Source organism: Acipenser ruthenus, chromosome 1 (assembly GCF_902713425.1).
Source record: "Acipenser ruthenus chromosome 1, fAciRut3.2 maternal haplotype, whole genome shotgun sequence".
Taxonomy (NCBI): Eukaryota; Metazoa; Chordata; class Actinopteri; order Acipenseriformes; family Acipenseridae; genus Acipenser; species Acipenser ruthenus.
Genome location: NC_081189.1, coordinates 32,577,625 through 32,699,520, shown reverse-complemented (window position 1 = coordinate 32,699,520; position 121,896 = coordinate 32,577,625). Strand labels below are relative to the sequence as shown.

Below are 121,896 nucleotides of genomic sequence, written 5' to 3'. Positions count from 1 at the left end.
TGGTTTTCACTAGATGGCAGTGCTGCATTCAAATTGGTTTCCTTACCAACAGGTATTGTCTGTAGCTGGTCATTGGTTAGTAACCGACCAACAGTGTTCCTTGACCAGTGTTATTGTGTGCCTACGCAAATAACGCAAGTGTATAGTTCCAACAGTGGTAGCATGCGTAACACTGATGCATACAAAAGGATACGTTCCGAGCCAAGAAAAAAATAACAGACTGTCGCAAGTTTTCACCTGCTACATTTCAAATTATTGTAAGGTATTTAATGTGACTTCAAAAAGGGCAAAATGACTATGGAGCTTTCGTATCAAGCAATGAAAACAGCCAACCAAGCGAGAGAGGCGGTGAGTAACCAGTAAGTACCGCTGGTACATTTAATTTTTTGTCTGAATAAACACATAGGCATTGCATCGGATAAAATAAAGAGTAATGACTTATGTCTTTTTTTAACTACTGTACATCGTGTATCACTAGCGCAGTTGCAGACACCTGTGAAAATAATGTGTTTTCTTAAGTGAATTAACGGGGTTTACTTTTACTTTGTAGTTAATAACACATGTATTCTAGTATTAACATATTTAGGAGCTATTATTCCACGGAGACTCGGTGGTAAATCGCTGACCTCAGTAGCACATAAACACAGGGTTGTGTGAACTTTAAAACCGCTATATTATTAATAGAAAATACATTTGTTTATATTGCTATGTTTTCATTTGCCGTGAATGTGGAGTCTCACGTTGTCTTGGAGATCAATGGGCGCCACGTGATATTTTAGCAGCCATACAGTTGCCTGGAAAAAAAAGACATGATCAGTACAGACATTGGAACAAATTGATTTCGTAGATCAAAAAATGATAAGTCTAATAGAGAGTCATTAATAGTACTGTATTCCAACAACTGTATTTAAAGTGTTATTCCACAACACTTATTATTAGGTCACTCACTATTATCAAATACGGTTTTGTTTGAAATAAAAAATGTATTTATTGTGTATCAGTAAATAAATTCAGTTCTGAATAAGCTTGCGAATGTAATTGACCTATATAGTTAATGTTTTCTGACACTTAAAGTGTGTGCTTTATTTGTTCTGAAGGATGAAATGAGAGCAGAAGCCAGGCGGAAGAATCTGCTGATTCTTATTCTCCACTACATGACACAGGAAGGGTAGGTACAGTATTAACTCAGATGTGGCTGTCACTGTACATTAAGATACTTAACTACAACTACTGTAACATATCGTAGGACATTAATAGCAGCACAATAGAAAAATATATTGAGAGAAACAAACTGCATAACAGCTAAACACAATCTTTCTAAGCTGCTTTGTAAAGCACTGCAGAGCCAGATTGTCAAGGTGTTAATTCTGGGTTGCTCTAACTTGGTAGCACCAAGTGTGAAAAGATTAGAAGGTGGAATTTGCGAAGTATCTGGAATGTTGCCTTTTTAATAGTCGGAGCAGCTCAGCGATCAGTGACACCGTTCATACCACTGTAGCGACTGTGTATTTTCTTTTTTTTTTATTGTCACAGATATATGGATGCTGCCAATGCCCTTGAACAAGAAACCAATTTAGGTTTGCGTTGTTTTGAAGTTTGTGACAACATAGACTTGGAGACAATCCTGTTAGAGTATGAGAGCTACTACTTCATTAAATTTCAACGGTACCCAAAGCTTACTAAAAAGGCAGCGGAATCTGGTATGTACTGTGTTTGACCAGTCTAGTTTGAGAATCAGCCTAGAAAGAAATGCACACACAATTCTAAATCGTTAAACTTGTTTGTTTGTTTTTTTTCCCCCTCTGAATTTGCCTTTTGAAAACTTAAAATAGGGCCCATTAAAAAAAAAAAAAAAAAGTATTTTGTTTACCTTAATTATTGATGGGTTGAGTGGTTGGTTCTGAGATTTCTTTCCTTTTTGTTTTTTTTTGCTAAACTAAGTGCTGATGTAAAATCCTAACAAACGTATTGTTGTTTTATTTTTTTATTATGAGGCTAAGCCTTTTTAACATTTGTTTAATCCACTTGCTCATTACCACACTACAGATAAAATAGAGCCAACAGATAAGTATAGGGACACATTAATACAACCCTGCCTATAGCAGAACTCTAAACCACTCAAAATGTTTGTAAATATCAACATGTAAACGGGGGCACATTGTGATATTAGATGAAGAAGTCCAGGCATGTTTTGCAAATGATTGACTGGTGTTTGATATATTATAGGATGCATATTTTGGGCGGTTTCTTGGTAGAGTTATTGAAGCCACTATTAGACAATTGCATATAAAATGTTTTACAGTAGATAGTTTGGAGTTAACTGGTTAAATGTCATTTTATGCTATTAAAGGATATATAAGGACCTTTTATTTTATTGTGTTACATGTCCCCATGTGTTGCTACAACTGTTTAACTAAGGTGTGTGTATTGTTTAATTTTTTTATTTTTTTTTTACATTTTGATCATTTTTTTACATTTTTAAATTGCATTCCTTGCCTCAAGATGGCTTCACATGTACCTGCATACCTCTCAGAACTACATTTCCTATCACCCTCCTGCTCACTGGTAAATCCATCTCAGTCACATATGTGAGCAGGAGGATGATGGGAAATGTAGTTCTGAGGGGTCCATGCGGGCAGGGAGTGCAATTTAAAAGTTTTAAAAAAAGTGGTCAATAATGTAAAAAAAAATTAAATTAAATTAAAACAGTACACACACCTTACATAAACAGTTGTAGCAACACATGGGAACATGTAACACAATAAAATAAAAAGGAACTTTTTCCACTGGGCTGTATTGATATGACTGAACACTTGCAATAGTGAAGTGATCCAACTACTTGGTTGGCATTATCAAAAACATACAAGGCTAGCATCAAGTTAGTGCTGTATCAGTACTGTTTAACTGTATTTGAGTCTTCATCAAACCTTTTAAACTTTTTAGGAGAAAAAAAGCACCCAAGAAGTGGGGGAAAACTAAAGAGGTAAAATATTATTATTATTTATTTTCTTTACTGACATTGAACAGATGTAGAATACAGCGGTTTGTTTTTCTAGCTTATTTTGTATTACTAGTTTTATTTTCCCTTTAGAAACAAGTGGTGCAAATGCTGAATTGGACTAAAGCGTAATGAATACATCCCAAACTTCCTTCTGCTTAAAACCTGTTAGCCCCACTGCCACTCTGCGATCACTATAGGCATGCTCCTAGTAGAAGACAATAAATGACATGTTTAAATTCTTCTAGTCCAAGAAGCAATAGATTTAAAAGTGATGACATTTCTTTCTAAATGATGTTTTTGTTATACTTATTAAATTTTACAGGAAACACCTTTTTGAGATGATCATTTCAACATGGCATCATAGTTCCTTCAGGAATCAATTATTTTTTCCATTTTATATTATATCTCAGAACCCCCAGCTGTAACTACCAGACTCTTCCCAGGATAAATCAGCCCCAGGCCACTCAACGTCCTCCATCAAAATCTAGTGGAAAAAGAACAGCTCCAAAGACAGCTGTCAGAGAAAGCCCTAAACAGGTGATTGGCAGGACCCTGGGTCCAAGATTAACAGATTTTCAGACACAAATGATACCAGTTGAGAATCCAAGGCAGAAACTCTAATTATCTTTTTTATTTTGCAGTGGTCAAAGTAGTGCATCTCTGAAACCACCCTTTCCCTAACTTACAGCTGTAAATTCACATATCTTTTTATCTAATTTGATGTGGTCTTTTACTGTTTCTGCACTTACCGGTATTTGTAATGTTTAATAAGGTCATCAGCATATTCTATCTCTGAGCAAGACTGAGCAAGGTAGAACATCTGCAATGAGGCCAGTATAAAAAGGACCCCAGGGGTGTATCAGAGATTTCAGTTAAACAGTGAGTTTGTTAAAATTGCAATGGAAAATATCCAAATAAACAAAGTCACTGTTTCATATGGAAAGAAATATATACATATTATGCAAACAATAATTTAAAGGGTACATAAGGACCTTTATATTTTATTGTGTTACCACTTTTTTTAAACTTTTAAATTGCATTCCCTGCCTCAGATGGCTGCCCATGTACCTGCATGGGCCTCTCAGAACTACATTTCCCATCATCCTACTGCTCACATATGTAACTGAGATGGATTTACCAGTGAGCAGGGGGATGATTGGAAATGTAGTTCTGAGAGGTCCATGCGGGTACATGGGGAGCCATTTTGAGGCAGGGAATGCAATTTAAAAGTTTAAAAAAGCGGTCAAAATGTAAAAAAAAATAAAAAAATAAAACAATAAACACACCTTACGTAAAGAGTTATAGTAACACATGGGAACATGTAACACAATAGAATTAAAAGGTCCCTATCTACCCTTTTAAGCCTCTAGTTAACAGTTGTTACATTTTCTTACTGTCAATATGTATATACATTTAATTAAGTTTAGACACTTAAACACTTAACTGACTTTATTGAAAATTTGTTGCATTTGTACCCATTTCTATCAGATTATTGAGTACTGTGGTACGTGTTACTTTTAGAATCAAGAGGAAAGAAAACACGGTTTTGTCTGTCAAGTACCTTGTGATTGATAGTTTACCATATTGTGCAAATTATGCTAAAAAATGTTGCCTTCATTTAAACTGTAAATAATGTATTCTATAAGACCCATTCAATACATCTATTTGTTATTCTGTAAAATTGTACAAGTACCCATTTTCTTGTAGGAGAATGGCTGTTCAACCCCTCCAGAAACTGCAGAGTTTGGTTTAAATGTGTCATCTCTCACCAGGAGTGGCGGGGGGGAGGGAACACAAATAAAAAAGGTAAGTGTATTATAAATGTTTCTGTACACAGAAGTCACCTGTGTGGTTCGAAAAACAGAATCTGCCACCTTACATCTATTTCTTTGTCCAGGCAGAACCTGTAACCAGGTCCTATTTGCATGCAGGTTAAAAAGGTTTTCCAAGTCCTAAGGGATCATGAGCCAAAGCTTTAACAAAACATGGTCTATTCCTAAAACATTTCCATTTTATTCTGTGTTTGTATTTTATCTTTTTGCTCAAATCTTTGCAGAGACTGATTTCCATTTATTATTATTATTATTATTATTATTATTATTATTATTATTGCTTTATTCACTTGCTACTCTTATATGGTTTGTTTTCTCATACATAGGCTATTTTATTTACTTAAAGAGACTCTGGGCCATATTCATAAAACATTAATGTGCCAATGTAAAAAGCATTTATAGACATGTTAACACATTACACATACAGACATGTAAGATTATGATGATTGAAAATACCAATATGATAAACTATCATTAGAATAGGCTACCACTTGTCAATACACTTTTTTTTTCAATCAAAAATACACAAAAGAGGCTTGCATGCACATTAGAAATATTGTTTTTTTTTTATGACCTGGGTGTATGAAGGGAGCCATTTAATACTCTAGAAGTCACGTTTCTAGGTCCGCTGCCAGTTAAACTTTAGATCATGAGAATATCATGAGTCATGTGTAATGAATTGCTGTATAATAAAAATGTGTTGTCTTCCACTGGCTTTACTCAAGGAGCTGAACCTCATTGACAGGACTCTCTTATTTACACAGGGCCAAGTGATTGACTTCCGTGGATTGATCCAAGATGCAATTAAAGGAGCTTCAAACAATGTCAACGGCTTAAACTCTAACCCAGATCCTTCTGTAGGTTATAATAAAAATTATTTTATTCGATATATTATCTAAAACCTAATATAAGGATGAGGTAGCAAATGTAGAACTGCAATTGTTTTGTTTTTTGGTGGTGGATGTGAGTAGATTGTTAAAACATTATGTGTTACCTCTCTTTTTAATGTATTTTATATCTAGTTAGACATTTAAATCCATAAAAAATACTTGTTGGGAGAAGCTTCTGTTAGTCTTTCCAAAGTTTCTACCTATCATGTAAATTCCTGGTTTAGCATGGTGTTCTAAATTAACCATCTTTGAACCAGGAGGCAAAATTTATTTGCGTGACATATCAAAGTATCAAGTTTATTTAGCTATGTTGAATCTAAAGCCTAAAACTGCAGCTGATTTACGGTGTCTGAACAGTTTATTACAAAGCTTTACTGGATACTTTTTTTGTATTTGTTTCTAATTTCTATAGGAACGTCTTATTAAACCTCTCAGTGCCTTTAGTGGAATGAACAGTGAAATGAGAGAATTGGCAGCTGCAATAAGCAGGGTAAGAAATGCACTGAAAATGTTCCAGAAACAGAGTGAATCAAAGCGAGGTAACATGCCATGTGAAGGAATACAGACTTTTTAAACCTTGTTGACTGTTTTCTGCAGAGACCTTACAGAAAAGTGTGCTTGCAAACATCTGCTTTCAACCTTACCAACTAAAACTAGTAGAACACTAGCCAGCAATATAATAATATAACTGTAACATTACTGCGAGTAAAGCATTTGTTTAAAATGTCATGTTTTGAAAGTGTACATAGGATGTTACGTATTATGAATCCGATTCCAAGTTTTTAGATTGGTGAGCACACGTTTGCCACTAGGCTGCAGCAAAGTTCTGCTTCTGCTGTCAAACCAATTAATCTTTGTTATGGTGGCATAATGTTAAAACTATCAGCATGTTGTCTTCTTTTAAAGGATATATATTTGCACAATCCAAATGTGAGGTGGGATGACATTATTGGACTTGATGCAGGCAAGCGATTAGTCAAAGAAGCTGTCTTGTATCCTATTAAGGTACTGTGATAGCAAATTCTGTGGTATTTCTGCAGTTCTTTGTGATGTTCAATCATAAATGCATTTCTGCTAAGAGCTATAAGGAAGGAAACACAGGTTATATCTTCAAGGTGACATTAAATCCATACCAGTATCATTCTCAGATCCAGGGTAGTGCATCTTCTCTAGATTGTGTAGTTTGAATGATCAGGAATAAAGATGTGTGGCTCAGCCCTTGAATACAAATGAAAACGTTTTCTTGGGTGTTATTTATTTGGCCTCATACATTTTTGACAAAAATGGTGGTAAGATCAAAATGGCTAACTGAACCTCAACTTTATTAATGATACAGTAGAGTGGATTTCTACACATTTTTAATAAAGTCACTTGCTTATGTCCTCTTCCATCTAGTCACGTACAATTAATATGCATTATTATTTTGAACTGATGATGATGACAAGAGCATCTCTGTCCCCTTTTAGGGCTTTTATTGCAATGCAGCCCTCGACAGAAATAGGAGCTTATTTTCTAAAACATGAATTCAGATGGTCTCATACTAGATAATAAGATCTACGTTAACCATCTAAATAAACACACTAGGTATTTGGAAAAAAATGAGTACTTTACTCATAATAATCATTTGAAAATCAGACCCAACGCTTTAAACCTAAGTTTAGCATTCCAGATATCTACTGGTGGTAATGTCATACTCAAGTTCCTGCCTTAAAGTGTATCATATTTTTCATTTTACAGTACCCCCAGCTATTTACAGGGATTCTTTCTCCTTGGAAAGGGCTATTGCTCTATGGACCACCAGGCAAGTAGTCACCATGTCTCTAGAGGTTAAAGACTTTTAAATACACTACATTATCATTTTAGATTGGAACAGCCCAGGTCACACGTGATAAAAGTAATGCACCTTTGTTTTTATAGTAGTCTTAACCAGTGAGTTAAAGACTGGTAAGGCTGAATCCTTCTATTTATAATTATTTTTAAAAAATGCACTTTAGGACCTACAGCTAACCATTTAAATATAACATACTTCATAAACCTACTGTAGATGGATTGGCTTGTATTCATTTTTGAAGAGACCATCTTTGAATTTACAATACATTACAGCCCACCCTTAATTTGCATGTCCTCTATCCGTCATGGCACAAGAATTAATTAAGTCTTTATAAGGGGGCTAATGCTATTATACACCCACAGCTTTTAATACAGTCTTCCTTTCTGTTTTAGGGACTGGCAAAACGCTGCTTGCTAAGGCTGTTGCAACTGAGTGCAACACAACATTTTTCAATATTTCAGCATCCAGCATTGTCAGCAAATGGAGAGGGGATTCAGAAAAGCTGGTTCGGGTAAATTGTCTGGTAACCCCTAGTAATCCACAAACTGGCAGTGGGCACCATCACTGCACAAGAATTGGATGGATATGGGCACTGAAGTCATGAGTCATGCCTGGTTGGGCAGTGGGTGGAAAGTTTACATTACAGCTGTCTCTGCTTGTCCAGCTCTTAGGACTTTAGTCTACAGTGCTGCCAGTCCAACAAAAAAAATTACATTATGATTCAGATTATTTAAAGTGTGTTTTTTCCCCTTTGCTCAGGTCTTGTTTGAACTTGCGAGGTACCACGCCCCTTCTACTATTTTCTTGGATGAGTTGGAATCAGTAATGAGCCACAGAGGAACTGGCCCAGGGTAAGACCCTTCTAAAGTTCTGACAGTAATACCAGAAAACGGGAACCAAGCAATTAATATCCCAGAGTCATCCAGTAAATTTTGATTAGCTTTGATTTCCTGGCTAACTGGAATCTCACTACAGTGAGCTCAAGTTTGGAATAGATCAAAGCTATGGTTTTCTGTCAATGTTTTTAGTCGTATAGAGACAGTAACTTTTGTTTTTGGCATTTTTCACACACTATAGTTTGTGCATCCTAGCCATGTTTGAGAGTTAGACAAGAACACTCACCTAACCTGTATTACAAAATAAATGTATTTCATGTTAATAAAGGTACATGTAGCTTCAAACCACAGTGCCTAAGTTGCTTATGTAGTCTTTTCTCATCCCATGCTTACTTGTGACACCACTATGTGTTACCAGTATTGGTCTTTTCATTTAAATGAGCTTTTCACTTGTTTACAATAACTGTTAACTTTAGTAATTATCTCAATTCCCACTGTATTTTGTCTTTCTTGGAATCTGTATTCTCTTTTGAGTCACATCATGCTAAATGCTGAAATCACAAGCATTGTACATTATTGCTTGCCCCTTACTTGAATCAAGTTGTTTAACAAATGCACCTGTTTGTTTTCACAGAGGGGAACATGAAGGCAGCCGGCGAATGAAGACAGAGTTGCTGGTTCAGATGGATGGCTTGGCACGCTCGGACGATCTTGTCTTTGTGTTAGCAGCTTCCAATTTGCCATGGTTAGGAAGTCAATTAGTTAACCTTTCTGGACAGAAAACATGTGGTTTACATTCATCTGGCTCTGCCACAGTTTGAGAGTCTGAATTATAATACCCTTACTTTGCAGGTTTTATATTGATTTAAAGTGAGATTACTTTATATTAGTCTTTGCAGAATAAGAACTAGGAAGGGGGGATTATATTATATGTGATTTGTTTTACATTTCATATTTTTTTGTTTGCAGGGAACTAGATCATGCCATGTTGCGAAGATTAGAGAAAAGGATCTTAGTGGGTCTGCCAACCAAAGAGGCAAGACAGGCTATGATCAAACACTGGCTGCCCCCATTAAGTAACACAGGAGGTGTAGAGCTATGGACTGACCTGGACTACAGCCTTCTCGGACAGGTAAAGAGGACATTTACTAACACTCTTGCTCTAACAGCACACCTAAACACTATATATATATATATATATATATATATATATATATATATATATATATATATATATATATATATATATATGTGCACAGTCGCAAAAGTATTGGCACCCTATACTTCATATAAGGTTATTCAAGAAAAGGTTAAATACAAGCATTTAGTGATCATTAGCCACCAATTCATTTCAATTTTTTTTAAAAACATTTTTTAAAATTTATTTTCCAATTTTCTCCCAATTTTTGGAATCTCCAGTTATTATTCAACCTGGCTCACCACTGCAGCCCCCGAACTAACTCGCATAGCTTGGATTCGTACCGACGATCTCCAAGTTATAGGGCGCATTCTGCACTCCGAGCGGAGTGACATTACCGGATCCGCCACTCGGGATCCTCCTAGCCACCATAAAACAAACCGTCTAAAATTTGACAAGAAACATGAACAGGAATCTAAAGCATTCTTCAACAAAATTATCTGGTCCAATGAAACTAAAATGTAACTTTTCCAAAAAAATGGACCGCAGTATGTTTGGACAAAAAAAGAGAAATCCTTTAATGAAGAAAACCTTGTACCTACAGTTAAACACAGAGGTGGTGCGATCATGACAAAGGGGTGTTTTAGCAGTTCAGGGACTAGAGACATTCATGTGATTGAAGATTGAATGAATGTAGCCATGTATCAAAACATTTTACAAAAAACAACTATGCCTTCTGCTCATATGCTGCTTAGCAGACATTTTGTCTTCCAACATGAATTCTTGAAGAAAACAAAGACAAAAGTTCTGGAATGGTCTTCGCAATCACCAGTTCTCAATCCAATAGAAATGCTTTGGACTCATCTCAAAAAAAGCTGTAGCCAAGCATTGTGTATCCAATCTGCCTCAGCTGAAGGAAATCTTCAAGACAGAATGGGCCCAGATTTCACCAACAAGATTATTATTATTATTATTATTTATTTCTTAGCAGACGCCCTTATCCAGGGCGACTTACAATTGTTACAAGATATCACTTTTTTTTTTTACACATTATTTTTTACATACAATTACCCATTTATACAGTTGGGTTTTTACTGGAGCAATTTTAGGTAAAGTACCTTGCTCAAGGGTACAGCAAGCAGTGTCCCCCATTGGGGATTGAACCCACAACCCTCCGGTCAAGATTCCAGAGCCCTAGCCACTACTCCACACTGCCGCCCCGGATGCCATAATAAAAGCAAAAGGAGGACACATGAAATACTAAAGCAGGGGTGTCAATAATTTTGTCAAGCAAATACTTTCAATTAAATATGTTTGTTTTTTGATAAAGATTATTTGTTAAATTACAAGAAATTGTTTTATTTTGCTTTTTGTTATTATGGTATAATAATTGTACGGTGCCAATCCTTTTGACTGTGTGTATATGTATTTGAGGTAATATAAGAAATGAAAGAGCGGATTGTTTTAACTGCTGTTTTGTGTATATACAGTACCGTTATATATATATTAGGTCAAAGAGCCAGCTGCCCAACATTTCGATATGTTGTACATGTCTTTCTCAAGGGAGCATGCACTATTATATATATATATTGCACTGTAATATATATTTTTTTCTAATTTAAAACATATTTAATATAAAAGAAGAAAATGGACTGCAGTTTCAGAAAGGGACATTAAAGCACTATAGGTATGAAAAAAAACATGTACAAATTATTATATGTGAAAAACATATAACATGCTACATGTTGGCGTAATCTTGTAATTGTTGTTTCTGTTTGCAAGGCTTTTCCCTGTACACATATAAATGCATGTGAGAACATCATAATGACATTTACCGTGGTGTGTGTAAACTGGCCATTATTTTTCAGCAAACAGATGGTTACTCTGGCTCTGATATAAAGCTAGTGTGTAAGGAAGCAGCAATGAGACCTGTGAGGAAAATCTTTGATGCTCTGGAAAATCACACAGGAGGTAAGCAAGTGCATCTTCTGGACATTATAGGTGTTAATTAAAAAAAGTAATAAGTATATAATACCTTATAATTAGAGCTTGAAGTTTTCGGTAATCGATAATAACCGAAAAAACACTCCTGAAGACATATTTAGAAGATTCAGTGGTTACGGTACACAAGTCGCACACTAAAAAATGTAAAATTCTGCCAAATGTTTTTGTCGTTAAGCATTAATGTGTCATTTTAAGAAAAATAAGCTCCACGAGCACAACGAGAGCCATAGTATTATAATTATAATAATTATAATAATTTCTAGTTTTCGGTTTTAACTGATGAAAAACGATAAAGCACCCCCGATACAAAAAAATGAAACAAACATCGGAAAACACAGGAAAAGCAGTGGAAATGGTTAATCATTCATGTTGACCAGCCCTTTCCCATTAAAAAATAAAACCTACTACTACAAAATAAAATACCTTTCCCAGTGCAGCTGGGCAATGTCCCTCCTTCCTGACTTGTATCTATCATTGATTTGTTCTGAATACTTTAAACCCACCCCAACTACTGAGTGGCAGCACATTCCTACATTTCTGTTGGAGACTCTGCTTGTGAGATTTGTTTGCAGGATTTAAAACTGCATTACAGTTAAGATACAGAGGATTTGAAACAGAATTTAAATTGTGGCGAAATGTAAAAAAATGCCTACACACAAAACCCCAGAAGAATGTGCCCGTGACCATAAGGATTTAATTGTGGAAGACAGCACAGTTAACGTTTGTATATGTATTAGTGAAATGTACATTCAGTGTATTATAGAAACTGAAAATGGGTGTGGTTTGAGTGGTGTTTAATTTTTAATAACCAAATTTTGCGAAATAATAATAAAAACCGATAATCCCCCCCCCGAACTGAAAAAATATATAAAAATGTAAACCCTACTTATAATGATAACTAGTAACACTGCTGGTAATAATGATCTTATATATTCATACTGTCTAAATTTTGTTCTAAAACAAAATGCCATACAATTTCTGTTTTCTTTTGGCCAAAAATACTGTCCATTTTGCACTCACATTTATCCATACAGATTCTTTATAATGTTCTGCAGCCACTTATTTTGTTGTAGTTTGCCATGAGTGCTTTTCACAAACATGAATCCAACTCCTGTGTCTTGACCATTATCTGCTGTGTTGCCAAAACATTCTTCAATAGATGTTGGAAATAATTACCTCTTTTTCTGGCTATTGACTTTGTAAGGCAGCTTAGCTATGTAATGGTTTTCAATCAATACATATATATATTTTTTTAATTATTTCAATTAATTTTGTACACACCTTTAATGTAAAGATGCCAATACCTTTGTCATTAACGAATATTTGAAATTGCTTAAGTGCTTTTGTTTCTTTTATAAAGATTGTTTGTTAAACGACCAGAAATTGTGTATTTTAATCTTTGTCGTATTAGTTAGTGGCTAATGTTCACTAAGTGCTTGCATTTAACATGTTTTCTTAAATTATCTTATATTAAGTGTAGGGTGCCAATACTTTTGTTGGCGACTGCATTTCTCTAAATGGTGTTGGTTAAATAGTACTGTCTTTAGATCACTGTGATTTATTGTTTCTCAGCATTATTTTTGTACCTAGTCATGTTTGCAACTTTTTTTTGTTGTTGTTGCTAAAGGTAAAACAGAGTTGCCCAAATTGGAGACAGTGACAACGACAGATTTCCTAGATGCGATTGCTCATACAAAACCCTCTGCTAGAAACCTGACTGAAAAATACACAGCTTGGCAGAAGGAGTACGAGTCTGTTTGAAGTCTCTGTGGTTCTTTGAGCTCTACAAATTTCAAAAAGTGAACCGCAACAGCATTGATCCCAAGGACTGAACTGGACTTCAACAGAAAAGTCAATCCTTTTTTACTTAGTAACTGAGAAAGAGGATCAAGGACCATGAACTTTAGGAACACTTTAAATCTTTTGTAGTTTTCAGTAACAATGCTCTACTGATTTGTAACCTGGCAGGCACTTCACATCACAGTAATAATAATCACAAAACAACACTTATGTGGCAAGTCAACATTGTTCTGTCGCTGTTGTTAAACAGTGACCATAGAATAATGTGATGTAATGTTTTTTTTTTGTTTGTTTGTTTTTTTTAAACACATGGAGTGGATGACTGTACCCTATGTATTAAATAGGAAAACTAGAACAAATGCAATATTGTAAGTCTGCCATTATGTAACTAAGCTTCTATTGTATTTTATTTATTTATTTTTTATTGCAGAAACTATTTGATTTATAGATCTCTGGTGAAGGGAAGGCAGATAAAGAGCTTTTCCAATATATTTTAGGATATTTTTATAGATATCAACTGTACAAATTGTATCCCTACATTATAATTTTGCTACCTTCTAATTTGCATTGTGCTGGGACATATACATGTTCCAGGTCCTATCCGTGAACCAGTTAAGAGGCTTTTGAACTGGATTGTATTAAGTGTAGCATTGGAGTTGGAGTCTGGACTATTGAAACATGCTCTCTCAGATGTGCTAAACAATATTATCTTTACATGTAACCCAGTGCTATATAAGTCCTAGTTATTTAAACCTACATATGTATAGCATGGGCAGATAAAAACTAACACAAGTATAACAAGTATATACAATTGGTGTTAGCTTTCGGCGACAAAAGAAATAGATAAATCCACTTTACAATATGCCCAGTACTGAAATAAAGTGATTCCTGTTCACCATTGGGCTTGATCTGCAAGGATATGCAGGTACTCACAGCATCTTTTACTGCCCTGTGGGTGTTTTCTGATGTATGTGGACTGTTTTTTTCTTCATCTGTATACAAAGGTTGCATTTTTAAAAATGAGTTCTTGTGATGAAGTGCCATTTTCCTATTGATCTTTTGTAACTCTAAATGTCATGGCAAAATTGATTTCACAGAGAGCACCCAACTCATAATACGGGTCCTTCTTTCAATATTGTTTTCAAACTATAATTAAATAGGTAAAGCTCCAGCATTAATTAATTAATAAGTTTTGGTGTTTAGCATTACACCTGTCTTTATCTGTTTCACTAACTTAAATACCTATTTAAGACAACAGATTTTCAGGTTATAACCAGTTTTATACTTTAAAAAAATGGGTGCATAGTTAGATGATTTTGTTTCTAAAAGAATACGCTGTAATTTGTTGTTAATCACACAACTACAAACTTATAATACTGTTAAAATAAGGTCAAGACAGATCTCTGCACCCTCTGTGGATGGCAACCTTTAAATACATCACTGCCACGTGAATGTCCCCATTTAGGTGATAGTCTGCCGTCTAACTCATTATTTCCACTGCCTAGCGCTACAGGCTTCAACTGCCCACGACTAGCCGCTGAAATCAAGAGTATTTTAGTGGGGTTTTTTTGGGGTTTTTTCCCCAAACCTGGCCAACCTCAGAAATTCTTGCTGTGCGTCAAAGGTCACAGGAGGATTGTACTTTATTTTAAAGATGCTGGCGGTAACAAATACATTTAACCATAGACTAATTACAAGTAAAAAAAGGAATCTGGTTAAGAAGGAGAGCATAGCCACACAAACAGCCAGGTTTTGTCATTGTGTTTATCATGAATAAAAACAAAAAGCAATGCGACTTCAGACTTGTCTTGTGTGCCAAAGTAGGATGAACATTGTGAAATTTAACAAAGCTCTCCGCTTTCGGTGAGTAAAAGAAAGCTTAAAGAAAAACAATAAAGAAAACGTCATATGTATGCTTTACCTAAATAAAAGAAAATAACACAACTCCGGGCTACGTGAGGACACACTTCCTTTGTAGCCAGGTTGGCTACATCGCGTACGAGATACAAACCTGACCAGACAGCAGTGCTCAGCTGCTCGGGCGAGCTGAAAGTGCCAGACAGTGGAAAAGGGGCTTTATAATAGAAACTGTTTTCTGGCAAGTTGAAACTCTGCTAACGGGCCATTACTATATAAAGTTAATTGAGTAGTCACACAAAACAGATTGCTATTGACATTTGCCCCAAACCAGAGGTTCCCAGCAACACCACTTTTAAAAATATTTAATAAATATAAAAGGAAAATATTTACATGGGCTGGATTTTGCTAGAATATTAGTTACATATCTATAGAGCACTCTTCTTACTACTTTAATGTAAAAATTCTGCTAGATTCTAAGTTTAGTGTCTGAAATGTTGCTCAAATGATATCAGGATTCATAACAACAAATCGCTTTACAATTAACACACAACACAACCCAACGTTAAGCAGCAACGATCCATGCCCACACCTTCATATGGTGTTAAACACCTTTATTTAACATTAGCTTTTGAATTAGGCATTTGAACATTGCATCTTCTAATTAGGCAGTTATTTTTGCAGTACAACAATTGAACACAGAGCAGGACCTAACCAAGTTTAATAGTTACATAAAACAGGTTTGTGGTTTATGTGTAATACTCCATATTTGTAAACAATAAAACATTACTTAACCAAATTGTTGTGGAATAAGGAGACTAATTTATATACCCTGTGGCATCTATAGGGTCTACTGTTGTGATGCTTACTGAAATTCATTTAACCATTTTTTTCTTACAAACTACTACTGAAAGCCTCAATCAAACCAAAATGATGTACTTCAAATAGCAGTTAATAGTGTGAGTATATTGGTCAATATAAATAATAAAAAAAAAATTAACCAAATCAACAAAGGATTTGTCAAAATGACAGATGTCACCTTGTGCATAGAACACACAGCGCAATTCTAAAGGTTAAAAATCAATACCACCAATACAATATTTGCTTTTGTGATTTATAATAAGTTAAGAGGTCAAGTCATGTGTAGGATGTCGTATTATAAGATACATCATTTCTCACAGATTGAGCAGGCAGGATCTTACAATAAAAGACATGTTTTACATGTTTTTTTTTTTCATAACAAAAGAATTACAGCTTGATTATTATTCTTGATAAATACGTACTCGTCTTGTCCCATGGTATTTGTCTACTAATATTATTCAAGTATTTAATGCTGTCCACTATTTCCTCCTGTCAAAGAAGGTTCTCAATTATTTGCTCCACCGCTTGGGGAAAGCCGTCACAGGTTAGATAGGGCAGTGGATTTATTTTACCTTCATCTCCTTGTCGGTATTTACCTGAAAGACAACAGTTTAAGGTCATGGTAGTGCTACAGGATTGTCAGTAGTCTCGCCTTCAAAGGTCATCTACAGCAGCTTTTCTTCTAGCATAGTAGAGTATTCTTTGTTTCTAGCTATTCCCCAAATAAGGTAGCGAGCATGCACAAACCTGCTTGCATTCATTAGGAAGTTCTTGTGAACGAGATGCAAGTCAATGACTCTTTCCTGGGCACACCCACAGAACGTTTTACACATGTTACCCCCATTCCTCAGAAAGAGGCATATATACAATCCAGGGTACTTACCAGTTCTCACTAATATTCCCAGCATGCCAGCATTTTGTGCACCACCAACATCATCTCTTGCATCCTGTGGTTAAGCAAATTCACCAAAATCAAAACATACAATACGCTAGGATTTTGTAAATTGAATACAAAAGACTAAACAGGAACAAAAAAAAAAAAAAGGATTTAAAAGTGGATTCTGCCTAAACTTTTTGTTTATTTATTTATTTTGAATTAAGCTTTCATCTAATTGATGAGTGATTGTTAATTTCACAGTATACACAAGAGCTTGTCACTATTGTTTATGTGCAATAGCCAAAAAAAGTCCCCATCCTCAATTTTAGCCATCTTCATGCAACGGGTTAAAAATGAATGCAAGAAAACCATTTAGACAGATGCACGTTGGTAAACTCCCTTGTATACTGTGATTTCTTTTTTTAACAATTAAGCATTCTGTAGGAGAACAGATATTATATTGGCAGGTAATGCTTTTGACTAATATACACTGGTACTCCATTCAATTAAAACATGTGGCCCTGAACAGCCAGACACAGATAATATAAATAACACAGTGATAATACATAAACTGTATTTTTTATATTGTTATATGACTGCGGCAGTTCAGGTTCAGGTGACACATACATCACCGATCATAACAGCCTCCTCTGGAGAACAGCCAAGGTCTCGGAGAGCCTCAAGGAAGAACGTTTTCTCTGGTTTTCCCACTACAGTTGCTTTTGTGTCTGCAGCGTATTCCAGACCAGTGACAAATGGCCCCGGTCCCAGCGCTAAACCATCTTTCCTCTTATAGTACCTGGCTTTGTGTATTGCAATCAGTGGAGCGCCATCAAGAATTAATCTAGAAGAACAGATGAATGGTCAATAATCTTGCAGGTAATATCTGCTTTGGAGAATGATAATGCTAAATAGAAACTCTTTATATTATTTGAGATGCTGCAATGGGAGTTTTTCATCTTTAAAAACTGCTGGGAATTCCATTTATTGTATGCTAAAGTGTTGCAATTCCAAAATAATACATTAACAAACACCTGGTACTACCAAGCACATGGTACAATTGTATTATGACACAGCCCTCACGTAGCAGTATATAATTGACTTTGGGTGTAATAAACCACATAGCATAAACCTTGAAAAATAGATTCACACCACATATTTCTTCATTCTACCCAAAGCATAGCACAGTATTATGGCTTGATCATAAAATTCATGAGATTTAGCATGTCCCTGATGACAGTTATAAAGTGAAAGTGTGTACATAAGACCATTGTAGTTTACTTTCTCAGCCCGTGGTTGATCTGGCTTACTTACAGCGAGAGATATTGACTAAAGCTTTGGTCCAGGACCAGTAATAAAAACAACATCATTGCCTTTTTTTTTATTCATTTAGTGTGCCCAATTAGTTTTCCCCAAACAGCTCTTTAACACCCAGGAACTCCAGAGCAGGCGGCCAGCCCTGCAGGTGTCCGCTTTTGAGATCACTCAAACCCACTCAAACCCCCTAACCCACGGGAGCACCAGAGTCAATGTGATGCTCCCCTGGGAAATCCCCAGCGATGACCACATTGTACAGCCAGGAAGCGAGCCTGTGCTACATGACATCCTGCACACCATGCCGCTGTGCTTTTACCAGGTGTGCCACTCAGGGACCCCAGCATTGCCTTTAACGCACTATGGTGAGGAGTCTCCCTGGTACACATTAACACGTTCATTTGTGGTACATCTGTTCAGCTGCACTGTTTAAGACCAGTGAATTTAACACCAAGGAAAATATTAGCTGAAACATTACCCTTCCATCATAAAACTGAATCCTGGTGTATTTAAGTCTTACCTAAAGGCACTGTTCATTGTCTGATAGTTGAAGTGCTCTGGAGCTAATCCTATCACCACGGCATTGGGATCACTAGTGTCGATTCCTAAAAGTAGTATAAAAGTATTTTAATTACCAAAAGTGTTATCCAACTTTAAAACATGTCTGATGTCACCCTTTGATCTTTTGATTGATTAATTCTACAAATATTCTAACTAATGTCTGTGTTGCTTTGAAAAGAAGGGGAGTGCGAGCACATATATTGTTGACTAACGAATCCCCAGTTTGTGCTACGAATCCACAGAAAACTGTTGATTCGTCAACAAAACCACAGTCAGAGCAATTCAACAGAAAAGTGAGTACCATTTCATTTAAAGGGCTTGCGATTTCAGTTTATAATTTCACATTTCATGTTGCTTTTGCATTTCTTGTTCAAACAAAAAGATCGCTGGCAATGATATTTAGGTCTTCATCTGTTTTAGGTTTAGCAAAATGAACAATAATTTCTCTCCATTCCTAGTTCACATTCCTTTGTTTGCATTAATTTTTCTAATGCCTCTTTCATGTTCTACATCTAAAACAAAGTCCTCCCTACTATCTTCACTTACAACAGACACTTTGTAAGTGGGACTTCAAACTTAAACTCTGAGGAACTCATGACAACATTCCCACAATAGGAGAGATAAACATTTAAACTGTTTGAACGAAGTGTAAATAAAAGAGCAAAAACCAAATCCAATTACCAAATGAACAATCAATTGAATCTCAATCGAACAATTATCAATTAGGAAGAAACGTTTTAAGTAGCATAAACAACTCAAAGTACTGAATCGGTAAAAAAAAGAATCTACAGATTCTCGTGCCTAATGGCACTCGAAACAGTGAATTATTTTTACTGATTCAACACTTATCGTTGTTTAACCCTTACATATCTTATTTATCAGGTCACACATATCTAATGGACTACACCCAGATACTGTATTTGTCGAAGGGAATTATTATTATTATTATTATTATTTTTTTACATCACTCCTTCACCTATGCTTATCAACAGTAATGTGTGTTGATAAGTGTTCAGTGGCTACCTGTTATCAAGCTGATAGCACATTTCTCTCACACTTTGTTGCGTCAGGCCCGCGAGCAAAGCAAGCCGGGTCTGTCGGACAGACTACAAGATAAAATACACTCTCAACTTGATTCGAGGTAGCCATCAAACACTTAAGCATATTAAGTAATTAAATCTAAATAAAAAAAAACAGAGGAAAAGCCAATATTAACATACTTAATCTGTTTATGTAGATTCTGTTGTGGATTAATGATTTAGAATTTGTCATTGACCGTGTGATCTATACTCTCAGCGAAATTATAAGTGTAGTTGCTGCTAATAGATTCCAAAGGGGGCCTGACTTACAATAGTAAGTATCAGCAATTCATTAATTTTCAATGACAATACACCTTCTCCACTTTGTAATCACCTTATTATTATTATTATGTCATAATAACCTGCCTACTAATTCAATACAATCTAGTTACTCATAAATTAAGCACTGTTCCAGCTTCCAAATCTGCATTGTTAGGAGAATAATACCAGAACATGCTGATGATTTAAAAATAACATTTTAACTTTAGGCACATTTGCTGAGTATAATTCATCTGCAATCATTCACTAGAAAATATCAAAATATGGATAGGAAACAAAGCACTATACTACAAAAGCAAGAAGTTCACTTTTTTGCAAACAAGGGTGTTTTAATACCTTGAAAGTCCTCCAGGGCGCTGTCCTCCACCAGCAGCACTGGTCTAAGCTGCTTATGCTCCAACAGGTTTCTGGCAGCAGTCAGGGATGTAAAAATCTCATCTTCGGCGATATCAAACTCCAGCTTTTTCAGCCTCTCAAACAGTGTCCTTTTACACTCTTTAGTGGTATTGGTCACAAACTTGACAGCAACTGGAGCGCTCCGCAGTCTATAACAGAAACAGACAACGTACAGGTAAATGCAATAAAAATAAGCAATAATGGCCTAAAAAGGTCAACCAATGTTATACAATAAAATGTTTTTGTCCCCGAGGGGTATATAATATACCATATACAGTATATGAACTTTCTATGACATCTTCCAGTACAATTAAAATAAGTTCAAAATGTATTTTCATTGGTACGGAGTGAAATTACAGCTTTAATTCCATTGTGTTAGTTAGCACAGCTTATAGTGTACATGCTTACTAATCTAAGTAAACCAGTTTGTTCTTTGTTCCTTCAGCCACTATGATGCTTTAGCCTATTACGAACTGAAATTATTTATGTGGCCTTTGTATGCATTTCTTTTAAAGTGTTACTGGATCTACTGCAAATAACTACCCCATACAACCCAGATTCAGTGAAACAATCTGCAAGGGTTTTTTTTTTTTGTTTTTTTTTTAATATCAGTTCAAAAACATATTTTAAGGTCTTCACACACAAACAAATCACTACACCTGACCCAAACATACTACGATTAAGTGTGTACACCATGTATTATGAGCAGACAATAGTGGTTTCCCAAACTAACCTTTTGAGAGCTTCTTGTGCTCCAGGTATGGCAGAGTCTTCAACGTGCAGAGTTCCACTGAGATCAACCAGTACTGCCTTTAATGCACGCCGAGCTGCCATACTGAGCGGAGGAGGGCAACTCTATAATATATATACAAAGTCAACCTGGATATAAAGTCTCATTGTAGATCAGTGAAGGGTAGACTATACTGCTATACAACTTCTCATCTTGTGTAATCATCAAAACCAAAATGTATAATCTTGTACTGCTGCAAGTGCAACAGAAACATGTTTGTCTCACAGAGTGTGGAAATAGTTAGCAGATTTAAATGGTTAAACTACGGGAACATATGGTAAATGATTATGAATTTCATTAAGTGGAACCTTCCTGAGATGTAGTTAAACAGGATATCTATTCTATTTTTTCCCCACATCAGAAACCAAATGAACCTAATCTCAATGTTATATGAAATAAAAACAAATAACGAGTATTAAAAAACAATGTAAAGAATACATAGACTTGTTAATTCAATTGGATGGTCTTAAATAACCCCCCCCTGGATAAGCCATAGCTGGATTTTATTGCATCAACCTCCTGTTTTTAGGGGTAATCCTAGCAACACCAGGGATGTGTGGATTACGCAATCCAGTGTTGTAAAATACTCTTAACTGGGAAGGGTATACTGTACGTTGATAAAAATGGCCACAAAGTCAATAATCATTGGTACACCAAACATACTGGTCAACAGCAGCAATAACAATCATCAGATTTTCCTGAAATTCTGTTTTCGGAGTTGTCTTATTCTGGCATAAAATCCTGCCCCAGACAGGGATGCTACCTGTACGAATGCAGTATAGAAACGGTTAAAAGTCTCAATACTAATTTACACACTAAACTTAAAACATAACAAATAAATAAAATAAAACATTATGTGACTGTCTCTGTGCAAGGACAGTCATCCTACTAATTTACATCATTACAGTACAGAACTGCAGTGAACACCTGATAAGGGGTCACTACTGTAGTCGTTAAAAGCCAGATCAGTATCCTGTTTTTATATATTACACACACTAGTGTTCAAAGGTTTGAAAACAACACATGATGTACGACAAGGCAAGGGGTGGGGATTGTATTGCCCATTTTTTCCTCACTTCACTCTGACTACTTGCTCACTAAATATCTTGGTACCCCGGAATAGATAACTGTCATCCAAAAAATGTTCTAAGAGCAATCCAGTTCACAAGTGGTACCCTAAATATGATTCATTTACTAATAATGCTGAATGACTAGGTGGAGCATTTGTTCTCATGTTAAAATAGCCTGAGCACCTCCTGGCATACAGCCACAAACCACTCAAACAGAGACTGACTATTGTGCTGTTATTTTTTGGTGAAGTAGATTTGTAGTGTACAATATGTAAGGGCTCTGCTCATTTCCATCTACTAAACACAGAGATAAAAGACTTCTCAGAATATTCATTTCATAATAATCTAGCTGCTAGATGATACACCATAAACATTCATGGAGGACTACAAATGCAAACAGTTATTTCTTGAATGAGTATGAGATGTTTACAGTCACACTCATGAATAATTTTGGAATTATTATTATTATTTATTTCTTAGCAGACACCCTTATCCAGGGCGACTTACAATTGTTACAAGATATCACATTATACATTATTTCACATTATACAGATATCACATTATTTTTACATACAATTACCCATTTATACAGTTGGGTTTTTATTGGAGCAATCTAGGTAAAGTACCTTGCTCAAGGGTACAACAGCAGTGTCCCCCACTGGGGATTGAACCCACAACCCTCCGGTCAAGAGTCCAGAGCCCTAACCACTACTCCACACTGCTGCCCTAATGAACACGTGCATAATATTTATTCAGCAGCATGGAATATGAAAAGTTATTCAATGCTCGCTCTCAACACTTGTACATCTTCACATATTGTCCAGGTTGAGCCCAGCAAATTCATTTCACCTGTAACCTGCATCAGACACAACTATCTCCAATTGTGAAGTTTTAACTGGTTAACAATATTCTTAGCAGATACTAGTTTTCTGTTAGCAAAGGTCATAGCATTTGGTGCTTTCTGATTCACACATGTCAGAAGTCATATTTTTCTAATACATATTTTTTAGCTGCAATATACATATGGTTAATGCATGCAATTGGTGCACTTGTTCCACTTGCAAAGAGTGTAGATGGGTATACCACTTTTACATTTATTTCAGATAATTCTTTATTAAGGTGGCATTAACAAGCGCCTGTTTCAGAAATCTAACAAACCTTTTTTCACCATTCAAATATATATTGAAAATAGTTTAAAAACAAACAAAAAAAAACCCCACAATATTACATAACATGCAAATGTATGGACCTAGTACTAGCTAGAGCTCAGCAATTGGCCTGACACCATAATGGTGCGTGGTGTTTACTAATCATATTTTAAATGCTGGTGCAAATTATTTCATGCAAGGTTTTTTTTTTTTCCATGTTCCCATAACAGCACAAAGACTTGGAAGTAAATCAATACGTTACTGTTGATCAAAGACATCGCTCTGGAGCAAACCATGAAGACTATCCATACATGTATTACAATGAAGTACCATATAATGCAAAATAGTTTACCCGGTATATCACCACATCAGAGCTGCGAGGTGTTGTGTTCGCAATTGCACACAAAAAACTATTTTTATAATTGTATATCTTTCGAGTGGTTAAAGCCCATACTTGTTAAATGATTATTCAGAATCTTACACACAACAATACACTGTCTCTGCTTACTTTCCCTTTGCGAGGTCCTCCCTTGTTCTTCTGGAGTTATAGTTGTCCTTCACGTTGCCTGATTATTTTTCTCTCAAACCCAGTCAGCCCTACCTATGGAGACAAAACAATTCGTCCAATAGATTGGACACCACCGCTTTATTTCAGGCAATCTCATCAGCACGTGAAACTGCAAATTAACGGCAACGTTCACCTTTTACATCCTTCACCAGCAAACTTACAGCTTTTGCTGTTCCTGGTAAAAAGAGCAGCTTTTAAAATAACAAAAAAAAAAAAAAAAAAAAATGCAACAATGTCATTTGAAATGTTATAAATACTTCTGAATTAATTCGGTAACTAACTGTTGGCCCTTATACAGAAACCACATTTATTACAATGTTGGTCACACTATATATTTTACAAAAAAGAAAAATATTATGATTTGCTTTTTGTATTCAAGGGAGTCATGTATTGGGGAGGAAAAATCCATACGGGCTAGCTGTACTATAAATTACCCGGTCATATTTTTTCAGTGCATCCCAAATATAGTATTGTATTAATTTAATACTGTAGAAATAAAATTAAGAAAAGCATATTTGTATATAGGAAAAGCCTAAGGTATTCAGCCTCATTGCAGGGATATGACATATTCGTAATATTGAGAGGTCTTAAATATCTGAGGCACTGGGTATGATACCTGCAGTTTGCAGGCTCTGCTGCTAATAGGTTTAACATCAGAGTTGGGTCTGGGACCATGTCTAGACTTCCATACTGTCTTGTAGCAGCTAGCTGTGGATGATAGCCCACATTTGTGCCTTCTCCATGGGGTGCATGTCTGTGCTGGGGTCTTTAGTCTAGCTTTGCTTTCCAACATTACAGTTAGAATGCATGGGGCTAAACTATTTGGCTTTAATCTACTACAGTAGTTGTAGTTCAGAATGATTGTATTTGGAATTAGGTGGTTGATTCAAAGTATACTGAAAATAATGTTTTTCTTGTTGATTCCAGCGGCATTACAATATTGTATTTTGCAGGCTGGTGTGTGAATGTCAGAGTTGACACACACTGTGATGAATTGAAAGCCTTTGGAGGTTTTCTCCAGTGATTGCTTTTGTGTCCTTAGTCCACAGGGTGCACATTACAAAGTTTAAAAGAAAGAGCACCCAATGTGCATCCCTTGCTGTAGAGCCAAGTCACTCTGTGTGCTCTGCCTTACAATGAGAAGTAAATAAAACCAGTCTGCATAAAATATTGCATTATAACAACAAGGGCCGTCTGTACCTTACCTCTCTAGCGCATTTAACTACGTGGTACTTAATGACACATACGGTACTGCAGAATAATCACATTGGAAACAAAAAAAAATATTAATTTATAGGTTTTACTACTGCATTGGAAAATCATTTCAGAGTGTTATCCTGCACATAGCGGAACAACTTTGCTTTAACCAGATAGATTTATTTAATGTCATAAGAAGGGTGTTATTATTACACATTTAGCTTTTATAAAATACCAGAGATCCATTATAGAGCACTGCTGGCAGCGACCTTGCTGGGTTTAAAGCCCCCCAAGTAAATAATTCTGGAGCTGCTCAGATGTAATTCTGCTTGTAGAATTCAGGGTGTTACGCAAAGCAAAGGGATTGTTCTTGCAAACATGTCTGTAAGTACCTGACATAAGCGCTGAACACATTCTAACACTGCAGACAATCCACAGTATTCTTTGGAATGACTCTTACCTGAAAGAAAGACACTTCTAGGTTACAAGACTTTTGGCCCAACCTATTTATAATTTTATAAAAAGTGGCCAGTAACAATAAGCACTATAAATATTTTAGGTGATGAAAAACAATGCAACATGTCTTAATTGTGGCTGTTTTTATCTACAATAGATATTTATGAGGCTGACCTCATTTGTTTTTTTGTCAGATTATGTAGCATACAGTATGAAAGTTGATTGTTGGAAATAAAAAACTAAAAACATATCAAATATATTTTTTAATTACAACCAATCAGTGACTGTGTGGCACAGGTACTGAAGTCACATCAAATTCTGCTTCACCAGAAAATGCTGCAGTTCTCCCTTTGTATTTTTTTTGACCATGTGTACAAGCCATAGAACTTAATTCAAAATTGTCCAGTACCAGTATTTTGATGTGTACTATCTACTGATGGAAGTTGAGACCACCAAACTCTTTTGACCCAGGGTGGATTTAACCCCAGATTTCCAGATGTGAAAGGCTTCTGCACTAACCAACGGCATCAAATTGTCATCAAGGTTGTTTCCATTTTAATGGGAGATCGGTGAATGTATGTGCTATCTACCCACTCACTATCTCCCAAAAGCAGTATTCCTTCCAGAATATTCCTTGTCTCCAGTGTCAAATACCATATGGTCCATTTAGAGAATAGGCATTGTAACAGGGCGAGCAGCCCTGTACATTGATTTGTTTATTTTATTTTAGAACGGGGTCCCCCTCCGCCCCTGTGTTATTTTGTCTTTGTTTATTATGATTTAGTATTGTATTTAAATGACGGCAAGCGCCGTGGGTTTTGTTATTGTTTTGTTTTATGTAAACGTATTCTGGCAGAGGCGAGATTGGTGCTCGTCCTCTGCCAGGAATAATTAGAAAACCCGTGCAGAATGTGACCGGGGGATTATTAAATAATAGAGTTAATCCCTCAGTCACTAATATAAAAGCCTGCAGCTCTCGGCACTTGTGGTGGGTGTTGGAAGGAGAGAGGGAGCGAGAGGAGTGAGACGAAACTAAAACGTAAAGGATCAGTGACGGCTATTTGCCCAGCCTGATCGTATATTTTATGTTCGTGATTTTGTTTTGTTTACCTGTTTTATTTTCGCTCTGTGAGCAAGTTTCTTTTTGTTAAAATATTTTATTTAGTTTTGTTATTTGTTAATAAAAACGGCGGCCAGCCGCGTTTTTCTTATTTTAACTGCAGTCCCTGGCGTCAGTACCTTTAGTTCCTGCTTCTGCCTGACGTCACCGCCCAGTCACCCTGCCACAGGCATGTTATGTATTGAATGATTAATGCTTCCCGGACCGAAAATATTCTGACATGTAATGCATTTCTGCAAAAGATAAACCTGTGTTATCTTGAAAGATTAGGGAAAACTAATCTTAGATTAAAGTAAGCTCAATTTGACCTCCCTGATAAACATATGGTTCTGATTTAGCAAATTCTCATACTTTATATATTTAGGATAAACTGTTAATAAATACTCAATGAAAAATGTACATGGAATTCTGAAAAATAGAAACCCATTTTTACAGGAGACCTGGAGTTAAAAACGTCAAATAATATTATACAAATAATGTGCAATAGAACTTACCTGTCTGCTGTTAATATAATTATTAATAATAATACTTTTTCACACAAACTCATTTCTTTGTCTTTGTACTTACAGTAGTTTGACAAATATAAACACCTTATGTATTATACTACAAAAATTATTCTTACACCCTTTTTATGATTTTTGTAAAAAAATAAAATAATAATAATAATTAACTGTGTGCCAGACAAGTAAACCTAGTGGTGTAAATAAAGGTGCATTGCACATGCATGCAGTCTTTTTGAATGTAAGCAGATACAGGTATTACTTATACTGTACATGCAAGAAAAATATATAATTTAAATAAGGCATTGTGACAGGGTAGCATCACGGCCCTTGCTGGCTACCAACAGGAATCAGACACAGAGACAGAAAGGTGCAGTTTAAGTGTGTATGCACACGATTATTAAACACAAAAACAAACAGATACAAACAAAACATGGCAGGAGGGCCAAAATAAAGGATTTAAACAAAGGCTGGGCATTAGCCTTCACTACCACATTGCAAAAACATGCACTGCACAGCACAAACACTCACCCCCCCCCCCCCCCAAACTCTTTCAACAAACACACTATTTACACCAGCAGGGCTTCTGCTCTGTGGCCCTGGCAGTAGCAACACAGGTAGTGGTGCGGGGCACTCCGTCAGTGGCAACATAAGCAGTGGCAACGCAGGCAGCGGCGCGGAGCACTCGTGCAGGGGCAACACTGGCAGTGGCGACGCTGGGAGCTGCGATGCCTGGCCACTCCGGCAGTGGCGCTGAAAGCAGTGCGGACACTGAGCCCTCTGGACGTTGGCATGAGGTTGGCTTTCGCCATGCTCCCCTCAGCAGCAGGTGTAGTGGCTGCTGAGGTTGGCCCAGCAGTTGTGCTCTGAAAACGACAGCGGGCCCTCCCCCTTTTTGCACTGGAGACAGCAATGGTTCCTCCCCTTCCGGCTCTGGAGATGGCAGTGCCTACTCTCCCCTTTTGCACTGGAGACAACAACAACTACTCCCCTTCCGGGACACAAGGGGCACGATCTCACTTCTGACACCACATATGACAGGGTAGCCTCCAACAAAGGATTTTGCTTCCTTTTTATACAAGTGGCCACTCCCCAATTAGCACCAATTACTTAATTTGGGAATGGCCACACGATTGCTGGCAGGGACAGATTTAAATCCATCCCTGCCAACCTTACATTCCCCCCACCAGCAGGCATGTTATGGTGAAATTGTTAAACAGCTAAAAAACACACATCTTACAGATGATAATTATTACAATAATGAATAACTAACAACTTTTAATTGTAAACTATTTTACAATCACAATTACATCAGACAAACAGTAGTAAAAAAAATAACTTAATTTGCATTAGAATTTTTTTTTTTATATGAGTAGTCTCATATAACTGTTTTCGAGAATAATTTTCGTCATCCCTTTGCCTACATTTCCTTCCATTATTCATTGATGTTCATGGTACGGTAATACGTTATGACAGTGGGATGTAAAAGCTTGCTGTAAGACAAACCTATGGAATAAGTAATAGAAGTGTTTGGTTATATGTATGCTTGCTACCATTCGATTTTAATTTTTTTTGCCAAATCGATGATTAATATCAACGTTTATTTTAGAAAGAATTTAGTTTTTTTTTATCTTTATTTTTGCAATTCAAGCAGAGAACGGATGAAATCGACCTTTATGCTTAAAAAAAAAATACTTTTTATGCCGTTGAAAAAGTCTCATATGCGAAACCCCTTTATCATATTCAACATGCAACAAAACCAACATTTCCAAAATTCTAATTGAAATGTTTGGTCACAGGGGAGCTATACCTTGTAAAGATAAAGATCCTACACAAATATAAAAACTGTCTCAAATAAACCGTAGAAAACGCAGCATATAAAAGCGTATTACAGAGACTTTTATAGAATAAATTTACGAGTTAAAATAATATGCACAGAACAAAACATTAGATAGTTGAACAGAACTAACTTACACTTATTATTCGGAGTCTGAGCTCCACCCCTCTCCTGCTTCAACACAGCTGGACTCTAGTCACTGGATGGCAAGACAGACGGGCCCGCTTCGTCCTGCCGCGGAGACTTCAGCCGTCGATCAGGGTACTGAGCACAATATTCATTAAGTGTTTTCCTCTTGCGCCCCATTTTCAAATCAAACTAGTAACTAGTAACAGACAGCAAGAAGAAAAACTACACAAACTAGAGAGGATTTCTAAATGATTATTTTTGGTAAGAAAATTAAAAACAGCGAGTGGTTTTACCGACGTTTATCATATATAAATTTATTTCAGTCAAACTCATATTTTTTGGGAATTCGACATTTAAACAAGCTTTACCGATTAGTATCGAAAAGTAGCAAGCCTAATTATATGAGACCACTGCTGCCCTCAAACTAATACAATGTGAAGCAAACATACCTTTGTGTCTCTGTGTCATTCATTATACTGTTTGTGGCGGCATTTCCAATTGCCTAAACAGATGTTTAAATGTATCGAGAACCTAGCTAAACGTTTAAATGTATCGAGAACCTAGCTAAACGCTTAAATGTATAGAGAACCTAGCTAAACGTTTAAATGTATAGAGAAAAGTTGGTCTCATTGAGACATGGCCTCTTACTATATACAGGAGATCCTCTTTTCCACTGTGAGCAAACTGCCCATTTACTATAGTGGGGGAAATCTGCCTGCGTTTTGTCCATAGGGGAAAAATACTGTATGCCAAGGGGACTCTAGCACAACATTCACCTACTGAAGTCAGGACTGAGGTGTGCTCACAGAGATTTGAGTGTGCGCTTATGGTGCCTACTGACCCAGTCCCTCACCTTTCACAAGCATAAAAAGATGTACTGCCAACACTGATCCAATCAAATCATTATGCATGTTACATTTATAGTTGATAAAGAGTACAGTATATTGATACAGTGACCTTCTAATATATGGCTATATCATGAATAAGGTCATTATCTTGAATATTTATTCATAATTAATATTAAAAACACACATCCCAGTTGAAATTGCAAACTGTTGTGTAATACTTAATGGCATGAGACAAATGCAATGCAACATGAACAATTTGTGATATATTATATTAAAACCATACAAAAATTGAAATGAAAATTGGACAAAACCAATGCAGCACAGTGAATGTTAAGAAACTATCTGGAAAAAAATTGCTTCACACATTTTCTTTTGGGACTGAATATGTTCTTAACATTTTGACCACAAAGAGATAGTTCCTTGTTTAAGCTGTTAGATTCCCTATCCATATTTTTCAAGTGAATAAAAAGCACTCAATTTGTGTAGGCATTTAGTAACTGGTATCCCTGAGAGCTATCTGACAACATAATAAAACATTATACTTGCGCTTTCAATCTTAACCACAAATCTAAAAGGGATTTGCTCAGTGTGATGTTTTTACTTAAAATGTTGTTCATGGAAAAAAAGCTTACTGCTGCCTTTAAAATGAAAATATTGACAATGGTATAAAAATATAATACCAGACTTGACATTTCATGACAAACTCACAACACCTTGGGACTGGAGAGCTTCTGCATTTATCTGACAGGATAAAATACTCATCTAAAGCTCTCAGTATGTTTTATTAGCCCAAGGGCCAGACACCATAATTAAGTCCCACAGTAAGCCGTTTCTCCATGAACAAAATTTAAAATGAGAAAAACAACAATCTGAATGAATTATCCACAGCAGAGCCATAAAAAGTGTGTCAAAACCGGTGGGATTACAATGCACAATTTATTTCTGCAGGAGCATTAAAAAGAAAAAGCCAAATGGTACTTTCAAGTTGGTTATTATTATCCAAGCTATTTGAATGTACCATGCTATTTATTGTTCGGCAAGCTGTTCCACTACCAAGCTTGTTTTGATTATATACAGTATCTTGAATAAGACATAATAGCACAATCCAGCTAGTCCTTATTGGCTTGCCAATACATTGCTACTTTTTACTCTCAACATTGTTGACAAAGTATTGATTACTAGAAAAAGGAGCTGGTTACTGCTGAATGACTAACAAAATAAATCCTGCATTGTATAATAATATTTTTCATATACTTATTTTAATCAGGGTCACAAAATGTTACACACAGCTTACTGATCCCACTCTATATTAAAATAAAAAGGCTGGACAAGGTTACAGAAGAAGAGATGTTGACTGTATCAGACGTATCTTGCAATATCAAAACAATGATTACAAAAAAAGTAGCCTTAGGTTTCCAGATTTCTGTTTTTAAATGGAGTCCAAGGTGCTGGCCTTTCTCCTCTTCTTGATCTCATCTATCCAAATAGTAGCAGTAAAACAATAGCCACAGTGTTCACAATTATTAAGGGTACTGAAAAGAAAGAACAAAATATTGCCTTTAATATTATTTAAAAAAAAAAAAAAGAAAAAAAAGCATGACTGAGGAAATGCTGATGGCAAAAATGTTGGTGTCCTCTATATGAATTCTTCAGGTACTGTCAACAATTAATCAGATTACATTTTATGGTGACTTAAATTCAATATTTTACATACTGTACACCCCTGTAACTACAAAACTGGACATCACCATGACCTATATAATGGACTGTTTTTCTAGGTAAACGTGTGTGGTATATGGACGGAACCAACGATTCTCACAATTAAGTATAAAATATGGATGTACAGACAGGTTGTCTCCTTATACCTTAAGATTATTACTGAATAAGCAATTTTCTAGATAGATCAGCTCCATATATCCCGAGATACGCTCAATTGCTTGTGCTAAAAGATATCCTAAACAAATTTCTTAACAACTGATTAAGTGTGACATTCAAACAGATAGGTCGCTACCATATACCTCTAGATTATGAAATGAATAATTAATTGAGCTAAAGAACATTTAATCACAACTGGTGAAGTGTTTCTCTTCAGTAGATTAAAATTGTGACACATCCAGTATGTTTATTTATGAAAATATTTTGAAACTGTTTCTTATGCATTGCCATTTATTCTATACTATTTTGTACAAACTGTTGATAATATACATCATGGTCATCAACTTTTTTCATTATAATGCTGGATGTGTGTTACTAACATACTTGTTTCAATTGTAAATGGATACATGTATATTTAAAACAATATAAACATAAACAAATAATAATAACTATATACCTTCCAACTGGTTCAATATCAGCATAACCATTAAAATGTTTTCACATGCTTTTTATTTCAAGATATTGGCATATTGATAACTTACCTCTCATGACTGTCCTTACAGACCGAACAAGGTTCATAAGTTGTGATTTAATTCCTGGTTCATCGCCAAATCCTCCAATTCCATGATCTGCTCCCCAGCCAACTAAAAATATGGAGAAAGAAATAATAATTATAGATCTTAGTGCATCATATAAACAAGCAAAGTAATGGTTTTAGCTCATTGAATGCAAAAATCGATTGATAATCCAACTTTGTTTCAAGACATCATTCTCATTGGCATCTTCCTGCAACATTTTTACAGAAATGCCTCTTGTTGAATGAGAATATAGTGAAAGATTGACCAAAATCGAATACATGACGTCCCATATTTTTTTTTCTTCTTTCAAATATGGCTAAATTAAGAAGAAGAAGAAGAAGAAGAAGAAGAAGAATCAGCAGCAGCAGCAGCAGCATACTGGGCAAGATCCCAAGCATACCACCCAAAACATAAAAACTTGTTTTGTTTTTATAGAAATGGAAATGTACAGCTAATCACCAAAAGTTTTGCATTACCTAGAATTTTAGGATTTAGACACAATAAAATAAAAAAAGTAGTATATGAACATAATTTAGATCTTTTATTTAACATCATGTTATCAAAGAAACTACAAAATGATATTGCAAGAGTCTACCGGAAGCCATATTAGTAGTACAGTACTTCATGTTATTAATAATTATTAATTAGTCATTTAGCAGACGCTGTTATCCACAGCGACTTACAGAGACTAGGGGGTGAACTATGCATCACAACTGCTGCTGCAGAGTCACTTACAATAGGACCTTGGTTTTACGTCTCATCCGAAGGACAGAGCACAAGGAGGTTAGGTGACTTGCTCAGGGTCACACACAGCGAGTCAATGGCTGAGCCGGGATTGAACTAGGAACCTCCAGGTAACAAGCCCCTTTCTTTAACCATTTGACCACCAAGCCTCCTAGATTTCAAAATGTCACATTTTAAATTTGTCAGTTTTTTGTTAAGTATATGGAAAACTACAAAGCAGTATGTAATTCAATATGTAAACATAACATTATTCAGCAGGTTTCATTCAACTTTATGAAGCAACATTTGTTAATTCTATAGGACGATGCAAAACTTCTGGCCACAGCTGTATCTTGAACAAATTAAAAGGCATCAAATGACAGAGGTTTTGTTCAAATATATATCCTGGGATAAAACAGATCAGAATAAATGTGTTACCATTTATTTGTACTCATACATTTGTTTTGTTCTATATAATAAAAAAAATAAAAATGTGTGCTGTATGTAGGGTTGCCACCTTTTACACAGACCAAACCAGGACATATTTCCCAGTCTAGGTCTATCAGAACTGCAGTATACTGTAATACGGTTTAACACAATACCACCAGATCTGTGTATAAATCAATAATCATGCCGTATACACATTATTGTGCTCTTGATATTTCTAGCCAGAAGAATAGTAGCTATATCATGGTACGTTGCTAATCTTACCTGAGATAAGTAGCTGTGGTGAGGAGTAATGCTGTGGTAAATCAGTGCAATTTCTGAAGCAACAATGCTTGTCTACCTGCTTTTTTCACAAAAGCAGGAAAAGCCCGTTTGTGACAGTCATAATTATTTTACAGCAGTTATGTCATGGCAAATCCCCCCGCCCCCCCATAATAAATATTAACAAATGTTATTAATACATGTTAAAAACTATAAAACGGCATTATTGGTTGTGTGTATATATATATATATATATATATATATATATATATATAGTTTAATTACCATTATACATCAGAATTAAACCATATTTTATGTATTTTTGTATTTACTGTAAAGGCCTGGTCACACAAGCAACTTTTGTTGACGGCAACAAGAGGAACACATTTGTTGCCTTGCAGTTTGCGACGGTCACATGGGAGACAAGCCTGCAGTCGACAAGCTGGCAACACACAGGAACAACGTAAAACATGCTGCGAAGGAAGACTACGAAAAATGTACCAATTACATTATAACAAATCTGTAGTTCCTTCTTAATTAAATAAAGTTGTATATTAGTAGAATTATTTAGTTAGGTCTACATATTTAATACGCCAAACATAATAAATATAAATCGGTATTCAATGCTGTACTTTTAATTCTAGGCTTTCGAGAGCAAGAAGGCAGATTTGAGATTTTTTAAAACAAATTTCACTTCGTTTACTGTTAAAATGAAAGATGTTATGATTTGGGGTTAATGTAGGAATGACAGGCATACTGCATACAAGGCAAATTAATTTAGAATAAAACATTTTTAAAAATACGCTACACATGTATTTTATTATTGTAAAATTGTATCCATAACTTAAGTATGTTATTGTAATCGTGGACGTTAAGATTCACTTATTGACATACACACTGTATTGCATATCTGAAGACTACATATAATTAATTGGATGAAATACAGGAATCAGAATGTATCATATATGCTGTCTGTCTGACGTTATAGTCTGGCCTTATTATGTGACACTACTATCAAATTTGATTGGCTGGTATTGAAAATGTTGCCCTTGTGTTGCCTGAAAAATAGGCAACACGAGTGGGAGACATGTCACCGGCGTGTTGCCCGGGGTGGTTACACGAGGCGACAAGCCGGCAACATCTGTCGCCGTCGACAAAAGTCACCCGTGTGACTAGGCCTTATAGGTTATGTATTTAATCACACGCAAATTAAAGCATCCAGAGAGATGATCAATAACAAAAGCAATACAAGTATAAAAATTACGATTAAATACCAATAAAAATGCAAAAATATTTTTTTGTTTTTAACTTTAAGCAACTCATGTATGTCAAAGAAAATATTAAAAGAAAGTTGGTGTTTCTTACGCATTTCACTAAAACCAGACATTTGGGAATCCGGGCTTGTTAATTCCTGCCACCCGGACACAGATGCCAATTCCTGGACTGTCCGGGTCAAACACAGATAGGTGGCAACCCTATGAACTTACACTTTTGAAAACATAACTTAAGATTCTTTCACACTGACATGCTCTACGCAGGTCAGGACCCGGTGTCATGCGGGTTGGATACGTGATTTCTGATTGTAATACAGTAGGGTTGACCTGTGTGACAGATCAAGTACACAATGCATGTATCAGTGCCCTGGAAGCAGCTTGTTACTGACGCTTCCATCCAAGCTTCTCTGGATTGAACCATTGACCCAAATGTTGATTAGAGCAAATGTTTCTTCATCCCCGCTGCAATCTGGCTCATGGTGTGTCTCAATCAACAAAAATATGGCTAAACAGAATAAACAGAAATGTTAGTTGCGGAAGTGAAACCTTCACGCAGGAGCGGCTGTCATGCATTTTGTCTCACTCAACCCGGATCGAAGCGTGTCGACCCACATCCAGAGGTGGGTCGCTGGGACCCGAGTCAACCCGGGTACGACCCAGGTATGTGGTTTCACACTATGCAGAATTGTGTCCTGGGTAGCCAGAACCCAGGTCAGGACACGGGTAGGAGTGCCAGTGTGAAAGGGGCTCTAGTCTATCACTGTCTGTGTCTTTTTTTTTTTTACCAAAACAAATTTACTTTCATCTGTTTGTGTGTAGATTGAGGATGAGGTTTTTTTTTGTTTTTTGTTTTTTTTTACATTCGTTACTGTGTGTGTGACTGAGGGTTTGTGAATTAAAGGGATATGTACATGAGTATATCGCTTTGGTTTGAGGTTTACAGGTACCCATTTTTAAATATTTGTGTGTGTGGAGAATGTACACAATTTAAAGTCCCAGATGTTTCTTTTTAGCTGTTAAACTAATGAGTTTTGCTTTTGTTGAATAGCAAAAATAAGTATTTTTTTTATGGGTAAGAAAATAATCGGGAGCTATATAAGAGTTGTCAGACTGATGTGCAAATGTGCACAATAATGCCTTTTTCTATGTTTTTACTACTCTGAATACTCAATATGTATTGCATGAAAACACACTGACATAATTGTAAGCTACTATCACATCCTTAGCAGTGTTTTAAGCTACTACATACCAGAAACACTGCCATACTCTAATTACTTTTTGGAGAAAAGTGAGCAAATCTGTGAACAATTTAATGTAATACAGTAGTAGGTCTGATAGTGATAATAATAATAAAGTATACTGTTCCTTAGAATGACACCAGTTCTTGAAATAGTACATTGACACATTTTCAAATAACACTTCCTTAAATATGCATTGCACCTACACAATTTATGCAACTTTCAGGCGTAACAAAACAAGGACTAGAAAGTTGGCCGTTCTCTGTGTCGATATGATGATGATACACACCCCTGTATGACGAAGCCTGTGTGCATCTGTGGGAGTTATTTTCTTCCAAAAAACAAACAAACAAACAAGTACTGCACTAGAACATACACTTACTTTTGCTGAGGAACCTCTCTTCATGAAGGACAGCAACTGCATTTACACACAAAATAGCTGCCTGGATAAGGGAATACAGAGTAAACGCCATGTTGGCACTGTCTCGCTGTCGCTGACGTGTTTCAATCAGCTGGGACAGTGGCTCGAGAAGGACAAAGTTAGTTTCGGTTTGGAAAACGAAACGTAATTTTCAAAACGGTGATTTGTCATTCATGAATCATGATGTTCTCCAGCGGGTTTAGAGCCACGTAATGCCTTTTTTGTTTCTTCACGGTACCAAAGTGAATCTAGTTCTTTGTGGTTGTAGTTTATGTGCTGTTTTCTTTTTTTTTCTTTCTAAAATGTGGCTCTGTAGATTAGAGCTTTAACTATAAAAAGGGTCGCACATGACTGCAGCTGTAATATACATTATTGTTTATGTATTTATTTTTTTAATGATTTGCCATGTGCAAATATTGTATACATGTCATCCATCTATGTTTACAATCTACGAGTGCATAAAGTATGAAAAGTGATAAAAACGTCTTTTACATACCGTGGTTTAGTTACATAGACTTATTTAAATTATTTGGTAAATTGAAATGGACTGCAGTTACCTAGTTTAAATTTAATACACTTTTACAAAATTAATTGTCTAAACAGATTTTAATGTCTTATTTAATCGGTTTTTCATTGGTGGTCTAATTAATTATAACGTACAACCCCCATGTCTAATATAATAATCATTAGCCATGATTTTTTTTTTTACTTTTTAAATGGGTTTTATTTAAATATATACAAAAATATACACAAATGTACAATACATTTTACAAAACAAACAAATACACAGAGGTCATGGCAAATATTGAGACCCATATCAAGACCAAACACCAATCAAGACTCACAAATAAAGCAATGTGTTGTGCATTGAAAAGGGTATTGTCTGAAATGTTTAATGTGATTTTTAAATTATGCTTATCAAGTAAAATGCATTGAATCACATTTAAGTAAACTGTTACTTCTGTATTATCGCAATAAGAATTATACCAATACCTTGAATATATAAATAAACCATACATTCTCACATGGAATGACATATGTAAGATGGAATATTCATGGCCTATTACAGCAATAATGTAATAGTGATCCCTATTCAGAAAACTTTTACTGTTTTCAACAGTTTACAACAGTTACATGATTATCAAACTTATTTTTTGTGTTAATGGAATAATATTACAAATAATATTACTAAATAAATGTGTTGCAGGGCTGTTCTGATAGCCTGTTCTGAGATTAATTATATTGGGAGCATGTGATAAATGGCATGCTAAGCGGGCTGGTTAGGTTTTATCAAGAAAGGAAAAGCCTTTAGCCTAAATGAAGCGACTCAAAGGTCAAGAAGGAGTTTGGTTGAGGTGTCAGGCAGGATAATGCTGGTTATAAATTAAATGTGCAGCTGGGCAGCTTCACCATGGAGAGAGGCTTCTCTGAAGACCTCTCTTCAACCTCGTGGATGTAGAAGATTGGCAAAGGGCTGTTTATTTCCGTTGTAAATACCGTGGCACTGCCATTTAGCTTCATGCCAAGTTTTGTCACTCTGGTTTCCTCAAGTCCGTCTACAGAAGATGTCTGTCTTTGCTTGAGCCTATGAAAATGAATGTTAATAAACTAACTGTTTTATTATTGAATTTCATAAATCTCATAAAGGGCTTGTTGACAGAATGTTAACACACTGGATTCTATTAAATAAATGTAGCATCTTTTCTATGGAGTAATTCAATCAAACTTTCCAGAGGTGAAGTTTGCTTTAAATTAGGACATACTGATTGTGTGTTTGAGGTGTCTTATATATGGAGGTTTGATTCAATAGCACCACAAAATATGCAAATAGAAATTAAATTAACCAAAGGTAGCAACCAAGTCCGTATCTATCACCCACCCTCACTGAATATAAAATGTAATTAAAATCATAAACCTATGAATAGTATGACACTAATATCAGTTCAAGCATATTGCACTTGTAATACTTGCTTTTTAAATATTTTGAATGCAGTTATAATCAGGGTCGTCAGTAAAATAACTCCACATATGGAGACCATGGTGATTTCATAAGATAGACCTACAAACAAAACAGAAACATGTTATCAGAGAAATCTATAGAAAAAAATATATATTTTAATATATATAATATATATTATGCACAATTTTGGGCACTGTTCACAAAGCTTTAATTATGTTATTTAAATATCCTTTTTTTAACACGCACACGCGCGCGCGCGCACACACATCCCGACTTTTTTGTTTAACCTACTTCTGTAAGATTCTTCTGAAGGTATGCTGGCCATGTCCACAGGTACTGGCTGAAAGATTCACAAAGAAGATTGAGTTTTCACAGCATCAAAGACTGGTTAGTAATGAATGTAGTTTGTGTTGATTTTGCAACAGGGGCTTATACTGCAAGACTTAACTCAAGTTTTTAGACGTATTTAGCCTGTAGAAACTTAGCAGACTCATGAACGATCCACAGCATTAGTAATAGTGAAAATGATTTGGGAAATCCTTCGGATGAGACGTAAAACCGAGGTCCTGCAGCAGCTGCAGTTGTTGATGCATAGTTCACCCCCAAGTCTCTGTAAGTCGCTTTGGATAAAAGCATCTGCTAAATGACTAATTAATTAATATACAGTATTTCACAATTTTTGTCCTGATACAGTAGTACTATATGGTACAGATATGGTACCATGGCTGTGCAGTGAATTATTCGTGTGTATTGGTTCATACAATTACAATGTCACTATGTCAAAATATGTGCTACCAATATTCATTGTAGCTACCCTTGTGGTACAACTACATTTTAATACTGTTGTATTGCCTTTGAAGATCATTTGATAATGGAATACAGGACAATATCACTTTACTTTAGACATTTTGTTTGTTTTTAATGCATAGATTGTCCTGTTAATAAAGTCTGAAGAAAAAAACACAACCACTGTAGTGCAACTGATTTCTAGGTACTGAGCTGAATACAACTTCTGCTAAGTGGATTGAGGTGGATCATTATCCCATTTAAGACACTTAAATTAAATTGACACATTAATTGTTTTAAACCAAACAGTTGTTTTATTTTAATTGTTCAAAATGTTTTACAAGAATTTTAAAATGTGAATTTAATTAAACACAATAAGACAAGTTATCATATTTGCGCAAGTGGCTTCAGTAATTTTCTTGCAAAAGAAGTGATTAAAAAAAAAGGAAATGAATATTTCCTTACCTTAAGCTTTGTTAAAGTCAGGACACTGCTAATTGGAAGGAATTGAAAATGTGAATGTTTTAGCTTGTGGGTCTTTTATAGACAGCGCTCCACAGCTAATTGTTTTATTGCATCAAGTTACACAGGACATCACTATCTCCTCATTTCAAGGTTATCCCAAGCTTTTACTGATTGTAATCAGTCGGTAGTTTGTAAGGTTTGGGGATTGTTTTCACTTTTACATAAGAGCATTAGTAATGGAATATGATCGCCCACATGTTTTTTTTTTCCTAACAACTGCATGTTGCTTTATTTAAAGCGACAGAATCATTCCATTAATCTTAACTATTCTGCACTTCCAGTCATTTCACAATTCTGAAAAAAAAGCGTTTTTATACATATTTCTTTTTGAAAGCATGGTATCTTGTACTACACTATGTTGGTCATTTAACCTTAATGGTGAAATTGTCCCTACCCCTTCAACGGCTTCCTTTCTGTCATTAATCAACTAGCTTCTTCTTCTATTGACTGATATGCATTCAATTGCAGGACTGAAAAGAACTTGCGGATTCCATTGCACAGTGAATCAGTAGAGGTTTGAGCAGGGGTAGGCAATAAACAAGCCTTTGAAAGTAATATCTTTTTGCTGGAGATCATATAGGGCCCTATTTCCACTGTGCTGTAATGATAAGGTGTGACTTAGCTCTTTTTATAAGGTCAAAAATGACAGAATAATCATACTTTAAGTAATTGCACTTCTTTCACATTTTTCCTTGGGCTCGTAAATGGCATTTTCATAATGCTCGTGCCTCAAATTGAATGAAGGGTTCTTTTTAACACAATCTAATACAGAAAGGTGGAAAATCCATCCCATAGTTCCCAGAGTGTTTTTTGGAGAATTAATTCAAGGGTTTCTCTTCAGATCTAGTTTCCTGACATAGAGCAGCTGAAGTGTCTTTATATAAGTAAGCAGAGGTGTGCATTGCCAATACAGAGAAGGGTATTGTCAGCAAAATAAAAGTGTTCAAGAACAGGGATTAGGATTATTGCTAGGGGTACTTCACATTAACATAACAAATTGTTTTAGCTTATCAGAGGTTTGTTTAAGTTATATTTAATATTGTTCTTAGCCAAGTTTAAATATGTTTTTATTTTTTTATTGTTATTACCACTGCATGTGGTTTTATGCAAAGCTGTTAAATTTGAACTGTCCTTGGTGTTTATAACTCTTGGGTAATTTATTCATTGTAACAAGCTTATTGCATAAGCATTACACAACTCCACCCTCAACTGCAAACCTATATAAAATAATTCATTGGCAATTATACTTTGCATCATAAATATCATACATAGTATTGCACTGTACATGAAACAGTTTGGACCAATTTACGAAGCTTTTGTGCAAAACTTTTTTTTAAAATGTTTTAAGGACTAAAGCCTGCTACTAATTATAAATTCCATTTATAAACAAGTATATCAGTAACATACATCACATGGCACAGCTGTAAATTCAAAATTAGAGTTTGCAATATGATGAAAAAGTGGATGAACATGACATATATAAACAGTTTACATACCCCAATGAACATTTATAATTTCTACAAATTTCTAAAAAACAAAGAATTTTAGGAAATATGTTTTGTAGCAAAAGTTTTGCTTTTGTGGATGAGGAAAAAAAGTTACAAGAAATAGATGTCTACAATTATTTATTTCAGCATTTTGTTTAGCAAAACTCCAAAAATGCTGTCTACAAGGTGCTAGAAAGTTCAATATGATAATGCAGAACCTAATTCTAGAATAGTCTAGAAAATGCTGGTTTGTAGGAGAACATTCTTAGAGCGTATAAAAGGGTTAGGCATAGGATGATTGCTGTCATTACCAATAAGTCAATATGGGAAAAAGAGCTATCTGAAGCTATCTGAATTATTTATGGTCATAAAGCTGTGTATTTCTTCACTGCTTCACAGTTAAAAAAAAACAAAAAACAAACGTGTGCTTCCTCCACTGGACCTGGTTCTACTAGCCCCACTGTCGAGTAGACTCCACAGATACATCGACCCACCCACCTCAGTGCGCCGGGACTTGATTAAAAAAAAAGTATCTCTCTTTCTTTTCTACTTCCTACTGTCTGAAGGCTGTGCTCCACTCCGCTGTAAGCTACGCGCTGCCCCAGCCCCAGTTGTGTGACTGCACACGGTCCAGACTAGACACCCAGCCCAGTACCCTCGGTGCTTGTGCCCTCGGTGCCTTGGTGCTTCGGCGCCCTCAGTGTCTCGGTACCCCAGAGCCTCGGTGCCTCGGTGCTTCGGTGCTCTCTGTGCTTAAACGCTTTGTGCCTTCATGCCTTCATTAGGCACAACGGGCCTTGAGGTTGCACGCTCACCACACAAACATTAGTTTGGCGGTAGCGTGACGTCCCTTGTCTGCTGACTCCACTTACGCTCCCTCGCGACGGCTTTGATTTACTTTCATAAAAAGTATTGTTGTTGATTGTCTTCGAATTGAAAGGGAACGTTAGGTTACGGATGTAACCCTGGTTCCCTGAATGACAAGATGACCAAAAAACCTTGCGAGGCCGCATCACTCGCATTCGCAGGTTCAATGCAAAAGAGAATGTGCTCTCCGTTGAGTGACTACTTATTCCCTCAGTAGGCGGGACCGAGGACGTCACTCCCAGGAGGGGCCTACCGGCAGCTCTGACATAAAATGCTCAGTAAATACCTGACCTGTGGCAGGCATATCCCAAAAGCATTGTTGTTGGTCGTCTTCTCTTTCAGGGAACCGGAGTTGAAATAGATGCAACAGACGCTACTAATTTAAAACAAAACAAAACTGCTCTTGTTATAATCCTTTTTATAGACTTTATTTATCCACATAAATAGTAAAGAAACTACAATAACAGATTTAAATACATTTGTGGAAACAGTTCATCATAATGCTTTTAATTACACCCCAAGTATCTGACAGGGGACCGTTCATTTGATTTATACAGCAGGCAGGCTACCAGAGAAGGGCTAACAGTACATACAGTATGGAATGCCCTTCAATAATACTGCAATTTCAGCTAATCTTTAAACAAATGAAAGTGTCTCATTTTACAGATATTAGTCTGAAAAAGAAAAACAAGGCTTTATTGGTTGGACTAAATGTATGTCTTCATATCTACAGTTCCCAGATTTTACAACCAATTACTAGACCCATGAGGGCCGGGATTTGTTAGAGAAAAATATACACAGCTGAAAAAAAGTGCCATCAAACAGCAGTGTTTTCAATGAGTCAGTGTTATCGTTCCTACAGTATCAGTTACATCCTTTCTACGCTGCGATTTTACATTGAAGTCCATGGATTGGTAGGTGGTCACAGGCCTGGCTCCTGATACTGAGAACCCTGTACAGGGTTAATGTATGATTTCTTCCAGATCTCTGAATTGGCCGAAGCTCTGAGGTGGGTGATTGTATCTTACAGGAGGTGAGCTGCAGCAGGTACAGAACTTCCTGTAAAGAGAATAAAAGGGAAGGTAAGATCACATGTCCATGTTTTTCTTTTCAGAAGAAAGATGCTTAATTAGTAAGTAGCGAGGTACCAAAAAATATAGCGTTACACGTCCCCATGTGTTGCTACAACTGTTTAAATGTCTATTTCAAAGCTCTTTTCAAAATGTCTGCTGACGTTCTAGTGCACTGATAGAGTAAGGATTATTGCCCACATTGTCAAACAGGTAACACAGCAATAACATTGTTATGTTTCTTCCTGCAGTGATTTAGAGGACAGATTTCAAATCCCAGTGCACTAGAGCAGACATTTTAGAGCACTAGCAACACATGGGGACATATGGCGCTATATTTTTCGGGAGCCAGTTACTTACTCTTTAAGAAAAGGTTGGGAACAAGAACAGGCTGTTTGGCCCATCAAGACCATTTGTCTTTAACGGGCAATGCTTATCTGAGTCATGCATACTTGATGCTATACAGTATAAGCAGAAAATGAGCTTGTATATACTTTGATTAACCCCACCAATACCTTGTCATTTTACTGCGTCCTCATGGGACCTCAGTCATATAATGCCAATTATAAAACGTATGAGAAATCAACCAAATTCCAGTACCTGTGTACAATTGTCATCCTGTATGTTTAAGATATAACATAATACATTAAAAATATCACTTTTTATATTTAATAGTAGTTCCTGAGTATGATTGTCATTTTTGTGATTTATATTATGTTAAAATGTTGTGTATCTTATTATTACAGAAATCTTTTTGCAGACTTTCTGCAGCTCAGCTTTATGAGATATCTTTTAAATGTTTATCACAGCATGGTACAAGCATAGCAAAATGTGCTGTAAAACAAACTATATACACAGTAACCTGGTGATAAAGCACAGGTAAGCATGGTAAAATCAGAGACATGCAAGGTAAAGCGTTGAAAAGCATGGTAAGGTGTGATAAATATGTGGTAAAAACTATGTGCAAATTTTATAATTAATGGCAATACAGGATTCTATTCAACTGATAGCATATATACGCTCCCATGAAATATATGCACGCCTAGGTGGTGATTAGGTCTGCAGCGAAGCCAAGGGTCTTTAACCACCCAGAAATGCATATATTTCATGATAACCGCACAGCCCAAAGTGGTTTATACTGAATGTAAAACGGCTACTTCAAAGTTAATTGTCGTTTGGGGGACGAAAAATAATTAAAACACTTTTTAAATAAAAAAATACACTTTTATTATGTGTTCATCCACAGTGTTATATAGTCCCAAAAGACAAAACATTTAATTTGTATTCAATAATTAGTTTTAAGTTTTACTGCTTTCAGATCGATGTTCGGTTACAGACATTATTTCCCTTGATGCTGGTCTGGCTTCTGAAAGTAGGTGCAGTGCAGTGCTTCTCAAGCAGCATTGTGAGAGACTGGCTTTGTTGCTTCATTTAGGCATAATTTCACCAAGGAAATGTATTCCCATCGATTCACGGGAGTACCAGTAGGGTCCAGTGCTCAGGATTTGCTGAGGAGCTCTGAGTGGGTGCAGGGAACAGGCTGTTACATCGGGAAGGCATTTTGACAAATGGTTTTTAAAGCTCTGCACCGGACAACTGGGGTCTCAGTGTAAAAAAAAAAAGACTTGAATACTGGTCGTCAGTTGAACTTCTTGCACTGGCATAAAATTCCCTCAAAATGTTGTTGTAGTTTTCTGGACTTATTTCCTTAATTAATTAACAGTAGTAGTTCTTCTTTTTCATTTAGCTGTGCCTCATGTAATCTTATGTGTCTACTGTTGACATTTGCTGTAGCACTTAATTTTTTCTCTTTTTCATGTGGATTACTGTCTTCACTAGGAAATATATTACATCAAATGGACAGTTGTGGCAGTGGTTTTATAGCTAATAAATAAAATGGCAGTTTGTCATGGAATTTTGTCACAGAATTTGTATAATGTTGTGTATTTATTTACTGTGTATATGAGCCGAGCGTATAAGCTAGATATGCGCACGGTCATGTGATGCTGTTTGACCAATCAGAGGTTGTTATTTTTCCAAGTTGTGTGTGTATATATATATATATATATATATATATATATATATATATATATATATATATTAGAGGTCCACATGGGTAGAAAATGTACTCACTATGAAAAAATACCCAGGTACCCAGGTATTTTTTTGGGTAATGATTAAAAAAATATATATATACATAATGCACTTAAAACATTAATGTTTTAAGTGCATGATACATACGGTATTTAAATACTATATAGTACACATACATTTAGTCCCTTCAGATCTGTAGACTTGTGTAACCTTTTCCAATACTGGAAACATCTAAATAGTAATAATAATAATAATAATAATAATAATAATAATAATAATAATAATAATAATAATAATAATAATAATAAACATCTCCTCTTAAATACAGATATTAATGTTAAATGCGCTTTATTGGTTGTAACAATAAAGTGCCGTTCCAGATCCCTAAATTCTGTCTTGTGAATACATAACAATGGCATCCAAGCTAAGCATTTGGTTGAATTTCTTTACTAAGCAGGAGAAAACAGAATTTGCAAACTCTGCCAAAGAAATAATTAATTCAAATATATAATAAATGAGCTTCAGTGAGTTACAGGAAAATAATTCCATCTAGGGTTTCTGTGACGTCATAAATTACGAGAGCGAAGGTCGAGTAATTTATAAACTGTCACAGAAACCCGAGATGGAATTGTTTTCCTGTAACTCACTGAAGAGACCCATCTATTATTTTTAATAATACATGGATACCCTTGTGATGCTAATATTAAAGAAGATGAGGTTCAGCAGTACAGTTGGGTTTTTTAAACGTAGTGTTTCAGTGCTGTACAGACGTTCTCTGCCGTTATCCGTTAGTGCTTCAGCTTTATTTGGATGATTGCCTTTACCTTGTTTTAATTTCCTATTCCTCTCCAGTTTCTCCGGGATACAAATGTACCAGCTTTACATCATTTTTTTTTTAACGTATTCTCATTTTGTTGATCATTAACGTTCTGTACAGTGGGTGTTGTCGAGTGATTGAAAATGAGACATTTTGTATTTTAATTGAAAGTGATGTCTCGAGGAGTCGAATGGGTCAAAGTTGAAGTATATTTTGCTCTAGAGGAATTATCACATTTTGACGTCACTACTGTGGTATTATGCCTTTTTTTCAATGGGCTCAAGATATATATATATATATACTTGTAAAAAGCTTATATAAAGATTTTAATACAATATAGAGTTGCACACCAAGGGGAGACGTTTACAGTGGCACTGAAAACATGAAGTAGAAACACAGCATGCCATGGCCATTGCCTGCTAGAGAAATGAAGGTTGCTGCAATTAATCTCCCTAAGATCAATAACCATGCCTGCTACAGAGAGTTTGTTTTCTGTCATAAACCAGAAGACTGTTTCGTATCTGACAATTTTTAAATGTGTTTTTTGTGCTTCACATTTGGATGCTTGAGACTAAGTTTCTGACATTAGCAGATATCTACCAGTTGGATAATGACAGTTTTACTTGAATGGCTTAGATGATCTAATAATATCTCATCCAATTTCTATGAAGGCCCTGCGACATGCTGTGAATGGCAATTCAGATTTCATTACAATTTGCTGTGTGACAGCGGCACTGTGGTTACACTGTTTTTCTTATGCTGCTGGTTCAGAAGTAGGCTGAATGTACTGGTCGGAAAATCTTATTAACATTTTGCAGACACGAATCCTCATTATTGCCTATAGAATAGACATTTTGCTCATACCTACAGAAATGTGCAGTCTCTTTGTTTATGTACTGAACTCAACAGCTATGATTGACAGGTTCTGTGTTTAACATTGTATTGTACTTGTTTGTATCAACTACTGTTCAATGTATTATTTGTATAGCTTTATAGCTTTTTGTAAAACTACATTTCAGAATGCAGCTTTTTTTAAATAACTGCTGTGTCAGTTGTGACCACAAGAGGGAGCAGGGACTTCACTAAAGCAAAAAAAAGCATAATTTGCCTAAATATGGACTACTAATGTCGAAACAGATTGACAACCATAGAAAAACTGTACTGTATTACGTGTTATTGCTGATACATGTATAATTTTAGAAAATGTTATATTTTTCTTGCATTGCATTATATTTTTACTGACAACTTAAAAATGTTCACCTGATTGAAAATATAATACACTGCAGCATATTAATATTGAAATAATTTAAACGTTTAAATAAGGGTAGATTTTCAAAAAGTCTCAATGTTATTATTAGTAGTATGGGGTGTGAGTGTATGTGTGTATATTCACATTGTCAAACAGATTTGCCAATTTAAAATAGAAGTAAGCTGATGATATTTATCATAACAACATAAATGCTTTAAGGCAATGTGATTTTTTTTATCATTCCAACAATGCCATTTTTGTCCACCTCAGTGTCGCTGGATTTTTATAATATGTCAATAATTTTACATTTCAAATATATGGCTTGACAAGGACTTATAGTTTATAGTGCAACTGCATTAAAACATTTAATTTGAATATGCATACATGTCCTTTTGTATACATAATTAACACAGGATACATTTACTGTGTGTTTAGTCTTCCTCATTTATTTAACCAACAAACTATAATATTATTTGACACACAAAAATATTTTGTTCCATTATATTACACATCATAATTCATCTGAAATATATGATTTTTGCTGGTTGGGCATGCATTTGTTACACATGGAAACTGCTGTAACTGTTAGAGACTAATATTAAGCCAGCTGTTACAGGCAAGGCAGTATACAATCATTATTTGGGGCTTTGACCAAAAATTGCGATGGGATACACCACCATAACCTCCTTGCAGGCCTGTTGAATGAGTTCTCTCCTGACCACCTGAAGTAGCGCTATACCCTATTCACTGTGCAATGGCTGTCCACCAACTCTGCCATTACATGCCTTTATTAGATTACATACCTTTTTAGGACTTGTTAAGATGTGTGCCGAGTTTTTCTTTCCGTATCAAGTTTGCATAGGGAATCTGCAACAAAAGACATAATGAAGTTTTGTAACTTAGGTTTGGGAGGAGGAACATCTTCCTACACATGATAAGTCATCTAATTTGATCCATTCAGAAAACATGGATAAGCAAATAACTTGCCCCTCCTTGTGTTTGAGTCATTCACAACCCTCTGTCTTCCCCATCTCCACCCTTAAAGCTTGGGGGGGGGGGGTGTATCTTGTCTTATTCGAATTCACTAAATCAGTATGTGCAGTGAACCCTATTCTCTTTACCTATAAATCATTTTTTGTGGATTATAATGGAGAGTGTGGAGAGGAACAGGTGATACCTCAAAGCAGCAGGGCAAAATATGGCCATTTTGGAGGGTTTGTGTAGGCATAAGCATTGATGGATAAAAACAGTGCTCAATAAATATACAGATGAGGCATTTATACTTTAATCTCTTTAAGGACTATTCCTACAGAACATAAGTGGGGATGTTCTGGAATGTTTCAAAATCAGTTGAATGGCCTGTTTAGCTGCCACTCTACAGACTGCATACCAGCATTTATGGTTGTGTCCATTGGAATCGTTTTGTTATGACAAATATTAAGTTGGTCAAATGCGTTTTTGACAAAATGCTTTCTGTACCCCAGGATGTTAGTGTCTCGTACCATTTGTAATTGTTGAACCATCTCTTCTCTGTACGCTAACTCTCTCTTCATTTGGTCCTGGAAGTTATCTGTTCAGATAAAGAGATTTAAGCTATAAAACTCTTTCCACAAACCATAAGATGTACTGTACATGTTGAGCATAGAAAATACTACACTCACAACATGCCTAACCAACAAGCCCACTGGACCAGAAAAGAAAAAAAAGGTTCCTAAGCCCTGTTAAATTACAAGGCTGTATCTTTTGTATAATCTATGGTTTATATACTTTAAACTATTTTCTATTCATGGTTCTAAAGTGGTCCAGTGGTTAAAGAAAAGGGCTTGTAACCAGGAGGTCCCCGGTTCAAATCCCACCTCAACCACTGAGTCATCGTGTGACCCTCAACAAATCACTTAACCTCCTTGTGCTCTGTCTTTCAGGTGAGACGTAATTGTAAGTGACTCTACAGCTGATGCATAGTTCACACACCCTAGTCTCTGTAAGTCGCCTTGGATAAAGGCGTCTGCTAAATAAACTAATAGTAATAATAATATTCTTTTTTCATAGGGAGTGGGCTTATTGGCGCTGCACTCATGTTGCCAGTATGCTCTAGTCTTGGTCCTCCCAGTAGATGTCACTGTTACTGTAGGTGGCATTGGACCAACACAGGTCACTTAAGGAGGTATTGCTAGCTTATTGTTAAAGGCAGTATTAAACCAAATAAATAAAGGCATGGGACCCTGACTCTAAAATGGGAGTATTTGGCATTTTTTTTAATGGTATAAGAATATTGGGAGGATAATGGACATTAATGCTGAATATATGAACTATTTCCCGCTATAACATTGATATTTGCTATTACCAGCAGGCAGGCATTTTCGTATCTGTTAAATGAAAGTGTTCTGAATGAAGTCTTTATATATTAGAACTATGAGCTGTTATAATCATCTTTACCGACATGATCAGCCTAAATCTACATCTCTGATGCAAAAGTAACAAAAAGGGTTACTTACTGAAAACAGGGAATGCAGCAGTGCCCTTTAACGCATGGAACTCCTGCTCCAATCTTCTTCGTAAATCTATTTGTTCTAAAAGCACTTTCTGGAGCTCTTCTGCAAAACATAAAATAAATATCCCAATCATAATAGAATTATGTTAAAAGAAAATGAAAAATGACAAGAAATAAATACACTGAAATACAATGCACAATGTAATCATACTAAACATGACAGGATGACAGAACAGAAAACAGCACTGCTTGAGAGCCTATGAATAAAAAAGCATTGCCATATGTTACGCATTAAGATTAATAGAGTACACAGTGTCACGGAATGAGTATCCCATTTTAAAATGTTTGCATTTATCTCAATTATAGTTAACTGGGAGTCCATATACTGTATCACCAAAATGTTGTGGTATCAAAATATACAAATCAAAAACGAATTCTTGAATATTGCTATGCAATATAATAATAAAGCATATAAATGCATTTATAAATGCTAAGTTAGCATACCTTTTTCCATATTTTCTACATCTTTTTTTAGTGAAACAGGTGGAGTTGTTTCTTGCCCCTGGTCACCTAAATCAAAATATGGAAATTATTATTATTATTATTATTATTATTATTATTATTATTATTGTATACTGTAACTCAACCTTTCACTCGCTGAAGAAAACCAAACAAGGTTACAGTGTGACACAAACAAGAAATGATTAGCATACAACTGAAATAATAAATGATACAAAGATTGTGAGCATAAAAATATTTATACAAATTATATCTCTGAAATGTATGGAATATTATTATTATTATTTATTTCTTAGCAGACGCCCTTGTCCAGGAATATATATAGAAAAACAATATCCTAGATATATCATGGATAGATGAGAAAATAACTAAATATGTTATCTTTATAAATAATATTCAATTACAGTATTGCTGGAATGTAATGAAACACTTTTTCAGTAGGCATATTTTTGGGGACTTGTTAAACAACTATACTATTATAACAGTTATATTATGTGAGTGCTATTAAACATTATTGTAAAGTAGATATTGATAGACCACAATGGACAAGTACATGTTATATATCTACATGTTATTTTACAAAACACAAAATAAATAAAAGGCCCAAACAAAGAAATTCCGTTGCAATTTATATAATCTGCCTTTTCTTTTTTTCATCTCCCTCCCTAAGCCGCTCACATTTTCTTCATTTCAAACCCCAGTGTTCTTGCTCTCTTCCTCTCTCTGTCTCATTTGACAGGCAAATTTGCAGACTTTGCCCGAGGATAACAACCTCGTTTGACAGTCAATTAACCGTGAATAGTCAAAGCCAAAGCAGTTTGCATTACATAAATGGGAAATTAGATTCCTTTCTCCCAAGAAACAGAACTCTCCTTAAGACACGACAATAGACACTTTGGAATCCAAACTTCTAATCACGTCCTCCCTTAGCCCTTAGAGACATGCAGCAATCAGGGAAAGGTGCTTTCATTTAATTTGTTTCATGTAATTTTAAAAATGTATTATACGTTATGTGAAGAGATCATTATCATGTAGATGATATAAATGTTGGCATATATGTCATAAAACACTTTTAATGTATTTTTGACAGATATTAAAAGCAATAGGCTGTGATCTTTTTAATGGAAGGTTTCTTGGAGGAAAATGCAATTATTTCCATGTTATACCATTCAAATACTGATTGCCATATTTGTGTTAGCTGATATTCTTTTTGAACTGTTGTGAGTCCCAATAGAATTCACATACAGTATGTGACGGTCATATGTTCTGCCACTGCTGTATTTTATTATTTTGATGCATTTAACCTTAAAGACCTTGAAAGGATTTTTAAAAATGTATTTACAATACTTAGGTGTTGCAAAGTCATATGATTTTCTAGCATTCCGTTTAAGTTGTATTATTATTATTATTATTATTATTATTATTATTATTATTATTATTATTATTATTATTATTTGTATTTAGGGTTTTTTTTTCTATTAAAAATACTTTATGTTTAAAATAGAAGATGAAGTACCTGGAGTTTCTCTCCAGAATTCTGTTCCAGGTGTGTCTGTATCAGAAATGAAGAAGGTGCTCTGTTCCTTACTTTCTTCTGTAACAGTAACAATAGTATATTATCATTTCTGTATCGTTTAAAGAATCCTCTGCTTAAATTATTCTTTTTTAAACACTGAACCACTGAGCTGAAATTGCTGTAATCTGCAAAACATTTGACAATAATATAAAAGCTAAAGAAACTGAGGGGTTTACAACCCTTTTATTTTTGGCCTGGCCCCAGCGTAACAAATTATTACATGTAAAGCTCATCAAAATACCCCAGAACGTTTAAGATTATGGCTTATAATAATGTCAACTGAGTCTATTGACTCAGAGGTTTTTTTTCTGAAACCGTACATAATATAGGAAAATCTGTTTATAATGAAACATTGGAGAAGACAAAAGAGGTCAAAATAAAAAAAGAAAACACTTACCTGAAAAGGTTCCATTTTCTTTGGTAGTAAAAGCTGTCTGTGTGTTCCCTCTATTTTTGTGACCCTGAAACTCAACCAATAAAACACATTGTGATATCCTATAATACAATTAGATGAAATTCTGTTCTTTCATCCCCACAGGCACTTGAAAAAGCAACATCTTTTTTTCAGTTTTCCCATTTACTCCTATTAAAAAAGAATAATCAAGGACTAGATTAAATGGAAGGAACCATTCCTGCTACAGAAACAGCTGTTACTAGTTCCTTCAGCAATCACAGCTGATGCAGTGTTACCAGAGGTTAAAGATTAAAAAGGCTAATAGGAAAAAATGACAAAGCAGAACAAATATAATGTAGCTGTTAAACAATACGCGATTCGGCTTATTAGGGAAAATCAAAGAACACTGAATATTTCATTTCTGCAGGGAAATGGGTTATCAATCTTATTATGCATATATATATCAACTGAGCCTAAAGCTGCATTTAAATAATAATTAGCTAAACAGCCTAAAGGGAATATTTACATCTTTGTAGCTTGACTCCTCCGATGAGGCATGAATAGGACTTCTTGAGTCTTTGAGATTAGCAGGTGAATTCTCTGTGCTGCCAGTTTTTATATTGTTGGTTTCTGCTATGATGCTGGGGAAGTGGACTCTCTCTTTAGCCCTTTGCTCCCCATTTTCTGGAGGGACTATGATCTGGGTGCACTGGCCACTGCTGAAATCCTCTTCCTCTTCATCCTGCTGTTTGTTGGTCTCCACATCCACCTCCTGCTCCTCATCACTGTCCCCACTGTCGCTCTGGTAACTGCAGCTGGTCCCGGGGGAGAGGTGCCTATCAGAGCCAAATTCCTCCAGGTTACCATGAAGCTTGGCGATGCTCTCCGCATCTTTAACTACAGGCCTGAAGGCAGAGTGGTAGCTCTGTTTCCTGGCCTGGAATGAAGACATGTCCATGAGCTTCAGCCTCCCGTCGGACGCTGGCCTGAGGTCATTAGTTGTCGGGGTACATTCATTTTCAAACAAGCCACTCCTGGAATTGGCCATGCTGGCTGCTTCGCTTTGGTCCGAGAGGTCAAGGAAAGCCTGTCTCAGTGTGGGGTTTTCAGAAAGAGAGGTGAGTGCGTTGGGTTGAGGTTGGAGATAGGTGGGGACCGGAATACCGGCAGGGGTCCGTGGTGGCCAAAACATACAAAAGGGTGGATAGAAAGCATCCTTCCTCCCAGGCCAAAGAAGTCCAGATAGTCCACTTGGTTTCTGCCCATTAGCAGGTTCGCTGTCATCTTTTTTCTGACACAGGCTAAAAGCCGGAAAGGTGTAAGGGTTTGGGAAGAGAGAGGTGGCAGGGAACTTTTGCAGCATGCCAAAGCTCTTGCTTGGGACTGGGATGACTGGGTAGCTGCGAGGGTTTTTCCGAGGGGACAGGCTTGTTCCCTCAACATCTTCATCCTCTTCAAACCTGGTCCTTTTCTGAGATAGATCTGGAGTTATCATGTGAGGGAGTACACTATTGACAGCCTTCATCTGGCTGAGAGAAGAGCAGTTCCCCTGGGGCAAGGCTCTCTTCCGACTTCCCCCATTAAACATGGCTTTCACATCCTCCCATGCAAAGGCCAGGTCATCGGGTGGGGTTTTATCAGTCAGTTTGAGGTGACGCCTCCAGGAATTGAAGTTGGCAGCATCAGGCTGGGTGTATTTAGCTTCTGGGGTGCGGTGGGAGTGGAAAATGAACTTATTTGGAGAAAAGTACATATTACAATAGGAGCATTTGATGCATTTAGCCCTGGAGCTGTTGTATCGAGCTGGAATAAAGTTTCCCCTGGAACCCCAGGCGCATTCATGAGACACGTCAAATGCAAAGTTATCTGGAAGCTTTGGGGGTGAGTTCTCGCCCAGGAAGGACTTGCAAAGTCTCTCTGCTTCCCTTTTGGTTATCATGCCACATCTCCTGGAAGAGATAGGCATGGCTCCGGCTCGCCGCAGGATTTCCAGCTGTACAGGTGTGCACTGAACACAGGTTATCCCCAAAGCAACCCTCCTGTTGTGGATCTCATTGTAGCTGTAGTGCTTCAAAAGGGTGTTGGAGATCTGTGCCAGACATAGCCTCTCTTGGCCATCAATTACCAGGGAAACAATAGGAACACCATACAGTATGACCTGACCCACTTGATTGGGCTTTAAAGCGGAATGGTTAGCCCTTGGTGGAGTTATAGGTTCTTGCAGGTAGGTGTTTGTCGGTGGAGTCATTACAATATCGTCTGGTCTAGGTAGTGGGGTTTTTTCCATCTCCATACGAAGGTATAAAGAATGTCTTTGGTCCTTTTCCCCCTGCAAAACCAAAAAAAAAAAAAAACTAAATTTAGAAAAATTAAAGATTAAAAAAACTATATAAGGATTAATGGTTCGATTTACGCAAATATGTCAGCGTCCTCTCTTGGTGAATATATACCTGTGTTCTATTAAAAACTTGTAGAATGTCTTCAATGTGAACTGCTCGAATATAAAAAATGTTTGATGAATGACAAATGTTCACATTTGCATCAAAACATAAGTTTAACATAATGATCTTAACATAATGATCTAATCCTATATTGTAAATTAATCTAAATTAAAAAATGCATTCGACATTTCATAAGCTGTCTGTTCGTAACAATGAAAATGTAATGGGTTTTTTTTTTTTTTTTTTTTTTAAACACAGTACACCCTTAGCTTGTGAAGTTATTAAAGTTAAAATAAAATGTATCTACTGTAACACTAACAACATTATCTGTTTCCTTTCTACCATAACTGTTATCAAGTGAGAATGTTACTTGTCTTCCAGTCCAGAAATATTTCAGTTTTAATCTTATAGGTATGCTTGTTCGAAATATGCATTTAGGCTGCAGCACACATTTTAACAAAACTGGTTATTTAAAAATTATTTATCACGCTAAATATTAACAATATGGATATTTGAGACGCGTTACGAAGCGCAATAAATCAATAAATAAATAAATAAATATCCCTCTCCCTTTAAAAATACATTTCTACATTAAAGCTACCAGTTGACTGAATTATGATTTGAATTAATGCTTTTATTTACATAATGTTCAAACTTGCTAACTGATGTATATGTGTTATAAAAGCAGCAGCTATATATTTTTCACTCCTGCAATTTAGTTTTCGCTGTTTTTTCGGTGCAATCAGCAACAGGTCTGTAATGTAAAATGGACAATATGAGCATCTTTGTATATTACCAAGGAACGCATCTTTAACCTTTGCAAAAAATGTTCCCCGCTATAAAGAGAGGTTGTAATATTAACACAATTGTGGGCTATAATTACATCATGCATTCCCGGTTAATAATTTAGAATACGTGTATTACATTAATCACACCCGTTTCTTAGTAATATTTTATCTATTTTTGTATCGCTGTACTATAACCACACAAAATATTGCTTGTAAATTGACTGCTTTCGAAATTAAATAGTGTGACTCCCATAACACTTTTATATTTTTTCGTTAACGTTAAACGTAAACTTCACGGCACACTAGCCAGCATACCGTAAAAAAAAAAAAAAAAATTAAAAGAAAATGCAAATTCAAAAGTCAAAAGTCACTGTGGAAACATTAATGTATCAAAGATTAAATACAATATTCTTTAATGGGGTATTATTCTTCCAACTTGTTTCATACACAAGATCACATGATTTTCATGAACTGTGCAAGGTCTTGAGAACAAATTATCTTAACATCCAAAATTGAACCTATATTATGTGAGTTTGAAACTGTTACACTGTCGTTGCTACTACTACGACAACTACTACCAGGGCTAATAATAACCATTATATAAAAATAAAATAAACTACAAAAAATGAAATAATTACAATAATGCCATTATATATATATATATATATATATATATATATATATATATATATATATATATATATATATATATATATATATAAACAGAAAACCAAATTAAATAACAAACTAACCAACTAACAAAGAAAAATGTTTAGATATTTTTTTTTTTTATATAACGCTCTACCCTCATATAGTTATGAAGTGCTTTCTATATAATGCACCGTACTCTACTATATATTGTACCGTACCTCCTGTGCAGTATCCTCTAAAAAAACACAGTGTTGCACATCTTCAAATCGCAGAAAGGGCCCTTCTTCAAACAAAAATACAAATCTGATTCACTCAGTTAAAAAAGGCTCCAAGTTTTTTTAAGTTAAGCATACAGTTTAGAGAGCGGATGTATTGCGAGATGAATCATTCCCTTTAGCGATCTGTTTGTGGCGTGTGTGTCTGCCAATGTACTGGTTGTAAGTTGATTGGTGAAGCTCTGCCTCTCAACTGGCCTCGCTGCTGAAAAGCTTCACCTCGTAGCCAATGACGTCTCTCACTCACTGCCACTCAACGCGTTTTACTTTCTAAAGAGGGGCTAATAAAGGAGCCAAGCCCCAGGCAACCCGAGACGAGTCTCCCGCAAATCTGGATGAGGAAACACTACAATGAACACCCGCTCTACAGCCTTTTTTCGTATTTCAGGAGAAGGAAAATGTCATTTGAAATAGACATGCAGTGGCATCCTCTAATACAACAATCCCATATAATCCTGCCATGGTCTCTACTGAGTGTTTTTATCCGCACTTACCCAGATTTCTCCAGTCAATTCAAATCAGCCATACATCCTTACATATGTCACATGCATCTATTATTTACATGTTCGCTTATAAAAATCGTTGAATTGCAATAATATATATTCTATTGATTTGGTAAACGTTCTGCTCTAAAGGTGATAAGAAAGCTCGCACCAACCGTTTTTTTCTAATTTTCAGTCAACAATTTGTACTTACTGTACATATATGCAAAGAAACGTTTAAACATCAATAAAAATAAAATCTATAACAATAGACAGGACTCGTTGCATAGAAAAAATGTTATATAGCACATGTTGTAAAATTCCATTTAAATGTATGTCATTAAAAAAAATATATCCTAATTGACATGTCAAATGCTAAATGTCTTACATCATAAGCATTGCAAACACCTCTAAAGTTAGTTGCCACGATATGATGATTTTCAAATAACTGATACATCTGGATTTAAAGTTTTAAATCAACAAGCTTACCTGATAAAAAACGGACTATGTTGCATTTAAAATAATAAATAGATGATATTCTATAAACGCAGAATCTGGTAATCAAAGTGCGCAATGCATTAATTTTTTATGCTGTTTGCAATTTTTTATATAACCCAATACAAATATATGCCAGTTAAAAAGCATTTTTAGGTACGCTACAGAATTTAATTGATTCATAGATTAATTGCGTTGTTATATTTTGCACCGAATAATAATTAAGTTAATAATAATAATAATAATAATAATAATAATAATAATAATAATAATAATAATAATAATAATAATATCTTGATATAGTTGATGTGGTTGCTCTAAACTGTAAAACAAAGTATAAAGTATGTCGGTTGGTGTCTGGATCCATGTGCAAAGGTACAGTGAAATTAAATTAAACTTATGTGCATTTCTTTTTACAAGGGCGTTTTAAAAATACATATTTAACATGAATTGTAATATTCGAATAATGATAGATATTTAAAAATGCAGCACAGGGAACAAAATCTGATAGTATATATGCATATATCACTCAAATGTCAAAGCTAAATTTATCAATGCGCACTACAAAATCCTGATCCTGATTGGCATATATATATATATATATATATATATATATATATATATATATATATATATATATATATATATATATATATATATATATTCTCAAACTCTCATTTGCGTATTAATTGGATAGAATTGCTTTAATGGTTAAGTCAGTGACACACATTTTGTTGATAGGTTAGCAATGATGTCTGGGGATTTGGCGCTCCGATCTTAACTGAAGTCTTCCTAGTTACAGATCGAGCATATTGAAATAAAACTATCTATTGATCCTTGATCAAGTAAAAGCGTTCAATTAATATTTCGGGGAAGACACATCTATTTTTTATTTTAATTAACTGTATTTTTACTCAAGTTTCTCTTTAGGCCAAGTAGCTTTTTATTTCTTTCTTTCTTTATTTATTTTATAAATATTGTGTCTCTTTAGTGTTGGTTTGCAAAATAGCCATACTGTAAATACTGTAACTTTTCTGAAACATACAAATCCATCCCACAACCACACTGACTGTCCAGTCTTATAATATTAGTTCCCATTTACCTACTTGGTGCATGACGAACTAATATGTATTATAAACTATACATGTTTTTAAAGATTTGGTAATATTGTCATAATTTCAGCCCTTCTTATTCTGCAAGTTTCTAAGTATAACAGATGAACTTATAATTTAAATACATATAGAAATTACAGTAACGATATACAATACAATACACTATGATAACATATATTCCACACATCTCATATGCATTTCTGCAGTTTTGCTTGGAACCGTTGAACATCTATAACGCTTGTGATCAAAACGCTGGTAATATTTCACGCTGAACAGTCTGTTATACGTGCACATTTTGTACAGTTACTAATGTCTTTAAACACGTAACGCCCAAAAGCTTGTAAAAGGAGTTTGTTGTGATTTAGAGTTTACTGTGGGAGTAAGACTGGTACTTTTTCTGCTTATTCCTGTGATTATTAAAAAAAAGAATCTGGAATAAAAAGGAAGGCTTCGTTGCTTTGAGAGCCAAAGGGTATTGATGGAAGAGTAAAACAGGGTCCCATCTGGACGCCCCTGCAGTTCATTTAGATCACATCACTTATGCTTTTGTCTCAGCTCTTTACTAACCAACACACAACAGCACAAAACAGAAGGTAGCTATTTGTAGACGTTCATTTACAAAAGAAAGAAAAAACAAAAACGTTGGTGGACATGTTAAGGCTTTACAATGTAGCAAGAGATGAAAGAGAGAATAAAATAAAACACGTATATATATATATATATATATATATATATATATATATATATATATATATATATATATATATCAAACACACACACAATCCGGAAGCAAGTCTGTGACCGATACAGATACAGAGACATACAATATGGACTTGGTTAACTGCACTGTGCTTTTATTGTAAATTGTGTATTGTTTCTTTTTTTAAAATATATTTTCTGTTTATTGTACTATAAATCCGGAAATCATATTGTCTAACTGTTTTATTAATCAAGGATTGAGGAAAAAATAATTGAACTCTTTGATTCACACATGAAAACGATCAAATGATGTTGTCGTTTCGGCACGACACTGGGAATCAAATTGTTAATATTTTTGGATGTGTGTTAGGTGAGATATGTACATTTGTTTAAATACGATGCACATCAACTTGTATATATTACAGTATCACTATTCAGGGTCATGTTTTGCCGAAACAACTGTGTGTTTCTAAGCTTTACCAGACGAAACAGTGTAAGACTAAAACGTTTAACATCAAACCAGACAACAACAAATCAAAGATGCTCCGGGCGATTCATTTGAATTTTTAAATATCAGAATGCTCTCTGCCAGCTGAAATGATACATTAGCCCTGCGAATTCATACTGCCATAATTCCTTGCACAGCATGACATAGAATTGTAGGCTTTTCTGCAATGCCGCAATTATACAGCTATAATTACAATTTTGCTCTTAATGAGTCTAATGCCTATGTTTTGTATGAACGACTATACAGACAAATATACTGTGATGCCGGATATTTTTCCAGTAGGTTAGTTGGGGTCATTTTCACCTTTTTTCTAGATTAAGGGTTTTCATATTTAAATGTATAGTCATCTGCGTAAAAGTGTTTAAAACCTTTCTTCCTGATAACATAGATAATCTTTATTTAATGCAAGTGCTCTTTAATAAAAGTAAAAACTCCAATACAAATGTGTTTCTTCAATATTCTAAATACTATGCTTATTTTATAATATAATTTAATGTACTTAAATCACACACTTTTCATTAGAAAATGCAGACCTGTGTTCAATCGTTCCAACATTTTCCACTTTAAGCTGTTGTAAAACATTGTAATTATATATATATATATATATATATATATATATATATATATATATATATATATATATATATATATATATAAATAAACACGCACACACGCACACACACACACACAAAGGCGTGTGTGCTCACATGTTTAGGATCAGGGTTATTCTAATGACGTGAAAAGTCACATAGGAAAATCAAAATCAGTCAGTTCACTGCCAGGTGAGTGACTAGTCTCCTGTAAATTTGTTTTTGCAGGCTTTGTAACGGTATGAACCACAAAAACATAATTCAAACCTGTATTATGGAAAGAAAGATAACCTTGGCACAACCATCTAAATTAGTTTTACTGGTCCTGTACAGCATGTAACTGGGTTGCATGGAAAGTGTAGCCCATGCTGTATTTTCAGTTACAACGTAATTGTCTCGATATTACTACACTGGCTCAAGTTCTGTGCAGAAACTTACAATAGGCCTATGTCAATTCAAACAGCAGCACGTCATCTGAGACCTGAGCCACACATACACATTTACTGTCAGGGGGTCCATTTCTCAAGCACACACTGACAGAAAAAATATGGTCTTCAACAACTCATCAGCTCTTGATGCCCACCCACTGTTTTTATTATTGCTGTGTTTTTTTGTAATAGAATTACGGGATTTCTTGATTGAGCTAGCTTGATTTACTGAAAAAAGAATTTGTGTTTAATATAATTAAGGACACATTTCTATTTAAAGTGTTGAGGACCTCTAACTGAACACCTAGACCTGCTCATGAAGACTAATGCGCCATTTTTATGTACATGCAGTCGTTATCTGTGCATTATGATTAGAGTTAGGGTTAGGGTAATACTTGTTTTATAATAACTTAACATTTTTGGAAAATACTTTATGAATATGCAAATGGTCGAACACATGAATTGTTTATAACTAAACTGCCGGGCTAGTTTCCAAAAATTCAAAGCTTACAATTGGCACTTTCATTGTTCAGCTTGTGAAAGCAAAACATAATATGCATAAAACAAGCTGTTTATGTTAACTATATACATAGAGAGAGAGAGAGAGAGAGAGAGAGAGAGAGAGAGAGAGAGAGAGAGAGAGAGATTTCACGTTTTATGAATGCATGTGTAAATAAGGCCACTGTATGGGTCAAACAACACAACTGCCCTATGAACCTTTATTATTTGGGAATTAAACATCGGACATAATGGTGCAAACTTTAATGTTATGGTCATATCTGAGCATAATTTAAACAGTGCTATAAAGTGCTAAAGAAATCATTTGTAATTGATTGTGCTCAGAGAGCTATTCATCTATTAATATGTTGGTTTTCATAGATGGGGGGACCACTTTGTTTTAACAATCTGGAACTGTGAAGGCTTATATACATATTCAGATGAATCCAACAAAGCACCATAGGTGCCTAAAGCCTGTATACAACTTGACTTCCAAAACCCGCCAATAACATTGATATCATGAGGATATGTTGTTGGTGTAGTGCAGGTGTTGGGGTTTTGGTATTCACTCTCATCCAGTCAGAATGCAGGATTTATTCCCCTTGTGATGGGATTGTGTTTCTTTGTTTTGTAGGGAGTGGTTTCACAGTAAGGTGTAATGTCCTATCAGAAATGCGAGGTGCATACATAATTAAGAACATTATCAGCTTTTATTAGGGGACATAGAATAAATGGATATATATATTCTATGCATGTTTCTGTTATTGAAATGATACAGATAACAGTCCAAGTTACTATGGCACCACAATACCTATTACTGAAGTAATTCAATCCATTCTTCTATTTTATTTGCCCCTTACTTATAAACACACTAATTGTGCTTGATGTGTTTTTTTATTGTATACATACCTATCATACACAAATTCTACAAGAATGTTTTTGTGGGAGGACAGTTTATCTTCCGTCAAGAACATTGAATTAAGTCTAGGGACTGACAGCGGGTATTCTCTTATGCTGGCACCTCAGCTGTTCACAATTAAATATGTATTGTTTTATTATTTTAAAACAATATGTGGACAGACAGGTCAAAAATACTGTTACTTAAATAAAGAGAAAATGTAAATTGGGATTCATCTTTTTGTTGCCACTCTGTGTAGACTTGTTTCTCACTTTCCTCAATGAAAAGTGTGAAACTATCTTGACAACACTCACAGATGGTTATAGGACATTAAGACCTGAAAAAAGAAAAGTGTGGGGCAATACAAATGAAGTTACAGCCTTAGACAATACAATAGGACACTAGAGAAGTTCAGACAAAATGTATGCTAAACCATTCATGCAAAGCATTTGATTAAGATGTGAGGATGCATACTCCACAGAGAAGGACCGGCATAAATAATGCATGTGACTTAGTTCTTAACATATTGAACTATACACTCTATATTATATTTAAAAAGTTGACGTTTCATGTTAAGTTTCATTTTACATAAACTGTGTTGCAAAACTCTGGAGATTTGCAAAACCTTTTTACTCCAATCACAATCCTAAAACAAAAAAGAAACTTCAAGCCTCAAAATGTACTGTACATCTCTGATTTGGTTTATTTCTTTATTTACTCTTAATGATTTAGGGTAAAGAGCTTGATTATCTAAACCACAACATGTTGTCTCTTGTGAAAGTGTAGTTGTTTTTATTTGAATCAGTAATTTGCAGTCTTCTTTTCCAACACCAGTTTGTGGCAACCACATCTAGAAATTAATTTAAAAATTATAATATGTAAAAAAAAGCATGTGCTTTTCAACCATACAAGAAACATATGTGAAAATGCTGTATGTATTTTAAGGTTTTTACATTGACTGATTTTGTCATTACATTGTTTACCAGTATGATTGTTATCTATGCATACATCAACTGTAGGCCTATTACTCTAAAACAGAAATACAACATTACTAATATACTACATTAAATTAAAGATTGTTGAGAAAATACAATGAAAATACTAAACAATATGGAATCTAGCATGTGTAAAATAACCAGTTAACTAACTAGCTGTGAAGAACATGCACAACTTAGTTTCACCTAAGATGTTTTTTAAAAGCCAATATAGATATAATAACTTGTTACAAAGTAGAGAGTATTGCATTTACAATTAGAATACATTACTTCTTGTTGGTGTTGTTTTACAAGTTTAAAACGTGTTGTCTCTATTAGAGCACAGCTTCTTGATAACTGTGGTGTCTTGCATTAAAAAAAAAAAACTCTTACAGAATGAAAATCATATTATTGTTGCCAAACCGTTACGTTATTGTCATGCATTGCAATTCCACAGAATACCCTAATACTACTCTACATGAAGACACCATACTTCCAAATCATTTGTTATCTTTACGTATCCTACTAGATCAAGGACCTGGAATACTACAGGTTTAAGAAAAAACATAAGAAAATAGAAGCATGTGCAAATGACACAATAACACAGTAAACATCCATCAAAGACCAAGCACCTTCCTCAGACAGACCCGCTCTTAGCAATTCATCTTTAGTAACAAATTATACACAATTAGTCCAATCCATTGGGGTGCATAGTTGTTAAAAGCCATCCTCAATTAAAAACATGTTGAAATAAAGAGTTCAATGAATCCAGTTAAATATCTTATCTGATTTCCAAACATACCAGCCGCCCTAACAAGTCACCAAAACCCGTCAGTATCAATTAGGCAAAGTACTGCTTACCTGTGACTGTAGACTGCCGCTTTAACGCGAGATCATGCGCAACTTCAGATTGCTTCGTGCTCTGTGAACTCGGTCTTTAACAGCTGGAAACGACGGTGCGATTTGCAATTAAATGTGTTTGTTTTGTAGTCTGCTGTTCTTTCTGATCCCGCGAGATAGAAATCTGACGTCCCTGTCCTGGAAGTTTTTGATCTGGATCGCTATTTCCTCTCTAGTTGCTCATGTAATGTATGTCTTCTTTCCAGCTAGGCAGTGCTGTGTAATGCAATGCAATACGTAACCCTATCAAATACAATTACACACTGTATGCGCGCACAGACAACGGGTAAACCTGGGGCACAAGGATCAATCATAAAATGATGCACAATACAGGGAATGGAAACACAGCTGATTGTACCCATATATGTACAGTATTAGTTCCAGCTTTCATAGAATTAATAATAATAATAATAATAATAATAATAATAATAATAATAATAATAATAAAGCTGTTAACCTACATTTTTTACAAATGTATAAAAAAAATACTAACATTGCAAAACATTAGTGCTGTTCGCTTAGGGATATAATCACTGGGTAAAACAAAGCAAGAAAAAGTAAACGAAATCATAACAATATGTATCTGTAACTTTTTACAATTTGTATGAAATAAACCCCCCAAAACACAAAAATATACAACACACAACTGGAAACAGCATTATATTAATACCAGCATTTTAAACAGTTTATTAATGGTAGAACATTAAAATAACTGTTTGGTAAGGAAGACATTGTTAAGACATTACGTTTATAGGCAGAAGTAATATACTTAACTTAATGTTACCGGCACCGGTGTTTGCCTTATAAATTATCGTATTCCAGTAGAACTATTTCTGTTGCTCAGCCGTGTAAACTGTTTAGAAAACTAAGATTAAAATAGTCTTTACATTTCAGAATGTTTTTCATTTTCCATTTGCATTTCCTTATTCAGAAAACGTATAACGCAAAAAAAACCCCCAAAAACTAAATGAACATAGCCTATATATCAACTAGTTTACGTGCACCTCTGTGTAACCCAAATTGTGTGTTCCATTGCAATGCGCAACACCTTGTTGAGAGGAGTCACGCACCTGCTGTATTATACATTATGCATGTGTGCGCTGAACGGGACTAGCGCTATAAATTAAATGTGTGTAGACTGTTACAGCCTGTTACTGTGACAATGTGGCATTTATTTTAAAGCAACTGCTATTAAAAATAATTACCAATCCGATTAATGTCACTTATAATAAAGTACAATATAGGTTACATTAACATCGTTAAATACATGCACAAAATGAAACAACCACACAACATTAGCAAATATAGAAGAATTGTTCGATTATATCACTTTCTTTATGCAGCTTGTAATGCTTAAATACCGGTGGCTTCAAAATACGTTTAATAACTCTAATGGTGTGTATTAATTTCAGAGTACAAAGCTCTAGGTCTGTTGACGTAATTGGTTAATATATATATATATATATATATATATATATATATATATATATATATATATATATATATATATATATATATATATATATATATATATATAGTTGGTTCAATCATTTTTCAGTTAGTGAAATGTTAAAATTGATAAAACTGGACACAGTCAATGCCACCTGTGAATAGATTTTTTTTTTCTCCGTATCAAAATCATTATAAAAGTCCAGGGAAAAAAGAATAGACTGTTTAAAAAAATGTAGTGCTAGAGTTCAATTACATGTGTGCCCGTGCGCTTTAATTAAGCCGGCCTGGTGTCCAATTTCAACTCATTAGGAATTCAATAGGAGATCAGCTTTTAGATGGGAGGAATGAAGTTCTCACTGTGAAGTGAAGAGGGTAAGCTTTGTTAAAACATGCCGGCCTACCAACACCTCAAAGATGTTTTAAAGTTGAAGATGTCAAATAAGCATGTTATAATCCTGCATCAGCAAAGTACCTGTTCGTAACGTAACAGTGAAGATTCTCTGAGCTATTTACTTTTATCACGTGGCAAATTCATGCCCAACAAAATCAATAGGGTATTATAATATTAGTAAGCATGTGATTAGTAGGCAACCTATTATCGTTTTTGAACAGTAAACTCTCCAGTGCAAGCGGTTGCGCGTCAATGTATAATTGTATTTAATAATTAATTTCCCCCCACACCCATATGTGCGCATTTAAGGTATAGGCCTAATCACATTTGCGTCTGGAACTTGTAAACTGAAAAAATAACAGATATTTAAAGCAAACAAAAATGTTCAAAGTGTCCATAAAATGGCTCACTTTTTAAAAAAAAATATCTGAAATTAACTTTTGCATGTAAGGTCAGTGGGCACAATGACACCATTCTTTGCAGCTTTTACTTTGCTGTTGGAATAAACAAATAGGTCTGTACCCTTGACAAAATTTGTTTGCTTACCTTTAATTTAAGTTGCTCAACTAATAATAATAATAATAATAATAATAATAATAATAATAATAATAATAATAATACGTGTAGGCCTATACAAAATGTACACATAAAATATAACACATAATTTGCAAAGTATACAATAGATAATTGGAGCCAATTTGTTTTTAAGTTCAGGTATATTAATGGCTAGGGTGATCCTTCTTAATACTTCTCTTGATCTCTGTATGAGAAACCTCCCATATGAACTATAAGACCCCCCATTATAATATGTCACTGTCTTTATGTGCCTGACAATCTAATCACTTCACAAATGCCCTTGGTCACTGGTCACTTATGTAGTTTGAAACATACTACTGCAAGGCTGTATTTAACATATAAGGCATTCAAAATCTAACTTAAACAAATAGAACACTGTCAACTTCAAAGAAAAGGCTCCTGTAGAAAGCTACACTACACCAAAAAGAACACTCCCCATGCTCATAATATCTGAGCTTGCAGGTTTTAATTAAATAGGGCAGTGCAATGTACTCTCTGTTTTACAATAAAAAGAGGAACAAATCCATATTTATTGTTCACTGTACTGATATGTCCTAAAAAATGTCAGCACTAGCCAAAGAATCAATACACATAGTTTCATACTGGTACCAGATAAGTTAAAGAGAAAGCAACAGCCAAGATCACGCCACACGCATGTACTGTAGGGAAACAACATTGTTTATATTTCTTACATAACAATAGCTAAATATGGTGACACCTACACTGGATTTTAAAAGCGACTTTTTACACAATTCACATTAACACACACACATAAACACATATAACACCTATCCTATGGAATCATGGGGGAGTGGGCAATCCATCTTATACCTTCACTGTTTGCTGCGTTTGTCCCCTTAACTTCCCTATTATCCCCTTAATATGTCTGGTGACTAACTTCTGTCTTTATCTGTGCCTCTGGAATACCTTCTTTTAAACCATTTTGTCAGTGGCATTTGACGCTGTAGACCACGATATTCTTCTCAGCCGTTTAGAGTCTGTGGCACTTCACTTTCTTGCTTCCAATCTTATTTGACAAATCCTGGTCAGTTTGTTCATTTTGGGGACTCCATTTCAGAAAGGTGCAAGGTGATCTCTGGAGTACCACAGGGTTTTATTATTGACCATGTTCTGTTCTTAATCTACATATTGCCTCTGCGTGCTATTATTCAATGGAATAACATCAGTTTTTATATGTATGCTGATGACACACAGCTTTACTTCACTATAAAACCTTCTATGTCTGACTCCCTGGATGCCTTGAAAAGGTGTATGTCTGAAATTCAACTATGGATGAGTAAGAATTTCCTACAATTAACTGTAAATAAGACTGACAATGCTATTGGGGCCCAGATGACTCCTTCTTTATTTTATTTTATTATTTTTTTTTAAATTTAGTAGTCGCCAATTAGTTTTCTTTTGTTGTTTTCTCCCCAATTTAATGGTGTCCAATTATTTTTGTCTAGCTCAGCTCAACGCTACCACCCCCGCGCTGACTCGGGAGCAGCGAAGACGAGCACACGCTGTCCTCCGAAGCGTGTGCCATCAGCCGACCGCGTTTTTTCACACTGCAGACTCACCACGCAGCCACCCAGAGTTACAGCGTCGGAGGACAACGCAGCTCTGGGCAGCTTACAGGCAAGCCCGCAGGCGCCCGGCCAGACTACAGGGGTCGCTGGTGCGCAGTGAGCAGAGAACACCCTGGCCGATCTAACCCTCCCTCCCCCCGGGTGGCGCTTGTCCAAATGTGCGCTGCCCCCTGGGAGTTCCCGTCCTCAGTCGGCAAAAGATGACTCCTTCTAACGATGACTTCAACATTCATGGAAACTGTACTGTCCCTTTGAGCTCGGAAGTGAGAAATCTTGGGGTCCTCTTTTATCCCTCATTGAACTTCGTAGCACATTGTTGCAAAGTGGTTTGTAGTTCACAGGTGTAGAGATGATGCAGTGCTTTGAAACAACAGTCCAACAACAGTTCAATGGTAAATCATAAATCTCTATTTATGGCTTTTAAATAATAACACTGACTATACACAACAATGTGTAAAGTCAGTAAAACCACAGGGTTCAGTCCCAAAATGATAATAATAATAAACACACACTTTAAAACACCTACACGATCACCAGTCCAATTGTGAGTGCTTCGGGTGCAAGGGGCGTTGTGAATGTGAAACAAGTGCTTAATAGTGGTACAGTGCAGTCTGGGTTTGACGCTGGCTTAACAGCAACAGCTCCCGGATCTTTAGCCATCTGCAATGACAAACAGTACAACACTAAAAACTCATGGTTTATTTTAGTCCTCATTGTCTGTCCATAACCATAACAGAGGAACAGATCACTTGGCCCTGATATATCTTCTGTCCCGCCCCCTTTGGTAACGAGTGCAATCACGACTCCTCCAATCCATGACTGACACAGTGCCAACCGTATTATGGCGATGACTTCAGGTATTGTGGCTCTGCCCCCTTCCTGGATAGCCGACTTCCAACTGACCTTGGAATGAACTTTCAAACCATCCAGTCTGGGGCACACTGTTCCTGTTACACAGCGCCCTCACAGGTCGGTAGGGAGATTGTTGACTTGGATTCATTCACTCTCTGTCACACACATGTAGGGCTATTACAAAGGTGTCATTTTTTTAATCTGACAAACATTGCACAAATCCGTCCTTTTTTAAACTTAAGGTCTGCTGAGGTTTTGATTCATGCTTTTGTGACTTCAAGACTGGACTACTGCAATGCATTATTGGCTGGTCTTCCACATAAGACTCTAAATCGTCGCAACTCATACAAAACTCAGCTGCACGTGTCTTAACTCGGAATAAGGCTTATCACCACATCACTCCTGTGCTGTCTCAATTCCATTGAATTCAGAATATTCCTTCTAACTTTTAAATCTCTGCATGGTCTTGCTTCTAATTATTTCCATTACATGAGAGCAGGTGTTAAAACTTCATGCTGATATTGGAATCAGCATTCGCCAAGATAAGCATCAACTAAGACATAGCTTCTGTTATTGTAAACTAATGTGATCCATCTGTGTTTCCTTCCATCTGATGATGTAGATGTAGATCCTTCTGCCTGGTGTTGATGGCTGAAGTGTAATGCTGGCTCCATGGATCAACCACAGTGCGGCCTCCCTAGCACATCAGCATGACAACCGTCTGGACTGAGCTGAGTAGGGTACTTCTCTGGGGTCTTCAAGTGGGCACCTTGCATCCTTGGAGTTTCGTCGACTAGCCCATGACACCATAAGAGTGCTCAACAGTGATTCTGGCGTCCCAGCATCACCCCCCTCCGTCCCCCACTCAGCTAAGCCCAGCTTACATACCTTCCTTTCCATCGACTATGCTTTCTTTCTACTGTGCTTGAGGTCCCCAACCAGAATCTCTTCGTCTCAACCAGAGCCGGTTGCCAAATCCTCGACAACCCACCTCCACTGGGTAAACCTGGACTCTCCATCCTCGCTGTTCCAGATCAGCTTCAGTAGTTGAGCATACAGAAGTTTCTTCCTTTCATACACCTCATCCACAGCATCCTCCCATGGCATTGTTAACTCTACCAGGTGAACAAGGCCTGCTGATCCAAACCACAAGACAATATCAGGTCAAAGTGGTGGCAATCTCAGGTGTGAAAATAAGCCGTTGTCCAACATCTGCCAGCATGTTCCAGTCTCTACCAGCTTCCAGTTGTCCTAGACGAGTTTAGGTTTTAATATCTTTTCTTGGTGGTTGCTCCCCTGCACAGAGGAATGTTGTTCTTTGTGTGTCATATATTGCTGGAATTGGTGGCAACCTGTTGGTCATGCTGCGCTTGTCTTCCAGTGCTAAGGCCAAACATCACAGTACCTGCTCATGATGCCAAGTAAACCATCTTTGGCGAAGACCCACCTTACATCCTGTCAAAATGTGTCTTAATGTAGCTGTCGATGAACACAAAGGACACTATGGATCCTCTCCTACCCATAGATTAAGGTTCTGTGGTGATGGGAGAACATCATATGTTGACCTGATGAGGAAACTGATCCTGCTCTGTTCCATTGTCCATAGATCTCGCCAGCCGATCTTGCGTTATTCCACACACTTCCCATCTCGTCCATTCTCCCTGCTTGGCCTGGGAAACTGCCTTTACGCACCTCATCCTCTCCTGCTTATTTTATTATTTAATAAAACACTGAGCGCTGTAGCGTCTCAGTTCGCCCTACCATTGCTTGTTGTGGTTTCTGTTTCTGGTCTGATGTCACCCCTACCACCATTCTTTCACAGGTATACATATTATTTGTAATGTCTGTTTGTTTTTCTTTATTTGTAAAGTTTATTTTTATTCATCCAACTTATAGGGCCCTATTCACAAAGCCAAGACATTTTCAAAAGCCAGGCCAAGTTTGTTTTCATTAACTGTTTTAGACTGTTGTTGGTTTTACGTTTCATACATGCAGGACTTAATTAAATCGGTCAAAAGCTTTGTGAATAGGCCACTTAGACTTCCATTTACCCGAATGAGAAATCAAACCATTTCTAGATTTGCAGAGAAATCCTAATTGGTTTAGGTATGCTGGATAAGCATGCTCTTCAGCTACAGTCACAGTGGATTTGGAGCATGGTTAAGCATGCTCCGCTATCTTGTACCGCCTTAATTAATAAGTTGGGACTGAGCCAGTTCTTTATGTCTTTATTATTAGGCAGTTTCCATCGGGTTTAGACAGACAGTCTTACTTTAAGAACCTTATTGATCAGATTTTATCATCACGTGGTTGGAGTGCTTCTCCTGGGGAACTCTAGTTTTTTAAGTGCACGCAGTAACTCTCACCACTTGCTTGTAAACAGTTTAATGGGGCTATTAGTGCAAAAGGACAGGAAACTTTCAAAAACAGCCCTTTTAATTATTAATGAAGATGTTTAATCTGGTGCTTAATCACCATTGTTTGCACATCTCTGGCTTGGGTGGAGCTCAGCCTTGTTTTAAAGCTAACGATTGACAAGACATTAATAAACACTTTTAAAGCCATGATTAATGCTGAACGGACAGCTGAACTTTGTTCAGCGGATCTCTTTTAGCAAGCCTCTTTAAAGAGTATGGGAGGACTGATTGACCCTTTATTGGTAGTGATTACTTTTGTAGGAAAAGTTTACTGGACTGTTTCTGTCATGTTTCCTTTGTCCTAAAATTGCTTTATACCTGTATATTATTAGAGAACTTTAGGAAATGTACTGTATGTCAATAAGTAACCAGGAAAGCTCTTATTATTAAAATAAATCAAATAAACAGAAACAAAAACACTTTCATAAAACAAAAATGTAGAAATAGTCAAAACCACATGAATGTACTAGTGTATATGCTTATATAGGACCGCAAGTAAAAAATGACAACATCAACTTGTGGATGATTAGGAAACCCTGGATGATTCGTTCATTGTACAATGAAACCCAAGCCTATGGGTTCATTCTTCTTTATGGGACATAGTTTCTATTTCACGCAGCAGAAGCTATTTTTCAGATGGCTGAATTAACAATGTTACCTCTGATTCATGCAATATATATTGTACACTTTATTAAAGAGTGCGCTGAAATGTGTTTTATTAACTGTTTATTAATATAACAATGTCAGTATTTAAATATATATAAAAAAATATTGACCCTCATCGACATATTCTGCAATCTTACAAGCTTCAAGAGGATCAGATACATGCCAGACACTGTATCAAAATGACCTGTCAGGGCACCCCAAAGAAGCTATAGCTAAAGAGTGGCAGCTGATCACCAGGAGAAATCACCCAGGAGGAGGGTTCCCTGGGACCCTGGAATCTCATTGTTTTGTAATAGCCAGTCAGAGGTTTGAGAGATTGATCCATTAAATTATCATAAATTAATGTAACCAATCCCTGTGGGCAGAGCACCGAAGGGTATGTTCATGTCATTGTGAAATGTCTCATCAGGAAAGTTGTGAACACTTATAAAGTTCTGTTTGCAATTAAACCAAAAATTGCTATTACGTAGAAATGTCCTACTCATCTTTAAACTCATTCTTGAAAAATACCAGTGCATTACAAACCCTAACAGAACCAATAGCACAGCATAAGTAGCAATGGCAACAAAATATTGCAGAGTGCACCTGTATCACACTGGTACTTATTTGGTACCATGGTACTGCAACTGCCATTGTGAACTCATTGGTGTGTCAAAATATAAAAATGCTTCCACTGTGGTACCATTCTGTCAATGTCTTAAAACACTGCATAGTAGCTTTCTTTGTGCTGTCATTGCCCCTCAGTATAGAACAATTGCATTCCCATTGTAGTGCCATTGAAGATCATTTGGGTAAGGCCTGGCCAGATTCAAATCTAGGTCTCAGAGCTGAAAGTGTCATATCAGAAATAAAGATGCTATTCCACCCTGTGAAAGGATGGCTTGAGTGGTGCGTGTGGGTGGTGACGTCAGCAGCACAAACACAAATGACACGGGGCTGAAACTGCCGAAGCAGTATATTTATTAAATCAGAAAAAAACAAAACAGTTTAAACAAAACACATCAAAAGAATAGGGCACATTGGCCAAAGTAAAATAACACACACACACTTAAAATTATTATCAAAAAACAAGTACCTTTGTTCGCTGTAATAGAGTAGCATTCATTCGTTCGTTCGCGCTCGCTCTCTCTCTCTCTCTCTCTCTCTCTCTCTCTTTCTCTCTTTCACTCATCTACTCTGAGCCCGGAGTGGGTCTTTTATACTGTGGCTGGAGCCTTAATTACCTATTAAACAATTACCTTATTAAGGCTCCAGCCACATTCCCACGAGCTACTCAGGATGGGGATACAACCCCATTCATGCTAACCACATTTTTATGAGACTGGCTTTTCGCCGGTCTCAAATAATACATAATAATAATAAATACGGACGGCTTTCGTCCGTCCGCACATAAACGTAATAATAATAATAATAATAATAATAATAATAATAATAATAATAATAATATGCACACAAGGGGTGGGCACCCCGTCACACACACAAACTCATATTTATCATGTAATCCTATAATCCAAGATGTAATCCCTTGTAACGTATAGACTGAAATAGGGATTACAGATTAAAGTGTTTATGACAGACACATTGTCGCCAGAAAGGGGAACTTCATGGATATTGAATTTTATGAATACAAAGAAAAACTATAAATATGGGGTTTGTGAATTATTATTTTTTTAAATAAAATAAAATAAGGATTCCCCCAGGCCATATTGTAAGGGAAATAGCATCTCTGATGAAAATTTGTAATCTGAATATGTGAAAAATATCTCTTTCATTGATATGGACAGTGGTTAAAACAGTGAGAATGTGAAACTGTTTATTTTTAGTTGACAACATCTGTAATGGACATTAATTTAGAAAATCATAGAATACAGCTGGGTACCACATATGATGACAATAATACAATGGGTTCTGTCTCTTTACCCCAAAGAACCATAAAGACACATAACCTCAATAACGCAGCCATGTTAGGTTAGATAAATGCCATGGTCACCAACACATTTAGCATACAGTGCTTATATAACCCAACAAACATAGTCTCTACCTCAAATGGTCTCATATGAAGCTCTGGCAGCGTAGAGGCAGAGCTTTGTAAAATTACATGGATGATTTTTCTTGACCTAGAGGATCGTAGAATACAGTTGTGTAATTCTTTAACATATAGAAACCAAAACAAATCACAATATGGCAGCCATTTTAGGTCACAGGTCAAAAAATTTGCCTGAAGGATTTTCATAACATATAAAAAATAGTCTGCATCTCAGAATTATTATGAGATATTATCAGTTGACAATTGGGCTACATCTATTCGGCATCTATACATATATAATTGACATTGCTGAATGAGCTAACATATAAATATTATCACTTCTGATATTTCTGTATGTAAAGCACAGATCCACACAGTACTTGATCTTTACAAATTATATTTACAAAATAGAGGTTGAGTTTGGATTCAGAAACTGCCAGCTTAATCAGCATCTCTAGTTCACGCTTATTATTTTATGACATCCCTTACTAATAGTGTTCCATTGTCAAAATGCTATGAACATTACAACACCTTTGATGAAATACTTTTGAAATGGCATGATTCATGAAAGATGCTTTCAAAGTCATTCTGTGTTTGTTGTTGGTATGCATGTCATTCAGATTTAGCATTTGGAGTTTAAAAGATATTAAATCCTTGAAGTCGCTCACAGGTAATAGACCATAGGAATCAATGTAGGTTTCCTCCATTTGTTTTATACTTGTACATTTCGATTTCATATGCCATAATTGAACCACAAGGATGCTTTAAACTACTTTCAAACAATGTACTAATAATGCAGTTTCAGAAATCAGACAAACTTTTACTAGTGCCCTGGAATATCAATTAAGTGCCAAACTGCATTTCATACACAGAAAATAACAATTAATAAACAAATGAAATCATTTGTGAAAATAATTTAGTCTAAAAAAATCCCATTACAGCTGTCTGAGTTAGACAAAGAAAACAGAACAGATAATGTAGGTTACCATTTTAAAATGGTGATCAGTAAAATGTAGTAAGACCAAAACTGGATCGCATGATGTCGATTAAATAGAAAAATAAAGACGAGGGGGGGAGGGGGTCTTCAACCCCATTTTAATTCTGTTTATTTATAATTGCTGTCTGTTCAGCAACAGTAATAGTGACAAGCAGACTACATTAAGCTGCACTTAACATGACTTATCTCAGTTATCTGTACAGTGTGTTGTGAGGTTCAACAAAAAAACAGTGATATCCTTCATCATATTTACGCAATTTTTAAGTGAATTCAGTAATAATAAAATTGCTATCATATTAGGAAAAAATATTGGAACTCCCTATTAGATACATGAGAAAAAAGCAACTGCGACATTCTGGTCGGCTCAGGGCACAACCACAATGTAAACGCTCTGTGAAAAATGATAAGAATCTCCGCGATCAGTTAGACTTGAGTCAGCTTAGGTCCGAGGTGGCAGTGTAAACGCAGCATGTTGTATTAAGCATTATGCTCCCTTGTCTTTAAAGGCAGATTAATAGAGATGAGTGTTTTCATTTCAGAATGTAAATATTACAATGACCCAGATTGTTTTACAATCACAATAGCTAGCTAAACAGTACTGAAAGGCAATCATCCTTATGTGAAAAGTTAAATAACAGACACAGTGCAATTATCATTTGGTCGAATGTTAAGTCAATATACGCCTTTTTAGGGAAAGTGGCAAACGAGAATCTAATACATTTCTTATCTTTTCGTTTGCATTTAAGAATGTTCCAATGTTCTTCACTGCTTAATAGTGTTTGATCACTTCAGATAGAGGTAGATTCCCTTTCACCCTGAAATATTCCAGTGTCTTTTGTTGGTTTTAATTTCTCCAGTAAGGAATATTTTACAAGGTGATTAAGTGTCTATAGTTCTGTACATTTCTATTCAATGGTTCTATTGCTTGCTTGGCTTTGAGGGTGAAAGTGTGTCACTTGCATTCACATATACTTCAGACGTATTAAATCCTGAGACCCATTGTTATGTGTGGAATCCAAGTCAGGGCATTCATAATCTGTATCCCCATTATTTTGTGTTGAGCCCATCACATTACTTCATGTATTGTGTCACTTATCCCATGGTAAAATACCTTTAAATAACCTTATGCTCAGACAAAGCCATGTGATATGTCTGGCAGTATTTCGTCATGATGGAAGACCCTAGCTTTGTATTATTAAGTGTCAGACACCCACCAGTCAATACACAGAGCAGCGGTATACCTAAATATTGTTTTTTTATTAAATCACCTTCATCCCAATGAATCACTTGTTTCTGTTTAATCACATAATCAGCATTATTAAGTATGCCTGACAGAAACAAATGATGGTGTCAGTCCCTAATTATGATTTGATGAATATATCGCTGTAATCTATATTAATTGCTGAATATGTACAATTATGATTACTTATGCAGGTTTTGGCTTAGATCGTGTTTTGCATGTCTTCGGCTGGCAGGAGTAAAAATAACTCATTAAGGTGGGAATATGCAAAATGTGGACACTGCGGCAAAAAGGTCTTCCTCTTTAAGGTGTGCTATCTGTCAATCTAAACAATACTGTACAGCCCATTCATAAAATTATAATCTGTAAACCTCACCTACTGCATTGCATCCAATGTTTTTGTCCAACATGTATTACATTTTAAATCGATGTATTCAGTCAGGACAATCTTCATTAAATAACCATCTTTATTATAATACAAAATCTTACAGATTTCCAAAAACATTGAACCCAAACAATGGGTGAAGGACTGTGTTTGCAAATTAGGTTTATCTCCCTAATAGGTTGATGGGAACTCGCTGGCAATTGGCTTGTAGATTGACCAAAGAATAAATGTGCTGTACTAGGAAGTGCATTCAAGACACATTAGATTTCCTGCCTGAAAACCTTACAAGCTTTATATTCATTTTTTAAAACTAGTTTTACCCGTTTTCTACCCAATTTAAAAACTCCCATTCTAATGTCACTTCACCATTGTGCAATCAAAGGGGACTAAAGAATAACTAACAACCTCTGTTCCTATCAGGTCTGGTTTCCATAATGATAATGATTTTGACTCACATAGAGCAAGATTTCTTATCTAAAGATCAGACACAACCCATGAAGCAATTCAGAAACAAAATGCAGAAAATATTTAGCTTGAAGAGTATATTTGTTTTCTGCATAGTCCAGTATTTATCAGGCAGAGTGTGTTTACTTATAATGTCTGTGTAACTATAAAAGGTATAGGGGAGTTGTACCATTCTCTACCATGTGTCTCATGTCCTATTTTTCATAGCAGTCCCATGTTCTCAATGTGTGTTTGTGGCAAGTTGGCTGGTGGATGACATCACAGACCCAGAAGATAGACACGAGAGGCAGTACTGGGGTATGAAAAAGCGCTGTTCGTGTCACGGGTGGGGTGACCAGGGGTAACCATAGTAAACCTGCTTTTAGAATTTGTAATGATTACACCACCTTGGGTTTGGCAAGGACAAGGACCTTGATGAGTAGATAGTAATTTCCCCTCTGCAGGTTCTTTTTATCCCAGGGTTCCAGTACACACACTGGGTGCTTGGATAGGTAAAAACTTTTTTTATTGTTTCTCAACAGGGTTAAAATAGAATACTAAAAACCACACAGCAACAAATTCGAAAAAAAAAAAAAAAAGATAGGGAAAGCCACAAAAAAATAAAAACCACACCAGGCAGTCACCTCCTGTTGGTAGTTCTCTTAAAGGAAAGGTTACCGTCCAAAATGGCGGATAAGCCAAAAAGAAGGAATCAGTCTCTGATAGCTCCGGGAGGGGGTCCCAAGAGACCCCTCTCCCCGACGTCCGCTTCCCTCGCAGCCCAAACCCGCCGCAGACCTCACCACGCCTACCACACGGACCTCCAACCGGCCAACACCTTCGATGAACCTGGAAAGGAGCAGGACAAAGAAAATGGCCGTCAGGAAACGTACACTCAGGTAAGTAGAATTACCACCTCTACCCAGGGGTTCTGCTTACTTCACCTTATCTTTAAACCCTGCGTGTCTCCTTTCTCTCTCGCCACCGTTCCTGGAACCCTGACATGGCATGCTGGAGACCGGCGCTGGACCTCAACCCTCCGTGCTGTGGTAAGTATCTCCGGACCCGGATGCTGGACCTCGAACCTTGGGACAACGGTAAGTAGAACGCTAGTGGAACTTGAGTGTGTCCTGGCAGGGCTACAAAAAGATCGCTCACCTTAGGTAAGTGAAAAGTACAAAAATATTAAAATGTTAGAGCAGTTCTGGAAATGATTCAAGTGCAAATAAAATAATGTTATCTCTTTTCACCCTCAGACCCTTGGCCGTCTCTCAGGACCACAACCTTGACTTTACTGGGGAATGGATTGTCCAACCAGACACAGCAAGACAGTTACCCAACATAAAAATCTATTTGTTTATAAACCAAAAAAAAAAAAGGCTTCAGTGTCAATAATACTACACCAACCTGTTACCACAAAAAAGGTAGCTCAAACACAGTCCAAAAGTGGCAGGTGATAATAAAAATCCATACAAAAATATACCAACCAAGTCTCGCTGCAACAAAGTCCCGCTGCAACAAAGTCCCAAATAGAAAGAAAAAACTCCAAACCTGTTCCTTTGTTCCTGCAGTCAACCTTAGACTACTCCCAAGAGTGTTCTCCATGCTGCTGTTCCTTTCCAATACCGCTGTCTCCTCACTATTCGTCCAGACGCATTGTGTGCTTCTTCCCAAAGCATTCCTCTTCCCCTGGTCCCTGTTCCTCCCTTTTTATAGTCAGCCCATGACTATCATTGGCTAGACTGGCAGGAAAGGTGGGACTTCCTATTGACTGTGGGGAAAGTGCTTAACCCAAACGTCAGTCACAGTGCACAGAGAATTAGCAGCAGTTTAAAAACAACAGATTCACTAATAAAACACACAACAAAAATACAGGCAGTTAAAAACCGTTATTTGTGACACTGGCATCGTTCTTTATTAAATGAAAAGTTTAAACAAAAACCAAAACGCTCTTATTAAACAAAAGGGCTAGTTGGCCAAAATAAACAAATAACTTTAACTGCAAAACAAGTATAGTGCTGGTTTTGAGCCAGCACGTCTAGCATTTGTTTTGTTTCTTTTACCTCCTTGCTCCTGTTCTCTACTCCTCGATACCTCTCTTTAATGAGCCAAGGCAGTCTCTTATATATCCTGTGGCTGGAGCCTTAACTACCCATTGATTAAACAACAACCTTATTAAGGCTCCAGCCACATTCTCACATGTTTATTAAGGATGGAGAAGTAACCCATCCTTGCCAAATAATAACAACAATGCCGGCTTTTCACCGACCACAAATAATAAACAATAACATCGGACGGCTTTCGTCCGTCCGCACACAAATACAATAATAATAATAATAATAATAATAATAATAATAATAATAATAATAATAATAATAATAATAATAATACATAAGGAGTGGGCACCCCGTCACAGTGTTGTTTGTTTGTACATGATGAGTTCCCATGTGTAGTGAGTGGTAACAATCTGTAATATCGGTCCAATAACAGGCAGTCATTAATCTTCCAAGTGTATAACTGAAGTTGTTTATTGAGTTAAAGAGACAGATGTTTTTCCTCTGTTGGTAGATTTGTATTTGCATTAAACAATTAAGTACTGAGATTAGTGAAAACTGCCCCACCCACCCAGCACAATGTCAAAACAAATGAAAGCTTACTAGAACATTGTACACAGAACACATAGAAATGTTGACAGATATTTCGTCAGATAGCTGACATCATTGATATGTCTTTACTATGGGGTGCCATGTGTAAAAAAAAGCATTATTGAAGTGTTGGAACAGCAGGCAAATGGACGCTCTCTTATTAAATGGTTTAGCTTTGATAGACAGCTCCAGGACAGACAGCTACATGAAAACCACAACACGACCCCGAACTGCACGCAGACAGACCCTAATAGTGATCCCCCCCGAGCCCTATTGGCTCACACACACAGGGGTACATACACACGGTCCAATCGCTCAGACCCTTGGTCCCGCGCAAACAGCTGGTTGGCGGAACCAAGCACAAATCACAGTGCAGCCAACACATACCCGATCTACATATAGCTGCACTGTGCACGTGATACCCCAAGCAGCATGTCAGCACTGCCTAGACACAAAACGCGCTTCTACTCACAGCAATATACTAACACTCCCGTCCTGGGTCCGGGCTTCCTGGGACCGCTGCCCCCCTCCACACATTGGAGCAGAGGCTAGCTAGCACAGCCCCAACAGCAACCTCAGAACCCAGCTGCTGTTTGGCAAGGGCTGGGTGCTGCAGCCATAGCATGGGGCACTCTCTCTAGGGTGGCGATGCTGGGCTCTCTCTCTGGGGCTCTGGTGGTGCGGAGCTCTCTCTCTCTGGGGCTCTGGCGGTGCAGGGCTCTCTATCTGGGGCTATGGCATTGCTGGGCTCCCTCTCATGGTCTCTGCCGGTGCGGGTCTCTCTCTCTTTGCGGCTCTGGTGGTGTGGGGCTCTCTCTCTGGGGCACTGGCGACGCAGGGATCCATCTCTGGGACTCTGGCAGTGCGGGGCTCTCTCTCTGGGGCTCTGGCGGCACAGGGCTCTCTCTCTGGGGCTCTGGTGGCACGAGGTACTCTCTCTCTGGTAACGCAGGATAGTCTCTTCTGGGCGGCGGGAGGTACTCTTTCGCTGGTGTCACTGTGCAGTCTCTCACTGGCGGCAGGGCAGCGTGCTCTCACTGGCAGTGTGGGGCACTATTTCTTGGGCGGCATGGGACACTCTCTCCCAGGCAGCGCAGGACACTCTCTCTCTCAGATGGCAGTTATGGAGCGGAGCTCTCTGGCGGCAGCTGCAGCGTGGGGTTCTCTTTCTCAGAGGGTAGCGCTGGACACTCTGGCGATGCTGGGATCTCTCTCTGGGGCTCTGGTGCTGGCAGCATAGGATGCTCCCTCCTTGGCGGCAGAGGGTACTCTCCCTCCAGCAGTGTGGGACTCTCTGGCAGCGGCTGCCGTCTCTCCGGCAGCGACGACCACCTGGATGACCTCATCCCACTCCCTCTCTGACCGCTGCGACTTCTCCTGGCGCCATTTTAAAAGGCATTGGGGTTTTAGAGGAGTGCTGGATGCAGACTGTATTAGTTTTATTGTTGTTTTTTTTTGTGAGCTCCATCTCCATTCAGGTTTTGAGCCGCACTGCTCTTTAGTTTTAAATTGTAATTCCGTTTTTAGTTATTGCTTTAATTAACGGGCAATGCAAACCGCTTACCGTGACTGTATATTCTAGATCTTCCCTGTTTGTTAAGTATAGTTTACCACCTGTATTTAATAAAATGATGTTCATTGCCCAGCATAGTAGTGTGGTCTGGTTTATATTTTCCTTCTGGTATTCTGCCTGGCTGATCCCACCCCGATCAGAAAGAACTAGTGCCCCTCCCCAGGTGCTATATATGTTCAGCAGCAATCTCCCACATAAATTAAAGTGAATTTAAATATAATAACTGATTCAGTCATTCATATCAACTACATTTTTGTCACATTAAAAATGTGTTTGTTACACATAAATAAAATACATTAAATTTTTTTAAAAGTTTTAAAAAGTAATATAAACCCTGTGTGAGAATCAAACAATCGAACAGACATGCTTCTAATGCAGTTTAGACACAGTTTAGCTTTCATGCCACGAAGTACTATGCAAGTAGTATAGCAGTAAAGTTACAGTTTTTATAACAAGTAACGAGATGAACAAGATTGTGTAAATAATGATTATGTATTATCCAAATTGTATTGAATGTTTTCATCTAATTTTGCAAACTATCATAATAAGCTTGATCTGTTCATTTAGTATATTGTAACTTGTTCATGTTTAGGAAGTAGTACTCAGTCCTTACATATAATATGACTTTACCGTTAACACAATGTATTATACTACATTTATTATTTTACTGAACTAATATGAAATCACGGGAACATCATCATTTATAAAATATTTTAAAGCACAATAATTGCAGACAGCAACCCTAACTCAGGGAGACGGTGTTGAATTCTCAAATGCTCTGCAACCCCTGTGTAAACAACAAGACACATTCTCCCCATTCACTAACGTCGTGACCCGTCCCGTTCCCCTTACAATACATATATAAAAGACAGACGAGACAAACTGAACTGACAACAAGTCCTGCAACAAAGCAATTGTCCGGGTCGTTCCAATATATTTTTTAATTTTAAAGTAAAGATATATGAAAGCATGATGACCTTTATGTACAAAAATCTTCACTAATATACAACTGAGCAAGAACTGTTAATATTTATTTTCGTATCTCACAGTATTAAATGTGATTGTTTATATGATAGTGAAAAATAAATAAATAAATATCAAGATAAATAAATAAATATATACATAAATGTCTATGTATTCATTTATGTATTCATTTATTTCAATATGTATGTTAATGTATTTATTTATTTATGTTGTACTTTTACCAAATATGTAGGCTATCCTTCAGCATAGCTAATTCTCGGAAATGATGTTCCTTTTCGTCCAGCGGGGACCACAAATAGTGACTCTCATCGATCTTGTACTTCCTTGTGCCAATAGGGACCACAATGAGCATTACACTCACAGGAAACCAAACATATTCAGAGATCAAGATCAAAATTTCAGAATGAGGATGAATGATGGCTCGAAAAAAATCTCAAAAATATAACAAAGTCCGGAGAATTCTCAGCTGGCTGACTTCATCTTTCAAAATACCACTTGTCTCAACTAATCATGTAGCACTGATAGTAAAAAAAAAATAGACCAAATGTAGCAACCACTAATATTATTTTTAGACCTACAACCAAAATTGAAACATTTTGGTTAAAACAGTGTACTCGTTAAAAGGATATGAAAATTGGTTGCATTTGCAAAGTATCAATAGGGTATCAACACAGTCAAACTGTTAAGCTGCTTGCTCTTTAGCCGTGACTTTTACATTACCAGATAAAAACCCACTTAATGTTTAGAATAGCTCTCTAAAGTATAATGGCTTTTTATTGAGTGTTGCTGTTAACAAAGCTTTACTTTCTAATGATGGCCATTCTTGTTTTATCAGTCTAAAATAAGAAAGAACCTGGACGCGCAATTTTGAAAATGTTACCTAATGTCTTTGTTTTATGAAGTGCTGTGCTGGTATTGTGCTACTACAGGGCGACACCTCCCACAGTGAAATATCCACACACAGATGTTTTTTAAAGCTAAACATAAGCTAAAAATGAAAAGCTCAGAGTAATAGAATCCTCTTAAATTAATTACTAAAAAGGTGTAGAGCAGGATAAAAAGCAGAAAAAGAAACTGGAGGATATAATTGTTTCATTATTTCACATAATGTTTACTACCATAAATATATTAATATTTTTTTTAATAAAGTACTGGATACATTAAACCCTTCCTTTGCTCACAGACCAACTAATATTCTTCCGCTGCAGAAACACAGGGAACCCCATATAAAAATAATTATACAGTATACTAAGATGAATGGGAGTATGTTGGTTTTCTTAATTTATTGATTGAAAAGGTTTCTCTTTTCATTCCACTTTCACTACAAAGCTATCAAAAGTGTCACACACCAGACCAGCTTGGTCACAGCTTGGTCACAGTACGGGAATGCGCAGTTTAGTTATGCATTACCATATATATATAAAATATTTGTGTTTTTACTGTACAATGCATTGTGGTTTACGATACTTCTACCATGATATACCACATTTTTTAAAGGAATTGGATGTTGTCGGCCCAGGAAAGAAGTTCTGACCTAATTTTTAGTTCTAATATTTTTAAATATCTTTTGCATTTTTTTTAAAAATTTCTCTTCTGCAAGTTATTGACAAATGTCTCAGCATAAATCTACACATTCGCTTGTAATGGCAGAGGTGAATATTACAGGGCGTTATTTTATGTGGTATGGGGGAGAGGGGGTGTTGCAGTATTGTCTATATAATAGGTCTAGTACACACACTCTGATGTTTTTTTATTGTCCCCCTCAAGGGTAATATGCATGCAATTATCATGGCAACCAATAAACACAAGCCATCAAAACTGGGCCACTGAACAACATTTCTGTGTTCTTGCATAATAATATTTCACAACATGAGAATAACACAATTAAATAAAAAGCGATTCGATTTTAATTTAGCCACAGGAAGCTTGCTTCCCTTTGACCCCAGCCTGTTTGGTACAAGCACAGAAATAGTTACATGTTTAATGACCTGCAGATTGTAATTAAGTGAAATAAATATTTGGATGTTATAATTAATTTCATTTAGAATTGAATATCTGTTTTTTTTTTATATGGCGTTCTGTAGAAAACAGAAACATTTTCCCAACTGCTGGAGCAAAAATGTTCTAAAATGTCCTGCAATAAATATTAGAATTACTGATTTATAGATTTTGATAATATTCTTATAGGATTTTTTTTTTTTTCCAGCTGTACATTATGGAAAATATTACCAAAGGTCCCTGTGGTAATCTGAGACATATGTGCGACATTTAGGTAAAGGATTTGGAACACTAAAATTATGATCAGTGCAAAGTATAAATCATTTGAGCAGATGTACAGTAATCATATCTCTAATCTATAAGTTATTTAAAACGGCACAACATGCATAAAAACATCTAGTGATTTATTTCTGAATATGAAATATTTACAGAAGTTGACACATTTGCTGATTTTCTAGGGACATATTACTTTGAAGCCTGTTCCTATTCTTCCCCATATCTCCAGTTCAATATCCCTAATTTCAAACAAAGGAGAAATCAAAAATCATATAGATCTTTCTATTCATTAAAATATCAAAGACTACTTATACTGGGAATGTGGAAAGCACCCTGCATCTCCTTAGTCATCTTGCAAACTGGGAACAAGGAATAACATGAGATGCAGATTATTTTGTATCTTAACTACTTAAATGTTAAATCTCTGCTTGTTTGTCAGAACTACATGTGTCTATACAATAAATCTACTTAATGGTTAATCTAAATCCCACTATTATCAATGTATGTGACTCTCTTTAGTGTATTTCTGCTAGTAAAAATATGTTAAACCCAAAAGAGGGTCCTATTTTTATGATTCAAACAACAGTGGTGTAGTGTCATTTTAACAGAACCCACAATCTATAATGAATTGTCATTATAGATTATTATTATTATTATTATTATTATTATTATTATTATTATTATTATTATTATTATTATTATTATTAAATTATGTAATATTTACTGTAAGGGGCATACTTGATTGCTAATGAGAGGAACATGTTTTTTTGTTTTTCAATAAAGGACACTCAAGTATAAAGTTGAATTTTAAATAAAAACCAAGGGGCTGTGAGAGATAAACACAATAAGAGTGCTGAAGAGAACTTGGGTTATATTATTTAGTTGTGTGGTTCTATTTTTGAAAAAATGAACAGGCATTTTACCTTGTTTAAAAAAGTTGATTGAAGTTGATTGGAGAAAATGCTTTGAACATATGTCTCAAGGAATCGTAGGAAAACATATCACCTTTTTTTTGTTTAGGTCTGTTTTTTTTCCTTTCAAAAAACAGGAGGCAGTTACTGACTGCAGTAAATGCTTGCTCCTGCATATAATTTGAACCTTAGGATGTTCACATTGACTATGAAATAACACAGATTCCTCAAGTCAAAAGAAGGAGATTACCATATAGCATAATAAAGGTACTTATTTAGTAGGAAAAAAATCAACAAAATAATACAATCAAACCGCATCCCTGATTTCTTATGAAAACATGTCTTTCAAGTAAGATTTCCATAAAACTGGTTGTAGGTAACCTGTATACACACAAACACACACACACACACACACACATGCATACCAGTTTAAATTCTAAAGCTCTATTTACTGCTGTTTTAGTCCTAACATAAACTTTCCTTCATAAACAGTTCACCTTGAGGCTGTAGTTTGCCTTTTGCAATGACTAATGACATTCATTTTCTTTGACGTGCCTAATATATTGTAAAGACAGGAGAGGATCACATCTGGTTCGGTTTCATAAGGGATTCTACGTACATGTATAACTGCAGCCAGTTTGTCCTCAAACTGTTTTAGTGCTGATGTGAATCGCATGCATCACTGAATGGTGGGTAATGTGGCTAGAATTAACAGTCATCAGTAAAGTAAGACACTGCTCTCTCATTAAAGGCATTTGTATCCCAAGGGGCTTCTGCTGGTTGTTAAAACCCTGGCAAAGTAACGGAATGGATTGCCAATGCAAATGATACAAACAGTAGTCACAAGCAAATATCCTATTGTTAGACCCCACTTAAAATACTGTGCCCAGTCTTGGTTACCTCACTACAAAAAAATGGTCATACTTAAGAAGGTACAGTGAATGGCTGCTAGGTTGATCTCAAGAGTTATGAGGATGGGTTAAAATGCTTAAATCTCTTCAACCAAGAAAAAGATGAGAAAGAGAGGATTGAAGTTTATAAAATTGTAAATGGCATGGATAATGTTAACCTACTTTAAATTGAGCACAGAGATTAGGATGGGAGGACATAGATTAAATAAAAGCAATTTCACAATAGAAGGTAGGAAGCAATTCTTTTTTTTACAAAGAAAGTTATACATGCTTATTTGAAAGTTGTGCCAATAAGGTGAATTTAACAATATGGACAATGAAAACAGTGCAGTATTTCAAATACTTTAGAGTAGATTCTGCGAAATAATTATATATATATATATATATATATATATATATATATATATATATATATATATATATATATATATATATATATATAATTTTTGTACCAGCAGATGTTATAGCATTAAGTGTACAAGTTAATTTTTGGAAATTAACATTAAGTATAAATTCGCTTTTGATTTCAACTTGTGTAATGGCTTGTTTTGTTCAGTTAGCATATATTGTTGAAGTAAATATTGAAAAGTAAGTAAAAATCAGGCCCTTCGTGGCTAATTACACCACAAGTTTAATGAGGATTCAACAAATAACTCCAGCCTGCTCAAAACAATAATGTTACTCAAAAGATGAAAGATTTATTACAATAAACACCAAAAACAAAGAGAACTGTGGCTTACTTGATTATTATGTTATGCAGGGCCTGCTATAACCTAATTGCCCCACACCAGGTATGGCTAATAGAAATCAAAGGTGTACTGATTTACTGTAGTGAGTGTGATTAGCTTATTAGCCATACCTGGTTTGGCAATTCCATTTATTTAAAAATTATATTCCCTATTCAAACTTCCTAAAAAAACATGCAGTCATCACATTTGTGAATAAAGTGAATGACAATAAAGTGGTTTTAACGCATTTTGATCATGCATTATTTAGGTAGTGTGGATACGCAGAACTTCTATACATTTCTGAATTTACTATAAACTTCTTAGATTTACAAGGTATGCAATAGTGCCGTTTAGAACTCTCTGTCATAAAGCTGCTGTACATTTGTTGCAGACCACCATTAAAAGACCCTGTGAAGGCCTTGCATCAATTAATTCTAATAGAAGGACATTAATGTGCAAACACTAAAATGGTGGTGGGTTCATATAGACGACATATTACAGACCATATCAGAGTGAATTATGTGTAGTTCACAAGGGTCAGCGCATTACAAAATGATTCTCTTTAATTATTTACAATACTCCATCTACTGTATGACAGACTGCGGACACACTGGATGGGATTTCTACCTCTCTTTTACTGTTATTCAATCCTTAATGTCAGATGTTTATTAGCTGGATTTTTTGTTTTTTTGTTTTTGTTTTATATCACCCTTAGGATCTCAAATGGCATTACACAGTTAGGTTAATTACACACAATCGGGAGGCAATTAAACATGCTAATGCCAACTCACAATGCCAAACAATATTATCAGCTTTCAGCTTGTGGGTCAAAACCTTTGATGCATTTTATGGTCACGTCCAGTAATGCCATCATGGCACAGCACAAGAGGGAGGTCCTGCCTGTCCAAGGTTTATAAACCTTCAATAGCTTTGTTTAGAACTTTCACGATTTGTGTTTCAGTGAGAAGTGTGACGATGGCCACCAGTCAAGATTCCTTTTGGGCCTGTTACAGTGAACATTCCAGCATTTTTATTCCATTTCGTAGAAAAGGGTTCAAGTAAGTACTGTTTCTTTATGATTAATGCATGGAAACCCTACATCACAATGGGATGTATTTTAAATGAGCTAAATCTGCTCTTAATACAATAAGGGATACTGATAATCGGACATTTCTGCTTAAATGGAATACAACTCTGGGAGACGGGTTCTTCCCTATGTTGTTTAACTGGGATGTCACTTCATTTAATTGGGATACAGTTATTTTCAAATGATGAACAGAGATCACTTTTCAGAGCAAGACAGGTTCACGTAGCACAGTGCAGTGAGTATGTGATTACGCTGTGACTTGCGTAAATTGCGTTGAACTCTTGGAGGAGCTGGAGTCTCCTGTGGTTTCTCAGGCTGCAGTGTTGTTGGAAAGAAAGTTGGCGTGTCAACATCGCAGGTGCCTCGCCTTTTAATAAGATGTGATTTCATTATTTTTCATTTCATTTGGAAATAAAAAACAACGATTAATTTTGTTTAGGAATAAAAAAAAACATTTAACATTTAATCATAATGTGATGTGATTTCATTCTTTTTCTTTTCATTTAGAAACAAAAAAGCATGACTAAGGTTGTCTCAAATGTCTCTCATTTAATTCGGACAGCCGCTTATTCGGGATAGTTTTACTTCTCCCACGGTGTCCCGATAAAGCGGTGCTGACTGTACAGTCATCCTAAAACTTGTAAACCTGCTAAAATGTCTCCTCTCCACTGTATTTTTTATTGTATTAGGTAAAGTTACTGAGGAGTCAATACATGACTCTTGGTGGAAAACACCAGCAGGATAATATAGAGTTATACGAGAAGGATTTAATCCCACTTAACTCAGCTATCTACAGTTCAAACACAGTGTATGCCATGAGAGATTTGGTGAAGAATTACATTTGACTGCACTGGCATTTGATCTCCACATTAAAACCCTATCAATAAAATAAATAGAAAACCTATAGAAGGTGTGAGTTGTATGATGTGTTATAGAGTGATGCTCTAACTGTTTCCTTATTAAACAACCCAGAAAATAAATAACTAAATAGACAACAGTGGTAAAGTAGAAGTGGTAACTGAGTGGGTTGATTTTGTAAGAGAGGAAGACATGGCAAATAACTCTGTAACCATAAGCTTACCCTGTATCTGTAACAGCCAGGCATGTATCGGACACGAACGCAGAATCAGCAGCTCACTGCATTAGCAACTGCCATGCAACTGAGAGAAAGACAGTCAATGTAGTAAAACATATGCAGTAGCTATGCTGCTTGCTATCATAATTTCCTTCAGAATGTATTTGTTCATATCAGCATGTTTAATAATACATATGGAGATAACTGATTAAATGTATCTCCAGATAAGTAGATTTTTTTTTTGTATGTGCAAATTGTGACATTTATGGGTGCAATTCATTCACCATAGTATGTAGAGCAATATAGCAATAGATGTGTTCAAATTGTTTCATGGGCTGCTGTCTTGTGATGTCAAAAGACGTTGCTAAGAGAGAAAGGGTTAAAGAAGCCTGTCTCAGCACTTCCTCTTGGATTAAACGATCTCTTGTTATTCCTAAAGCTGTCAGCTATTCGTAAGCATGCTATCAGGCCTCCCTTTTCTTTTGGTTTTGTAAAAACTAAATGAAACAAGGTAATTAGCTTGTTACAATTAAAGTGACTCGACTGGATAAATTGTAATCACCCGGAATGAAGTTAGGCATCCCTGCAGGTCCCGGACAGCCAGCTGAGAAGCCTCATTTGCATAATTAAAATATACAAATGATAATGGATTTTGTACTCAATTTCCAGCGGCTGTAAATTCAGAAATATGAAATTACAATAACGCCGCAACCAGCCTTGAGGTAATAAGGATGATGTTTCTTGATAGGAGGGTTTTTTATGTACTGTGTACTGTTTTGCTATCTAAAAAGAAGGACTGAAAGATGAAAAAAGTGATATTAGTTAATAATTCCACGGGTAGAAATAAAAAGAAAGAAAAAGAAAAAAATGGGACCAATTACATTTGCAAATTGTAAGCTGCTGGTTTGACATGCTCGGCCTAACCTCAGGGGAAACCTTTCCCTGATTACAGAAAATTGGGATTGAATTTAACATTTAAATAGTTGTCCAAAGACAAACTGAAATGAAATTAGACTCGATGTTAGAGCTCGAAGCATTGAGAAGCAAGAAGAAAACAGGAGTTTTGCAATTAGGGAAAATGTCATGAAATTAGGCCTTAAAGCTCTTCCGGGTGTATGTTTACTATTAAACTGCAGAGAGTATAGTTACCCCAATACCCCAACATAACTAATAATTGAACTATTGAATATGAAAGTGCCTGGATTAATTCAAAACCTTTCCTAATTCAAATTGTTCATCTGGTGTTTTGGCTAGGGTTGGGCCAGTCAGATTTTTGAGAATTCTGTGTTTGGCACAAATGTATTTGCTGGTTATAGCAGCATACTGTAGAGCAAGCTATGTTCATAATGGCTTTTTACATTGTTTTGCTTCGTATGTTTCAGGTCTCTTTGTTATTCTTGCATCCCACCAGGTCTTACATTAAAAAGTCACACACTATTTCTTAACATGTTATAAGCTACTGCAGTTGTTAACAGTTAAACTATTACTACTACTACGACTACAACTAATAATAATAATAATTTGCCCTAGTCTAGCTCTATCATATGGGAATTTCAGAAAGTAGCAGATCTATCTATCTATCTATCTATCTATCTATAATACTATATCTATATGTGTGTGTGTGTGTGTGTGTGTGTATATTTCACTCCATACACTATTAAATTGCAGAGTTGGGCACATTACTGAAAAAAGTAACCTTACTAGGTAATCGTTTCTTCAGAAAAAGTAATATACTGTCCTCCCTTATTACTTAATAAAAAAATAATAATGAGGTGATACATTACATGTGACCACCACTGCAAGCAAGCAAGCAAACAAACAAATAAATAAAACGTGGTACGTACAGTCAAGTATGAGACTCCTCTTGATCTTGTCCTATTAAACTTCAAAATATGCGATGGTAGACACGTTTCCTGTATGATGTTTATGAAGTGTATCATCAAAATTGGCATGTAGGGATGCACATTTTTTTTTGTTCCTAGTGCCTAGCATTATTCAGAAGGCTCAGAAAGACTGATTTTATTGCCCCATGGCTTATTATTGCCACGAGAGATTGTGTCATCGGTGCGGAGGCACTGGCATTAGAGCAGTCTGGATCATCAGGGTTTAAAAAAGAAAAGACCACTATTGTAAGTGTACAACAGAGAAAAGGTAACGAGACTAAATCTTTTCTTTTTTGCAGAAAGTAACTGCAATATTATTACTCCCATTAAAAATCGATCTCGTTATATTACTTCATTATTGACCAAAGTAATATTATTACAGTAACGCGTTACTTAAGTACCGAGTCACCCCAACTCTGTTCAATTACTTGCCAACACAAACTGATTCAGCCAAAGGGTGGTTTACTGTTCACATTGGTAAATTGTCCATGCAGAGTCTTCACAATCTCTGAATATAAGATGGCTTGAAAATAAAGCATTTTGTAAAAATGCTCATGGAGGGAAAGATTCAATATGTGTGGCAGAGAAAGTGTACAGTGCACCTCCAACATTCACCTTGAGGCCATGGCTAACAAATTGCAGAAGAAAAAGGTGATCCAGGTTCTCTCAGGTCAAATTGTAACCACTGGAAATAAATTCAGAAGTCTGTGTGTCTTTTGGGGAACAGATCAATATTGGCATTAGATACTATGCATCAGCATAATGCAGTGGATTGCCCCTTTGGAGCAACTGAAAGACCATATTGCCAATCAAAACTTTTTTAGAGTTAGATATCACCTAGGCAATTTATCTCATAAATCCTATCATCACAGCCTTGGTATTTTCACCACTAAAGGCCTTTCTCTGTATTTTTACTTTAAAAGGAATTGCAAACCATAATTCAGCACTGCAATTGTACAATGCTACTGCAATGATTTCATGTTCAGTAGAGGGAGCAATATTACACCTTCACTGAAGGTAAATCATTTGTAGTAATTTAATGTAACAGAGCCCATTGGACGGCATTCTCATCATATGGGTTTGCATATTGGAATAATCTCTTTATACACCAAGATAAAAGAAAAAAAAACTGCTTTTTCTTGTGCTAAATAAACACAGCAAGACTTTAATTAAAAAAAAAGCTCACAACATGCCATATTTTATATTAACCAAGCTATCAAACACAAATCATATAGAGCATAAGAGTGTGGTTTTTTGCATGCCACAGTAACTGACCCTAATCTTACGTCAACATATTTTTCTTCTGAGAATTGCACATGAACAGATTTCTCATAATAAAGGCGTAACTTCAATATATGTATAATATTATACTTATAGTTACTTGATGTAATATGTTGCCACCTTTATTATGTTTACTCTGGGAAACCATTATAAAAATAATGCATACAAGCATCGTGATAATATGGTAAAGCTGTTTTCTAAACTTTTGGCTTTTGAGATGTGCATTATTTGATGCAACTCTGCCTTTGCCATTTTGAAATGAAATGATTTCTGCTTTTAAGATCAAATAGCTTTCCGTAAGATAAACCAGAAAGTATAATAATGTGGTGAATCTCAGTTCCCGCAGGCAGGGGTTTCTCACAGGCGGAGGAGGGACGTGAACCCGGGACCTCCTGCTTTGAAGCATAGCACTGATACTGCTGTACAAAAGATCCGGGCCCCCTTGCAGGAGCAGATATCAGGCTTATGTCTTCATGCTAAGATTGCGTCACCTACCAGCCCTGATCCAAATCCCCGTGCATGCTACACACTCCTCTGTCAGCCTCAAGTCTGCCCTCGGACTTGCTCACCTCACTACAGACTTCCAAGAGCATGCCGGGGTACCTGCATCCACTTCTGACACCAATGTGGCGTATTTGGGTTCTTGGGACAAAAATGAGACCGAGGCCGTGATGAAAGCTCAAGCTGTTTATTTTTAACAGAGATAATCAATAAAATAAAATCATAAAGTCAGGGAAGGGAACTGGTAGTCAAAAATGAAAATAAAAATGATTGATCGTATTTGTCTTTTCTTACCCTAGCCTTTTTCTTTCTTTCTATCTGTCTCCCCCAAACACAATCTTCTCTCACACTCTTGTCTCCCCAATCTCCCGGTCTTTTCTACACACCCCTTTATATCCCCTCACTCCCTCCACCCCTTACTCAGTGCCCTGCCCCCACGTCTTTCGCACCAGACCTGCACCCCAATTCCCCTACACACACATCCACAGCATGCAATCCCTGCACGCATACACCCACCATGCAACCCCTGCATACACCATGCAACCCCTGCATACACCATGCAACCCCTGCACGCACACACCACCATGCAACCTCTTGCACGCACACACACTCGCCACACTATCCTGATTCTTCCCCTCCCCCCAAGATCGCTACAATAATTAGGGCTGTCAGTTAATCGCAGTTAACTTCTGCGATTAACACATACATTTTTTGGGAAATTAATTTTTTTAACGCATGTTAATTGGACTCCTGTCTTGTCCCTCTTAGTATACTGTAATTAATTTCTTGCTGCATCATTTTAGTGCATGTCAGGATTGAATGAGTGTAGTCATTATTTGAATTTAAAAGTAGTCACAGAACCGCATTAGGTAGCACTCAAACTGAAAGAAGAGTGAATGGGACGTAAATTTTTTAAATCTTTCTGATGGTTCATTGGATATCTGTAAGGTGATATTGTGTAGGCCTAATGTGATATTGTGAAATGTGATATTTTGCAATGTGATACTTTGTAAGAACTGTAAGCCGCCCTGGATAAGGGTGTCTGCTAAGAAATAAATACATAATAATAATAATAATAATAATAATAATAATAATAATAATAATAATAATAATAATAATAATAATAATAAAAACAGTATACAAATCTAGAAATAGGAAAACAGGGTTTTTATGCTGGGTTGTTTTTTGGAGGATGATAAGAAAAAGAAGAAGAAGAAGAAGAAGAAGAAGAAGAAGAAGAAGAAGAAGAAGAAGAAGAAGAGCATCAGTTATAAAACTTAAATGAGATGGATGCAGTAATTGTATCAATTAAATATGCGATTAAAACCAAGACAACTGAGACACATTTTTTTAATCTCAAAATGAATCGCGATGATTTTTGTAATTGCTTGACAGCCCTAATAATAATGCAAGAATAAAAGCAGGTGAGTATGATTCTATTAGTATCAGTGTCTAATTACCTTTTGTTGTACAGAAAAGAACATAAAAACATAGTGTCCCTTTAGCTCAAATAGATTTGAGAGACAAGAAAAGACTAATTAGGAAAACAGCATACCTAGGTCGATATGTTACCTCAGAATACATGACAAATAAACAGGCATTGATTGCATTAAGCAAATATGGCAGTAATACACATAATACTTTTTGGCTCTATTTCAGTGCCTGAATTTGGCAATGGTTTGGCGATGTGGGCCAAAGTCTACTGATTGGATTAAAAACAGGTGCCAAACATAAAGAGGACTGTTTCCATTGAACTTAATCACCAGGGCACAAGCCAATTCCAGTAAAATTCAGTAACTATAACCCTAGAACATGTGATTAACATTATAATTAACCAACACTGACCAAAGAGAATGCAATATTTCTATACAATAGTTTTACAGGATAAACTAGGTAAATTTTTTACCTCTTGTTAGTGCTATTAATATTAATAAAATCATCAGAATTGCATTCTATTTAAGATTAAGTTATTCCATGAGGCCATGAGAGTATTTTACTTACAATCACATATTATTAAAAAAACAACAAAAAAAAAAAACAGGAGATAAATTTGAAAAAAATAAATAAAGGCTAAGCTTTACCCAACTGATGCCATTATGAAAATTGATAAGATGATTAAATATTATTTACAGCAAGAATAGGGGTACATTTAATGAGATCAAGAGGAGCCATTTTGGGGAATTCAGGAAATGTCTTAGCAGTGATGTTCACTTCAGTCCTGTGATTACAAACCAAAGTAACTTGGACAATCTGTCAACTCTAATACCTTTATAACAAACAACCGAATTTAAATAACCAGTCTAATTAAATTGAAAATTAAATTGTCATCATTTACTCCGGTGAAAGACAGGAAACAACATAAGTGGTTTTCCTTTTTGCCACCATTTGCTGTCATGTAACTGACCATTTTTCTTGCTCTGCAGGAACAAGTGTACATATCAGGTTTCTCTTTTAGTCGTAAGCAGTACAAAAAAAAACAACCTGACAATTATACAATAAAAACATGGAATACAAACGGTAATGACTGCTTAGTTTTTATTGGTATCTTATTCCATTCATATGCAAAAAATTATATTCTAATAACATAAAGTACTGTACTGAATGTTAAAAGAATGTTAGAATCACATCATAATCCAAGTGTGACATTTTCACAAAATTGCACTTTAAATTACATACCATGCATAGCCATGTAACTACACTGTAATACATGTGTAACTAGAAATAACTCAAGCCCTTACATGGCACCTACTGTCTAATTACAAAGTGTTGTGTGTTTTTCAATACTTTTAGAACTCTACCTCTGAGGTTTATAGCCACATGTCATAGCAGTAATTATGTAAAAGTAAATTTGTTAGACAACCCCAGTGAAAACAGTTACAGTAGATATTTTTTTAACTAATAAGCAGTGGCTGTTTTATAACATGAAAAAATGTTTTAGATAAATAAAGATTATTTTCTGTCAGCGCTGATAACTGTTATGCTGTATTAAAACCTCTGATCTTAATAAAAATGGACAATTATACATATTACCAGTGACTAATATTAAATGCTGTTATGCTGTATTAAAACCTCTTAATAAAAATGGACAATTATACATATTACCAGTGACTAATATTAAAAGCCTACGATTGATTATGAAAGAACTACATTGCAAATATATGTGCCCCCTAAGTGGGCACTCAGGGGGCAAGGTTACGATCTGCAAATATAAAGTCACCTGCTTAAGTGTTTAAAAACATGTTTAAAATTAACAAAGCACAAATTGTAATTTTCTTTGCCTTCTATGCATGGTTTAATGATGACAAAGAAAAGACCTTAGATGCACTTCAAATGCACAGTATGAGATTACATCTGCTCCTTAGGATTTGAACACGGGAGGGAAATGTTCCTGATAAATTCAGGTGTTCTAAAGGGACCCGATTAAATGACTACTAAATTTGACTCCTGCCTCTAGCAAGGTATCAGCTTTGGCAAGTCTGTCTAATAAATTCTGCTTTGTTAAAGGTTTGCAGACAGTAATAGTTAAGACTGAGGCTAGAGGCTGCATACTGGTGTTTGGAGAAAGCCTGATACAATTCTTTAAAAAATGTATTGCTATAAGTAGCATTGGTCATACTGTCTTATATCATGCTGCAGCATTTTCATCTGATTTAATAGTGCTATGGAGTTGATTTTTGTGTCGTCCCTCAAGCTTAGTTTCACTAGATACCTCGCCAGGTGTTGGTATGTGAGTAGAACACATGGAAAATAACCTAATAACCCTATATTTACTAATGTAGTTAGTTACTTTCTGTGTATCAATTACTGCGTGACGTGTTCACATACAATATGATTGTGCATAACAGTTGGTTGATTTTTATTGATCTGTCTCATTACAGTGCACAAATCAGATACACATTTTATTCGTCTGCCATGTAAATATTGTATTCAGAATTTTCTTCTTGTATAATAATAATAAGAAGATTATGAGAAGAGGTCTGCTAAGGCCTATCATATTATATTGCCACATAACAGAATACATTTTGTTCCTGTACATTTGTAATGGGCGTTCGCTGTTTTTACTTCACCTTTTAGTTTTTCTTGTTTTTTCTAGCTTGAAGATATGTAATTCTATAACCTGCCCCCAGGGCCTGAACAACTAGTAAAAAATCAGTTAATGTTATAAACATTCAATTAATTCATGATTAAAACGTAACACAATAATTACTGCTCTGTATAAGTAAACTCTTTTATTTAAAGCAGTTAATTAGGCTGGTTAAAAGGAGGTATAATTTAACTGATTTATTCTTCCTCAGTGAGTCAATACTTACAAAAGAAACACAGTCAAAGCACTGTTGGTAAGTTAAGGCAAATCACCTTGAAAGTAACAACCTCCATTAAAGGGACAAATGCAACAATTCTGCTTTTGTGACAGATTTACAGGTTGTGTGTGACTGCACATCGTCCAAATCATTGCCCGTGCTGCACCTTGGTGCAGCACCGTGCTTTCCTGTACTGCTCATCTGTGCCTAACCGCAGCCACTCAAACCTGTGTATCCACCTCGGCTTATGCTACGTGCTACCCCAGGTTGTGTGACTGCACGCGGTTAAGGCTAAGCACCTGCCCAGTGCCCTCGGTGCCTCAGAGCCTCAGTGCCCTCGCTGCTTTTGTGCCCCCGGTACTGCAAGGCCAGCTATGGGAGATCCCGCTACACCTGGATCTCCTCAGTCAGGCGAAAGGCTCTCTCTGGCACTCAGAACTGGGCAGACTCCAACTATGGATCTGGCCCCTGAACGGGACCGTCTGTCCGCCCTAGGGCTCTCAGATGCAGTCATTAGTACACTGCAGACTGCTAGGGCCCCCTCCACAAGGTCATTGTACGCTTACAAATGGAGGTATTTTCAGGATTGGTGTCTGACCAAGGATCATGACCCTATCTCTTGCCCTATAGCGGTCATTTTACAATTCCTGCAAGAACTGCTAGGTAGGTAAATCACCCTCTACGCTGAAAGTGTACTTGGCAGTCATATCTGCGTGCCATGTCCACATAGACTCGGTGCCCACCTCGCCGTATCTACCAACATAATGTGGTAAATCCCTCTATGCCTTCATTAGGCACAAGGGTCCTTGAGGTTGCATCACAAACTAGTTTTGCAGTAGTAAGACGTCCCTCGTCTACTGTCTCCTCTCACACTCCCTTGCAATGGCTTTGGTATACTTTTCCCAAAAGTATTGGTTGGTGGTTGTCTTCGAATTGAAAGGGAATGTTAGGTTACAGCTGTAACCCTGGTTCCCTGAAAGAGAAGACGACCACTAAACCTTGCAAGGCCGCATCGGTTGATTCCACGGGTTCGATGCAAAACAGGAAGTGAGCTCCATGCAGTGACTGTTTGTTCCCTCAGGATGTGGGACCGAGGACGTCACTCCCCAGAGGGGCCTATCGGCAGCTCTGACAAAATGCTCAGTAAATACCTGACCTGTGGCAGGCATATCCCAAAAGTATTGGTTGGTGGTCGTCTTCTCTTTCAGGGAACCAGGGTTGCATCCATAACCTAACATTCTGCAAACGGCACCTCATTCATCACTGAGATAGATTAGCAGTTTACATGCAGATAAGGTTTTAATGAGCTAGCCATTGAAACAAATGTTGAGAGCGACTAGACCACTTTATTAGCTCTGAACGTGGCTTGGATGTACATGGTGAAATATCCATTTTTATTGCCTGAAAATTTCCAAACTCCTTCACAACACTTTATCTTTTTGGTAAGAACATTTAATTTAATGTTGTTGTACAATAAGTAAGAACATTTAATTTAATGTTGTACAATAAGTAGACAGAAAAGTATACAAGAACTAGATTATTGACAGGGCACATGCAAAGCATGGAATCCATTTCACAGTAAGCCTTTCATTATTTCATTTCAAACTTTTTGTTTATTAACTGTTTACTAACTAGCTTACTAACATAGAGTATTAACAATTGTTGTTGATTTGTTTGGTTTATGGTTAGTTAATATATAGAAACCTATTTATATAAATAATATAAATAATACAAATGCCAGCTAAAACTGTTGAGATTACTACTTAGGGCTAATCAAGGGATTATGTCATTGAAATGGGTTTAAAATAACTGTATTTTAATTACATTTTGTATTTCTTTATAAATAGATTCTTAATTTATTTTATTAATGTGTTAGGAAACAGTTAATAAACTAAAAGAGTGTTCCTTAAAAATAAAGTGAACAGTTAATAAACTAAAAGAGTGTTCCTTAAAAATAAAGTGAGAATCTTTTTGTGTGTGTGTACAAACTCAGAACATGAAAGCAATAACACACGGGGTGTTCTAATATGGTCCAATATCCACATGTATTGGGTTGTAGGTCGGCAATAGGCCAAGCCAAGTGCTGTTAAACAGCCTAGGCCTGCTGATGTCAGACCATATTTGACCACCCTTGAAGGTGTTATTGCAGTTATAAAATGGCACCCACACTCCACTCCACCCCTCCCAAAGTGAACAGTTGTTAAGGAAATCAGCCAAAGTTACAAGCTGGGCTGGCAGTACCACCGCAGGACCAGCTCAGATGCTCAACTAATTGAACAGGGAGGATTGGCCAGAGTTTGGCTTACCGGAAAGAGGCTACAATTCAAACCCATGTTCTTCTGTCAGACAGAGAGAGAGAGAGAGAGAGAGAGAGAGAGAGAGAGAGAGAGAGAGAGAGAGAGAGAGAGAGAGAGAGAGAGAGAGAGAGAGAGAGAGAGAGAGAGAGAGAGAGAGAGAGAGAGAGAGAGAGAGAGAGAGAGAGAGAGACTTTTAAGATCCTTTATTAATCATTCCAATTAAAATCCATTAAAATACAATAAGGTAAAACACAACAAAATTAAGATTCTAACTGCCTCTGGGGATCAGACTGACCGGTTTACCCAGATCTATATTCATATTATTCATAGAAACCCCAGAACAATTCGTAAAACATTGACAGAAAAATACCTTCATCCTAGAAAAGAAAATAAATTAATGGCTCTTTGACTCTGCTACTTGTCTCTATTTTTTTGGTTGTTGCTCAAAGTAATTTTTCTCTTTGCTAAGAAAAACTGTTCAGACAAACTGTCTGTGGCAAGCAAATTGAAAATCCATTTGTTGAACAAGTACCTTTCACTTAAAAAAAAAAAACAGGCTAGGTAATATGACATGTGTGCTAATGATGTATTTTACAAAGTGCCACCCATCTTGGAAAAGGTCAGTATAAGATGGCAGCAATGTCTCAGGTGAACGAGGAAGAGAAAGGGGGAAAAATGTCTCTAATCTAAAGTGACAGGCAGCTTCTGTGACATCATATAAATGCCATAATTGGACGGCGCTAAATTGAGCAGGCTCCTTTGATGTGTCAATAAACAAGTTCAAGGTGACATGCTGGATCAATACAGCGCGACAAGAGCCATCCGACAAATTTACTGCAAAGTAATTGGGTGCAAAATGACTGGACTCAACCTTCACGCTGCAGAAAATCAAACAAACAGCAACCCGGAGGCAACAGTTTGTACATGTCAGACATAATAGAGCTGTTTCAAGAGGAGACCTAAACTTTAGTGAGGGCAAACAAAGGGATGGATCTGTGTGTATAGCACTGTCTGCAACTTCAGTGATGATATTGCATTGGTGCACTGATATAAAGGATTACAAGACTGAGGCTTTGAGGGAGGCATAATAATAATTTGAAATACTTGTAAGTTGTCCCTACTGAGAAGAGGGCCTCTTTTAAACATGACAATGTTTAAATGACAAAAGCGGGTTGCAATTGTTTCGTGCAAAGTTTAAATTACTCCAAAGTATACTTTAATATTCAGTTATGAAATATCTGAGAGATGTTATTATTTTGTGAGGGGGTCCGCAAATGTTGTCCTACATTTCATTCAACTATTATAGTTTTTCACAAAATGTTGGTTATGTAATGGCCAGTGTATTTCCTGTGTCAAGTATAAGCACTGTTATTTTTAGAACAGATATCTAAACATATAACATTATTGATTTTGTGTATAAATATATAGCATGTTTTCAAATTAGGGCTTATAGAATGCTACCACATGTTTTTTTTTTGTTGTTTTTTTTGCTAATGCAGTGATATGTTCAGGTGGGTCATAAAGATGTGCTGTATTTTTTTTGATTGAATCTACTCCTAAATTTGATTTACATGCATAGGCTTATCTCTCAATTTATATCTACTGTACTCTATTGAAAATAAGTATATTTTTATTCAAAGTTACATTCGATTTTATGAACTTCCCTTTATGACCTCGGTTTTGGCAATGACAGCTCGCTGATTATAACTGCTTTAGTAATATCTGGCTCCCATGTCCTTCAAGCATTTTTTGTATTCTGCTTCACCAAGCTCAATCAAGTCTAGCACTCCCACTATTTGATGACCCTTTACTTTTTTATCTGAAACAAACAGATGCCACTTGAATTGCAAATGATCCCTAGTGTATTCTATTCTATTGTTACTGATATATTTGGTTTGTTGTTTTGGTAACTTGTCAGTTATAAATGATGACGGTCCCCAGAAAGCTTGGGGCCCATCTTCACTTAAAATGGAAATGGGGGCATTGGAGGAGTGTGATTAAAGGTAGGGTACACTGCTAATTGATTTCAGGACACATGCAGTAATCCTTAACCCCCACCCCACCCCCTAGGGTGGCAAGATATTGATCAATTAATGGACAGTAGATTGTACATTATCTTTTAAATGGTTCACATGTGCAGTATAAAATGCCTATGACCTAACAAGTACGTTTTAGTCTAACTTGAATCACATCATACTTTACCAGTGATGTGTTCTTAACATATATATATATATATATATATATATATATATATATATATATATATAGTGGAATTGTCAATAGGCTTTTTTATTTTACAAAAATAACAAAATACAGTACATGGCAAAAGTGTGCCATGCATTATACTTTACGAATAAATGTAGAACATCTACATTTGGGCATTTGTTTCTAGAAATCTGCATGAAAAATATTTGTAACCATATCATTCCAGAGAAAAAATACTTTTAATAGACAAATGACCAAAGAGTTACTGAAAATACTTTGTGTGCCCTTGTGATTAACTATTTTTAAAGCCATTGAAAAGTGCTTTCCATTAAATTTATTAAATTCCCTCTGTAAATAAAACGTAAAAATGGCATCAGGGTACATTTTCTTGAACATGCATAACAACCAAAGGACCTGATTGCATAAGGGTCCGAACTGTTGCAACAAGTAAGGGAAGTACTTGGAGGATAAGCAAAACATTGCACTATATACTGTACTGGCAAATGTGCATATTTAAGTTTAAATGTGATTCGTACATGCTTGTTTAATTTGAGTTAACTGCTTTGTTCTTTTTGGATGATATCGTTTTTAAAATCACAAATCATAGTTTGCATAAGAACTTCTTTTTAAAAACATTTTTAAACATTTAAAAATAAACATTTTAAACATAAAAACATTTTCCTGTAATAAGGATTTGTTTCAAATAAACTGCAGTAAAATAAGAATAAGGCAAAAATAGATTTGTGAATATGAGAAAATCCACAGTTCTTACCAACCAGAAATCCCCAGAATATAAGATTTTTATTTTTTTTCCCATTAAAATAAATGAACGACAGAGGTACCTTGAATAAGCAGACTGTCTTAAGAAGCCACAGATGGCAATTCAGGTTTCACGGTCTTTGAACTGATAAACTAATTCCCTGTTTTTTATTCTTTAGGTGGATATTTATAGAATTGAAGTAAGCATAGAAAAGTGATAAACATTTTAAACATTTTAATGTTCTGCACGTCCTGTAACAAGACAAAATCATACACATTCACTAAAATGTGGGAACTGTATGATTTAAGTAATTACATCACACATTTGAAATGTGCTGTAGCTTTCATTAGTGTTAAATGGTGTTATCTCATTCTGGTGAAATTTATCTTGTTATCTATAATCTATTTAGGTATTGTATTGCAAGTTTTATTTTTCTAATGCACAATTTAATGCTCCCCCTGTATCCCACACCATCCTTGCAAATTAGATCTCAGGGACATTACCTAGTTAAATATTTCTAAATAAATAAATTTCATAGCCTGAAGGGAATGCTTCACATTTTATTTTATTTAACTATCTAAATGTTTGACTCATAATATTGTTGTTAGGTGACTGACAATTTAGTTGAGGCAGATAACCTAGTCTGGCTTCTTATTAAAAAAAAAAAAAAAAACTAAAAAAAAAACATACGCAATTTTCATAAAACTGAAATCTTTGTGTTATCTAGTTTTTAAAAATGTCTAGTTTATTTTTTTTCCAGGCCACCCTGCAATGATATACTTCATATCTAAAAATGTATTTGACATTCTATTTTTTCCTCGTATATCCCTGAAATTGTACCTTAGCCCTCATGCCTCTCTCTGTTATTCATAATAATGCCAAAAAAACAACAGGACTTCATGTTTCAGCCAATTTATATTTGATGAAAAAGCTGTACATAACAAAAACCCTTCTCATAACTATTCTCTCACTGCTAAGCTTCCTTGTGCAGTTGCTTCTCTGCTAGTATTGATTCTTGAAGCACCCTGTATGTACTGCTATAGTCTGTACTCTGAAAACTAAGTAAAATATTGGATAGGGGAAGAAAAAGAAGAAAAAAAAAGATTGTAAATGTATTGTTGCCCTGAAACCACAGTGCATCTCTCTTCTTCAATCCACCATCATGCTAAATCGCTGGGGTGTGAAATATGATAGAGCAGCTTGTCGTTCAATTTGTCCGACGTACCTTATAGGTGTACTCCAGGTAAACATCCTCTCGGCCGGTGAAAAATGAGCTTCACTAAAACAAATGACTTTGATGAACCTCAGTGGCTGGGCCCTATCATTCTTTTCCAAATGGCTTCCCTAGCTAAGCATGGCCACTCCAACACAAATTTGTCTTATTGAAGGAAGCTGCGCTCTAATACATATCATTCTAATAAGAGACCACCTTTATGGAACCAGTTTACTTTGGTCTCTGTTCCATAAAACTGTAATTGACAGCGCTGTCATATGCTTCTTAAAGCATATTCATTATTCAGCAGGGCATAAGGTGCATCATTACTTTTCCTTAACTGATTATTATAAAATAAAATCTACATGCAGTATAGGTGACTTCGCATAAGGTTATAGCGTTAACTACAGCTAAAATTAGTCTCTTTAATGGCCATTGCAGTATTTTGCAGTAGGACAAATAAGTTGGTTATAACTTCTGAAACTTTCCAAAATAAAAGTATAGTATATAGCATGTTTCTTTGTTTTTTTTTTAACACAGAGTTTTACTCTGCCCTACTGGAAATTACCAAATGTTACTAACTTTGTTCTAACCTCTTCTGTTGTTCCAAGATAACAATTACAACTTTACAGCATTCTATTAAAATCTTTGCTTAACATTTTACAATCACATTAAATTATTGATACAAGCTAAGTGAAAACACTTTGGTGCAGTGATAAAATATAGACTTTGGACAGGATATCAGAAAACTGTAGGAGAATGCTTTTTACTGTGTACTATCGTCAGCTTCAGAAACAGTGCTGTCAAATCCAAATTGCTTACAAATACAGATAAATATTTAACAACTTATATTGTACGAAATAGGATGTGCCCCTTCTAAAATGTGTTTTATACATTTATAAGGTTTGTACCTTATTTTTTGTAGACCTCTACCATCTTTATTTTTAACAGTAAAATAATGACAAGACACTGGGAGATGCTATAAATAAAGAGTATTGGCACAAGGAAGGTTCAATTAGTATGTGTTGCTCTGTGTTCATCATTAACTGGATAGGTACAAGTTGTTTAAACGGATTGCTTCTCTACTGCATGCATCCAGCTAGTCAACACTCTGTCTCTGATATTTACAGTGCCATACAGTTGAATTATATCTTTTTAGTCATAAAAAAACTGTTTTACAGTTGTAATTCAATCTCTTTAATTGTAAAACATTTAATACATAAAATAACGTGCCAATTTGATATTTTAACAAAAATGAAAAAATAAATGAAAAAATAAACATTTTAACTAGTAGACATTTCAAAGCAAATAGCTGGAATCTAAATCGTATGTAATAGTGATAAGCAGCAGTAAAAATCAGTGCAGGCACATACCCCTCATAATCCCATGAATGAGTGCACTTACAGGTTAAAAATATGCATATAAAATCAAGAGTTTATCAGATTATAGCGAAATGCAATCTGAAACCTCTAAAGGAGTCTAGAAGTGTCTGATAAAAGTTTGGTGAAGAATGGTGCACAATTAAGGCAGTTATCATGTTTACTAGGTATTGTGGGATAAACAAGCATACAGACGTACACGATCAGCATATAAGGGCTCTTTTGTACAGTGGTTTTGGCGCTGTGCTTTAGTGTGAGAGGTCCCAGGTTCACACCCGCCCTCGGCCTGTGTGTGGATTGCCTCGCCGTGTGTGATGCACCTGCCTGTGTTAACCTATTTCACTACATTGGTCTTAGAAGTGGGATGCAGATACCCCGGCACGCACTCGTCGGACTGTAGTCTGGTGAACAAGTCCGGGGCGGACTTGAGGCTGGCAGAGGAGAGTGTAGCGTGCACGGGGGAAGGCAGCAGCAGGGCTGGTAGGTGACGTAATCACACACGAAGACATAAGCCCGATATACACTACTTGCAAGGGAGCCAGCTCTTTTGTACAGCGGTATCAGCGCTATGCTTTAGTGCAAGAGGTCCCGGGTTCGCGCCTGCCCTCTGCCTGTGTGTGGATTGCTTCGCCCTGTGTTATGTGCCTGGCTGCGTTAACTAAGATCGCTACATTATATATTTGAAGATGTACACCGTTAACGAAATGTTTAAGAATGGATTGTTATTCAACACATTTCAATACAGTAGAACCTCATTTATCCGCACCCCGTTCATCGAGTTTTATCTCTGAAATACAGTACATTATTGCCAATGTAGACTTAATGCACACACACACACGCAGACACACACACACATAGGTACTGACCCACACACACACACACACAGGTACTGACACACACACACACACACAGGTATTGACACTCACACACAAACAGGTACTGACACACACACAGATACTGACACACACACACACACACAGGAACTCACACACACACACACAGGTACTGAAACACACACACACAATCAGGTACTGACACGCACACACACACTCACAGGCACTCACACAACGGTACTGACTCAGACACACACACACACACACACACACAGGTACTGTCAAACACACAGGCACTCACTTACACACACACACACACACACACACACACATAAAGACACATGCGTCAGTCTAACCTATGGAGTCTATGCCAAGACAGCAGCACTACAGATGTGAGGATTCATATCTTAATTTCTATGTAAAATTAGTTCTCCTGAGGCAGTTCCAGTAAACATTTTGCCAAACTGAAACAAAATACTGTGATGAACTTTGTCAAGGTTCAAAAGAACGACTTGCAGCAGTTCTGTTGGTACATATTTTGTTGAAATATAAGACAAGTTTAAATTAAAATTACACAGCAGGCTTGTTTATTTAGTTTTAAAGTTACAAAAAAAAAATAACTTTTATAGAATTGTATTTTTCATTTGAAATCCCAGAAAACTAGCAACACTTAACTATCATTATTTAATATGAATTAGTGGAATAAATTAGCGATAATAACTTGTGATATTTCTAGCTGCTAGCCACACGACTTTTCAAATTTTTTTATAGCATATATATATATATACAGTACTGTGCAAAAGTTTTAGGCAGGTGTGAAAAAATGCTGTAAAGTAAGAATGCTTTCAAAAATAGACATGTTAATGGATTATATTTATCAATTAACTAAATGCAAAGTGAGTGAACAGAAGAAAAATCTACATCAAATCCATATTTGGTGTGACCACCCTTTGCCTTCAAAACAGCATCAATTCTTCTAGGTACACTTGCACAAAGTCAGGGATTTTGCAGGCATATAGTCAGGTGTATGATTGAACAATTATACCAAACAGGTGCTAATGATCATCAATTCAATATGTAGGTTGAAACACAATCATTAATTGAAACAGAAACAGCTGTGTAGGAGGAATAAAACTGGGTGAGGAACAGCCAAACTCAGCTAACAAGCTAACACCATGGCAAGACTGAGCACAGCAACAAGACACAAGGTAGTTATACTGCATCAGCAAGGTCTCTCCCAGGCAGAAATTTCAAGGCAGACAGGGGTTTCCAGATGTGCTGTCCAAGCTCTTTTGAAGAAGCACAAAGAAACAGGCAACGTTGAGGACCGTAGACGCAGTGGTCGGCCAAGGAAACTTACTGCAGCAGATGAAAGACACATCATGCTTACTTCCCTTCACAATCAGAAGATGTCCAGCAGTGCCATCAGCTCAGAATTGGCAGAAAACAGTGGGTCCCTGGTACACCCTTCTACTGTCCGGAGAAGTCTGGTCAGAAATGGCCTTCATGGAAGACTTGCGGCCAAAAAGCCATACCTCCGACGTGGAAACAAGGCCAAGCGACTCAACTATGCACGAAAACACAGGAACTGGGGTGCAGAAAAATGGCAGCAGGTGCTCTGGACTGATGAGTCAAAATTTGAAATATTTGGCTGTAGCAGAAGGCAGTTTGTTCGCCGAAGGGCTGGAGAGCAGTACACGAATGAGTGTCTGCAGGCAACAGTGAAGCATGGTGGAGGTTCCTTGCAAGTTTGGGGCTGCATTTCTGCAAATGGAGTTGGGGATTTGGTCAGAATTAATGGTCTCCTCAATGCTGAGAAGTACAGGCAGATACTTATCCATCATGCAATACCATCAGGGAGGCATCTGATTGGCCCCAAATTTATTCTGCAGCATGACAACGACCCCAAACATACAGCGAAAGTCATTAAGAACTATCTTCAGCGTAAAGAAGAACAAGGAGTCCTGGAAGTGATGGTATGGCCCCCACAGAGCCCTGATCTCAACATCATCGAGTCTGTCTGGGATTACATGAAGAGAGAGAAGCAACTGAGGCTGCCTAAATGCACAGGAGAACTGTGGTTAGTTCTCCAAGATGTTTGGGCCAACCTACCTGCCGAGTTCCTTCAAAAACTGTGTGTAAGTGTACCTAGAAGAATTGATGCTGTTTTGAAGGCAAAGGGTGGTCACAGCAAATATTGATTTGATGTAGATTTTTCTTCTGTTCACTCATTTTGCATTTTGTTAATTGATAAATATAAACTATTAACATGTCTATTTTTGAAAGCATTCTTACTTTACAGCATTTTTTCACACCTGCCTAAAACTTTTGCACAGTACTGTATATATATATTTGGTAACCGAAACAGCTAGGGAAACGGGGTTGGGGGTGTATCGCATTTGAAAAGAATTTGCTAGAAGTATCACTGTCAAAGTAAACACATTTTAAAACATTCTTCTGTCTTTGTAATATATTGTATTGCATACATCTCCAGTAAACACTAATTGGGTTTACATTACTAGTTTCTGTATTTTATTCATTCATTCTAGTCAAATGCAATGGCACCTCACTTATCCATGGATTTCACACATCCGTGGACCTACGTCCCCCCAAGCACGCGGATAAACGGAGTTCCACTGTATTTATATTCTTCTAAAGTATATTCCATACAATTAAAATAAACACTTATAATGCTTTTAAAATCCCCATTTTGTTTAGTTTTTCAACATTTGGTTTTGCAGTGTAGTGTCTCACAATCATGTTCAATTTTCCAATAAAACATCATTGTGTTTATTGTTTTATTCTATAGTTTAATCTTCTGTGCACTCCAGAAAGCTTCAGAAAACATTCCTGTGGATAGTAAAGCAGAGTTACAAAGATCCTCAGGGGATATTTGCATTTCTTCTGTTGTTTGTTTTTGTCAACAGAGTAATCTACAGTAGTAGTTCCATTTTGATAATATAAACATCAATTAAACATGTTCCTGAATGTGATGTTAATTTAAATTATCCCATTGAAAAAATCCTAAATTACATATGAAATTAATAGTATAATTCCAAAGGTAGTTCTATCATAAAAAAGATATTGATACAAGTATTTTGACAATATGTAATGTTAAAACACATGCTTTCAAGACTTCATATAGTAGGTCTGTCTATTCATCAGGTGAAAGTGGAGGTGTGAAGAAATATTGTAGATATAACAACCAAAAAAAAAATGACAACAAATGAGGGATAATGGGTTGTTAAACAATATACATGAAAGGAATCATCATTTCCTGTAACAAAAAAAAAACAAACAAAAAAAAAAAACAGAAAAAGGTAAAACATAATTGGCATTCAATGAAAATATTAATTTCACTTTTTTTTTGCTTTAGATATCTTGGTGATGAATTGAACATAAAAGACAAATCAAACAAATAAAAGTTGTCTGGGGCAAAATACACAAATACTGCTAGATCAGCTTTGATTCCTGCTGTAAAACCCACTCACCTCATTGTGAACACCCCAGCATGGTGTGTGGGAGGACTATAGGATGCCATTTTGTATGGCATTTTCAAGGGTAAAAGTGCCATGTCTATCCACCTGGAAGAAAATTAAAAGTCCAGTTTAACACCTGTATGGACATACCATATGTACCTCAGATGACATACATCAATTAAAAAGTCAAAAAGGGCCAGATATCGTTATCAAGGGGCATCGCTCAATACAATTTCAAGAACACCCTTCAACCTCCAGACAACCATATACAGGAGGTCAAAGTTAAGTTCACCAAAACAGATTCCCCTTTAGTGGTTGCTATAAACTTTCATGCTTCAAGTCAACAACTGGCCCCAGCGACAAATGACACATCAAGCATCAATCATGCTGTTTTGATTGCTCCCCTGGAAAACTCTCTTTTCTCTGACCTTCTCTGTATAGGTTGCTACTTTCCTATTTGTGCCTCTGCTACAATACATTTGCCCCTGTGTTGCTGAGTGTCCTTTTAGTATCTGACTACTTATTTGAATGCTGCAAGTGGATTCATAATGTCGTACCCTATTGAAGGTACAGTAATATATATGATCTATGTTTCATAATATATTGTGATTAGAAAAAGAACCTTAAGAAGGTATTTTTTGACAAATCTGCCTAAGCATGACAAAGACAATCGGAGAACTTTTGGTGCAAAACAAAATTGGTGGCATGTTAAAGATGCAGGTATCTACGAAAGGTGTCAATTTGGTGATATAAAAAAGTGTAAGCTTCTAAAAATCTGTATGGATAAAAGGGATGTCTTTTACTGTATATGGATTCATATAAACGGTAATACTGTATAAAACATATCTGCATTTTTACATGATAATCTTCTAATGTCTTTTCTGTATTGTTAGGCTATAATAATTTAGGAAATTGTCTTTAAAGCAGATATGTATAAAATTACTAGAAAAAAAGTAGACATTTCACATACAGTATATGTAACATGAAGTAAAAAACAAATATTTAACTTAACTACAAACAGACACATGGAACGTGTAGATAGTCAATTTAACCATATGATGCAAAAGCACTAATCTTCTTTTCAGTCAAAATGGCTATAGACACAGAAACAGGAAAAGGAAGCACAGACCTGACTTAAATCCCTGTGCATTAACCCTGGCCTATGCTTGCCATTACAAATCTTATCTTTTCTGCTTGTAAAACAACCAGGATTAGTGTGAGATAAGAGCCTTCTTAATAATAATTACACCCTGTATGACTAAACTATAGAGCCACTGAATTAATCCCCAAACAATTTTTAAAATGGCCAAATGCATTACACAAATGAGAAAAAGGGGTGGTGGGGTGGACCCGATATTATTTAAGTGTTCTTGTAAGCCATCTAAGATATTAATGTTGCAAAGCTACTTATGAATATTTAAGAACATAAAATGGAGATACACTTCTGCCCAGCCTAACCGCAGAAGCCAGTAATACAGCCGAGTCCACTAAAGAAGGCAGTATTTGACATCCATGACAGATTTAAACATGATAAAAACAATCAGAGTGTTTATGGTGTAAAACCTCATTGATGGTATTTTAAAGCTGCAGGCTTTTTCTAAGAAAGCTTTCCTTGTGCATGTATGCATATAAAACAATAGAGTAAACATCCTAAAATGTACAGAACTATAAGCATACAGTATGGAAGATTCCCATACAAAAGTGCAACATGGTAAATTAAACTGTAATTCTGCATGCCAATACAGTACTATGCATTAACCTGCCATGGGCTGTCATCCTTTTTGCTGTTTAAGCATGCTTTCCTATACTTCTCGTGGTTTAATTCACTTTGCTATGCTGTTGTCATGAATGATGATGAATAACACCGTGTAACAATTTTTTTTTTTTTTTGGTTCCTCGGTAGTAAGTGTTATTTCCTAATTGCTTATGCCTCAAAAGTATAGAAAATGGCTATTATTCCCCACAAACTTTGCTTTTGTGACCAGGACAGGACGGGAACAAAAATTGTGTTACATAGTGTAATATTTAAAGGAAATCATTTGCATTCAATTGTCAGGTTTTTACTAGCCTTGGCCTTTACACAAAGAGCCTGATTTTCAAAGCGTGATAACTTATCTTGAGTAAATCTCAGAAAATAAGTAAAAACAAATCACATTTTTTGCATGTCTAAATAAATATTATACCATATACAGTATACAATATACCGAGCTTCCCTTAAATATAAGTTTAAAAACTACACTATTAACCCTGTAATGCCCAAGCATTTTTTAAATGAGAAAAGCTACTTTATTTATGTAACTAGATTCAATTTCTTGTACAAAACACAATTTTCCTGTCTGGCAACACATAATGTACTACATATGAAAAATTCTGGCTTGTGAGGCTGGATTTAAAAAATAATAGTATAGAGGGGTAGCTAAACAGATACAGAAACGGACATTACAGGGTTAATTGAAGTAAATGTACCACAAAATCCAGGTGAACATCAGCGGTAATGTGAGGTAATACTAAAAAATATATGTATCATTAAATAATGTGTTACTGACTGTTTAAAATAAAAACTTCAGTCCTGAACATTTATAATTTGTAATTACGTACACAGACATTAGAACTAATTTGTGAAGTGTATGCTTATTTCACATATATCATTGTTTTTTAAGTGTGTGTGTGTGGGGGGGGGGGGGGGGGGGCTGTCTGTGTTATTATTGTGTGTTTTTTTTTTCTTACTTTTTTTATAATATAGCCGTAAGTAATGGGCTTCCATTAATTACAAGGTTAGAATTGCATCCAGGGGACATCATATGATATGCAATTATAACACAAAGTAATTCACTTCAGCCCCATTTGTTCATTTATGTAATACATGGATTTCATTACTTTTGTTAAAATGTATACATTTTTTATTTTAAAACATGGTAAAACATCACACATAAATAAAATACAAATGAATGATTCTCTGGCTTTTTCTGTGAACATTTCTAAATACTTGGAATTTCTTTTTTTATATAAAAACAACAGTCAACAGCTGGAAAGACGTACAGAGAATTCCATGAAAAATAGTTGGGAAAGTCATTATTATGAATTTTTTGATGTAACATCGCCTAATTATTTGTCATATGGGCTGAGATTCAATTATAGTACTTATCCATATATTATAATAAAAATAGACACAAAAACTATATATATACACTGTATATCACACACAACAAATGGCAGCTTCTCAAGCAAAGCCTAATGCAGGTCTGTAAAGGTCTCTACCACTGTAGTAAACAGGCACTTAGGAATGGAAAGTTAATCTTGCCTGATAGAAAAACAGATGCTTAATAGATCTACTAACAAGTCAGGGATTCAGTTAGGAGCACAGTACTAATTAACTTCATATTTGAGGTGTTTGAGCAAGAGCTTTTAGCAATGAACTGAAATGTACCGCATTGCGGTCAGCAGAGGGTGACTAGGAGGTCTAATTGCATGGGTGGAGTACTGTACTTTCATCCATTCAATATTTTCTGGTTTTATAATGCAATGAATTTGTAGATGTATTAGGTTAACAAATGCATTGAGCTTCAGCTTCAGAAAAATAATGAAGGTGAAATTATTAAATACAGCATTGCCGTTTAAGTTAGGTTATTTTGTTATCATCAAGGATTGAAATCCGTTAAGATTCAGATAAGGAACATTTGTATAGTCTGGGTGCTACGGGTTGAAATAAGGAGCATGTAAAATGCATCAGCATCAGTGAAAGCATGCTGTAGTTGCTGTTAAACTTATTTAAACAGCACATAAGGCTTTAGGCTGTGTGGTCCAGTGGTTAAAGAAAAGGGCTTGTAACCAGGAGGTCCCCGGTTCAAATCCTACCTCAGCCACTGACTCATTGTGTGACCCTGAGCAAGTCACTTAACTTCCTTGTGCTCCATCTTTCGGGTGAGGCGTAGTTGTAAGTGTCTCTGCAACTGATGCATAGCTCACACACCCTAGTCTCTGTAAGTTGCCTTGGATAAAGGCGTCTGCTAAATAAAGAAATAATAATAATAATAACAAGATTAATAACTTCTAAGACATTCTACAGTGCATTCATGAAACTACTGGATTTCCATTGGCTGTGTTTCGATTGGTAGAGTTTAATGAAAGTTTGAATTAAAATACATTTGGGACATACAGTATAGTAAAATAAACTTACTGTAAACTGTCAAGCAGGTATCCAGCTCAATGCAGTGATGTGTATGTACTGCATATTTAGCACATTTAGCCGCCTTTAAAATCTTTTGCTTTTAACAGGTAGCATTCAGCCTATTCTGTGAAGCTGCTCTGTGTGTAGGCTATAGCCTACCTTATAGAACATGGTTCAAATCCTATCTCAGAGCAACATTGAAATTGAACCCTCCAAAATAGGTTCTACCTGTTGTCTTTTAAAAACACAAAAAACCCTACCTATTACAAAAGTTGACATCATACAGGTCTGCTTTGGAGGATGATTGCATGTAAGATATCATCTTTAGTCTGTGTGGGCTTTTATGAAATAGACTGCAGATATACACATTGGCAGAGTACAAATAAATGTGTGTGCATTTAACACTCATAATTACAACCCCATAAACATGTTATGAAAACAATCAAGTTTTAACTTCCATTTTCAGGTACTTCTCCCATGGATTGAGATCTGTTTGTGTTTTTGTGGCAGTTATAAGAATTGTTCTTGTTGTTCTTAACATATGATGGTACAGCACGTTTATCAAGCCAAAATGGCCAGGAACCCCCTTTGAGTCATACTTTTTATCACACACTTCTTAAAAAATAAATTAAGTGTGTGATAAAATAGTGTATTATGGAAAGATAATGTACCGTTCTAGCTTGTTAAAAAATCATTGCAAACATAGCCAGTGTTACACAGAAATTCATATCATGAAGATGTCATCATACCACGTGGAAAATCATCAGCAGTTATTAGTCAACAAAACCATAAATTTAGGTTTGCAAAATATGATTTGGAAATTTAAAAATCCTTAAGTGTGTAGGCTATAGCCTACCTTATAGAACATGGTTCAAATCCTATCTCAGAGCAACATTGAAATTGAACCCTCCAAAATAGGTTCTACCTGTTGTCTTTTAAAAACACAAAAAATCCTACCTATTACAAAAGTTGACATCATACAGGTCTGCTTTGGAGGACACAGGGTAGGATTTTTTTGTAGCTTATATACTATTAAAGAAACTAAAATGCTCACCCACATTCTACTCACTGCGTTTGTACATCAGAAACAATTTGTGACAAGTAAAAACTATGTTATCTAAAGATATAAAATACTATAAGATAAATGAATAAATATATCCAATAGTCATAGTTACTACTGCTGTGTTTATTACACACATTAATAGATACCCTGCTTTTTATTTTACCTACTAATCTGAAGAGCCATGTTTAAGAACTTTAAATCACAGAGATTTACTCTGTAATTAACCCTTTTGCTCACTAACGCAATGATTGCACCCTCAACTCCAGACCTAATGGCCTGATAAATATTTAAGCACAAATGAAAGAGATAATGCACATTAATCCATTAGTGCGCTATCCAGAATGGCAAGACATTGAGAGCCATGGTGCTAAAATGGATGCTGTAAGTGCTAAAAACCCAGATCGAGCAGAAGGCCAGTGGATGCTGTGGGATTAATTTCACAGGTCTGAGGTAGTGAGAGAAGGCCATTTCAATAAACACTTAAAATGGTTATGGGGTGAGTATTGTACAGGACTGTAATAATGTGATATACTGTAAGAAACCAGAGGCTACTGTTCTGAATAAGTCTTGATGAATTTATGGGGGTCAGTTATCAGTGATGGAAAGAGTGGGTAATTGATTAACTCATTTATACTATCTGTGAATGATGGCTTTTACCTTTTCCTGATGGAAATATGTCAGCATTAGGGTGTAGCACATTCGACATTCTTTTAAATTGATGTTCTTGCAGCTACTTTGATTAATACAGTATAACTAGGGTTTCTGATTTTCAGTTTTAACCGATAAAACCCGATAAAACACCTCTGATACAAAAAAATGTAATCGGTGGATAGCCAATAAACACCGGAAAACACCAGAAAAACTGTGGAAATGGTTAATCTATTCAAGTTGACTACCCTATTCCCAAAAAAAATAAAACCTACTACAAAAATAATAATAAATACATTTCTCAGTGCTGCTGGGCAATGTCCTGCCTTCCTGACTTGTATCTATAATTGATTAATTCTGAATACTTTAAACCCACCCCAAATACTGAGTGACAGCACATTCCTACATTTCTATTGGAGACTCCGCTTGCAAGATTTAAATTAGATTACAATCAGGATGGAGGCTTGTTAGCGGGATTTAAAGCTGTATTACAGTTAATATACGGAGGATTTAAAACAGAATTGTGGCGAAATGTACAAAAATGCCTACACACAAAAACCCCAGAAGAATGTGCCCGTGACCATAGGGATTTCGTTGTGGAAGACAGCAAAGGAAAGAAGGTACAACTTAAGTGTGCAAGTACTGTCGAGTTACTATACATATTTTGACACACACACACACAAAAAAAAAAAACGCTCATGCATTTTGGAAAGTAACCATACAGCATATCAAAAACGAAAGCCCCGGAAAAAAAATGATTTTCATAAAACTCGAAAATAGCTAAAAATAAGCACCGAAAAATAAATAAGCACCTGAAAAACAGACGCCCTAATATAATGAATTTGTATGTACGAATGGCAGCCTAAGGGAGTGATGGGGAGTGAATGGGAATTATTTATTTTTTATTATTATTCAAGCAATTGGTTTAAACCAATAATTAGCAAATAGTTGTTGTTGCTTTCCCCTAGTATTACAGAATTATGTAGAAAGATATTTTGAAAAACAAAATCATGTGACATTTCTGATACTCATTGTGACAACACAATACACAGTTACAAATGCACTCTGACAGGAATTTTACATTTAAAATGAATTGATTTTTGTTACAAATTACGGTATCATTACCATCTCTTAAGTGCAAGTAATAACTAAGACAATGTGTAATTGAAGCCCTAAGAATATTGATCAACTAATTGTACCCTCTTAAGTAATTTAACTGTTAATTGTTGATCATCTGCAAATTCAATCTTTATTGGTTTGTCTTCTCTTACCATTCAACAAGATCATGATTGTTTCTGTGTTTCATACATTTACATGTGTGAAGCAGTAATGCAGACCCACTTGTTGTGCATTCAAATCTTCCTGTTATTGATTTGCAAGTCAAATAGCAAAATAAAAAGGTAGCACTGTATTTAAGGTCAGTTTTGTGCAAGCTCCCCTGATCAGTGAGCCAGCCACAAGGCTACTTTGTCCTGTTTGCTGTGTATCCATTATACTTGTGTAATGTTCTTAATAACTCATCATAAATGTTTAGTGCCTCAAACAAAATGACCCTTTAAGGAGCCAGGAACATATTGTTGTTTTGCTGTATGTTTTCAGTAGAGGGGCAATGTCAAATTAATATTTTATAACTTTTATTAAGGACTTATGGTCTTGTGAATTATAGCAACAGTTCCGATATGTATCCTGGGAATGTACATTATTGAAATCAATATTCAGTAAAAGGCATGGAGCCATCAGGCCAGTACCTGTTTCTATTTGCATCAAAATTGTATACATTACAATGTGCTAAATTTTTTTCAGCATCCCTGCCACACTTAAATAAAAAATATATTAACTTTATTTTACAAAAACCCAAACGAAAACACACCATTTACGTGTGCAGGGCCTGAGCCCTGCCACAACCTCATACAAAAAGTCTGATTTGTAAAACATCTGTTGTTAATTGCCTGTAACCATCACTCTTTTTTACTGTTTTATCTATTCCTCCAGAGGTGACAAACAAACGGGGTGGGACACACTGTAAATCACCAACTTTTCTTTTGAAATGAGTTCAATATAGTTCATTAGACTGAATGAGCTTAGTTTAAGGGCCAAATGTAATACAGGCATTCATTGGATAACGAGGTCCTGAGATATTTCATGTATGCAGCTGTAGTCGACCAGGAAGAGAGTTTAAATGATTTTCCTAAAATTATAGTAATATTCTTTTTTTGTGCATTCAATTATCCCAGCTGTTCTGAGAGTCTTTTAATTTTCAGCACACATTTGCCCAGATAAAAGCAAGGATGTTAGACATTACAGAACTTTTGAGGTTTACAGTTAGAACAATGACTATTAAGTTATTATTATTAAGCACAGTAGACACAAATTGTATCCATTAAACTATAAAATACTTGGTGGTATGCTGTATAATAGTAGCACTACATTTCTAGAAAAATGACTAGAAGTCTTTCTCAATGTCTTCTATTTAATATTAATTCAGCTTTCTGAGCAGAAACAGAGATACATGACTGAGCCTATTGAAAATAACAACTCCAGGTTTACTTTGATTAAATAAAATCTAGCATATTATAGAGTTGAGGATTCTAACGTTGACATTTTATAGTAAAACTGCAAAAGATTGTGATGTTTCTTGTCCATATTCCTGTATAAATACTGACATGACATCCACGGAAATTATATGGAATATCCATATGGAAATTTTAAAAAAAAACTGCTTTTTTTGTTACTGCAACATTTCCCACATTTGGTTTTAAAGCTTTCCATGGGAGTAGTTGGAATACATCCAAATCCCAGCACTGGCCATGAAAAATACGTTTTTCTAACTTTTACAGCTTCACCATTTGTCGCATTAAATGTAGCTATATTATCCCTTGTAAATACAGCTGTAAATTGAATAAAAGAAGTGTTTTGATGTGTAATTTAAAGTGTTTTGAGTTAAGAGGATCTAGATAAAAAGAAAAAATACAATTGTGAAGGAGAGACTATTGGTGAAAAGCAGAGTTTAATCTAATTGAGCGTTTTTTTTAGGAGTACTTAACAGTCAGTGTTAATGCGCGTTGATGACCCCTGCGTAATCTCGCTGTGCAAATGCAATGTTAAACAATTACCAGCTGCTCATTAGAGTTCTAAATACTGCAGAGTGAAAGGGATTCTACCAGAGTACTTCCTTTTATTAACAACATTAAGTCCTACAAGACCGCAAAATTGCTTTGCTCACTCAGCAGTCAGAATACTCTGTTCTGTTACTTATCTTCTACTCTGTTCAGGCAATTTAACTCAAGGGAGGCTGAGAAGAATGGTTAGCCCAGGTTTATTGAGGTCATTACATTTAGGGGAGTCAGAACTACAGGCCCCAGTCCAAAGAAGCCATTCCATTTTCACTGTTGTAAACAGAACAATTAAACAGAACAATTATACAATTTACTTAAAAAAAATCTTAATTATATATCTGTATATATATATATATATATATATATATATATATATATATATATATATATATATACAGACGTGCTCATTGAAATAATGCTTCATTCCTCCTGAAAAGTGATGAAATTAAAAGCTATTTTATCATGTATACTTGCATACCTTTGGTATGTCATAGAATAAAGCAAAGAAGCTGTGAAAAGAGATTAATTATTGCTTATTCTACAAAGATATTCTAAAATGGCCTGGACACATTTGTTGGTACCCCTTAGAAAAGATAATAAATAATTGGATTATAGTGATATTTCAAACTAATTAGTTTCTTTAATTAGTATCACACATGTCTCCAATCTTGTAATCAGTCATTCAGCCTATTTAAATGGAGAAAAGTAGTCACTGTGCTGTTTGGTATCATTGTGTGCACCACACTGAACATGGACCAGAGAAAGAAAAGAACACCATACCTACAGTGAAACATAGAGGAGGCTCGGTTATGTTTTGGGGCTGCTTTGCTGCGCCTGGCACAGGGTGCCTTGAATCTGTGCAGGGCACAATGAAATCTCAAGACTATCAAGGCATTTTGGAGCGAAACGTACTGCTCAGTGTCAGAAAGCTCTGTCTCAGTCACAGGTCATGGGTCCTCCAACAGGATAATGACCCAAAACACACAGCTAAAAGCACCCAAGAATGGATAAGAACAAAACATTGGACTATTCTGAAGTGGCCTTCTATGAGTCCTGATCTGAATCCTATCGAACATCTATGGAAAGAGCTGAAACTTGCAGTCTGGAGAAGGCACCCATCAAACCTGAGACAGCTGGAGCAGTTTGCTAAGGAAGAGTGGGCCAGACTACCTGTTAACAGGTGCAGAAGTCTCATTGAGAGCTACAGAAAACGTTTGATTGCAGTGATTGCCTCTAAAGGTTGTGCAACAAAATATTAGGTTAGCGGTCCCATCATTTTTGTCCATGCCATTTTCATTTGTTTTCTTATTTACAATATTATGTTGAATAAAAAATCAAAAGCAAAGTCTGATTTCTATTAAATATGTAATAAACAATGGTGGATGCCAATTACTTTTGTCAGTTTCAAGTTATTTCAGAGAAAATTGTGCATTCTTCGTTTTTTGTGGAGGGTTACCAACAAATTTGATCACGTCTGTATATATAATTAAGATTATATATATTAGAGATGGATTCTAGCAGTCGTAACCCCAGACTTTTTAACAAGTTAAGCGATCAGTAATCCATCATCTGCCTCAAATATTTGCAAAACTATATGTACACTGCAGAGATAACATTTTGTTACTTGATACTGAAATTTCCCAGATTTTTTTTTTTTTTTTCATAAACAGGGCACCACAATATGACAGGTCTGTGGCAGCCCACATTGGAATCAGAAATTTGAAATGCGCTCAGCAGAACCTAAGCAATTGCAAGCTATGGCCTACAGGACTACTGTGAATATTGTCCCGTGAGTTAACCGGTAGAAGAGTGTGATATATGTGGCCAGTAGCCTGTGGGACTGCATGCATGCTTGGTTACACAGACACCCTGTTGGTGGAATTCGGCAAGCTCTTTGTCTGTTGTTTTTTTATATTGCACCCCCCAAAGCAGTCCATTGTTTTTACTTCTAAATCACTTAGCAACCCACTGACCCACTCCCCCAACCCAGACACACAAATGCACATTACAGACCATACTGATTTTTAAAGAAATCATGTCATGGTGCTGAGCAGGGATCAAAAGTCCAAAAGCAGGTGATATTAAACAGGTATTTAACAGGGAATATACTAATTGTTGGCTGATATCTTTTCTTCCATTCAAACAGAAGACCTATCATTTTTGCAGAAAACAAACTTTAAGTTTGATGGCTGCTTTTGTTAATGACTTTCCCTGTTGCTGCTAACTGTGCTCCCTGATGACTATAAACCCCCTCCCTTTTTTAATAAACTTTATTTATTCATTTGATTTTAAAATATCCTTGCTTTTACATAGTGTGAAGTGATAAATTTAACCTTTTAAGAATATTAAGAAATTGTGTGTTAAAGCAGTATTAGAGTTTGTGAAGGCCTCTAAGTTAAAAAAACAAGTGAGGTAGTCGACTCTACTTAATCATTCATTTGTTACTGCTATTGCCAAGTTGTGACCCCTGGTCTATCAGGAAGCCACTATAGTTAATTTAAGCCACCCCTTTAAAGCAATAGTGGTACTTTATGAAATTCATGATGATTCCGTAAAAAGTGGTCTTCCAGGATGGATGGCTATTTTCTGTTATGCATCTATAAATAGTTTACATTTTTCTTTGAAGGACCAGTCACTTGTATTGGGAGGGAGCTGTTCATTCTCTTTGCCACACCAATCCTTTGGCTCTCTTTTTGATGCTGCCTGCAAGTGTCAGTTTGCATTGGTGGATTTGTGGTATGGGCTACTTTGACTTGAATGACCTCAGACAGATTCGAACCTAGGCCACCAAAGACGAAGAGCTTGTGAATTAGCACAATGCACCACCATAACAGTCATAGGATATTCTAATTGGATAGAAATGTATTGTTGCTCCTGAATGGTGTAAAAGGCAGAAAGCAGCATAAAGGAGAATCTTGACAGCATGAATGTTTAAT

General features: G+C 36.0%; 4 protein-coding genes and 2 long non-coding RNA genes across 12 annotated transcripts; 1 reads left to right on the top strand and 5 right to left on the bottom strand.

Annotated features, from left to right (window-relative positions):
* Positions 1–225: 225 nt before the first annotated feature.
* On the top strand, positions 226–15,598 carry LOC117420801 (katanin p60 ATPase-containing subunit A-like 2). Of its 2 annotated transcripts, none has more exons than XM_034034446.3 (16): positions 226–359; positions 1,098–1,168; positions 1,534–1,700; positions 2,944–2,983; positions 3,412–3,538; positions 4,709–4,807; positions 5,598–5,690; positions 6,136–6,213; positions 6,630–6,728; positions 7,461–7,524; positions 7,947–8,065; positions 8,314–8,405; positions 9,025–9,135; positions 9,360–9,522; positions 11,397–11,499; positions 13,160–15,598. In XM_034034446.3, exons 2-16 carry the CDS (start codon positions 1,104–1,106, stop codon positions 13,291–13,293), a joined length of 1,554 nt encoding a protein of 517 aa, XP_033890337.1. In that variant the 5' UTR covers positions 226–359; positions 1,098–1,103; the 3' UTR covers positions 13,294–15,598. The 2 variants fall into 2 exon arrangements, with proteins under 2 accessions (XP_033890337.1, XP_033890336.1); XM_034034445.3 differs by having other exon boundaries at positions 228–348.
* A 188-nt stretch (positions 15,599–15,786) lies between these two features.
* On the bottom strand, positions 15,787–24,195 carry LOC117972950 (haloacid dehalogenase-like hydrolase domain-containing protein 2). 3 transcript variants are annotated; one of them, XM_059023861.1, is made up of 7 exons: positions 24,019–24,195; positions 21,290–21,411; positions 20,497–20,705; positions 18,762–18,846; positions 17,555–17,771; positions 16,934–16,997; positions 15,787–16,646 (listed from the first exon to the last, which is right to left on the bottom strand). In XM_059023861.1, the coding sequence occupies exons 2-7, from the start codon at positions 21,388–21,390 to the stop codon at positions 16,543–16,545; spliced, it is 780 nt and encodes a 259-aa protein (XP_058879844.1). In that variant the 5' UTR covers positions 21,391–21,411; positions 24,019–24,195; the 3' UTR covers positions 15,787–16,542. The 3 variants fall into 3 exon arrangements, with proteins under 3 accessions (XP_058879844.1, XP_034779404.2, XP_058879842.1); XM_034923513.2 differs by having other exon boundaries at positions 24,073–24,195; XM_059023859.1 differs by having other exon boundaries at positions 23,917–24,066.
* Positions 24,196–30,410: 6,215 nt separating this feature from the next.
* Positions 30,411–37,175, bottom strand: LOC117420804 (immediate early response 3-interacting protein 1). Its single transcript, XM_034034451.3, has 3 exons — positions 36,998–37,175; positions 32,637–32,738; positions 30,411–31,751 (listed from the first exon to the last, which is right to left on the bottom strand). Exons 1-3 carry the CDS (start codon positions 37,086–37,088, stop codon positions 31,696–31,698), a joined length of 249 nt encoding a protein of 82 aa, XP_033890342.1. The 5' UTR covers positions 37,089–37,175; the 3' UTR covers positions 30,411–31,695.
* A 1,840-nt stretch (positions 37,176–39,015) lies between these two features.
* LOC131740222 (uncharacterized) lies at positions 39,016–40,280 on the bottom strand. Its single transcript, XR_009330855.1, has 3 exons — positions 40,248–40,280; positions 39,288–39,336; positions 39,016–39,095 (listed from the first exon to the last, which is right to left on the bottom strand). It is a non-coding gene; the product is annotated as an uncharacterized LOC131740222 (long non-coding RNA).
* Positions 40,281–43,079: 2,799 nt separating this feature from the next.
* On the bottom strand, positions 43,080–64,828 carry LOC117421506 (SKI family transcriptional corepressor 2). Of its 4 annotated transcripts, none has more exons than XM_059023840.1 (9): positions 64,572–64,828; positions 53,398–55,200; positions 52,875–52,938; positions 52,418–52,495; positions 50,887–50,952; positions 50,387–50,485; positions 49,394–49,461; positions 48,695–48,758; positions 43,080–43,720 (listed from the first exon to the last, which is right to left on the bottom strand). In XM_059023840.1, exons 2-8 carry the CDS (start codon positions 55,162–55,164, stop codon positions 48,699–48,701), a joined length of 2,202 nt encoding a protein of 733 aa, XP_058879823.1. In that variant the 5' UTR covers positions 55,165–55,200; positions 64,572–64,828; the 3' UTR covers positions 43,080–43,720; positions 48,695–48,698. The 4 variants fall into 4 exon arrangements, with proteins under 4 accessions (XP_058879823.1, XP_058879821.1, XP_058879825.1 ...); XM_059023838.1 differs by lacking the exon at positions 64,572–64,828 and adding an exon at positions 56,970–57,200; XM_059023842.1 differs by lacking the exons at positions 50,887–50,952; positions 64,572–64,828 and adding an exon at positions 56,970–57,200.
* A 12,437-nt stretch (positions 64,829–77,265) lies between these two features.
* Positions 77,266–79,316, bottom strand: LOC131740221 (uncharacterized). Its single transcript, XR_009330854.1, has 3 exons — positions 79,197–79,316; positions 78,590–78,803; positions 77,266–78,494 (listed from the first exon to the last, which is right to left on the bottom strand). It is a non-coding gene; the product is annotated as an uncharacterized LOC131740221 (long non-coding RNA).
* Positions 79,317–121,896: the final 42,580 nt, after the last annotated feature.

Excerpts from the sequence above, each read along its gene's own strand:
- LOC117972950 (XM_059023861.1), bottom strand. The coding sequence starts at position 21,390 with ATGGCAGCTCGGCGTGCATTAAAGGCAGTACTGGTTGATCTCAGTGGA. Across the intron at positions 17,772-18,761 it reads ACAATGAACAGTGCCTTTAG|ATTAATTCTTGATGGCGCTC; the intron begins GTAAGACTTAAA and ends CTGTTCTTCTAG. Across the intron at positions 16,998-17,554 it reads AGGCTGTTATGATCGGTGAT|GATGCAAGAGATGATGTTGG; the intron begins GTATGTGTCACC and ends GCTTAACCACAG.
- LOC117421506 (XM_059023840.1), bottom strand. The coding sequence starts at position 55,164 with ATGGAGATGGAAAAAACCCCACTACCTAGACCAGACGATATTGTAATG. Across the intron at positions 52,939-53,397 it reads AGGAGTCAAGCTACAAAGAT|GGTCACAAAAATAGAGGGAA; the intron begins GTAAATATTCCC and ends GTTGAGTTTCAG. Across the intron at positions 49,462-50,386 it reads TGCTGCATTCCCTGTTTTCA|ATAACTTCCAGGACCAAATG; the intron begins GTAAGTAACCCT and ends TTATCTGAACAG.
- LOC117420804 (XM_034034451.3), bottom strand. The coding sequence starts at position 37,088 with ATGGCGTTTACTCTGTATTCCCTTATCCAGGCAGCTATTTTGTGTGTA. Across the intron at positions 32,739-36,997 it reads AGAGAGGTTCCTCAGCAAAA|TTGGCTGGGGAGCAGATCAT; the intron begins GTAAGTGTATGT and ends CCATATTTTTAG. Across the intron at positions 31,752-32,636 it reads TGTAAGGACAGTCATGAGAG|TACCCTTAATAATTGTGAAC; the intron begins GTAAGTTATCAA and ends CTTTCTTTTCAG.
- LOC117420801 (XM_034034445.3), top strand. The coding sequence starts at position 292 with ATGACTATGGAGCTTTCGTATCAAGCAATGAAAACAGCCAACCAAGCG. Across the intron at positions 7,525-7,946 it reads ATTGCTCTATGGACCACCAG|GGACTGGCAAAACGCTGCTT; the intron begins GCAAGTAGTCAC and ends TTTCTGTTTTAG. Across the intron at positions 8,066-8,313 it reads ATTCAGAAAAGCTGGTTCGG|GTCTTGTTTGAACTTGCGAG; the intron begins GTAAATTGTCTG and ends CCCTTTGCTCAG.